The 139,936-nt window shown below is 37.5% G+C and overlaps 1 protein-coding gene across 1 annotated transcript; it reads right to left on the reverse strand.

The window, feature by feature from the left end:
- Positions 1–21,726: 21,726 nt before the first annotated feature.
- On the reverse strand, positions 21,727–121,110 carry FucTB (alpha-(1,3)-fucosyltransferase 10). The gene is made up of 7 exons (XM_090390086.1): positions 120,920–121,110; positions 102,199–102,238; positions 94,042–94,187; positions 70,899–71,024; positions 68,082–68,359; positions 31,795–31,972; positions 21,727–22,233 (listed from the first exon to the last, which is right to left on the reverse strand). The coding sequence occupies exons 1-7, from the start codon at positions 121,022–121,024 to the stop codon at positions 21,727–21,729; spliced, it is 1,380 nt and encodes a 459-aa protein (XP_090246212.1). The 5' UTR covers positions 121,025–121,110.
- Positions 121,111–139,936: the final 18,826 nt, after the last annotated feature.

A 139,936-nucleotide genomic window follows, 5' to 3' on the forward strand; every position in this document is an offset into this window, starting at 1 on the left:
ATACTTTTTAGGTCCTCCTTTTGCCCTCAGTACAGCAGCTATCCGACATGGCACTGATTCAACACGAAGTCGGAAGTGTTCGGGAGGAATGGCCAACCAAGCTGTGTGTAATGCACCCAGCAATGCAGGTATGGAGGTGATTTGTGCATCCATGCATGATATGTCTTTCCATAGTGTCCCACAAGTGCTCTATGGGATTGATATCGGGGGAGTTCGGAGGCCAAACGATATTCTGGATATCAGAACTGTGTTCCTCAAACCATTCCTGTACACCAAGTGCCTGATGGCTCAGCGCATTGTCATCTTGGAAAACAAGATTACACTTTTTGCCATTTGGGAAAAAGTGTAACATAGTGGGGTGTACACAGTCAGCAAACAGTTGACAATAGTGGAGACCACTGATACGTTGTTCCACATGCACCAGGGGTCCAAGTTCCTGCCAGTGAAACATGCCCCACACCATACAACCGGCCTGCACTTTTGATACCATGCATGATGGATCAAGAGCCTCATGTTGTTGATGACAAATCTGCACACGATCATCCACAGTGTTGAGTAAATAACGACTCATCCGACCAGTACACCTTTCAGTCTTCTAACATCCAACTTGCATGCTCTTTGCACCAGGTGAGTTTTTTACACTGATGAACCTTGGTTAGGAGAGGATGCCATAGGGGTCATCTGCTGGTATAGCCCATACGTGCGAGCATGGTCATGCCAGATATTGTTCCGGGTTAGCCCATGTTGTATTGGGTAGTAAACTCTTTAACAGTGCTGCACCTGTTCGCCTGTAGGAGTCGTTGAACCTGGCACTCACCTCTAACAGCAACCTTTTGCTGACCTTTGCAGTTTTTCCACTAGGTCATTGTTTGACCATTTTGATGCCAGTCCTGGTACTTTAACTACAGCGGCTCTCAAACACCCCACCAGTTCAGTCATTTGGAAAATCGAGGCACCAGCTCGCTGAGCACCCACAATCTGTCCTTTATCAAAGTCTGATAAATCCTTCCTTTTACTACCTACTGAACCACCTTATCTGTGCTTCATAGGTCAATTAACTCTGCACTCTCATACCTCATGTGGTCAACGGGTCAAATTAAGTTTTCATAGGGGTGGTCATAATTCAGTGATTACTCAGCGTATAATGGGATTATGACGTCCTTATCTCTACTAGCAAATGCTCGATAAATCATTGATAGGCCTTCTTGCAACCTGTCTACAATGCTCAGAGAACTTCATGTCTGACCATATTGTAACTCCCAAGTCCCTTTCTTCCACTACTGACTTTAGTTCAACTCCGCCAAGTGTATAAGTTATTTTGGGGTTATAGTTCCCCAGGTGTAAGACCTCGCATTTGCTGAATTAAAGCATAGCTGCCACTTTTCTGACCTTCCCTAAATATCTAAGTCACTCTGAAGAAGCTCTGGTGGTGATCATTAACCACTCTATCTTTATATCATCTGCAAATTTAGACATCACATCCTCTATTTCTTCTTCGATGTCATTTAAGAAACTCATAAACAACAATGGTCTCAATACTAATCCTTGAGGAACTCCACTTCTTACATCAACCCAATCTGAGGAATAACCATTTATCACAACCCTCTGCCTCCTTCTCTGAAGCCATCCTGCTATCCATTTAAGGATTTTCCCTGTGATTCCAACTTGTCCCAGCTTATAAAGTAACCACTATGTGGGACTGAATGAAATGCTTTGTGACCCTATCAAAATAGCTAACTAGATTTGTTAAACATGATTTTCCTGTACAAAACCATGCTGTGTATCTTTCAGAATTCCATCTCTATCCAAATGATACTGAATTACACACTTGATCATTGCTTCCAGGATTTTCCCTACTACTGAAGTTAGACTGACCAGTCGTTAATTTTATACTACACTCTTAGAACCACCTTTATGTATTGCCGATACACTGGCACTTTTCCAATCCAACAGAATCTCTCCACAGTCCACACTCCACATTCTCTCATAATTAGCCTTAATGGTTCAATGCATTCACTTGCTGCCTCCCTTAAAATTATGGGGTATATGCCACCAACCCCAGGAGCTTTACTGCCAGGTCCATCATTAGGAGGGAGGAAAGAAGGATCGGGAAGCTCATGTGGTTAGATTGTTACAAGAGTACAGGGGGAGGTCCTGTTTGTGAATCTTTTGGGGAAGGCCTCAGATTTTCTTGTATGTTCATGCTAGAAATTCAGTTTCATTACTGAAACTGATTTTGCAGCATGAACAGTTTACATTTATCTGACCATCTATAAATCCTATCCAGTCGGGGGAGAGCATTTGATTTCTTTGACTGAGTATTCAGCATTAATAAGTACTAATTACCTGTATAACCATACCTAGTAGATTCACAATTATTATTACCAAACAGTATAGAGCACAGCTTTAAATACATAAACATTTTCTTTTTGTGTGGGACACAAAATCACACAACCTTACATAGCATCTGAATGCATCATGAAAAGTCTTTAGTAACCAACCTTTACTAGTTGAAGATTATAAAAGGTTGGCTGGTTTACTAATACATTAATTTAAAAAAGGCTTATCGAATTGTAACATTTTTGGATATTCAATACAGGAATTAATTGTCTACAATTTTCACTTTTGGGCTTTACTTGACTGTCAAAATTCTTTCAAGTTTTAAAATTTTCATAGCAACATATATGCTATCTAATCCTTATTTTACTTTCCTTTTTTTTTTTTTCTTTTCTCAGAATAACAATAATTACCCCTGACCTCTAAATTAATTTCACCCTTTTATATAGGCATATTGGATATATGCAGTTCTTTACATATTTTATAATTTTAAAAAAATATTCTAACAGTTTTGTCCTGAACTCCCACTTTTATTATTGAGAAATAGTTATATCAAAGAAAGTCACTGGTTCACAAAATAATTCATTCTACTTAGTAATAAACTAAAAATAAAATGCCAGATACCTCAAAAGATATCTGATAGATTCCATTTGAAGAAATTTTTTAGTCAAAAATATGTGCTACAGATGCATAATTTGCTATTTAAAGTGTACTATTATTAGTAGTGTTCAATTTTATGTATCCTCTATTGTGAGGATACATAAATGGATACAGATTCCATTAATATATATAAAGAAAATTCAGTGTGTTTTGAAACTACACATTAAGCATTTTCACTACTATTCACAACTCTAATGATCACAGACTTTATTGGAAACACAGAATGAGAATTCTATAAAAATTCCATATAAAAAATTTACATCTTTGATTTTTTTCTTTAATGTATTTCTTTCCTACACAAATATGGATAAAAATGAATAAAAAACTAAAAATGAAAGGTTGTATTCTTTGAACTTTAACAATACTGTTTATACAAATGGAAGGTGATTTATTTCACAAGGCACTTCATAAATCATGGTACATATATTGCAAAGTACTATTGGAAATTACACACAACATTACTATATTAGATTAATGAAATTAGATGTACAATACTAACACACTAATTTGACACTTTTTCCAAGAGTATTTCACACTCATTTTAACGAACCTCTTACATTTTTTTTTTTTTTAATTGACATTTATGCATATATAGATACACATGAAGAGGTGTACAAATACATAGAGAATTGTTTATTTTGAGCAATGAATGCAACTGAGAATGGAACAATGTTTTTAAAATCAATGCATAAAAATAAGATGACTAAATGGCTTTGTTCTCTCACATGAATTTTCTTCCTATTATTAATAAATATCAGGTTACATCTTAAGTTAATGAAAACTAACAAATGTCACAATGGGCATATTATTACAGGTGCACAATGATTTTAAGTACATAAAAATTATACATTTTATTTACACATTTCATTTCCTCACAATTACTCTTAAAATGACTGATGCACACCATAATCTGAAGTGGCCTACATAGCATTCTGTACTGCCTATAATGAAATTTACGATAGTCACAAACAAGTTATTAATAAATATGAGGTTGGTTGTAAAAAGTACAAATAATGCTAGTCTTTCTTTGAGATCACTTGTTAAACCTATTAGTTGTGACTATTGTCTAACCTTCACCCTCTGATGCACATTTGAAAAGCCATGACCAAAGAGAGAGAGGTTTTCTTCAGTCAGAGTTCACTGAACTATGACTGTGAAAAGTCACTATCACTCCTGTAAGAATAAACTATAGTTCAGATGACTGGATAACTAAGGTCATATGTTTCTTCTGAAATGAGATGTTTTTATATATTTTTAGTCATTAGCTTTGCAGATCTCTGTGAAGCTGATTAATGTAGTTGGGTTGTGAGTTGTCCCATTGAGAGATGTCATATGCAATGATTTAGGTAATCTGGGTCCCATTACACATTTCATTGTTGCAAAGTCTAATTTTAACACTGATTTCCACTTTGTTTGTTATTTGGTTTTTAGGAGCATTAGCAACTAAGACCATATTGCTCCGGGGATATGCAGTGGTCATTCCCTGACCTTTTCGCATCCTCCGTATTTGGTGGGCATGAACCCCAGTCTAATCAAGAAGTGTATGTTACACACTGCTGCTCCTGCCCACCTGGCTATGGAGGTGCCCTTCCACTTTGTAGTACATTTGTTTGAAAGAAGGGTCTCTATAGAACACTCAGAATATATCATTTTATCTATATCTAACTAATTAGAGTGCTTGTGTGCTATATGCATAAAAAGGTTAATGATCCAGAGTTAATTGATGCAAGTTTGTGTTCTAACAGCAAATGTATTAAATGCTGATCTCCAGGTACTTCTGCAACTGGCAACTTAGTTAATTCAATCATTCTAAAACTTAGTCCTCTCTTATCTCTCACATAAGGAGTCTACTGCTCTGACGCTTTTCTTCGACGACACTCAAATCTCTAGACAAGATCACACATTCTATTAGGGATTATGCTGACTTCTAATCTCACTTAGCATAAGTACATCATGAATATCGGTTCTTCTGCATCTAAAAAAAAACAGGTGTTACTTTTCTTCTGAACAACTTACTCTGTACAAATCTCAAATCTGCCCTACCATGGAATATTCTCACATCTGGGGCACTGCTCCCAAAACCTCTCAGGATCGACTCTTCTAAAGAAGGCAGTCAGGTTAATTAATGACTCATCTCTTACAAAATCCCTCCATTCTCTGTCTCATAGATGTTCTGTTTCTGAAGCATGCCTTTTTTATAGATACTCCCTTGGGCACTGTTCTTCTGAACTGACATGTTTTAATCCCATTCTCTCTTCAAAACCAGTCCCGAACCCATGCTGCATCCAGTCACCACTTCAACTTCTGTTTTCTGGAACAATCTTCCTTCACATGTGTTTCCTGAAAATTACAATCTACAGGTCTTTGATATTACTCAGTCTAATATCAATGTCAACAAGTATTTTCTATCTTATCAACCTTCAACCCATGCACAGTACATAGATTTTAATACCTTTCGTGTTTGGAGTTTCCATAAAAAAAAAAAAAAAACCCTCCTTGGGCCCACCATGAGTAAAATGTATATATAAATATATATACACACATATATCCCATTATATATATATATATATACAGTCCATTCTGGTTATTTGGGACACATCAGGACTAGTGCATTTTGGCCCGATTAAGCGGCTGCCCCAATTATCCGAAGTTTCACGTAAATAGTTAAAAATACAATGTACCCCCCTTTACAATTAGTTCACTGTAGAATCAAATCACCATAGTAAAGTACCATTCACTATACGATGTGTAGTAAGCGCCAGTCATTGTGATCAAGTTTGTGAATTGAATTTTAATTCTATTAAACAGCGATTCTAATTAGTGAAAATAGGAGGAATATTATCCACAGGCTATCAAAGTAAAGATATATTAAGCACAAATTTACCCTTTATTACCTTACCAATTAAAAAATTAAATGATACGTGAAATTCGGAAGAATATATGTGATAATCGGAATAATTAATACGTACTGTAATATGTACATACTAACTAAACTAGATGACATTTCTGTTCACTGACATTTGTGGGTGGGTGTTAAAATTTAAAACAGTAAAAAGATAAGCAATCAATAACAAAGAACATGGTATACACAAATTGCTTGTTATTTGGTTTTTAGGAGCATTAGCAACTAAGGCCATATTGCTCCGGGAATATGCGGTCGTCATTCCCTTGACCTTTTCGCATCCTCCGTATTTGGTGGTGACAGGCTCGAACCCCGGTCTAATCAAGAAGCGTGTGCTACGCACTGCTGCTCCTTCCCACCTGGCTACGGAGGCGCCTCACACAAATTGCAAGTAACACGATACGCGAAGGTGAGAATGGAGTAACGAGTTACAAAGCTTTAAAAATAGGAATGAAGAGAAGATCTAAAAATTAATTTTTTATATGATAGAAGATTTCATGGAAGTGTAAACACATTTCACCATAATAACCCACAGAATTCCAGCTGTCGGTATTATCGCAAATTCAGTACGATCGAGTTTACTGTCTGTTCATGATAGATTTCACTAACAGAAAAGCCCAATAAACAGGTGACTGCTAATTGTTTTTGTTTACGGTTGTGACCTCCAGAATTTTGGCTGAACCACATGGTACCGTCGGAGGCAATCTCCAGTGCTGCGGTCTCCTGCCCCAATTAAGCGAAGTAAACCCTGGCAATTTTCTCGATCGGCCTCTGTTTTTTAAGATTTGCTCCAAATAAACGGCTGCCCTGATTAACCGGTGGCCCAAATAACCGGAATCCACTGTATATATATATATGTATATATATATATATATATATATATATATATATATATATATATACATGTAAACGCGCGCACACACATGCACGCACACAATCCATGTGTGAATGGTTAAATATTAGCTGGCTAAATTGTATATTCCTTAAACAGTTACTTATTATTCATTCTCTTTGTTAAATTTTAAAGATTTCATTTTAAATCGTAAGCTCCATAGGCAATTATTCATTATTTCTTTAATAAATTATTCAGCATCCACACAATAGTGTTTGTAACTTTAGATTAGGCCAGCAACCCTCCACACCAAGGTAATTTTCTATGGTTGGACAATGTAGACTATTGTAGCAGCATTTTAACCCTGGGGCTGGGCTAAATTCTAATAATTTTTCCTTCCCAAAAAAAAAATTTTTGGGAAGGAAAAATTATTAGAAAGAATCTTCAAAACAGGATAAATTTATTTACTTTGCCTTAAAGAACCATTACTTTTACTCATTCCTTGTAATAATTGGTTGACTTCTTTAAAGCATTTAATATTAGTCACACAGGATTGATTAGAAATTTAGCATGACAACGTAAGGGTTAAAGAAACAAACAGGTTCTGACAAGGAGGAGGAAGAATGCCATCTACTTAACTAATGAAATGAATTTCATCAGTTATAGTAAGTAGATTCAGTTCTTCATTTAATTTGTTTTACTGTTAATGTTCCAAACACTGCACACACACACACACACACACACACACACACACACACACACACACACACACACACACACTGCATTCTCACTAACAGAGTGTCTCATCATATCTTTAGTCTCTAGCAGTTACTTCATGTGTAACTGTTAATGAGGCATTACTGTGTATTTCCATTTAAAATTTCACCTCCATTATTTTTGTGTGTATTTTATCCCTATGCAGTGGTGGAGCAGACTGTTGGGGGGGGGGGGGAATCCAGTGCAAAAAAAAAAAAAAAAAATCGATTTTGGTACCCTCTGTCATTAATTTATCAGTTCAACATATGAATGTCTGGGTATTAAGGGACTTCCTTGGTATGGGGCCACAGTGCATTATGCCAATTCACTAGATTCACCACATTCTTTATGATGTCAATGTGTGTGCATCTATGCCTTTTTTGTGATGATTCTTTCTATAAAAGTTGACAAAATGAATTTTATCAAGCAACATCAACCATGCAATTAGTTAATTAAATGCTGGCAATAATTTTTTACTCAGGGGGTTTAATTTTTATAAAATTAGCATTTTTTACATTTGATTCTTTAGTTTAATATGTCTCATGCTAAATTAATTTTTTGCCAATATATGATCATGCATTTCTAGTTTCATTAAATAGTAATAACCCTACATTTAAAACATAAATGGCTCAGCACTGTTCAAAGTTTATAAAATGTTCCATCAACTGGAGCTATATCTTGATAAAATTTATTATGAGATATGAGAGCCAATCTTTAGTTACACATAAATAGAACTGTAATGATGTGATGCAACGTTCTGGCACATTTCAGCTGACAATTGTTTTGCAAGGTCAATCTCAATGCTTTGAGTGAGAGCAGTTCAAGCCCACATGACTACTAAATATGCTAACATTCTTGTAATTTTCTCTGTACCTTGTGAACTTCTCTCACCTTATGTGATTGTCGGAGTACAAACTGAAAATTTTTTTTTCTGAAATCTTGTTTCCTGGTGATATCAAATTAAGGTTCAGCTTTTTCATTTATTTAGAAAGCTCTGAGTTTGAACCCTGTTGACATCTGTGAACCACATGCCATAAAGACGTTTTCTTTTGGTTCTGTAGCTGTCCCTGAGCAGTATAGGGAAGATTTCACCTGTGAGGTATTCTAAGTTTCTCATCCTAAACTGAACTTAATTTACTTAATGGTGAAATCTAGGAGTTACTTCTTTCAAGATAATTCATCTTATTGTAACAATAAAACAACTAGTTTTTTCCTATTGCTACTTATTGCTCTCATTTTGATTTTTATCAGTGCACTGGAAATGAAATAGCCAGAAAAATAATCTTTTTTAGATAATAAGACCACTGCAACTAAAGACCTTATTCATTTTTATTTAATAACAGTATCAGAATAAAGAATAGAATTATAAAGCACATGAGTTAAAACAATTTCTTTCCTTTTTACCAAAACTGTTGATTGCTAAATGCACTGGGAACAGTATATCTGCTCATGCTGCTTTTTGTGGTGTTCCTGATAGAGGGTTAAGCAAAAATAGGGCAAAAATTGTACAGTTCAATGAACTAAAAACCCAGAGGGCATAGTAGTATCTAAAACCTAGAGAGCAGTAAGAGCAGTAACAACGCAATAATAAGACACTGCAGGCACAATTCAGGAAAACTAAAATAATAACAGAACTCAAACTGACTGACAAAGAATGTCAGTGTTTTAAGGTGGAGACCGTTTTTAAAAGAAATTAATGAGAACATAAACAGAGCGAATGTTATACAAGTGAATGCATTGCATAAGAATACTATAGGAGTTAGTTCCTATCCTATAAATCGTTATGGAGGTTTAATGATGAAAGGGCTGAATAGTCATATTTTGACTTTCTAAGCTAGTGGTGGCCACATAAATCACAACACTCTTGTAAAGTTTAATATTTCCTTAATAACTTCCTCTATAGGTAAAATTATGTCATTTCCTGTAATCTTGGGTATAACCTCCTTGCACAAGCACACTGTGGGTTATCAGGCGATACTAGGTGGTAGAGGACTCTCATCAATCGGTGCAATACCACCACTTTGCTTATTGGAGGCTTGAAGTGGCGGAACACAGGCATGTTTATTCTACAGAGTTAAGTTCCGGTCAACCCTTCCCCATCTCTTCCATCATGAGTATGACTGATGACTTTTGAGGTCATGATGGACATCATGGCGAGATCCAATCTTCCTTACATTTTGAGGGTACAACTCTAAAACAGTGTTCGCAGGCCGGCTGCTAGTTAGTACACCGGACCGAACCATGTGTGCTCTTGAACTTACCATTGGTAACTCTTTAGGAGGCTTCCGGATCAGCTAGTGTATAATCTTGCTACCCGTACTCTGCTAGACAATGACTGGAGGGAGTCCGAGTAGTGTGTATGTGGGGGGGGTTATGTCAAGGATCTGGGTATATTCTTACCATGTATATCCCCCCCCCACTTTTTTTTACTATTGAATACACCATGAATTGTCACACTAATAGAGTAAGCTTATCTGCCAAAAGATCAAAACTCCCAAACACTTCCTAGTTCATTTCGCAAATATGTGGTCTCAATTCTAATCTCAACGATGTCCATTTCCACCCACTTGCAGTCTGCCAAACCCAATGTACTTTTTCTGACAGAATCTGTTATTGGTTGATTCAACTACTACTCATCTCAGTTGGCCAAATTATTTGCTGTATGATTTCTTTCGCCTCAAAGGTGGTACTTGTGCATATGACCATTCCGATATTCCCTGTCAGAGACTTGGTAATTTGGAATCTCCTATTTTCAATCTTCTCTGGCTTAAAATCTCTCTACCTCATTGTGTCAAATTCATCTGTTATCTCTACCATTCTCCCAATTCCACTAATCACTTGGAGCTCTTCAACTTCCTCTTTTTGCAACTTGACTCTCTTCAGTCCAACTTTCTTAACAGTGAGGTAATTTTCCTTGGTGATTTTAATGTTCACAACTCCAGCTGGCTTCCGTTTTCTAGTCACACCGACCCAGCAGGTCGAGATGCTGAGGCTTTTGCAATTACTAATGACCTTGCACAGATTGTTCATTTACCTACAGGAATACTAGGACAATCCTAACCATACAGCCAACACACGCTTGATCTTTTTCTCACAAACAACCCTTCTAAGTATACGGTCAAAGTGATCCTTTAGGCACCTCAGATCACAATTTGGTGATTGTCTCTTCTCCAATGGAGCCTTTATCTCATAACTATTTCCAACCTACTGTTGTTTGGCATTACAAGAATGCAAAATGGGATGACCTGCGAGATTTCTTTTCTTCTTTTCCTTGGAAGGACTACTGTTTCAAAACTTCTGATGTCAACGTTTGCTCAGATCGTGTCAGTGAAATTATTCTTGTAGGTTTGTTTGTTTGTTATTTGCTTTTTAGGAGCATTAGCAACTAAGGCCATATTGCTCCGGGATATGCGGTGGTCATTCCCTGACCTTTCCGCATCCTCCGTATTTGGTGGTGACGGGCTCGAACCCCGGTCTAATCAAGAAGCGTGTGCTACGCACTGCTGCTCCTTCCCACCTGGCTACGGAGGCGCCAATATTCTTGTAGGAATGGAATCCTTTATCCCACATTCCACTTTAAAATCTTGTCCTTTATCTGAACCATGGTTTTCCAATAAATGTGCTAAGGCTGTTCAGGAGAAGAATGTTGCATATCGTGATTGGCTTGTTTCCAATTCTTCAGTTTCATTTTCTGCCTACACTAAAGCTCGCAACAATTGTAAAACAGTTATTAATCAGTCCAAACTAGATTTTGAACAGGTTAAGTGTAGAAAATTTGCTTCTTGCTCTAATGGTAGTCGAGCATTCTGGTCTCTTGCCAAAGCTATTGGCCGCAACTTTTGCCCATCTCTGCTCCCACCTCTGTCAAAACCAGATGGTTCTGTTGTCACTTCAGCCAAGGATAAAGCTGACCTGCTAGCACCCCATTTTTCTTCCAACTCATGTATTAATGATCTTGGTAAAACACCTACCACCATTCCCAACACGCTTCATTCAATGCCTTCTGTGGCCTTCCGTCAAAAGGATGTCAAAGGATTTTGATGAATCTTGATGCTAAGAAAGATCAAGGTCCTGATGGTATTTCTCCAGTTGTTCTTAAAACCTGTGCTTCTGAACTTACTCCTGTTCTTTGCTACCTTTTTTCACTTTCTTCTTCCAACTGTGTTTTTCCTTCTGCTTGGAAATTTGCTCATATCCAGCCAGTTCCTAAAAAGGGTGACAAATCCCTCCCATCCAGTTATTGTCCCATTGAAATTACTTCTACTCTTTCTAAAGTAATGGAGAAATCAATTAACCACCAACTCTTAAACTACTTAGAAACCTTCTGTCTGATTAACAATCGCCAGTATGGATTCCATCAGTTTCAATCCATAGGCGATATTTTACCTTATGCTACCCATTTATGGACAAATTCAATGGAAAAGTTCAGTGAAACACAAGCAGTTGCAATTGATATCTCAAAGACTTTCGATCATGTTTGGTATAAAGGTCTTTAAACAAGCTTCCATCTTATGGTTCGCCAACTGTTTTTCCAGTTGGTTATCCAGTGTTCTCTTTGATCGTTCACTGAGGGTGATGGTGGATGGATCTCTGTCTTCTAACTTCTCCACTAATGCTGGTGTCCCCCCAAGTTCAGTTCTTTCCCCCACTCTTTTCCTCTTGCATATTAATGACCTTCTTCAATTGACTGGAAATCCTATCCATAGTTTTGCCAATGATAGCACATTGCATTCTACTTTTCATTTTGAGAAACCTTGCCCTGCTCAATCAGCTTCAACTTCTCGAATATCCACTACCAATTCCTTAAATGCAGATCTCCAGGTAATTTTCCAGTGGAGCAAAGACAGCTTAGTTGATTTCAATCCTTCTAAAACTCAGTCTTGTCTTATATCTCGCAAAAAGGATTTTTCTGCTCATATGCTTATCTTTGGTGGCACTCCGATTTCTAGGCAAAATGATATCTCTCTTTTGGGATTACCCTGACTTCTAATCTCTCTTGGCACAAGCACATTACCAATATTGCTTCCTCTGCATCTAAAAAACTTGGTTTTCTCTTTCGCTCTCGGCGTTACTTTTCTTCCAAACAGCTGTTCACTCTGTACAAATCACAAATCTGCCCTAGCATGGAATATTGTTCCCACATCTGGGGTGGTGCCCCCAAAACCTCTCTCAGGCTTCTAGATTCCATTCAGAAGAGGGCAGTTAGGTTAATTAATGACTCCTCTCTAACAGAGTCTCTCCATTCACTGTCTCATAGATGTACTGTTTCTGCTGCATGCCTTTTCTACTGATACTTCACTTCCATGGGCACTGTTCTTCTGAATTGGCTTCTATGATTCCCGCTCTCTCTTTCAAACAGTCTGAACATGTGCCACCAACATCCATTTACTGTCCAACTTCAAACTCACAGAACCAACTTTTTATCTTGCTTGTTTATTCATTCAACTGCCATTTTCTGGAACAACCTTCCTTCGTAGGTATTTCCTGAAATTTACAGTTCAAGTCTAATGTCAACAAATATCTTCTCTAGTCTTCTCAACCTCCAATCCAAGCACAGTACTAAGTACTATAGGTTCTAACACCTCTCATGTTTTGGGGTTTTCATAAAAAAAAAAAAATTTTTAAATTATGTCATATGAAATTGTTGCAGTTAAAGACAAGAAAGGCACCTGGAGTGGATGGGATCTATCCAGTTATATAAAAGGAGGCAGCAAAGGAAGTAAGCAGGCCCTAAGGCATGATTATGACTGCACCATTGGGCTCAGGGAGGTCCCCAAGGACTGTAGGTGTGCAAATGTATCCCAAATTAACAAAGGGGGATTGAAGGGTGACATTAGTAATTACACACCTGTTAGTTTAACTTCTGTTCCGAGAAAAATAATGGAGTCACTGGTTAAAGAAACACTACAGGATCATCTAGACAAGACTGCAGTTATAGTTCAGACACAGCATGGGTTTGTTAAGGGTAAGTCTTGTCTGACCAATTTCATTGGATACTATGATATGGTCACAAAATAACTAGATGCAAAAATTTTGATATCATATATTTAGATTTCCTGAAAGCTTTTGATACTGTTGCACATGGAAGACTATTGTACAAGTTGGAGGAGTATTGCATTAAGAGCAAGTTGCTGCAATGTATAAAGGGATGGTTGAGTGGGAGAAGACAGACTGGTAATCAATGGACACTGCTCTTCGTCGCCTAATGTTATTAGTGATGTCCCCCACTGTTGTTTCTGTATTTATTAATGATACTGATGGAGGTATATCAGGCTTAATGTCCAAGTTTGCAGATGATAAGAAGATTGGTAGGGTTGTTAATGACAGTAAGGACAGTACACTACTGCAAAAGGATCTGGAAAAGTTGAGCATATGGGCTGAGAAATGTGCAGTCAGATATGATGTTTTCTGAGCAGTGCAACCAATGCAAGAGTAGCTAATGGGATCTTGTCAATGATATATAGGATTTTTTCTAACAGCAATAAGGAGGTGTTATCCCCTTGTATATGGCAATGGTCAGGCTACACCTCTGGAAGCCTCATTTTAGGAAAGATGTAGAGCTGCTGCAACGAGTACAGAGAAGGGTAATGAGATTGGTGAGTGGAACAAAGGGTTGCTATTACCGAGAAAGGCTTAAGTTCTGCAAATTGCAGCTTCTAGAGATTAAGCACCTGCAAGGTGATCTAATTGAGGCGTATAAGGCCTTGAATGGTTTGAGCAAGCTCAATGCTGATGGGATTCTTCCTCTTGCTCAGATTCTGCACCTGGGGTGGGGGGGGGGGAAAATCTCAAACTGAGGAAAGACAGTTGGAGAATAGATGTGCGGAAATTTTCCTTTTGCCAGTGGGTGGTTAATTGCTGGAACAAACATCTGCCACTGTGTAAGCTGACAGCTTAAATAAATTCATGGCTGAACTAGACATCCAAGATGGCATTTATGGAGTCTGTTAGTGTAATAGTTTCCATACTGTTGTAGGTACAGACTTTTGGAGTGAATGGATTGGTGAAACGGGAAGTTTTTTTTTTGACCAATGGTATATAAGCTTGCTTTCTTGCACGATATGCCTCTAATAATTCTAATGCTACTCTCAATTTTGAACTCTATTAACATCATCCTGTAAAACTAGCGTGATTTGCATCATGATTCTGTAATTTTAGAGTGGTATTGCATCACTTTGTTTATAAAAGCATCTACCTATTGCTATCTGTCTTCACTTCCTATTCAGCATGGGCATGGCACTCAGTTAATTCCAGAGAAGAAAAGCATAATTATTACTCTTGACAGGAAGGCTTTTCTAATCAACATATAGCTGCATAAGTTAGCTGTGACCAGTCTGTGACCAGTTACTGTGTCAGGGTTAATTAGAAAGAAATGTAAGACCAGAGATTTCAAAAAAAAATCTGTAACCACACTGAAAAGGAAAAGTACTACAGCACAGAGAGTTTTGATGCATCTATACCTCTGTGATTGCTGTGCAAGTTCCACAGACCTAAATCCATGTGGAAGGAACATACTGGGGTATATGCAAGTGATAGAACTCTGACAAAGACTTGTGATGAGTGGTCTGAAAGAATAACAACCTTGTAAGAAGCTCTTATTGACAAAATCCATTAGGAAAAACAACTAACCTACGCTAAAGAACATGCTAACGGAAAAACGGGAATCTGTAATATTCTCTGATGAATCCAAATTTAATCTCCACATAGATTGGATGATATATACTACTGATTGTATTCAATCAACAGTAAAGTTTCCACTGGGCCAGATGGTTTAGGGATGCATAATGAGCAAAGGAATGGGCAGAATACATTTTGTAAGTGGCACTGTTAATATTTAGTACAGTCTGTCCTCATATAGCACGATAGTTGCGTTCCTAGAAACTCTCGTGCAATGCGAAATCGTGCAATATAAACAACAGACCCTATGGGAAAAGTAGGGTTAGGTGCCGACCACCCAAGATTGAACACACATTTGGAACCAAAACATTACCAAACAATAAATAATCGGGTAATTTTAATCGTTATAAAATACGTTAAGTATTTTATAACGATTAAAATACGTAATAAAAATATTATAATAAAGTATTTTTAGTATTTTTTAATACTAAAAAAGTATTTTTTACGAATAAAATACGTATTTTATTCGTAAAAAATTTATTATATTAAATAAAACAGTCGTAATAAAATACTTACGTATTTTATAATACGTAAGTCGTAATAAAATATTGCTAATGCTTTTGCTTCTATCGTAAGCAGACTTGTTTTTTGTTTGATTTTCTATCCAAACAGATGACAGCCGTTCCATCCCTTCCAATTCTTGTGTCTTAATCTAATGGATTTTAATTACACTTTGAGTTGTTCCTGCTATGAAAGTTGTTTTTATTTTCTCTGCATTCTTTGTAATTCTCGGCGTTGCCTGATTTAGGCCTATAGCACGTGCAATATCACATGGCCTTTCATTTTGCTCAAAGCGTTTCACAATTTCATATTTTTTCTCTATCGACAGAGGCGGACAGAAGCCTTACGGGGAAAACCACGGTGGGCCGGAGGCCGGTGTGATTTTGGCCATAAACCGTAGTATGAGGCCACTATAAATTTTCACGGTTAAGAATTTTTGACCCAGTCCGCCTCTGTTTATCGATATTGCTTTTTTTTTTTTCTCTGAATCTGCAGTGTCTTAGCCAGAACGCTTCCTTTTCACACCTTTTAAGTATTTTACTCATTTTTAGGGAATAAAGTACAATTACAAAATGAGGAGGCACGCTTGATACACATAAACAAAGCTGCGCGCGTGTAGCAACTGAATAAACAACACCGTAAAGGCCGAGATACACTATTAACACCTCACATTTTACTAAAGCACATTTCTGGGGGTTACTACCATAAAACAATAAAAACAATTTCCAGTTGCGTTTCTGCTAGTGGAATCTGTTATAAACTGGTAGTAAACTCGATCTAATTGCATTTGTGATTATATCGATAACTGGAATTGTGTTGGTTTTTACGTTATTATGGTGAAATGTGTTTCCCCTTCACTGATATAAAACACATAAATACATTTTCAGAATCTTCTTCATTCCTATCGTGTTGCGTTCAGTTGGGGTGATTCCGCGTTCGACTGCCATTTCTTGTAAACACAAAGGCGAATCGTGTATAAGCGAATTCGGTTCGTGTTATATAAGATAACGTTCCCCTATTTATAAATCGTGTATGATCGAATTCGTGTAATGTAAACACGTGTTATACGAGGACCGACTGTACATGAAAATTTTAAAGCAGACTGTTTTGCCCATCAACAAGACTTCTTTCACAGAACAGAAAATTGTTTTCCAACATGATTCTGCACATTACCATACTTCAAGTAAGATTAGTACATCATTACATAATCATTTAATGCAATTTATAGTATGCTAATTTTAACTTGTTTAAAACACTGGCTTTTTATCAATTTTTTTTTTTTTTTAAAGATGAATAAGTTCATGCAAGACTAAAATATTTGATCCTTATTATGGCTAGGAAGTACTGTTGATTTGAATCTGATTAAAAACTAATGGAGTGTTACAGGACAGAAAACTACTGCTATAAAGCCATCATGCAAGATAACACTGCAAAAACCATTATACATGTCTGGAGCCATGAAGAAACTAGGAATATCTCTATGATCTAAAAATATGAATAGCTATTGGTATATTTTTTTCCCATCTTATTACATAATGTTAATTTCAAATATTGGGTCACACAGAAAGGGCATTCATATGGCCTAGAGCAGCATTTCCCAAACGTTTTTAGTAACAGAACGCTTTTCTTCTCGCAATATATTTACGGAACACTTATGCAACACAAGTTTAGCTGGAGCCAAAGAACTGTTTCTTAATATGTTGTTACATACAACACACTGTGCATCAGGAGCATCTTTATTTCCAACATATGTAAAGCCAAAATTCAAATAACTGTCATCATACTTTCGTTTTGGTCTTTTATTAGTTGGTTCCTGTTTTTTCACTTCTGATTTTTGAGGAACAGAAGGCTGCGATTGTTCATCCTCACTTTGAAGTGTGACAATATTGTGTTCATTTTCATCAACCACAGTTGCAATACTAGAAGTACTTGCTTCTCGTTTTATGACCATTTTTAAAACAAATCTATGGTCATTTATTTTAATAATAATATTTCGAAATACTGATAATTATCAAAACAAATATTTATACAAGGAAGTGAGTTTAGTTATGCTTACTAGTTTTCCACACTACTACAGAACTATCTCACAATTGCAAAGACAGTCCACACTGCACCACCAGCACTGTGTAGACATGCAAGGACGTGTCAGCATAAGGCTACTTTGTTTCATCTACCCCAATGATGCATGATATCGGTTCACTTCCCCCCCCTCCCTCAACCTGTGTACTCCAGGCTAAATTGCATAAGAATGGCACATTAGATCACTATATTCTTTCTTTTTCATAGATGTCACTACCTCTATGCATACTTCTCTATGCAAAGCCTGCAAAAATATAGTGTTCTGGGGGCTATTTGATTATTAGTCGATGCCAGTACAGTATATTAAAAAAAAAAAAAAAAAAAAAACAATGTTAAAAATTAGAATGATACCTAATTGGTATATGCTAAATGTGAAAATAAGAAAATTATTTATTTTATTTCATTTTTTAATTATTAATTATGATTTTTTACAGAATATTTGTTCACATCTCACGGAACACTGGTGTTCCACTGAACACAGTTTGGGAAACGCTGGCCTGGAGCATACTTTATTTTTATATCAATAAAATGTATAATCATTTTTATTCAGTGTATAACAAATTTGAGGCTACAGGAGCAATTATTTCAATTGCAATGCTTGTTTTGGGAGAAAAGTTAGTGATGCAATTTATGTGGCCATCACTGTATTTTCACACAAAAAGAAAAATAACTCTGGACATCAACCAACCTCGTTCCACAACAAATTATACCAGCATATATAGCCACAAACAGGGCTTATTTTAGAAATTATGTTTGGTTTTAATAATAATTTAGTTTTAATGTGTGAATATGAATATATTTAAAAATCATGAATTGTCACTAGATTTGTATAAAAGTAGCTAAATTAAATTTCAGGCATGTTTAAAATTGCACAAAAAAAGTCACCTGACAAATAGAAAGGAACAAAATCAACTACAGCAGGAGCAATAGTAGTGTTTAGTAACACTGCTGGCTGACATAAATCTGGTTTATCATGTGATGATATTAATACAAGTCTGCAACACTGAACATAAGACGTCCAGAATAATATTATCTAGAAACTGTTGAAGATAAACACAAGAAAGGCACCCGGGGTGGATGGGATCTGTCCAGTTATATTAAAGGAGGCAGCAAAGGAAGTAAGCAAACCCTTAGCCATAATTATGAGAGCTTCCTTGGACTCAGGGGAGGTACCCATAGACTGGAAATGTGCAAATGTGACCCCAATTCACAAAGGAGGATCAAAGGCTGACACAAGTAATTATAGACCTGTGAGCTTAACTTCTGTTCCAGGAAAATTAATGGAGGCACTGGTTAAAGAAGCACTGCAGGATCATTCAGACAAGACTTCAGTTATAGCTCGGACACAGCATGGTTTTGTTAAGGGGAAGTCTTGCCTGACCAATTTGATTGGATACTATGATGCAGTCACAAAAGAACTGGATGCAAGGAATAGCTTTGATATTATATACTTGGATCTTAGAAAGGCTTTTGATACTGTTGCACATGGAAGACTGCTACACAAATTGGAGCAGTGTGACATTGGAGGCAAATTGCTGCTATGGATAAAGGGGTGGTTGAGGGGGAGAAGACAGAGAGTGGTAATCAATGGACACTGCTCATCGTGGACTAATGTTATTAGTGGAGTCCCTCAGGGCTCAGTGTTGGGTCCATTATTGTTTTCTGTATTTATAAATGATATTGATGATGGTATATCAAGCTTAATGTCCAAGTTTGCAGACGATACAAAGGTTGGCAGGGTTGTCAAGGACACTACTGACACTATGCTGCTGCAACGGGATCTGGAAAGGTTGAGCAGATGGGCTGAGAGGTGGCAAATGAAGTTTAACATTGACAAATGTAAAGTACTACACATGGGAAACAGCAACCCCAGAGCAACGTATCAACTCTGTGGTACTACACTGACAGTGGTAGAGAATGAAAGGGACTTGGGGGTGGTTGTGCAGGCAGATATGAAGTTCTCTGAGCAGTGCAGACGGGCTGCAAGAGTAGCTCATGGAGTATTGTCAATGATATACAGGAATTTTTCCAGCAGGGATAAGGAGGTGATTATTCCCTTGTATAAGGCAATGGTCAGGCCACACCTAGAGTACTGTATACAGGTCTGGAGGCCTAATTTCAAGAAGGATGTAGAGCTGCTGGAACGAGTACAGAGAAGGGCAACAAGATTAGTGAATGGAACAAAGGGGTGCTCTTATGAAGAAAGGCTTAAGTTTTGCAAATTACAGTGTCTGGAGACTAGGCACCAGCGAGGTGATCTGATAGAGGTGTATAAAGCCTTGAATGGTTTGAGCATGCTCAATGCTGATGGGATTCTTCCTCTCGCTCAGAATAATCACCTGAGAGGGCATAAATTCAAATTGAGGAAAGACAGATGTAGGATAGACGTGCGGAAATTTGCCTTTAGCCAGCAGGTGGTTGGTTGGTGGAACAGATTTCCATCCCTTGTAGTGGAGGTTGATAGCCTAAATAAGTTTAAGGCTCAGCTGGACAGGTATTTTGAACGAACAGAGGGGTGAAGTGGAAGTGGGGGTTTTTTTTTTTTTTTGGCTGATGCTGCATAAGCTTGCTTTCTTGCATCAAATGCCTCTACTAATGCTAATGCTAATATAATTCAGACCATTAAACTATAGACTGCCTGTATTTAAATTTTTAAAATCAGTGATGTGATTTAACGTATTTACTGTTAATTTCGGTAATTTTTCAAAATCACTCCATATCATGGAGTGATTCTGGAGTGATTTGGAGTACTCATCATCTTCATTCACTTTTTTGTCTATGTTCCAGCTATACTGTGTTGGCCTATGACTCATAAAAATCCCTTCCCTTCCCTTCCATTCACTGGCCAGACAAGCCCATATTATTTTATTTTGTCTGTAAATTGCAAATGCTGGTTTACATATAATCCAAAACGAAATTTACAGACATGATACATATAATCCATGCATGTAATCAAGCATATTCGTTTTGTGTGAATTAAAAACCTAGAATAAACCCAGGAGAAAAATCTTATATCTCTGTTTGAGGCTCAAACTGAGGTATAATATTTTTCCTCTTTTTCATTCTGCTACAATCCATAACAAAAAAGCCTCTATAAAGTTCTCCTGCTCAACCATTCGAAATAGGTGAAAAACAGAAAAAGTCACAATACCATGAAGTATTATTCTTATATACTTTAATTTAGGTATGCTTGTTTTATACCACTTCTGACAACAGGAGTGGTACAAAACATTTGGTGTCCAAAAAAAGCTGCCGATTTTGCCACTCTTTTTACTGAGCAACATTTCCAAAACATTTCCTTTTTCAGCCTAATACTGACACGAATAATTTTGCAAACCTAATAGCATTATTGAGAGTTCAACTCAAACTGAATTCCAGTAATGCTGTTTCAAAAGGTATTTATAAAAATATAAGAAAAAAAAAAAAACAACACTAATTTTAATCTATAATTACTAGTAAAAAAGGAACTGGCATAGTAATACAGTAGATAATAAAATAAATTAGTGTTTTAATAGCATTATTATAAGAAACCTATTAAATAGGTATATGACGTAAAAGTTCTCATTAACATCATCACTACCAAAACTCTAGGGGTCTGGTGCACATATTTTTAGAAGCCCTTTTCTAATGTTTGCCATATGCACAAGCTTTCAGAGTATAAACATAGAAATAAATAGATTTAAATAAAATAAACAAAAAAAAAAAAGGAATAATTAATATCAAAGAAACACAATTAATAGCTAAAAATCACTTCTTACGGTATTGCATTGTTTGTGGTTCCTATGACAAGGATCTCAGGAAACTGCACATACTGTACCTCAATAAATCTGGCCCTTGTGCATCATATCTATTTTGTATATTTATGTTGCATTAGCATATATATATATATAATTAGTACTTTTCATATATTCATAAGCAATCACTGCCAGAAAAACTGAACAGCTTGTTAAGCAAAAAGAGGATTCATACTTTATTACATATATTACTGGTGACTTGATTCAAGTAGCTTTATAACACGACCATAAAACTGGTCAGCAGTAAAATTGCGCCCTTCATTCAACAATTGCTGCAAAGCTTGAGCCTCAAAGAGAGCTTTATGATGCATCTCTAGCCACCAGCTATGAGGATCTGGCTGTCCTGTTAAAGAAGATACAGGTTCTGGACATCCATAATGGCTTAAGTTAGCCTGAAACCTTGAATTTGGAAATCCAAGCTTTTCTGCTCGTAAGTTACGAGATACTCTCTCACACACCAAGCATTCAAAATGTTCAATAAAATTTCCTTTTTCAAAGTCATTGTTAATGCCCCACTGCCTTTTATCCAGGAAATGTTTCAAAAAGTTGTTAGTAATTATGCCTTTTATTTTGTGATTAAGATAAGAATTATATTCTGTGTCATTGGTATTCAAATCATTTAAATAATTAACCAGGTCTTTGGGTGTGCTAAAGTCAGTAGCTAAAATTGCAGATTTAGCATTTGGAAGCCAGTCCTAAAAAGCAAAAAAAAAAAAAAAAAAAAAAAAAAAATTATTTGAAATACAAAACAGTATATACATAAACATCAATAAATTATTAATAATGCATTATTATATATTGTTAACTGTGTGCATTAACTGTTTTACCTAAGTGGAAGCATATTAGTCTATTTCATATTTATCACATTTGATTGCATAATAAGCCAATGAGAATCACAGGTATAAGTCAAATTTATATTCTTCTGAGTATTTTAGTAACTTATCACAGAAAAATCAAGAAACATGATGAAATTTCTTAGTAACTGCCATAGTAAAATACGATGATTACTAAAATTAAAAACATTGAAAAAAATGTGTTTTCTGGATGGGAAAAATGACTTACAACACTATCATATTTAAAGTTTTATTAACTTTAAATATAAGGGTGGTGTAAATGATTTTGGCCATTTGGAAAACATACTTTTTTCAATATCAAGGGTGGTTCAATAAAGAATTGTCCTACTTAGCTGCAGAGGTACTAGCCTGTTGATTCTTGGCACAGTCCTTCTCTACATAGCCACTGTGCAGATTTACACATTTTTCCCATCGATGGATGAGGCTACGGATACTGTTTTTGTAGAAGTGGTGAGGTTAGTCTTTGAACCATGACTCTGTTGCAGAAATGAATGTCTCGTCGGCAGGGAAGTGGGTCCGCCGAAAAAATGATTTGAGGGAAGGACACAAGAAGTCCGATGGCGCAAGATCAGGTAAGTAGGCTGGATGGGACAGTATTTCATATCCACAAGTGGCCGCTTGTGTTGTTGCAATTTCAGAATTGTGAACTGGGGCATTGTCTTGAAGCATTCTCACACCTTTGGACAGTATGCCACACCTACATTTTTTTTGATTTTCTCCCATAATTTTGTGAGTAAGTTGGCATAATAGGCATCTGTAATTATTCTACCTTTCGGCAGGTAATCAGTCATTATTATGCTTTTCTCATCCCAAAACACAGTCAGCAAGACCTTTCCTGCTGACGCTTGGACCCTTGCCTTCTGGGTGGGGGGACCATGATGTCACCATTCCATAGACTGCTTTTTACTTTCAGGGTCGAAATGGTGTATCCAACTTTCATCCTGAGTGATTAGACGAGAGAAAAAAGTTTTCCTCATTTTTTGGGCACAGGGCTAACAACTCTTGTGATTTCTGTTGTCGTTCAGCCTTCTGGAAACCAGTCAATAATCGGGGAATCCATCTTGCACTCAATTTCCATAAATGGAGTTGGTCACAAGGGACTGTTTCAACAGCGCCCACACTAATCTTCACCTCCTGGGACAATCCACACACAGATATCCAGTGATCTTCATGACTAACGATTCCACTTTTATGATAATGCTGTCATCAATGGCTGAATGGGGATGATCTGGAATGGGCTGAGATTCTACCGATGTCCGACCATATCTAAACTGTCTATGGGGTTTCATTCTTATATACAGCAGTCATCTCCTAATGGATTTCTTTAGGAGATTTCCCCTTCAAGAACAGATACCGGATTACAGCTCTGGCTTCAACTTTGTCCATAATGCTACTTCGTCACATGTTCAGCTCTGTAAGGAAAAAACAAATTAAGACTCAGGGCTGAAATTTTACACCTTTAGTACAGAGATATGTATGACGCTACACACAAAATACTCTGCAATATGTGGAAGTAGGTGAGGACGATTCTTTATTGAACCACCCTCATACATAAACATCAATAAATTATTAATAATGCATTATTATATATTGTTAACTGTGTGCATTAACTGTTTTACCTAAGTGGAAGCATATTAGTCTATTTCATATTTATCATATTAGATTGCATAATAAGCCAATGAGAATCACAGTGGCATAAGTCAAATTTATATTCTTCTGAGTATTTTAGTACCTTACCACAGAAAAATCAAGAAACATGATGAAATTTCTTAGTGGCTGCCATAGTAAAATATAATGATTACTAAAATTAAAAACATTGAAAAAAGTGTTTTCTGGTTGGGAAAAATGACTTACACCACTATCATATTTAAAGTTTTATTAACCTTAAATATAAGGGCGGTGTAAATAATTTTGGCCATTTAGAAAACACTTTTTTTTCCTCAATATTTTTAATTTTAGTAATCTTCTATGATATAACAATTTGTAAGAGATTTCATGATGCTTCTAGATTTTCCTGTGATGGGATATTATCCTTTTCTGAAGGACAGAAAAGGATAGTAAGTCATCACATAAAAATCAAAAACAAAGTAATCTTTTACTAACAGTTATTGTAAAAGAGGTGAAATATTGCAGAAACTTACTAAAATTAAAAACATCAAAAAATGTATGTTTTCTGAATGGCAAAAATGACTGACACCAGTATCATATTTAAGGTTAATAAAAAACAAATGAATAAAATATAACACTATGTTAATTTTCTCAAAAAATAAGATAAGTGTGCAAATTATAAAATATTGCAACCTTAATAGTTAAAATTATATTTGGATAAAATATAAAAGAAAGCACAACAAAGGCTCCTCATTTTCTGTTTCTTCAGTAGGGGTGGCACACAGGAGAAATATGTTTAAGTTCCATCATATTTTAAAACTTTTTTAAAGTTTTAAAATTGAAAATAATTACAGTAATATGTAAATGCAATTTCCTGAAACAATAGAAGAATTATCAGAAGAACATTCGTTTTCACGATATAAACATAACATAACATTGACTTACACCACTCATGAATGGTTTCAAATTTTCATTCAGCATGATAATGATGTGTTGCTCGGTCATTGGTTCATGGAACCAATGATGGAGCAACACATCATTATATTTGTGAGTGAATTAAGTCGTTGGTTCATGGAACCAATGACTTAATTCACTCACAAAATAAAAGGGAGCAAAGGTTAAAGAATTTGTAGGTGAGTGCAAGTCATTTTTTTTTTTAAATTGATGCCTTACAACACTGATTCTCAATGGCTCATATTACTGTAACACAAATGCAAACATCAGCATCGTGTTTAATTTATTTAAAAAAAAAAAAAAAAAAAAAAACTCATTAAAATGTCACTCATTTTGTACAATAATTTGTATATAAAATTGAATTTCACATAGAACTGGCACTAAAATAGGAAAAAATATTCTTCATTTAAGGTCTGTAGCCAACTTGGCTACAGACCTTTCTTGGAAGAGAATATGAGTGTATATATCACCATGAGCTATGGAACTACCTTGTCATCTAGGAGTCAATATTCCCTATTTTTGAGAGATTTCCCGTATATTTATTTATTTATATGTAAATTACCTAAGCACAACTATTCTGGAGTTCACTCCAGAATAGTTGTGCCCATATTAAGAGGGAAAAGACCTAGTAGAACACATCTTGCAGTTGCCAAAAGTTCAACACAGCCAGTATTTTCTGGAATGAAACAAACTAACAATGGCCCCAAAATGTGCTAACAGAAGTACTCACACCCTTTACAACTTATCATGACATTACAAAAACAAATACAGTCAAACTTGGTTAAAGTGAGAAACAGAAATAATGAGATCATAGCTGTAGCGAGCAAAAAGCCATAATGATTTTAATTTACAAGTATTCCCATACAATTGTTCACTGTTATAATGAGTGTACTACATGGATATATTGTACAAATTTTGGTAACTATGCAAACATTCTTAATTGCTCGGGTAGATGAAAAAACCCAATTCTTAGAATAGACAAAAATGAAAAGGGTGACTTAACTTTTATGACCACCTGCATCAGATTAGCAGCCGGTTTATGACCTTGTCCTTTCGGGGACAGGGCTATACAGTAGTGCATTGGAGTTACACTTGTCGCATTAACATATTTACAGATTGTCTTGTATTCACTGAAACTAAATTTATTTCGGGACTTCTAAGAATTATGGAAACAGGACTTCTAAGAACTTTTATGCAGATCACATTACTGTCATTTTAAAGTAAAATCAGTTAGATATGAACCCTTCCTTCAGAAACATGCCTACTAACAAAAAAAAAGTGTCTCTTGATTCATGAAAAAGTCTAAATTATTCATGAGTTAGAACGTGGTGCAAAAAATGTTGAAGTGTTTAAAAAGTTTTCTTTGTCCTCTTTGTTTGTCTTTGTCTACTGATTTTGTTTCATGCCACAGTTTGTATGGTTGACAGTGTTGTTACTCCTTGAAATAAAGTACTGTATCTCTACTCCTACCAATCTGGCTGTTTTACAGAAGGGCATTAATCCTTTTCTAATTCTTGAATTTAATATTTTCTTTATTTGTTTTTAATAGTTTGTGTGGATTTACAAAAACATTATGACAGTTTCATTTTTATTAATGACTATCTTGAAGAAATAGTGGATATTCAAATTAAAGTATTTTATATTGCTCGAATTTCGTGTTTTCTTTCTGCCCATTTCCATCTTTTTATATACACATTTCTGCTTTGCATGAATAAACAATGCTGAACAATTGCATTCTTGTTCCCAGTTATTGTTACCACTTTAGATGAGTCCTGAAGTGATCATAATAAGTGGTGCCCGCTGCATAAATTTAAATAAAATTTAAATGACCATATTATTGTGACCATTTAAATGACCATATTAAAGTGACCATATTTATGAATGTCATAAATTATGACATTCATAAATATTGATAGTCAGATGAGATTTATTCTGTGCAAGAGAAAATAAGTATATTCTTGTATAATTTAATATGTATATTTCCTTCAGTACTTCCACAGGTGTGCTGTGTGCACACTAATGTGTGCCTACTAGTCTCCTGACAACACTGATGAGGTTGACATCCTTGCTATACAGTATCTTCCCATACTTATGTGAAGTTTAATTTTTATTCAATCACAGCACACTTAGCTAACCGAAATAAAAAATATATCTTTGCACTCAATTCCCAAATGACACATCATCGATGCGTGGAGTCATATGCATTCTGTAACCTAGTTTCATATTATTATTCTACTCTGAGGAAGGAGAAGTGTAGCTAACTCAGTAACGTAAGCTTAATTTTAGATTTTTCTTTCTCCTCCCTTAAATGGTGATGTGCATGATGAAGATTTCATTCCGCAGCAATAAAAATTCTTACCATGCTTGAACTTTGAAGTAAACACAGTAATGTATAACACATACAGTCATTTCTGAATTATGGTATCTTTGTGTTCTAATTAATTTATGGCATGAGAAAATCTGTCTGAAGGTCATAGGATTGTCTGTTGTTACTGGTGAGCAATGTTATTAGTTTACTGATAAACTAGCAATGGAAAACTAAAAAAAAAAGGCACAATTCTTACATGAAGTATTAGGCTGATGCTTTGTCATGCTTGCAAACAACACTAATATAGCAGCTTTTGTTCATTTATAATTGATTCACACAAATGAATAAATATTCAAATGCTGATCAATCACAACAATATTATACTATATATCTTATGGTTTTTTGTATGTACAATATGCATAATCAGGTGTTTTTAACTCAGGGAGTGTTACATCCTGTAATTCTGTAATTTTTCATTTTTTGTTATGTTTTTAATAATTAATTTATCATTTATAATTAATTTAAAACATATGATAAAAGTTCATTGTCAAAAGAGATTTAAAAGGTTTTAATTGCAACACAGGACTTAATTATGTTATCACAAGGCTTAATTATCATTATTAGCATTAGCAGTGGCAAATGATGCAAAAAAGCAATCTTATACAACATCAGTCAGAAAAAAAAATCATGACACCTCCCAATTTACCTCATTCTATCTAACAGTTTGTCTAGTTCTTCCTTGAATTTATTTAAACTATCAACAAACTTCCACAACAGATGGAAGTTTGTTCCAGCAATCAATCAACTGTAGGTTAAAAGCAAACTTCCACACATCTATTCTCCAATCGTTCTTCCTCAATTTGAATTTATGCTCCAGTCGTGTGTGGTCTGAGAAGAGGAAGAATCCCAAAAGCATTGAGCTTGCTCAATCCATTCAAACCTTAAACACCTAAATCATACCAGCTCACAGGTGCTTAGTCTCCACACACTGCAATTTGCAGAACTGAAGCCTTTCTTGGTAAGAGAACCCCTTTGTTCCCCTAACCAATCTCGCTGCCTACTCATTCTGGCAGCTCACATCCATCCTAAAATGATACTGCCAAATCTGTATGCAGTACTCAAGATGTGGCCTGACCATTGCCTTATACCAGTGTTTTCCAAACTGTTCTGCGGAACACTTGTGTTCCACGAGACGTGAACAGATGTTACGTGAAAAATCCTAATTAAAAAAATAAAGTTTTGTATATTTGTAGCTTGAACCACTTTTGTATCATCCTAATTTTTTTAAAAAATATTATTATTTTTCGGTTAATAGACTATAATTGTAGCATGCACCACTTTTTTATAATCCTAATTTTTAACATTATTTTTTTTTTTCTGTTATTAATAGGCTGTACTGGCTTCGATTAATAATCAAATAGACCATTTTGGCAGGCTTTGAATATAGAAGTATGCGTAGAGGTAATGACATCTACGAAAAAGTAGCAATGTAGTGATCTAATATGCCATTCATATGTAATTTAGCCTGGAGTACACAGGTTGAAGGAGAGGGGGATGTGAACCGAGATCATGTATCATTCGGGTGGGTGAAACAAAGTAGCCTTCTGCTGACACGTTCTTGCATGTTTACACAGTGCTGATGGTGCTGTGTGGGCTGTGTGTGTGTGTGTGAAGACAGCCCACACAGCACCATCAGCACTGTGTGGGCTGTCTTCACAATTATGAGATTAGTTCTGTGGTAGAACAGAAAACTAGTAAGCATAACGAAACTCACTTCCCTGTATAATTTTTTTGATAATTATTAGTATTTCGAAATATTATTATTAAAATAAATGACCATGGATTTGTGGTTAAAAAAAAAAAAAAGAAAAAAAAGAACTTTAAAACGAGAAGCAAGTACTTCTAGTATTGTGGCTGATGAAAACGAACACAATATTGTCACACTTCAAAGTGAGGATGAACAATCGCAGCCTTCTGTTCTTCAAAAATCAGAAGTGAAAAAACAGGAACCAACTAATAAAAGACCAAAACGAAAGTATGACAGTTATTTGAATTTCGGCTTTACATGTGTTGAAAATAAAGATGCTCCTGATGCACTGTGCATTGTATGTAAAAAAATATATATTAACAAATAGTTCTTTGGCTCCCACTAAACTTGTGTTCCGTAAATACATTGTGAGATGAAAAGTGTTCCGTGACTAAAAACGTTTGGGAAACGCTGCCTTATATAAAATGGGATCCCTATCCTTGCTAGAAAAATTCCTGTATACCATGACAAACCCCATGATCTGTCCAGGCAGCCCATCTGCATTGCTCAGAGAACTTCATATTTGGCTGCACAGTTACCCTCAGGTCTTTTTCATTTTCCACTACTCTGAGTATAGTATGTTACTATGGGGTTACAGCTACCCATATAGAGTACTTTGAATTTATCAATGTTAATTGTTTCCTTCAATGTTCACAACCGAGTACGATTCCCTTATTAATATATCATACGATGGTTGCGGGACTCAAAAGATAAAAAAAAAACAAAAAACCCTTTACTACATTGGAACTGCTTGATTAAAAATTTATCAGAAGGGAGAGTTAAGTGCATTATCTAACAATAACTTCCATTTCATTTGTATTTAGTATTTCCCTTTGAATGGAATTCAAATTGGAGTCTTGGTCAAATTCGTCATGGAGTCGTGCCAATGATATATAGCAATTTTTCTAGCAGGAACAGGGAGGTGATTATCCCATTATACAAGGTAATGGTCAGGCCACACCCAAAATACTGTGTACAGGTCTGGAGGCCTCATTTTAGGAAGGATGTAGAGTTGCTAGAATGAGTACAAAGAAAGGCAACAAGATTGGTGAGGGGAACAAAGGGGTGCTCTTACCAAGGAAGTCTTAAGTTCTGCAAATTGCAGCACCTGGAGAGTACGTACCTGCAAGGTGATCTGATTGAGGTGTAAGGCCTTGAATGGTTTGAGCAAGCTGAATGCTGATGGGATTCTTTCTCTTGCTCAGATTAAGAACCTGAGGGAGCACAGTTTCAAATTGGGGGAAAGACAGTTGTAGCACTGATGTGTGGAAATTTGCATTTAGCCAGCAGGTAGTTGATTGGTGGAACAGACTTCCATATTTTGTTGTGGAAGTAAAGTTGATAGCCTAAATAAATTTAAGGCTGAACTGGACAGGCATTTGGAATGAATGGAGGGGTGAAATGGGAGTTTTTTTTTTTTTTTTTTGGCTGATGCTGCATAAGTTGCTTTCTTGTATCATATGCCTCTACTAATGCTAATGGTAAATGCAATTCTACTTTTTTAAAAAAAGGAACTTGTGAAACCATTCTGAAAAGAAGTTTGGTATTGTATTATTAAATTGTTGTTTAGGAAAAATCTGTTCTGCATGACATTAAAATATATATATAAGAAACAGAGATGGCAGTTCGAATTAAGGAAACTCCCCTAGCACTTGAAAAACCAACCTGTTGGTAATAACAACTGTTGCTCCTGGCAACGTACTCTGTTCCCAAATAAAACTAAGTCCTTTTGAATCAGGTCAGTCTGTATGTGATCATTATTTGCTAAATCAGGGATGCATCACATTACAAGTCACTATATACTTGAATCCCTGGCAGTAACTCAATTTCATCTACCAAGTTTTAGTTTAGAATTGGTATATCTATATCTTTACAACAGGGGATGGAAAGAATCATCATTTCAACTAGGATTATTTACAACAGCAACCTTGGAATACATGCCACAGGCTACATAAGCACTGAACTCATGACTCTGTGGGGGAAATTGCCTGCAGCCATTTTTGTCTGAGTCATGCAATTCTGTGTTTATTTAAGACATCCAACTTGATCTCGTATTAACCATCATTAAAGCTAATTAAAGTTTATAAAATATTACAATATCCTTAATACAGAAATAATCATAACATAATAACGTACTTTTAAAAATATCCTCCAATGCAATCTCTTAATATAGAATTACATCCTAATTAAAATGTACTAAAAAAAATAAAACTTTATCCCCATAAGTGCAAATGCATTGAGAAACAAGCTTTTCGATCCCACCTGAACTACAGGTGGGATCGAAAAGCTTGAATAGAATGTACTGTACAATGACTGATAGAATTTTATTCTAACAGAACTGTACAATACAATGTGTGACTTTTGAATAACAAGATGTTTAATTTAAGATTTGTTTTTAGTAAGGGGATTTCAGAAATTGCTTTTGCAGTCCAATAAAAAAGAAATAACTATAGGTGCAAAAAGAGTTAAATCTATATAGAAATTTGTTTTTTAATTTATCAAAGGGTGCAATTAATTTTTTAACAACACTTACAACAATTGGCTGAGAACTTAATTCTTTTCTTTGAATACAGCAGTATTCTTGGCTTGCAGGTTAATCTAGATGGAGGGTAGTTAATAGCACTAGAAGTTTATGACAGGTAGGTTACAGATTACACTAATCAATTCCGTGAATTTTTTTACACAAAAAACTGAACATAAGATAAAGTAACTGTTATTAGCTCACCTTCACAGTAGGAGACCCATAATAAATTGGAACAGATCCTACAATCAAAGGTCTCCAAAGCTTCTCTGTAATGTAATCTTCACATAGTGCATTTTCAAATGCAAGAGAAAACTTGTACTGTGCTAGAATATGCCAAAATTCCTCATGATCCATTCCACTAACTGGATCTGACAAGCGACTGTTGCAAAATATTAAAACATGTAAGAAAATACAAATTAAACAAGTTGAAGGTGAATTTTTTTTAATTTATAAAATGGTTACAAAATATTTCATTGTTTTAAAACATTCCCTAAAGCTTAATTATAATAATTAAAAAGATGACCCCTTCAAGCACTCAGCCGCCCAGCACAATGTTGAAGAGCACAAGACACGAGATCAGCAGAGTTTATAATGTTGATGTTGTACATGTTGGTAAAATTGATATTAAGAGTGGGAAATCTGAGGATTTACCCAACATGTAGAGCGCAATGTTGAGAAAAAGTAACGTTAGGATTGAAAGTGCCTGCTTCTGCCAAGACACAACAGGAATTCATGATGAGAGCCTTGTCAATCAATTCAGCCTTGCAAAAAAGTGTGCAATGCTCATGGGGTAGAATTTTACTATGTGCGGTCTGTGCTTGTGAATAGGAGAGAGTGTTTTTATAGAGATCGGAAACAATATTTTACACTATTTTACCTAAAGAGAAGACGTGCAATAATATTCGCTGATGCCATTGAAGCAATGTTAAGTGGATTGGAAAACTGTTAGTTTGTGGGTGGACTAATATTTAATAGCAGCTGCAGGCAGATGTGTGATTCTTGCACTGCTTCTACTGGAACATGCAGTAGCCTGGAAAGCAAAGTGTCATGGATTCTAAGGCCTGCTGGAGGGCTTCATGTAACAAGCAAATACATGGGCTGTATCAGGGTTACTAAGGGTAAAAACAGTGCATGCACACTAACATGTTAACAGGAGAGACTGCTTCTACAGGGATAGGATACACTTAAATAGAAAGGGTGCAAGAATATTTGCTGATGCCATCGAGGCAGTGTTAGGTGGGTCGGAAAACTGCTAGCTTTTAGGGATTCACGGACTAAAAGGTTAAAAGTAGCAGCAGGCAGAGGTGAAGGTGATTCTTGCACAAATTCTATTAGAATAAGCAGCGACCAGGAGCGAGGGATGCTGGGGGTTTCAGGGACTGATGACAGTCATCGTGAAACAGGTGGGTATATGGGATGTGTTAGGGTAACTAATAATAAGGATAGGTACATGTATACTTGCATGTATACCAATGCTACAAGTATAGTAAATAAATTTGATGAATTTGAAGTGTTGGTCAAGACATCAAAAGCGGATATTGTTGGGATAGCAGAGACGTCGTGTCAACAGATATAAGGAATGCAGAACTGGAATTTGGGGAGTACAATGTGTACAGAAAGGATAGACAGGATAGGAAGGGAGGAGGTGTTATGCTGTTAATTAAGAAAAACAAAATCAAAAGAAGTGCATCCAGTTGATATAGATGAACAGTGCACTGCTGAGTCAGAAGTGCATCCAGTTGATATAGATGAACAGTGCACTGCTGAGTCAGTTTTGTGTGACATAAGCACTGCGAAAGCAAAAATAAGAGAAGGAGTGCGTTATAGGTCTAATGACTTGAATGAGTACAATGAACAATTGTACAGAGAAATAGAGTGGGCTAGTAAATCAGAATGTCTTATAATGGGGGATTTTAACTTCCCAGATATTGACTGGAACTTGTGGGTTGGTCACTCACACACTAGTAAGACTTTTGTGGATTTATTGGATGATTGTTTTCTGCAGCAGCATGTTCGAGAGGCAACCAGAGAGGGTAATACTCTTGATCTGGTTATCAGCAGTGATCATTCGTGTATTAAGAATTTGCAGATAAAGAAACCACTAGGTGGCAGTGATCACAGTGTACTGATGTGGGATTTACTTAAAGATATAATTACCATCAGGGGTAAACAAAAGGGTTTTTGCTTCCGTAAAGGTGAGTACAGTGGTCTCAGACAGTTTTTAAATTCTGTACAGTGGGATAAACTGATGATGTTACCAACAGTAAATTCTAAGTGGGAAGCATTCAAGGAATTAATCGTGGATGCTACTAAAAGTTTCATACCTATTAAAAAATATTGTTCAAGGTTTAGGCCTAAATGGTTATTAAATGAACTAATGAGACTCGTGAGAGAGAAGAAAAATGCATGGGATGCATATAAATTATCAAGCGACTCAGAAGCCTATGGCAGATATAAGCTAGTCTGTAATCCGGTCACAAAGGAGGTTAGGCAGGCGAAGGCATATTACGAGAAATTTTTGGCAAAAGAAGCTAAGAAAAACAGCAAGGATTTCTTTACTTATATAAACTCTAAAAGGAAGGGGATGAATCTGATTGGTCCACTTGATATCGATGGTTTGACTGTTAATGATCCTGCACAGATAGCAAACAAACTGAACGAGTATTTTGCATCTACATTCACACATGAGGAGTTATTAAGGTTTGAAAATGGCAGAAGGTTAACAAATTATAGAAGGGTGCTTAACGATTTTGTAATAATTAAGAGCAAAGTGGAGGAGAAATTGTTGAAGTTAAACAAAAGAAAGGCACCTGGGGTGGATGGGATCTATCCAGTTATATTAAAGTAGGTGGCAAAGCAACTAAGCAAACCCATAGCCATAATTCACCCACCATATACTTGTGCATTAACCTCCATGCATAAGTGCATGGTGGGTGACCTCCCAGGTGTGAACCAACGTAAGCAGGGGTCATGGTGTGGCGCCCACACCACATAGAGGAATGCCGCCCCTCTATGTTACCAGGCAGTACTAGGTGGTAGATGACTCTCATCAACCAGTGCAATACCACCACTTTGCTTATTGGAGGCTTGAAGTGGTGGAACCCATGTTTAGTCTCTAGAGCCAAGTTCCGGTCAACCCTTCCCTATCTCTTCCATCATGCAGTACGATTGATGACTTTTGATGTTATGATGAACATCATGGCGAGATCCAATATTCCTCACATTTCGAGGGTACAGCTCTAAAACGGTGTTCACAGGTCGGCCGCTAGTTAGTACAGTGGACTGAACCTATTGTTAACTCTCTAGGAGGCTTCCGGATAAGCTAGTGTATAATCTTGCTACCTCTACTCTGCCAGATAGTGACTGGAGTTAGTCCGAGTAGTGTGTATGCGGGGAGCATTGTCAAGGCCATGTTATGTCAAGGATCGGGTATATTCTTACCATGTGTACGCCATATCCAAAAATTTCATTACTTCATGCAGCATGTCCCACCCAATTTTTCTTACTATTGAATACACCATGAATTGTCAAACTAATAGAGCAAGATTATCTGCAAAAAGATCTAAACCTCCCAAGCACTTCCTAATTCATTTCACAAATATACATGGTCTCAATTCTAATCTCAATGATGTCCATTTCGACTTGCAGTCTGCCAAACCCCATGTACTTTTTCTGACAGAATCTCAGTTATCGGTTGATTCAACTACTGCTCAACTCAGATGCCCAAATTATTCGCTGTATGATTCGTTTCGCCTCAAAGGTGGTACTTGTGAATATGTCCATTCTGATATTCCCTGTCAGAAAATTGGCAATTTGGAATCTCCTCTCTTTGATCTTCTCTGGCTTAAAATCTCTCTACCTCATTGTGTTAAATTCATCTGTTGTCTCTACCGTTATCCCAACACCACTAATCACTTGGAGCTCTTTGACTTCCTCTCTTTACAACTTGACTTTCTCCAGTCCAACTTTCCTAACAGTGAGGTAATTTTGCTTGGTGATTTTAATGTTCAAACTCCAGCTGGCTTCCATTTTCTAGTCACACCGACCCAGCTGGTCGAGATGCTGAGGCTTTTGCAATTACTAATGACCTCGCACAGATTGTTCATTTACCTACAAGAATACCGGACAATCCGAATCATACAGCCAATACACTTGATCTTTTTCTCACAAACAACCCTTCTAAGTACACGGTCGAAGTGAGAGGTCCTTTAGGCACTTCAGATCACAACTTGGTGATTGTCTCTTCTCCAATGGAACCTTTATCTCATGGCTATTCCCAACCTCGTGTTTTTTGGCATTACAAGAATGCAAAATGGGATAACCTGCGAGACTTCTTTTCTTCTTTTCCTTGGTTGGATTACTGTTTCAAAACTTCTGATGTCAACGTTTGCTCAGATCGTGTCAGTGATATTATTCTTGCGGGAATGGAATCCTTTATCCCACACTCCACTTTAAAATCTCGTCCTTAATCTAAACCTTGGTTTTCCAAGAAATGTGCTAAGGCTGTTCAAGAGAAGAATGTTTCATATCGTAATTGGCTTGTTTCTAATTCTTCAGTTTCATTTTCTGCGTACACCAAAGCTAGCAACAATTGTAAAGCAGTTATTAATCAGTCCAAACTAGAGTTTGAACAGGCTAAGAATAAAAAAACTTGCTTCTTGCCCTAATGGTAGCCGAGAATTCTGGTCTCTTGCCAAAGCTATTGGCCGCAACTTTTGCCATCTCTGCTCCCACCTCTGTCCAAACCAGACGGTTCTGTTGTCACTTCAGCCAAGGATAAAGCTGACCTGCTAGCATCCCATTTTTCTTCCAACTCATGTATTAATGATCTGGGTAAAACACCTCCCACCATTCCCAACACGCTCCGTTCAATGCATCCTGTGGACTTCCATCAAGAGGATGTCAAAAGGATTTTGATGAATCTTGATGCTAAGAAAGCTGCAGGTCCTGATGGTATTTCTCCACTTGTTCTCAAAACCTGTGCTCCTGAACTTACTCCCATTCTTTGCCGCCTTTTTTCATTTTCTTATTCCAAAGGTGTTTTTCCTTCTGCTCGGAAATTTGCTCATATCCAGCCAATTCCTAAAAAGGGTGACAAATCCCTCCCATCCAATTATCGCCCCATTGCAATTACTTCTACTCTTTCTAAAGTAATGGAGAAATCAATTAACCGCCAACTCTTAAACTACCTAGAAACCTTCCGTCTGATCAACGATCGCCAGTATGGATTCTGTCAGTGTCGATCCACTGGTGATATTCTGGCTTATGTTACCCATTTATGGACTAATTCAATGGAAAGGTTCGGTGAAACACAAGTAGTTGCTCTTGACATCTCAAATGCTTTTGATCGTGTTTGGCATAAAGGTCTTCTAAACAAGCTTCCATCTTATGGTTTGCCAAGTGTGTTTTGTAATTGGTTATCCAGTTTTCTCTCTGATTGCTCACTGAGGCTGATGGTAGATGGCTCTCTGTCTTCTAACTTACTTCTCCACTAATGCCAGTGTCCCCCAAGGTTCAGTTCTTTCCCCCCCACTCCTTTCCTCTTGTATATTAATGACCTTCTTCCATTGACAGGAAATCCTATCCATAGTTTTGCCGATGATGGCACATTGCATTCCACTTTCCATTTTGAGAAACCTTGCCCTACTCAATCAGCTTCAACTTCTCAAAAATCTGCTACCAATTCCTTAATTGCCGATAATCAGGTAATTCTCCAGTGGGGCAAAGACAACTTAGTTGATTTCAACCCTTCTAAAACTCAGTCTTGTCTTATATCTCGCAAAAATGGATTCTTCTGCTCGCATGCTTATCTTTGGTGACACACCGATTTGTAGGCAAAATGATATATCTCTTTTGGGGCTTACCCTGACGTCTAATCTCTCTTGGCACAAGCACCTTACAAATATTGCTTCCTCTGCATCTAAAAAACTTGGTTTTCTCTTTCGCTCTTGGCGTTACTTTTCTTCCAAACAGCTGCTCACTCTGTATAAATCGCAAATCCGCCCTGCCATGGAATATTGTTCCCACATCTGGGGCGGTGCCCCCAAAACCTCTCCCAGGCTTCTTGATTCCATTCAGAGGAGGCCAGTTAGGTTAACGATTCATCTTTAACAAAGTCTCTCCACTCACTGTCTAATAGACATACTGTTTCTGCTGCATGCCTCTTCTACAGATACTTCCATGGGCACTGTACTTCTGAATGAGCTTCTCGAAAGAGGAAGAATCTCATCAGCATTGAGCATGCTCAAACCATTCAAGGCTTTGTACACCTCTATCAGATCACCTCGCCAGTGTCTAGTCTCCAGACACTGTAATTTGCAAAACTTAAGCCTTTCTTTGTAAGAGCAACCCTTTGTTCCATTCACTAATCTTGTTGCCCTTCTCTGTACTCATTCCAGCAGCTCTACATCCTTCTTGAAATGAGGCCTCCAGACCTGTATACAGTACTAAAGGTGTGGCCTGACCATTGCTTTATACAAGGGAATAATCACCTCCTTATACCTGCTGGAAAAATTCCTGTATATCATTGACAAGACAATATGAACTACTCTTGCAGCCCGTCTGCACTGCTCAGAGAACTTCATATCTGCCTACACAATTACCCCCAGGTCCTTTTCATTCTCTACCACTGTCAGTGTAGTATCATAGAGTTGATACGTTGCAGTGGGGTTGCTGTTTCCCATATGTAGTACTTTACATTTGTCAATGTTAAACTTCATTTTCCACCTCTCAGCCCATCTGCACACCTTTCCAGATCCTGTTGCAGCAGCATACTGTCAGTAGTGTCCTTAACAACCCTCCCAACCTTTGTAATGTCTGCAATCTTGGGCATTAAGCTTAATATACCATCATCAATATTATTTATAAAAACAGAAAACAATAATGGACCCAACACTGAACCTTCAGGGACTTCACTAATAACATTAGTCCACGATGAGGAGTGTCCACTGTTTGTCACTCTGTCTTCCCTCCCTCAACCACTCCTTTATCCAGCAGTCTTCCATGTGCAACAATATCAAAAGCCTTTCTAAGATCCAAGTATATAATATCAAAGTTATTTCTTGCATCCAGTTCTTTTGTGACTGCATCATAGTATCCAATCAAATTGGTCGGGCAAGACTTCCCCTTAACAAAACAAAACTGTGTCTGAGCTATAACTGAAGTCTTGTCTAGATGATCCTGCAGTGCTTCTTTAACCAGTGCCTCCATTAATTTTCCTGGAACAGAAGTTAAACTCACAGGTCTATAATTACTTGTCAGCCTTTGATCCTCCTTTGTGAATTGGGGTCACATTTGCACATCTCCAGTCTATGGGTACCTCCCCTGAGTCCAAGGAAGCTCTCATAATTATGGCTAAGGGTTTGCTTACTTCCTTTGCTGCCTCTTTAATATAACTGGATAGTTATATTAAAGAAAGAGACCTGGGGTGGATCCCATCCACCCCAGGTCTCTTTCTTGTGTTTATCTTCAACAATTTCTCCTCCACTTTACTCACAGTTATTACAAGATTATCTAGCTTACTACCAGAGCTGAATACACCTCTGGCATTCCCCTCGCTGAATAACGCCTCATGTGTGAATGTCGATGCAAAATATTAATTTAGTTTTTTAGTTACCTGAGCAGGATCATCAACAGTTGAACCACCGATATCAAGTGGACCAATCTGATTCATCCCCTTCCTTCTGGAGTATACATAAGTAAAGAACTCCTTGCTGTTTTTCTTTGCATCCTTTGCCAAAGATTTCTCTTAATCTGCCTTTGCCTGCCTAACCTCCTTTGTGACTTGGTTACAGACCAGCTTATATCTATCATAGGCTTCTGTGTCATGTGTTAATTTATATGTATCCCATGCATTTTTATTCTCTGCCATATGTCTCATTAGTTCATCTGACAAACATTTAGGCCTAAATCTTGAATAATATTTCTTAGTTGGTATGTAAAGCCTAGTAGCTTCCAAGATAAGTTCTTTGAATACTTCCCATTTTGAATTTGCTGTTGGTAACATCATCAGTTGGTCCCATAGAATTTAAATAGTCTCAGATCATCGTAGTCACCTTTCCGAAAGCAATAACCCTTCCCTTTACCCCTGATGGTAGTAATTTACCTCTTTGAGTAAATCCCACTTGAGCACACTGTGATCACTGCCACCTAGTGGTTCCTTTATCTGCAGATTCTTAATGCATGAAGAATCACTACTGATAATCAAATCAAGAGTATTACTCCCTCTAGTTCCCTCCCGAACATGTTGATGTAGAAAACAATCATGTAATAAATCCACAAACGCCTGGCTAGTGTGTGAGTGACCAACCCACAAATTCCAGTCAATATCTCGGAAATTAAAATCCCCCATTATAAGACTCACTGATTTACTGACCCATTATTTCCCTGTACAGTTTCTTATTATACTCATCAGAGTGATTAGGCCTATAGCACGCTCCTACTCTCAATTTTGATCCCCCCAATGCTTATGTCACACCAAACTGATTCAACACTGCACTGTCCAGCAATGTCGACTGGCTTCACTTCCTTGGATTTTATGTGTTTCTTAACTAATAGCATAACCCCTCCTGCTTTCCTATCCTGTCTGTCCTTTCTGTAGACGTACTCCCCAAATTCCAGTTCTGCATTCCTTATATCTGTGTGACACCACATGTCTGATATCCCAACAATATCCGCCTTTGATGCTTTGAGCAATACTTCAAATTCATCAAATTTATTTACCAAACTCCTAGCATTGGTGTACACTCAGGTATACATGCACCTGTTCCTATTCTTAGCTACCCTAACACAACCCATGTGTTTACTTGTACCGCAATGACTCCCAGCAGTCTCTGAAATATCCTGCATCTTGTTTCCCAGGCTTCTGCTCATTCCAATAGAAGCAATGCAAGAATCACTTTCACCTCTGCCAGTGGCTACTGTTAATCTATTAGTCCTTGTATCCCCCCCCCCAAGCTAGATGTTTTCCAACTCATCTAACACTGCCTTGATAGTATCAGCAAATATTCTTGCGCCCTTTCTATTTAAGTGTATCCCATCCCTGTAGAAGCAGTCTTTCCTGTTAACAAGTACAGATCACGCCGAAAAAAATTCTACCCCTTGAACCTTGCACAGTCTTTCCAGGGCTGAATTGATCGACAAGGATATAGGAATTTTGCTAGCAGGGAAAAGGATGCGATTGTCCCTCTGTATAAAGCAATGGTCATGCCACACCTTGAGTACTGCGTACAGGTCTGCAGGCCTTATTTTAGGAAGGATGTAGATTTGCTTGAGCATGTACAGAGAAGGGCAACAAGATTGGTGAGGGGAATGAAGGGATCCTCTTACCAAGAGAGGCTTAAGTTCTGCAAATTACAGTGGCTGGAGACTAGGATGTAGATTTGCTTGAGCATGTACAGAGAAGGGTAACAAGATTGGTGAGGGGAATGAAGGGATCCTCTTACCAAGAGAGGCTTAAGTTCTGCAAATTACAGTGGCTGGAGACTAGGCACCTGCGCGGTGATCTGATTGAGGTGTATAAGGCCTTGAATGGGTTGAGCACGCTGAATTCTGATGGGATCCTTTCACTTGTTCAGATTACAAACCTAAGGGGGCATAAATTCAAATTAAGAAAAGACAGATGTTGAATGGATGTGGAGAAATTTCCTTTAGCCAGCGGGTGGTTAATTGCTGGAACAAACTTCCATCTGTCGTTGTGGAAGTTGATAGGTTAAATAAATTTAAGGAGGAACTGGACAGGCATTTGGAGGGAATGGTGTGATTTTTTTTTCTTTTGGCTGATGCTGCATAAGCTCATACACTTGCTTTCTTGCATCACATATCACTACTACTACTACATTAGGAGCATAGTAAATAAATTTGACTAATCTGAAGTACTGGTTAAGGCAACAAATGTGGATGCTGCACGGATACCAGAAACGATGTCATTCAGCCAATGGATGCAGAATTTGAATGTGAATAGTCCAATCTGTACAAAATATGCTTATGTTTCATGGTAGTTACCGGCGTTTCCCCATTAGCCAGTCTGTGTACAGAAAGAACAGGAGGTGGGGGGTTATACTATCAGTTAAGAAGCACATTAAATCTAAGGCAATGCATCTAGTCGACATGGGTGGACAGTCCAATGTTAAGTTAGTTTGGTGTGACATAAGCAGTCGGAAAATTAAATGAGAGTAGGAGTGTGTTATGGGTGTACTGAATGTAATGGGTATAATGGATAACTGCACAGACAGAATGGGCCAATTCCTCAAATTGTCTTATAATGAGAGATTTTAACTTACCAGTACTTGTCTGCAGTTGAGATCAAGGTGAATGGATCACTCTTTGGGAGCGGTTAAGTTGCTATTTTGTTACTTAAAAATGATTATTTTTTTTTTTCTATATTTTTGTTTAAAATTAATAGTGTGCTTGTTAGTTGTGTCGACCTTATAAAGTTAATTAGTTTGACAACTTGGATTTCAAAATTGCTTAGAAAATTAAAGTTGTTTGTTTGTTTGTTTATTTGGTTTTTTAGGAGCATTAGCAACTAAGGCCATATTGCTCCGGGATATGCAGTGGTCATTCCCTAACCTTTCTGCATCTTCCATATTTGGTGGTGGCGGGCTCGAACCCCGGTCTAATCAAGAAGCGTGTGCTACGCACTGCTGCTCCTTCCCACCTGGCTATGGAGGCACCCATTAAAATTGTAATCTGCTGCCATTAACGCTGTATTGATATAACAATGAAATAGCTGCTTTTATTAAGGCAGTGATACAAGAATGATAGTATTGATTACAGTATTTTTATCAAATGATATAACTGTGATTTAACATCAGCAAATAATACAAGAAAGCAAGTTTAAGCTACATCCACCAAAAAAAAACCCACCCTCCCATTTCACCCAGCAATCAACCACCTGTGGCTTAAATGCAAGCAAATTTCCACACATCTATTCTGCAACCATCCTTCCTGAATTTGAATTTGCACCCTCTCGTGTGTGTGGTCTGAACACGAGGAAGAATCCCATCGGCATTGAGCTTGCTCAATCCATTTGCCTTATACACCTCAGTCAGTTCACCTCACAGGTGCCTAGTCTCCAAATGCTACAATTTGTAGAACTTAAGCCTTTCTTGGTAAGAGCAATCCTTTGTTCGCTTCACCAATCTCGTTGGCCTTCTCCCAGATCCTTCCAGCAGCTCCACATCTTTCCTAAAATGGGGCCTCCAGACCTGTATGTAGTACTGAAGGTGTGGCCTGACCATTGCCTTATACAATGGGATAATCACTTCCTTATCCTTGCTAGCAAGATTCCTGTATATCATCGACAAGAACCCATGAGCTGTCCTGGCAGCATATCTGCACTGCCCAGAGAACTTCCTATCCAATTGCACAATTACACTGAAGTCTTTTTCATTTTCCACTACCTTGAGTGCAGTACCACACAGTTTATACATTACTCTGGGAGGTTACTGCTATCCATATGCAGTACTTGGGGGGATACAAGGACTAATAGTTTAACAGTAGCCGTAGGCAGAGGTGAAGGTGATTCTTGCACAACTTCTATTAGAATAAGTAGCGACCTGGGGCAAGGGGTGTTGGGGGTTTCAGGGACGGATGTCAGTCATTGCGAAACAGGTGGGTATATGGGATGTGTTAGAGTGGCTGGGAATAGGAATAGGTGCACGTATACTTGCATGTATACCAATGCTAGAAGTATAGTAAATAAATTTGATGAATTTGAAGTGTTGGTCAAGACATCAAAGGCGGATATTGTTGGGATATCACAGACGTGGTGTCACACAGATATTAGGAATGCCGAACTGGAATTTGGGGAGTACAATGTGTACAGAAAGGATAGACAGGATAGGAAGGGAGGAGGTGTTATGCTGTTAATAAAGAAAAACATAAAATCAAACAAAGTGAATCCAGTTAATATAGATGAACAGTGCACTGTTGAGTCAGTTTGGTGTGACATAAGCACTGCGAAAGCAAAAATTAGAGTAGGAGTGTGTTATAGGCCTAATGACTCGAATGAGTACAATGAACAATTGTACAGAGAAATAGAGTGGGCTAGTAAATCGGAATGTCTTATAATGGGGGATTTTAACTTCCCAGATATTGACTGGAACTTGTGGGTTGGGCACTCACACACTAGTAAGACTTTTGTGGATTTATTGGATGATTGTTTTCTGCAGCAGCATGTTCGAGAGGCAACCAGAGAAAGTAATACTCTTGATCTGGTTATCAGCAGTGATCATTCATGTATTAGGAATTTGCAGATAAAAGAACCACTAGGTGGCAGTGATCACAGAGTACTGAAGTGGGATGATTTATTTAAAGATTTAATTACCATCAGGGGTAAAGGAAAAGGTTTTTGCTTCCGTAAAGGCGAGTACAGTGGTCTCCGACAGTTTTTAAATTCTGTACAGTGGGATCAACTGACGATGTTACCAATAGCAAATTCTAAGTGGGAAGCATTCAAGGAATTAATCGTGGATGCTACTAAAAGTTTCATACCTGTTAAGAAATATTGTTCAAGGTTTAGGCCTAAATGGTTGTCAAATGAACTAATGAGACTCGTAACAGAGAAGAAAAATGCATGGGACGCACATAAATTATCAAGCGACTCAGAAGCCTATGGCAGATATAAGTTAATCTGTAATCAGGTCACAAAGGAGGTACGGCAGGCGAAGGCAGATTACGAGAAATCCTTGGCAAAAGATGCTAAGAAAAACAGCAAGGATTTCTTTACTTATATAAACTCTAAAAGGAAGGGGATGAATCTGATTGGTCCACTTGACATCGATGGTTTGACTGTTGATGGTCCTGCTCAGATAGCAAACAAACTGAATGAGTATTTTGCATCTACATTCACACATGAGGAATTATTAAGGTTTGAAAATGGCAGAAGGTTATCAAATTGTAGCAGGGTGCTTAATGATCTTGTAATTACTGAGAGCAAAGTGGAAGAGAAATTGTTGAAGTTAAACGTAAGAAAAGCACCCGGGGTGGATGGGATCTATCCAGTTATATTAAAGGAGGCGGCAAAGCAACTAAGCAAACCGTTAGCCATAATTATGAGAGCATTCTTGGACTCAGGGGAGGTTCCCACGGACTGGAGATGTGCAAATGTATCCCCAATTCACAAAGGGGGATCGAAGGGTGACACGAGTAATTACAGACCAGTTAGTTTAACTTCTGTTCCAGGTAAAATAATGGAGTCGCTGGTTAAAGATGCATTGCAGGATCATCTAGACAAGACTGCAGCAATAACTCAGACACAGCATGGGTTTGTTAAGGGAAAGTCTTGTCTGACAAATTTGATAGGATATTATGATGTGGTTACAAAGGAACTGGATGCAAAAAATAATTTTGATATCATATATTTGGATTTCAGGAAAGCTTTTGACACTGTTTCGCATGGAAGACTATTGTACAAATTGGAGCAGATTGGTATTAAGGGTAAGTTGCTACAATGGATAAAAGGATGGTTAAGTGGGAGAAGACAGAGGGTGGTAATCAATGGGTGCTGCTCTTCTTGGACTGATGTTATTAGTGGAGTCCCACAGGGTTCGGTGTTAGGTCCACTGTTGTTTTGTATATTTATCAATGATATTGATGAAGGTATATCAGGCTTAATGTCGAAGTTTGCAGATGATACAAAGGTTGGCAGGGTTGTTAATGACAGTAATGGCAGTGTGCTACTGCAACAGGATCTAGATAATTTGGGCAGATGGGCTAAGAAGTGGCAACTGAAGTTTAACCTTGACAAATGCAAAGTACTGCATATGTGTAGCAGTAACCCCAGAGAAACGTACCAACTGTGTGGTACTACACTTAAGGTGGTAGAAAATGAAAAAGACCTGGGAGTAATTGTGCAGTCAGATATGAAGTTCTCTGAGCAATGTAGACAGGCTGCCAGGGCAGGTCATGGGGTTTTGTCAATGATATATAGGAATTTTGCTAGCAGGGAAAAGGAGGTGATTATCCCTCTGTATAAGGCAAGGGTCAGGCCACGCCTTGAGTACTGCGTACAGGTCTGGAGGCCTCATTTTAGGAAGGATGTAGATTTACTTGAGCGTGTACAGAGAAGGGCAACAAGATTGGTGAGGGGAATGAAGGGATCCTCTTACTAAGAGAGGCTTAAGTTCTGCAAATTGCAGTGGCTGGAGACTAGGCAACTGTGCGGTGATCTGAGTGAGGTTTATAAGGCCTTGAATGGGTTGAGCACGCTGAATTCTGATGGGATCCTTCCACTTGTTCAGATTACGAACCTAAGGGGGCATAAATTCAAATTAAGAAAAGACAGATGTAGAATAGATGTGCGGAAATTTGCCTTTAGCTAGCAGGTGGTTAATTGCTGGAACAAACTTCCATCTGTCGTTGTGGAAGTTGATAGGTTGAATAAATTTAAGGAGGAACTGGACAGGCATTTGGAGGGAATGGTGTGATTTTTTTTTTTTTTTTTTTGGCTGATGCTGCATAAGCTCATACATTTGCTTTCTTGCATCACATGCCACTACTACTACTACTACTATGCATTTATCAATGTAAAACTTGAATTGCTTTTCTCAGCAACATCTGCCTAGCATACTATTTTCTCATTAACCACCCAGATGGACATTAAGTCTGATATGCCTTCATCAATATCATTGATAAATATAGAAAACAACAATGGCCCAACAACAAACACTGAGGGACTCCAATAATAACATTAGTCCATGAAGAGAAATGTCCACTGATTCTCTCTCTCTCTCTCTCTCACAACTATCCCTTTATCCATAGCAGCAACTTGTTCTTAATGCCACACTGTTCCACTTTGTACAGCAGTGTTTTATATGCAATGGGATCAAAAGCTTTCTTGAAATCTAAATATATGATATCAAAATTATTTTTTGCATCCAGTTCCTTTGTGACCACATCATAGTAACCAATCAAATTGGTCAGACAAGATTTTCCCTTTAACAAACCTATGCTGTGTTTTAAGTATAATTGCAGCCTTGTCTAGATGATTCTGCATTACTTCTTTTACCGGTGACTCCATTATTCTCCCTGGAACAGAAGTTAAACTAACAGGCCTGTAATTACTTGTGTCACCATTTTATCCCCCCCCCCTTGTGAATTTTTTTTTTTTTTTTTTTTTTATGTGAACCCCAAACACGAGAGGTATTAGAACCTATAGTACTTAGTACCGTGCTTGGGTTGGAGGTTGAGAAGACGAAAGAAGATATTTGTTGACATTGGACTTGAACTTCTGTAGATTGTAATTTTCAGGAAATACGTATGAAGGAAGGTTGTTCCAGAAAACGGCAGTTGAATGAATAAATGAGGAAGATGAAAAGTTGGTTCTGTGGGTTTGAAGTTGGACAGTAAATGGATGTTGGCTGGTGGCGGCACGTGTTCGGACTGTTTTGAAAGAGAGAGCGGGAATTATAGATGCCAATTCGGAAGAACAGTGCCCATGGAAGTATCTGTAGAAGAGGCATGCAGCAGAAACAGTACGTCTATGAGAAAGCAAGTGGAGAGACTCTGTTAGAGATGAATCATTAATTAACCTAACTGCCCTCTTCTGAATGGAATCTAGAAGCCTGAGAGAGGTTTTGGGGGCACCACCCCAAATGTGGGAACAATATTCCATGGCAGGGCGGATTTGCGATTTATACAGAGTGAGCAGCTGTTTGGAAGAAAAGTAACGCCAAGAGCGAAAGAGAAAACCAAGTTTTTTAGATGCAGAGGAAGCAATATTTGTAATGTGCTTGTGCCAAGAGAGATTAGAAGTCAGGGTAATCCCCAAAAGAGATATATCCTTTTGCCTAGAAATTGGAGTGTCACTAAAGATAAGCATAGGAGCAGAAGAATCCTTTTTGCGAGATATAAGACAAGACTGAGTTTTAGAAGGATTGAAATCAACTAAGTTGTCTTTGCCCCACTGGAGAATTACCCGAAGATCGGCATTTAAGGAATTGGTAGCAGATTTTCGAGAAGTTGAAGCTGATTGAGCAGGACAAGATTTCTCAAAACGGAAAGTTGAATGCAATGTGCTATCATCGGCAAAACTATGGATAGGATTTCCAGTCGATGGAAGAAGGTCATTGATATACAAGAGGAAAAGAGTGGGGGAAAGAACTGAACCTTGGGGGACACCGGCATTAGTGGAGAAGTTAGAAGACAGAGAGCCATCTACCATCACCCTCAGTGAGCGATCAGAGAGAAAACTGGATAACCAATTACTAAAAACAGTTGGCAAACCATAAGATGGAAGCTTGTTTAGAAGACCTTTATGCCAAACACGATCGAAAGCCTTTGAGATGTCAAGAGCAACTACTTGTGTTTCACCGAACCTTTCCATTGAAGTAGTCCATAAATGGGTAAAATAAGCCAGGATATCAACAGTGGATCTACACTGACGGAATCCATACTGGTGATTGTTGATCAGACGGAAGGTTTCTAGGTAGTTTAAGAGTTGGCGGTTAATTGATTTCTCCATTACTTTAGAAAGAGTAGAAGTAATTGCAATGGGACGATAACTGGATGGGAGGGATTTGTCACCCTTTTTAGGAACTGGCTGGATATGAGCAAATTTCCAAGCAGAAGGAAAAATACCTTTGGAATAAGAAAGTGAAAAAAGGCGGCAAAGAATAGGAGTAAGTTCAGGAGCACAGATTTTGAGAACAAGTAGAGAAATACCATCAGGACCTGGAGCTTTCTTAGCATCAAGATTCATCAAAATCCTTCTGATATCCTTTTGACGGAAAACCACAGGAGGCATTGAATGGACCGTGTTGGGAATGGTGGGAGGTGTTTTACCAAGTTCATTAATACATGAGCTGGAAGAAAAATGGGATGCTAGCAGGTCAGCTTTATCCTTGGCTGAAGTGACAACAGAACCATCTGGTTTGGACAGAGGTGGAAGCAGAGATGGGCAAAAGTTGCGGCCAATAGCTTTGGCAAGAGACCAGAATGCTCGGCTACCATTAGGGCAAGAAGCAAGTTTTCTACTCTTAGCCTGTTCAAACTCTAGTTTGGACTGATTAATAAGTGCTTTACAATTGTTGCGAGCTTTGGTGTAGGCAGAAAATGAAACTGAAGAATTAGAAACAAGCCAATTACGATATGCAACATTCTTCTCTTGAACAGCTAAGCACATTCATTGGAAAACCAAGGTTTAGATAAAGGACGAGATTTTAAAGTGGAGTGTGAGATAAAGGATTCTATTCCTGCAAGAATAATTTCACTGACACGATCTGAGCAAACGTTGACATCAGAAGTTTTGAAACAGTAATCCGACCAAGGAAAAGAAGAAAAGAAGTCTCGCAGGTCATCCCATTTTGCATTCTTGTAATGCCAAACAACACGAGGTTGGGAATAGCCATGAGATAAAGGTTCCATTGGAGAAGAGACAATCACCAAGTTGTGATCTGAAGTGCCTAAAGGACCTCTCACTTCGACCGTGTACTTAGAAGGGTTGTTTGTGAGAAAAAGATCAAGTGTATTGGCTGTATGATTCGGATTGTCCGGTATTCTTGTAGGTAAATGAACAATCTGTGCTAGGTCATTAGTAATTGCAAAAGCCTCAGCATCTCGACCTGCTGGGTCGGTGTGACTAGAAAACGGAAGCCAGTTGGAGTTGTGAACCTTAAAGTCACCAAGGAAAATTACCTCACTGTTAGGAAAGTTGGACTGGAGAAAGTCAAGTTGCAACGAGAGGAAGTCAAAGAGCTCCAAGTGATTGGTGGAGTTGGGAGAACGGTAGAGACAACAGATGAATTTGACACAATGAGGTAGAGAGATTTTAAGCCAGAGGAGATTCCAAATTGCCAAGTCTCTGACAGGGAATATCAGAATGGACATATGCACAAGTACCACCTTTGAGGCGAAAGGAATCATACAGCGAATAATTTGGGCATCTGAGATGAGCAGTAGTTGAATCAACCGATAACTGAGATTCTGTCAGACTGCAAGTGGAAATGGACATCGTTGAGATTAGAAATGAGACCACGTATATTTGTGAAATGAATTAGGAAGTCCTTGGGAGGTTTAGATCTTTTCGCAGATAAGCTTGTTCTATTAGTTTGACAATTCATGGTGTATTCAATAGTAAGAAAAAGTGGGTGGGACATGCTGTATGAAGTAATGAAATTTTTGGATATGGCGTACATGTGGTAAGAATATACCCAGATCCTTGACATAATGTGGCCTCGACAATGCTCCCCGCATACACACTACTCGGACTCCCTCCAGTCACTATCTGGCAGAGTAGAGGTAGCAAGATTATACGCTAGCTGATCCGGAAGCCTCCTAGAGAGTTACCAATAGGTTCGGTCCGGTGTACTAACTAGTGGCCGGCCTGCGAAAACCGTTTTAGAGCTGTACCCTCGAAATGTAAGGAATATTGGATCTCGCCACGACGTTCATCATAACCTCAAAAGTCATCAATCATACTGCATGATGGAAGAGATAGGGAAGGGTTGACCGGAACTTAGCTCTAGAGACTAAACATGGGTTCCACCACTTCAAGCCTCCGATAAGCAAAGTGGTGGTATTTCACCGGTTGATGAGCGTCATCTACCACCTAGTACTGCCTGGTAACATAGAGGGGCAGCATTCCTCCATGTGGTGTGGGCGCCACTCCTCGACCTCTGCTTACGTTGGTTCACACGTGGGTGGTCACCCACCATGTGCTTGTGCATGGAGGTTATACCCAGGATTACTAACAGTCCCACCATCGTGAAGGTGCAAGCAGAGGATTTGGCTGCCACAGACCGTCCTGACTTCGCCGAAATTGGGTCCACTTGACTTGAGTGTCGCCCGAATATCAGTTCCATCAGCGTTTTAGACTCCCAGGTAGCAAGTACAGCTTGTCTGGCATATCTGAGAGAATGCCTGTGACAACCCTCAAGGACCATAGGGATACATTTGCACATCTCTAGTCCATGGGAGCTTTTCTTAATCCAAGGATGCTTGCATAATTATTGCTAAGGGTTGACTTCCTTCCTTCACTGCTTCCCTTAATATAACTGGACAGATTCCATCTACCCCAGGTGCCTTTCTTACGTTTAACCTCAACTTCTCTTCCACTTTCTTCTCAGTTATAACGAAATCTGAAATAATTTATCTCCCTGTTAGAGCTTGATAAACTTCTGGCATTTCCTTCTGTAAAGAATTCCTCATGTGTGAATGTAGATGCAAAATACTCATTCAGTTTTTCAGCAACCTGAGCAGGTTCATCAACAGTCAAACCATCGACATTGAGCGGACCAATTGATTCATCCCCTTCTTTCTAGTGTTTATATAAGTAAAGATGTATTTGCTGTTTTTCTTTATTTGCTTTGCCAAAGATATCTCATAACCTGCCTTCACTTGCCTGACTTCCTTTGTGACTTGATTACAGACTAATTTATATCTACCACAGTTTTCTGTGGTAGATATAAACTACCAATAATTTATATGTATCACATGCATTTTTCGTCTCTGCCACAAAATCTCACCAGTTCATCTGAAATCCAATTAGGCCTATACCTTGAAGAGCATTTCATAGTTGATATGAAAAGCCTAGTAACTTCTGCGATTAATTTTCTAATGGTAACATTATCTGTTGGTCCCACTGCATAGAATTTAAAAACTGTTTGAGACCACCATACCTTTACGAAAGCAAAAACCTTTCCATTTACCCTTGATGGTAGTCACATCTTTAAGCAAATCTCAAATCAATACGCTGTGATCACTGTCACCTAGTAGTTCTTTTATCTGCAGATTCTTAATGCATGAATAATCTCACTACTGATAATCAAATTAAGAGTATTATTCCCTCTTGTTGCCTCTCCAGCATGCTGCTGTTAAAAACAGATATCCAATAAATTCACAAAAGTCTTACTAGTCTGTGATTAACCAACCCACAGGTTTCAGTCAATACCTGGAAAGCTAAAATTTCTTGTTAGAAGAAATTCTGATTTACTGGCCCGCTCTATTTCTATGTGCAGTTGCTCACTGCACTCAGAGTTATTAGGCCTATAACACACTCGTACTCTCATTTTTGCTTTCCCAGTGCTTATGTCACACCAAACTGACTCAACATTGCACTGGCCACCCATGTAAACTGGATGCACTGCCTTAAATTTTGTGTTTCTTTAGCACAACCCCTCCTATTCTGTCTGTCCTTTCTGTATACATTGTACTCCCATATTCAATTTCTGCATTCCTTATATCAAAGTGACACCACATCTCTGCATTTGATGGCTTGACCTGTGCTTTAATAAACTCTTTAATTATTTAAATTACATTAACATTTAATTCGAAAATTGTAGAACTCTTAAAGTACCATTTATAACTGACACAATAATAGCGTAGCTTAATTTAATTTATTATGATACTCACCTTTTTATAATCTGCATTGATGTTGGAATAAATTGGATGATAATTTTAAATTTAAGTTAGCATGAATAAGTTAGGATTTAAAAACAGAATTAAAATGTGCGCAATGAAGTAGAAGTGCACGTCTTCGTCCTTGGTTGTCAGTGTTGAAATTTGAAACGATTTTAGTTATACACTGTATAACTTCCTTGTGCACATTTTAATTCTGTTTTTAAATCCTAACTTATTCATGCTAACTTAAATTTAACCGTATAACTAAAATTGTTTCAAATTTCAACATTGACAACCAAGGACGAAGACGTGCACTTCTACTTCCTTGCGCACATTTTAATTCTGTTTTTAAATCCTAACTTATTCATGCTAACTTAAATTTAAAATTATCATCCAATTTATTCCAACATCAATGCAGATTATAAAAAGGTGAGTATCATAATAAATTAAATTAAGCTACGCTATTATATTGTGTCAATTAACATTTAATTTAAATAATTAAATGTTAATTATTTATATGATTATAGTGTGTGGTATTCCTTGAAAAATTTTCAAAATCCTACAATCCTGGTTTTAAAGTGATATGTCTCACTATATTAAACTGTCTCTTTTCTAACACTTCTGTCACTACATACTCAGTCTTTCTCCTTATTTGGATTCTCATCAAAATAGAGTCAGATTCAATAAGTTTTCTGCATCTGAACTTGATAGCCTTTTTGTATTAACAATGTTATTATTTCAGACATCTCCTACTACATGAACAAGCAACTTCAAAACTTCCTGTGATGATGATTTTAGCATTAGCATTAGCATTAGTAGAGGCATTTGATGCAAGAAAGCAAGCTTATGCAGCATCAGCCAAAAAAAAAAAAAAAAAAAATACCTGTCCAGCTGAGCCTTAAACTTATTTAGGCTATCAACCTCCACCACAAGGGATGGAAGTCTGTTCCACCAACCAACCACCCGCTGGCTAAAGGCAAATTTCCGCACGTCTATCCTACATCTGTCTTTCCTCAATTTGAATTTATGCCCTCTCAGGTGATTTTTCTGAGCTAGAGGAAGAATCCCATCAGCATTGAGCATGCTTAAACCATTCAAGGCTTTATACACCTCTATCAGATCACCTCGCTGGTGCCTAGTCTCCAGACACTGTAATTTGCAAACCTTAAGCCTTTCTTCGTAAGAGCACCCCTTTGTTCCATTCACTAATCTTGTTGCCCTTCTCTGTACTCGTTCCAGCAGCTCTACATCCTTCTTGAAATGAGGTCTCCAGACCTGTATACAGTACTCTAGGTGTGGCCTGACCATCGCCTTATACAATGGAATAATCACCTAATTATCCCTGCTGGAAAAATTCCTGTATATCATTGACAATACTCCATGAGCTACTCTTGCAGCCCGTCTGCACTGCTCAGAGAACTTCATATCTGCCTGCACAACCACCCCCAAGTCCCTTTCATTCTCTACCACTGTCAGTGTAGTACCACAGAGTTGATACGTTGCTCTGGGGTTGCTGTTTCCCATGTGTAGTACTTTACATTTATCAATGTTAAACTTCATTTGCCATCTCTCAGCCCATCTGCTCAACCTTTCCAGATCCTGTTGCAGCAGCATAGTGTCAGTAGTGTCCTTGACAACCCTGCCAACCTTTGTATCGTCTGCAAACTTGGACATTAAGCCCGATATACCATCATCAATATCATTTATAAATACAGAAAACAATAATGGACCCAACACTGAGCCCTGAGTGACTCCACTAATAACATCAGTCCACGATGAGCAGTGTCCATTGATTACCACTCTCTGTCTTCTCCCCCTCAACCACCCCTTTATCCATAGCAGCAATTTGCCTCCAATGTCACACTGCTCCAATTTGTGTAGCAGTCTTCCATGTGCAACAGTATCAAAAGCCTTTCTAAGATCCAAGTATATAATATCAAAGTTATTCCCTGCATCCAATTCTTTTGTGACTGCATCATAGTATCCAATCAAGTTGGTCAGGCAAGACTTCCCCTTAACAAAACCATGCTGTGTCTGAGCTATAACTGAAGTCTTGTCTAAATGATCCTGCAGTGCTTCTTTAACCAGTGCCTCCATTAATTTTCCTGGAACAGAAGTTAAGCTCACAGGTCTATAATTACTTGTGTCAGCCTTTGATCCTCCTTTGTGAATTGGGGTCACATTTGCACATTTCCAGTCTATGGGTACCTCCCCTGAGTCCAAGGAAGCTCTCATAATTATGGCTAAAGGTTTGCTTACTTCCTTTGCTGCCTCCTTTAACATAACTGGATAGATCCCATCCACCCCGGGTGCCTTTCTTGTGTTTATCTTCAACAATTTCTCCTCCACTTTACTCCCAGTTATTTCAAGATTCTGTAGCTTACTGCTAGAGTTGAATACACCTCTGGCATTCCCCTCGCTGAATAACTCCTCATGTGTGAATGTCGATGCAAAATATTCATTTAGTTTGTTAGCTACCTGAGCAGGATCATCAACACTTGACCCATCAATATCAAGTGGACCAATCTGATTCATCCCCTTCCTTCTAGAGTTTACATAAGTAAAGAACTCTTTGCTGTTTTTCTTTGCATCCCTTGCCAAGGATTTCTCGTAATCTGCCTTCGCCTGCCTAACCTCCTTTGTAACTTGGTTGCATTTCAACTTGTATCTATCTATCATAGGCTTCTGTGTCATGTGTTAATTTGTATGTATCCCATGCATTTTTCTTCTCTGCCATATGCCTCATTAGTTCATCTGACATCCATTTTGGCCTAAACCTTGAACAATATTTCTTAGTTGGTATGTAAAGCCTAGTAGCTTCCAAGATAAGTTCTTTGAATGCTTCCCATTTTGAATTTGCTGTTGGTAACATCATCAGTTAGTCCCACTGTATAGAATTTAAATACTGTCTCAATCCATCATAGTCGCCTTTACGGAAGCAATAACCCTTCCCTTTACCCCTAATGGTAGTTACCTCTTTGAGTAAATCCCACTTCAGCACACTGTGATCACTGCCACCTAGTGGTTCATTTATCTGCAGATTCTTAATGCATGAAGAATCACTGCTGATAATCAAATCAAGAGTATTACTCCCTCTAGTTGCCTCCCGAACATGCTGATGTAGAAAACAATCATCCAATAAATCCACAAAAGTCCTGCTAGTGTGTGAGTAACCAGCCCCCAAATTCCAGTCAATATCTGGGAAATTAAAATCTCCCATTATAAGACACTCTGATTTACTGGCTCACTCTATTTCCCTGTACAGTTCCTTATTATACTCATCAGAGTCATTAGGCCTATAGCACACTCCTCTCAATTTTGATCTCCCAATGTTTATGTCACACCAAACTGACTCCACACTGCACTGTCCAGCGATGTCGACTGGCTTCACTTCCTTGGTTTTTATGTGTTTCTTAACTAATAACATAACCCCTCCTCCCTTCCTATCCTGTCTATCCTTTCTGTAGACGTTGTACTCCCCAAATTGCAGTTCTGCATCCCTTATATCTGTGTGACACCACGTCTCTGATATCCCAACAATATCTGCCTTCGATGTTTTGAGCAATACCTCAAATTCATCAAATTTATTTACTAAACTCCTAGCATTGGTGTACACGCAAGTATACCTGCACCTGTTTCTATTCTTAGCTACCCTAACACAACCCATGTGTTTACTTGTACCGCAATGGCTCCCAGCAGTCTCTGAAATACCATGCATCTTGATTTTCAGGCTTCTGCTCATTCTAATAGAAGCAGTGCAAGAATCTCTTTCACCTCTGCCAGTGGCTACTGTCAATCTATTGGTCTTTGTCTCCCCCCAAGCTAGCAGTTTTCCGACCCACCTAACACTGCCTCGATAGCATCAGCAAATATTCTTGCACCCTTTCTATTTAAGTGTATCCCATCCCTGTAGAAGCAATCTCTCCTGTTAACAAGTACAGTCCAAGCTGAAAAAAATTCTACCCCTCGAGCCTTGCACAATCTTTCCAGGGCCGAATTGATCGACAAGGCTCTCATCATATACTCCCTCCTATCGTGTCTGGGCAGAATTGCAGACACTTTCAAATTCAAATATAAAGACTTTGAACTGGTGAAGTTCTATAAGCGCCTATAGAAATCCTCAGGGCAGAGTGTTGAATTGGTGCAAGTCGTGCTAGCATGCTTTCCCTAGCAGAATCATACACCGGGGCACCGTAATCAAGGTGAGATCTGATTAGGGCTCTATACAAATGCAGTAACATGTACCGATCTGCACCCCATGATGTAGAAGAAATGACTCTGAGTATGTTCATTTTTTTCAGGCAAGACATTTTTAGATGTTTAACGTGCTCTATGAAGTTCAACTTACTATCAAAAGTCAGACCAAGCAGACGAATGCTGCTCACAACTGAGATAGGCTGATTTGTTAAGTGTACTTCTGGATCTGGATGCATCTTCCTTTTGTTACAAAAGTGAACTACTTTAGATTTTGAACAAGAGAGTCGATACCCATTCTGTGCCATCCATAACTGAATATTATTAATTGAAATTTGGAGCTGCCGCTCAATGAAAGTCATGTTTTGAGAACTGCAAGAAAAAGTGAGATCATCGGCACAGAGGTATGAATTCACAGTGCTGGGCATATATTTAGTCATATGGTTTATTCTTATTGCGAATAAGGTGGCACTGAGCACAGAGCCTTGTGGGACCCCTTCTTCTTGTATATATGTTTGAGAGAGAACTTGTCGGTATCGGACTTGAAAAGATCTGTGCTGAAGGAAATTCAATATGAAGTACGGTAAGTGGCCTCTCAGGTCAAGGGAATGCAGATCTCTTAGGATACCAAAACGCCGTGTGGTGTCGAAGGCTTTTTCTACATCAAGGCATACCATGACGAGATGCTCATTTCGAATGAATGCATTCCTGATGTTTGTTTCCGCTTTGACCATGAGATCCAGGGCTGATCGATTTTTCCTGAATCCAAATTGATTGTCAGAAATTATATTTTTTGAGTCGAGAAACCAAGTAAGTCGACGGTGAATTATTTTTTCCAGGGTTTTGCTTAAGCAGCTGGTGAGAGAAATAGGTCTATAGTTTTCAGGAATGGAATGATCTTTTCCTGGTTTCGGAATTGCTGTTATATAGGAGTGGTGCCAGGAACTGGGGAAACAATGTTCAAGAAAGATGCGATTGAAAAAAGTGAGCAGTGAAGAGACCGATTCTTTATTTAAGTGTTGGAGCATTATGTAGTATATTCCGTCGGGGCCTGCAGCACTGCGTTTTGAGCTAGATATGGCTTCTTGAAGTTCAAGCATTGTAAGCGGCTGATTATAAGGTAAAGTACATTTACTCGTAGGTCTGAAGTTCAGTTTGGACTTTTCAGCTAATACTTTGATCTTCTGGAATGATAGTTCATATGCTGTTGAGGCAGATAACTGTGAAAAAACAGTCCCTAGGGCATTCGCTATATCTGTAGGAGAAGAAAGATCCTGTCCATTCCAGTTGAGAATTGGGGAGGATAATCGGGGAACTTTGCCACTTAGTTGTTTTATTTTCCGCCACATTATTCTTGAATCAGTATTTTTATTAATCGAGCTCGCAAATCGAATCCAAGATTCTCTTTTAGCTTTCTTCCTAATGTGACGGGCCTTGGCTCTGAGTCTCTTGTAGTTTATAAGATTGGCGGTGGTGGGATATTTTCGAAACAGATTCCATGCTCGGTTTTTTTCTTTTTTTGCACCTTTGCACTCTTCGTTCCACCAATAGTTTATGGTTCTATGGGTTGTTGACTGTGATTGTGGAATCGCAGTGCATGCAGCAGCCAGTATTTGTCTCGTGATGTGATCAGTAGCTCTGTCAATAGGACAGGTTTCGATTATCTGTTCATCAAAGGACACTCGGGAAGTGAATTTTGCCCAATCTGCTCTGTGAAATTTCCATTTTACGTAGTTTTGGGAAATTATGGAATGTCCTGTTTGAATCTTACATATTAGCGGAAAGTGTCAACTATTTAGGGGGTTGTCGAGGGCCATCCACTCAATACTAGGGAAGAGGATCGGAGAGCATATCGAAAGGTCTATTGCAGAAGTTCTACCCGTAGAGAGAGATGGATGTAGGTTGGCAAGCCAGTATTTAGTATAGTCAGATTTCGTCTGTCAGCAAGCTGTTCGATAAGTTGTCCTCGTCCATCTGCATTGGGAGAACTCCACAATGGATGGTGTCCATTGAAGTCACCCAATAAACAGATAGGGGTTGGCAACTGCTGAATAAGATCTTCCAGTTCATGGATGGTATAGGAGTGATTGGGCGATAGGTAGATAGAAATAATTGTCAAAGTAATACCAATCACAATACGTGTTGCAACAGCTTCGATGGAGGTTTGTAAAGGAATTAATCTGCAAGGTACTAGTGAGTCTATGAGTATGGCTACCCCTCCGTGAGCATTATTTGTAGCAGTTCTGTCTTTTCTAAAGAGTGCATAATTCTTAACTGAGAGTGATACATGACGTGTTAAATTTGTCTCTTGTAGGCAGATGCCTACGGGATGGTAACGATCAATTAACTCGTGGATATCATCAATGTTACTGCGAATTCCTCTACAGTTCCACTGTATGATTTGGTGCATTATTTGGTTTTGTTGCTTGAGGAAGATTCTGAGTCTTTTATTCCCAGGCTGTTTGTGGCGGTCGAGTTTCATTTTCTCTTTTCTTGGAAAGGTTGGGCGTCCAGTATCCATGACATCTTCTGCATGAAGATCTAGGATAGGTTCATTTGGGTCAGTATTGTTATCAGTGTCCATATTTACTGAAGTGATATTGTTTGTCTTCCTATTTGTAACTGAGTCGGTTTTTGACTTTGAAATATCTGATGGTCTATGTGGGGTTGCTGGTGGGACTGTGACAGGGGTGTTGTTGGCTCTATCTACTACCTTTTGCTCTTTTGGAGTCTGTTTCATTGATGGTGACAGTACAGATCAGGCCCAATCTGCAATCGACATGGTCGGGGGAACTGATACTTCAGTTTGTGTTGCTGTTGTTTGGTATTTTTGCATAGCTGCTGCATATGTGTTCTTAGGTGCGTTAAGCATAATTTGCTTTCTTGCCTCTTGGTATGTGACTTTTCGTTCTACCCTGTACTTTTGGATTTTTTTTTCAGTTTTCCATAGATTGCATGACTTGGAGTAGGCTGGATGCACGCCTTTGCAATTCAGACAGTGCGGTGTTTTGCATCACAGTCTGTGTGCAAATGTTCTTTTGACCCACAGTTTGGGCAGACTGGATCTCCTCGACAAGCCATTTGTGCGTGACCAAATTTTTGGCACTTGTAGCATCTTATAGGATTCGGGATAAAGGGTCGTACTCGGCAGTTGAGATAGCCGGCTTTGACACTGGATGGCAAGATAGGTGTTCCGAATGTCAGGATGATGTTGAGGGTGGGAACAAGTTCTCCATCTTTCCTGATCATGATGCGTTTGGCTTGTATCACTTTCTGATGTTTGAGTTCTTGGGCCAGTTCATCTTCTGTGACATTTATCAGATCCCACTCTGCAATTACTCCCTTGGAAGTATTTAGTGTTGCATGAGGGGTAACTTGAATGGGTAGTCCGCCAAATATTGTTAGTTTCAACAGTCTCTCAGAATGTGCACGACTCACTATTTCTACCAAGAGGTCTCCAGATCTTAGTCTTCTCACCATTTTGGGAGAGCCCGCCACATTTTCCAAACATTTTTGTATAAGAAATGGTGATAAGATAAGGAATGATGGGCATTCCTGTTGGTTTATGTCTGTATGCAGTCGTTTAGACTTTGTTACATCATGAGAAATTTCATGATCAGCATTGTTGATGGTACTGGATGAGCGCCTAGGCTGCTCAAGCTCTGGGTAATTGTCGTAGTCCATGTTAGGCTCCTTTTTGCCCTGGGAGGTTGACTTTCCCTCCCAAGTTTCCGGCCCTGCCACGGGGAGGCGGGAGCAGTGCCGCAAGGAGGCCAAGCGGTTAGATAAGTTAGTTGGTTAGTAAAATAGAGCAATATATGTAATGAAAAAGAAAGGTGAGTTTCCTTCCTTGTTCTTACTTGTGATTTTCAAGTATAGAACTGAATTATAAATGAACTTCCAGTAAAAAACGATATAACTTAAAATGAGCTTTTATCACTGGGAAAGATCGCTATATATTCGCACTTTGAACGCTTGACCTCGAATTCGCTTGGCACCCGGGGCCATCATCAAGATGAAGCTGTTCCCAACTAAAACTTCTAAAAGCCAGAAAAACAACTTCCTCCACTATTTCAATGATTTTTGGGCAAATAAGTAAGCAGAGTAATGGTCAGCTCTGTCTACAGAACTCATATTTCTTGTGTACTCACAAATAGTTTGTACACAAGAAATATAGGTGCTGTTTTCCAGTTTTAAAGTTTGACCGTCTCTCTCTCTTTACTTTTTCTGCTCCTTACTTCAAAGGAAGAAGAAAGAAGGGTGCATGGAAAGAAGAATGCATGGAAATGCACAAGTCTTTATTTTCTTTCTGAAAACCAACAATCCTGTGCTTTTCAATTTCCTTTGTGGTCTTCATTTCTGATGGTAATCCCTTTGTGTTTCCCATAACAGTGCCTGTTAGGTGTATATTTAGTCTATGAAGTTCTGATAGTTGGGTACTAATGGTCACTGAATAGATGAAATTCACCACCCTGAATACCATGAAGTAGTTTTTAGATGACATGAAGCACATTCCCTGAAGTGAAAGTCAAGCATGGTCTTATCAAATCAGTAGTAGGCTTTCCAAAATATGGCATAATAACTGACGTGTAACCTGTTTCTAGTCAATTAAAATGAATATATGAAGGCTAACTTTGTTGGCTTTTGTTGTTATTAACACTTGAATGAAATTCTTTTCTCAAAAGCAACAGTCATTTCAACTAGTGGAATATTTCTTCCTAGAAGAAAATATTCATGAAATTTTTCATTCAGATTACCAAAAATATTTTTTCTTTAGATCTTCTACTTTGAATTTTAGCAGCTTCATTACAAAAAAGGATGTGGATCTGTTCAAACTCATGATCTAGAGTGCAGTAAGGATCACACAGAATTCACAGAAATGGAATTCTAAAAGATATGACATGATTTTGTAAAGGGAAAATCATGTTCAACCAATATGGTTACCTATTTTGACAGAGCCACTCATAAGCTGTATTTAGAAATAATTTTGACATTGTTTACTTGGATATAAAGAAAGCATCAGATGTTACTGTACACGCTGGAACATGTTAGAATCACAGGAAAAATTCTCAAATGAATCCCAGAGTGGCTGCAGGGTAGGAAGGAGGCAGTGTTGTGATTAATGGTTACTCTTCAGATTGGGCTAATGTAAGAAGTGAGGTACCCCAAGAACTGGTACTGGGGCTACTTTTTGTTTCTGATTTTAAATGACATTGATGAACTGATACAGGGCATGATGTAAAATGATGCCAATCTTTTACATTTCATTTCATTCTTGATTCTGCCAATCAAGTACATTTCCTTACTGTAGCTCAGACAAAACACATAAAGGGGCATAAATTTAAAGTGAGGAACAATGGTTGCAGGATAATGTGCAGGAATTTGCTTTCAGCCAGAGGATAATTGACTGCTGGGGCAAACTTCTATCTGGTTTGTTGTGGAAGTGGACAGTTTGAATAGATTTAAAGAAAGGTTAGACAAATTAAAGGGAAATGGACAGATGATGTGGAGGGTTTTTTTTTTTTTTTTTTTTGCTGATGCTGCATAAGCTTGCTTCCTTGCATCATTTGCCAATACTAATTCTAAAAACTTCAGTCATAAGTCAAGCATACAAAGTAGAGTTTAATTCAGAAATTAAAACAGTCTATATGAATAGACTCTATATATGAATGATCCTTAGTAAAACAGGAATATTTTTATTTACATATTAATAAATATATGCTATTTAAATAGTCAAAAATGAATCAGTATTAAAATGAGACAGCTGATCTACACTATCCTCCAACATATATTGGTACATTAAATGAAAATATACCTGGATAGAAAGCAAATTTTTAATACTGACATAATTAAATCCCATGAATATGATTTTAATGACACCAGTTTCTCTCTCTCTCTCTCTCTCTCTCTCTCTCTCTCAAGTACATTTCCTACAGGCTTTTGGTATATGGAGACTAGAATTTTGCTTCAATCTAAATTTGGACCCTGGGAACATTATTCTCCTCAAACTCCTATCATACTAATTGTACTTTGTGGTCTGGTATATTGCCATGCTGATACAAATATGATCTGCCTCCAAAGAATTCTCATAGCAGATCATCTTCATTCACGGTTTTATCAATGATAACCAATGGATAGTCAAAACCAAAAAAAAAAAAAAAAAAAAAATCATAGGCCTATATAGTAGTAGCATAACACTACTACCGAACTTAATTATTGGTACAATACAAACTAATTGAAACCCTTCTTTAGGAATATGCCATGCTTAGGTCCATCCATCTAATGCCTGGACTGGGTAACATTAATTCATCACTCTACGAGGTCTGTCCGGAAAGTATCCAGCCATGTAATACATAAAAAAAAAGTAACTTACCTACAACAATGGCGCCTTAGTCCCCTTCAAAGTACTCTCCCTGGGACCTCACACGCTTATTCCATCATTGCTTCCACTTTTCAAAACAACTGCAAAGTCCTTTTTTGGGATCGTCATCAGCTGCCTCGTCATGTTCTCCTTAATCTTGTCCATGGTCTGAAATCTCCCTTTCAATGGTGATTTTAACTTTGGGAAAAGTCAAAAGTCACAGGGAGCCAAATCTGAACTGTAGGGAGCTGAAGAATGGGCTGGCACATTGTCATGATGAAGCTGCCAGTCATCACTTGTCCACAGCTGCGGCCGTTTTCTTCTTATTGCATCCCTCAGCTGGAGAAGGACTTCGATGTAGAACTCCTTAATTATTGTCTGGCCTGGAGGAGCGTATTTGTGGTGGATAACACCTTCACGATAAAAAAAAAAAAAAGCCGTCGACATGGCCTTGATGTTACAACGACTTTGCCGTGCCTCGGACATGGAAAATCAGGCAACTTACATTGGGAAGACTGGGCTTTTGTTTCAGTGTCATAGCCATAGACCATGACTCATCTCCAGTTATGACCTTTTTGAGGAAATCTGGGTCAGTGTTAACAGTTTCAAGCAAGTCCTGTGTAACTTCAGCACGAAATTCCTTCTGACCTCGTCACAGGAGCCGCGGAACAAATTTTGTGGCCACATATTTTATGCCAAGATCCTCTGTCAAAATCTCTGAAACAATAGTCTGTGGAATCCCCACATCTTCTAGTTCTCTCACTGTCAATCACCGATTTTCGTTGATTGCAGCCCTCACACGTTCAACATTTTCAGGTGTTTTGCTTATTGAAGGCCTTCCAGAACGTGGATCACTTTCAATGGATTTCTGCCCATCTTTGAAGAGTTGGTACCACATTTTTATCTGGGCTTCACTCATTGAATCATTATCAAAAGCCTTCTTAATCATTTGAATAGTTTCCGTCCAAGTTTGAAGCAAAACTTGATGCAGATTCACTGATCTACTCGCTCGGTCATTGTGAATACGACAGTCATACAGTACACAAGCTCATTCAATGGCATCTCACTGCCAACTGATTAGCCCTACAGGAGAGTGAGGTTAGTCAGTCGTGCATGCGTGCGCAGTTCATGCATGCACAGTAAGGTCTCGTCTGACGAGCTGCCAAGTTACATCAAGCCCACACGGCCAGTTCTCAAGATATTCAAAATGGCTGGATACTTTCCGGCCAGATCTAGTAAATCACATTCTGCCACTGCTATGATGTCCAATGCTTCTACTCTCTTCACCAGAATAGGTATTAACGCGCATAGAAGTAACAGCCTTGGCTTATATGTAACTGCACAATCATGATAACCTATTACACAAGGCATTTTTCTGATAACTGTCAGCCCAATAATTCATCATCAGTTGGTAAATGACATAAGTTACAAGTGAAAATTTATAGTATCAAAGTACCCAGGATGCATCGCATTAAACAAGTGGGAATTTGATTTGTTTGAGCTGCCATATAGGTGATAGATTCATAGGTAATCTGGTGTTTAGAATTTTGTATGATCTACTTTATTTAGATTTAGAATTTCATATGATTAATGAGATTATCAGAATTTAGAATACACAACACTAACCAGACACATGGAAAAATTAATACCACTAATATATCAGGCAGAGACATATTAGCATCCTATGAAGTTGTATCTCTTTACAGTAACATAAATTGTCAACTACACATTACAAAAATTGCGGGAGTTACTAGTAACGGACCCTACACTTAAAGATCAGCCATCCCTTAACATCAAGAGTAATCTAGAATTAACCAGCCTTTTAGTTAGGGCAAAACATTTTTGATTCAGGAATGAAATATACGAACAGGTATATGGCCTCCCAATGGGTTTAGGCATTTCCAGCCCACTTCTCTGAAATTTAGCTTGCTGCCATTGAAAACCAAATACTAAAACCCTTCCCTCCCAAAATCAAATTATTCATGCGATATGCAGATGATATACTAATTATTGGCGATAGGACCACCACTGATGAACTCGTACACAAATTCAATTCTATCCATAACAGAATAAAATATACTTTAGAACTAGAAGACAATAGCATTAATTTTTTAAATCTGACCATATATAAATCTGATAAACTCAAAACATGAACATACAGGAAAATTCTTACATTTTCACTCCTACCACTCCTACAGTACAAAAAAAAAAAATCAGTATTATATAACCAAATCTACAATGTGATCATATATAACCATTCACAGAACTATTATACCTGACAAAAACTTTTATAGCTAGAAAATACCCCAAACAGCTAATCCAAGAAACTATATTAGCCGTAAAAGAAAAAAATTAATAATCCCCGCATTGATAATATTAGCACTTATACACAAAATACCATAGTTACACTACTGTACCATAGCCAACTAGCAACTCAGCTCCATAATACCATCAGAGGCACAAACATCACACTAATTTTTTCATCATATAATAAACTGAATACATATTTTAGTAAGTATAAGGAAACGTATAAATACAATATCCATGATATAAACAATATTATATACCTTATAAAATGTCAACAAGGATGTAACGTGTTCTACATAGGTAGTACCACCACAAAATGTGGAACATCCAAAACAGCCAATACGAGAGCATACTATCATTATAATAGTTTCAAATCTGACCAACCAGAAACCGAATTAAGTCAACATGAACACTCTCATGACCCATTAACAGATAACACAATTACACTAATTAAACTTAAATCGAATTATAAGATATTCCAATATGAAGCCCTTGACATCAAATGGTTTCGCCAAAATAGATCATACGAAATTCTAAACGCCAAATTACCTACGAATCTATTGACAATATGGCAGCTCAAACGAACCAAATTCCCACGTGTTTGACACGATGCTGGGTACTTGATACTATAAATTTTCGCTCGTAACTTATGTCATTTACCAACTGATGACGACAATATCGAAAGCTTCATGTCTAGCTCTTGGCTTTTCAACATGCAAATTTCATACAGTTTTATAAATGACAACCAGGAAAAGGTGGTGCACTCCCTCTTCCTAAATATATGTTTTAAATTAATTAATCTATTAATATAATGGAATTTTCGGTTTTACTCTCTTTTTACCTGCCTTTCATGTAATTTTAACCTTAACTGATATGGATCTCAGAGGTGAGTACAAAGATAATAAGCTTTGCTAAGGATTTAATAGATAATGAAACAGTACTTCAAGCTTAAGCTGTACAATTAATCAAACATTTAACAACTGCTGGAAACATACAATATTTACAATGGTTGGATAGGTAGATCAAATATTCTGTTTCATCTAACTATCATTGAATAGGCATGTCTTTTATATCTCTTTTAACTGGTACAGTGGAATCTCATTAGTACATTTATGCTTGGCATGTTTTCTTGCATAGTACGATGATTTTCAGAAGCCCAATCCTATTCTTATTAACTGTATGTACAGAGATCCTGTTTACCACATTTATGATTTCCACTTAGGATGCTTAAATTTCATCCAGGTATGGGATTTTGTTTTAACCAACTATTTTAACTATAGGTTAATAATGCTATCTTGCTAAAGCCTGTGAGAAAATATTTTTGGAAGTCATGCAAACAACCCCACAAATGGAGATTCTTGCCACTTCCAGAGGGTGCAGAGTAGCCAGCTAATGCTTACCAGACAATCACAGCAGCAATGGTCAGCATTAAGCCTGGTGTGCTAAGGTTTCTTTTTCAAATAAATGCACTGAAGAAAGACACTATTTCATGTGATCTCAGCTGTCTGTTATAAGCCAGATCTTCCTATTTAGCTGTGCAGTTTTCATAAAGGAGATGAAGTAAAAAAAAAATTATGAATTATTTTGTTATGAATGCCAAAAAACTGAAAAATCATATAAGCAGTGGGCTGTAGTCCTTACATGAAGCATGCAAATATTGCATGGATACTGAATATCCCTCTATTTACACTCAATGTGATAATGTCCAAATTGGAGAAAACTGAAACCATGTTCAAAGAAATAGTAAGTGGCAAGAGAAAACAAATTTGTGAAGGATAACATCCAGAGCTCAAGGAATTGTTGCTGAAGTGGTTCAAGTAGGCACATGCAGCGAACATACCAGTGGATGGAAATGTAGTTTAGTCAAAGGCAACTGATTTAACCCAAAAGATAGAACTAGATGAATTTAAGGCATCACATGGCTGGAGAGAAAAATCTCAGAAGAGACATGATCTTGTGTACTGTTGTGAATACAGTGTAGGTGTTTCTAGCGTGAATCTAGAGACTGTTGATACATGGAAAACCAATCTGCCAGTCATTCTCAAAGAATAACACCCCAAAAATGTTTTCAATGCAGATAAAATGGTCCTGTTTTACCAGGCTTGTCTCATCTGCATTGTCATTTGAAAGTGAGAAATGCAGTGGGGTAAACTGAGCAAGTAAAGGCTTACAGTCCTGTTATGCTGCAGCAAAAGTGGAATGGAGAAGTTAGTGGTGATAAGGAAAGCAAAACATCCATGACATTTTAAGAATGTGCATACCTTTCCATGCACTTATCACCCAAACATTAGGCCATGGATATCACCCATTTCTGAATCTTTTTTTACAAGCATTAGATGCCAAAATGGGCTCAAAGGAGAAAAAAATTTTACTCTTTGTGGATTAGTATGTGGCTCATCCTCCAACACCTGAGATATGCAGTATGTAAATGTGGTGTTGCTCCTGGCCAATTGTACAAGTCACCTTCAAACTCTAGATCAAGGTTTAATTCAACGTGTAAAGAAAAATTATAAAGACTCAACAAAGGAGGATGTCTTTTGCGCATACATATTTTATTTGATTTGATTTCGATTTTACTGGCGCATTAGCAGCTAGGGCTATAATGCGCCACGCGCATACAGAAGAAAATTTCAATACTGGATGTGATGAATTTTGCATTTGCATGGGATTCTGTGGATACAAATAACATATAAGGATCTGTTTCAACAATGCGGGCTTCTGTCATGTACTTCTGATGGCCTTCTGGTAGTGGATAAGGATGACCGTGTGATAAAACAAATGGCAGCAAATTGCTGGAATCTCCCAGCCCTCATCACTAAAAGAAATGGAGATGCACCAAGCAGAAAGAGGTGCTGATGAAAACAATGATGAGGATGATGGTGAAGAACAAGAGCTCACACCAGTTACAATAGTGTTGAAAGCCATAGAAGCTGTGGACACTGTGCAGTGTTATATATGCAGTTCTGATGTTGATGAGATGTCAAGAGGTCAGAACAATAAGAAACAAATCAACTCTAGATATGTTTTTTTAAAAATGTCTGTTAAATAAATACTCACAAGAATTTTTGTTTAGTATATTTTCCCACTGATGACAATGTTTCTTTTTTTTTTTTTTTTTCCCAGTCCCCTGAAAAACATATTAACGAGATTCCACCATAATACCTGTTGCCTGATCTCTAGAATTAACCATTACTTCCTGGAGTAAGGTGTCCCAATACATGTTGAAGGACAGTGTTCTTGCTAAAAAATATAAGTCAAATATTAAGAAAAAAAGAAAAAAAAATACCTGTCAGGAAGGTCTTTATTGTGTAAACATTTACCATAAGAATCTACTCTGATATGCCTCATCAATTCCTTCACATATGCATCTCTGTCAGATGGCGTATCACAGTCAGTGTGCACAAACACCACAGGTGCTATATCAGCCAATCTAGAATTCTTAACAACTGTTGGTACAAAGTATTGTTGGCTCAGCAGTGATTTTAAGCTATCCAAATACTGCAGTGTCAGTGGTAAGTCAGAATGACGACGGAAGGTAGCTGTATGGTTGAAAAGGTCCATAACCTATACAAAAATAATTTATTTCTAACTGTAAGAAAGAAGCAAATAAAATCCCTTTTTGCAAAGGTAAGGGAAGAATAAGTGTTAACAATGCTTTTATTTTATTTAAGAATTTTATGGACTATCAATAAAATTAGAGCCAGTGAAGTTGTGTTTAATGCTTTCTGATACTATGAGGGCTGTTGAATAAACAATGATCACAATTTTTTTTTCCATAACATATCTTTATTATCCATTTCAAAGTAGTTCCATTTGATAAAATACACTTACTCCAATGTTTTTGCCATTCTTCAAAAACATGGTGGAAGTCATTTTTGACATGCATTTGAGAATCGCCTCCAATGCCTTTATAACTTCTTCTGATGACTAGAAATGTTTTCCCACACAGCTGCTTCTTTAACTTTGGAAATAAAAACAATTGCAGGGTGCAAGGTCAGGGCTGTAGGGCAAATGAGGAACATATTTGATATTAATGCTGGCTAAGTACTCAATGACAGTATAAGCAACATGAGGTCTTGCACTGTCGTGATGCAGCATCCACCCATCTGTACACAGTTGTGGTAATTTGCAAAGAATGTAATCCCTCACAGTGTGCAGTACAGTTCTGTAGTAAGGTCCCGTAACAGTTGTATGACGTGGCACAACATGCTGGTAAACCATTCCTTCAATGTCAAAAAAGAGATGGCCATAATCTTTCCTGCAGAAGCCACAACTTTTCCTTTTTTTTCAGTGTTAACAATGAAGTAGACTTACATTGAAGTAGAAATGATGAAGCCGTGTCTCATCTGCCGTTATCACCTTATGCAGAACTTCACTCTATTCAGTAACCATCTATTGAAGCTCCTGACAAACCTCCAAGCAAACTTGTTGCTGCTCAGGTGCGAGTAGTCTTGGAACCCAGTGTGCACAAACAAGTGTTATATGCAAATGGTCATTGAGAATACAGTATGCTTTCTACTGATATTCTCAACATCTCTGCCAGTTGCCTTACTGTTATATAACGATCTTCTCTCGTGATTACAGAAGCAGTGTTTATGGTTTCTGTGGTGATATTAGTGGTTGGAGCTCCAGGACCACTAATTTGTTATTGAATCATATCTGCCTTTAAACACTCTAAACCACCTGAGAGCTGTGCTATATGGAAGTGCAGATTCAACATAAGCCTCTTTTAACATATCATATGCTTCAGCTGATGTTTTCTTGAGACAGAAACAATTTGAGAGCAGCATATTGTTCCTCATGTGTCATGCTAGTTGTTATGTAGGTGAAACTGAAGAGGCATAAACTTGACCGAGATCACACAGTATATGCATGAATCAACTGTGCAGTTGTTATGTGATGCAGCTTGATTATGTCTTAAATTCCACAGCTCAGCTAGAAATAGCAAGCAGTACAGATGTTCATAAAAAATTATGTTCATTCTTTATTGAACAGCCCTCATACTAAACTTGATATGGGAGAGAGAGAGTTTTATTTAAATATCTATTAAAAATAGTGTGGAAAAATTTAAGCCCCACAAAAACTTTACTTATTACTGCATAAGGGTAAAAATCACTAAAAAAAATAGTATTTATTTAATGATGAATGATTTAATGAAGTTCCTATATGTGCTTGTGAGAATAGCTAACAATTTTATAATCAGTTTGATGTACAGAATGTCAACAGAAATAGGATCCATCTTAACTACATTTTCTTCCCCACTGTGAAATTTGGGATAGCGAAATCCTTAAGAACATACAAAACTCTAGCCACTCCCCCCCCCATGTACTACATCAAGAACTTACTTGGCCATGTGACTAACTTTATTCAATACTATTAATCCACTCCATTTCATCAATGGAATTACAGAGAACACCACAGCCAAAACCAGAACTCTACCAGAGATTCAGACAAAATTAGAGTAAGGAACAATACCAGTGGAGAGCAAAAGAGAAGACCCACAATATTCTAAGATAGCAGCTCTGTAGACTTTTAAAAAAACTGTGAGGATCATAACTAAAAAATAACCAAAAGCTTAAAAACTTTCTCTTCTCAATCAATAGCCAATCAACTGATTGACCATGACTAAAGTAAAGAAATTTTAAGGCGGCAAACTTTTTTTTTTTTTTTTTTAAATCATGTTCATGAAAGATATACCCTCCACCAATATCTTTTCTTCTCCTATCCTCCAACCTACAGCCAATCAACTGTGCACTATAAGCTCTGTGTTAGTTCTAAGATGGATATGTATTCACCATCAATCAAACAATAACTTTCCTTTATCAAGAAAACTGCGTGTTCCGACCAACTCACATCGTTGGTTGGAACACAAAGACATATTAGATGTTAGTGAGCAAACTGGTATGTATTAATAAATAAGGTTCTACATCACATGGCTTCCACAACATATCGTAAATCATATTTAATTAATTTCATTAATACAACATTAATAAATTCTCCAACATACAGTGTAATATAATTCAATTCAAAATCAAGACTTTTACATGAAGAGGCCCTTTAATCATTGCATTAGGGACCCTCCCTCCCATCTTTATTTGCTTACCTCTTTGGTAGAAAAGAGATAATTATTCTTTGGAGATTCTTCATGTAGTAATGCCCAGTCATGGAATGACTTTCTTGGAATTGGAAGATCTGTAGGTTTGAAGTCACTACCATAAAACAGAAATCCCTAAAGTTAAAAGAAAAATCTATATAAAAGGATATACAAAACTGTTTCCAAAATTCTACTGTAAAGTTTCATCAAGGGAAACATAAGGAAAAATATTTAAAGAAAAGTATTAAATTATGAATACTTTTTCCTAGATGGGTGGAACATAAAGGAATTACATTGGTTAAATGAATAGCAGAAACAGAATTGGTTATAATGTAAACAATGAATCAAGACAGCTCGGGACCAGTCATAATGGAGCAAGAAGTAATCAAAGTATTCATACTTCTCATCATCCTTCTATTTAATAGAAGGATGATGAGAAGTATGGATAAAAACAGAGGAGGAGAGTTTGGTTTCAGGAGGGGGGATGGGAACAAGGGATGCAATAAGCATGATGAGAATGTCGACAGAAAGACATCTAGAAATGAATAAATTTTAATTTATTTATTTCTATAATGAATAAATAAATATATATATAAAATATTTTGTATAATATTGAAGATAATAATATAGAAGGTAATTCAAGCTGACAATACCAAGCTGGAATTAAAGAAACACAAGGGATATATAAAAAAAAAAAAAAAAAATATATATATATATACAGTAAACCCCCGCTATTCGCAGGGGTTACGTACCTGAGAAATGCCGCGAATACTGAGTTATGGCTCCCATAGTAATAAAGGGGTTCCGTTCCAAAGTATGAAATATATAAGAAAAACTAGTCTAAAATTTTGTCTATGTATGTATTATATGTACCTTTATAATATGACTATGTACATAGACAATACATAGTGAAATGCAAGCATAAGGCATCGAAATGAAAATAAGAAACAATTTAATATTAAATGTAATATTTATTAGAAATTTCAAACAAATCTTTCAATCCAGCGCTTTTACTTTAGCTAAAAAACTTATTTCGCTAGTTCTATCACCAGTTTCGCTAAAGTGTTGATAAAGGTGTTTTTGCCTTTTCATGAATGATGAAAAGGGGAATTTTATTTTGAGTTCGGTCTTCTATCCACAGATTTAAAGCCTTTTCCATTTTTTCTAATTTAACATCACGAGTTACAGAGCAAATTTTTCAAGCAATTAGCACGTTTTCACGGACACTACGGCGGATTTTTTCTTCCGATTTTTTGATTGATCGTACCATTGACTCATTGATTTTATATTGTTTTGTCACTGAGGAAACACTTTCACCATTAGAAATTTTGTCTAATAACTCAATTTTATTCACCAATGTCATCACCTTCTTTGATATTTTCACATTTCCCTTGTTATTCGTAGCCATATTTTTGTACGGATTAGAAAGAACTTGTCAAATAAAGTCACTTTCTTCCGTTAACACACTCGAAAAAGTCTGTTTTACACTGCAAAATGGTAGATTTATCACTTTTGTAAGCATATCAATTAATAAATTGATAAATTTATTAAATTTATAAGCATATAAATTAAAAGCAAACGACAAAACCTTCCATGGCAAGCGCATAACACATACTGAACAAGGATTAGCAAGAAACATCCACGCTCACAATTTTGTCACCCCTCTCCCCCCACCCACTGAGCGCTGTTTTGACTGGGAAAGATAATTTTAGTCATGCCCATACTTTTTATGGCGGAAAATATTCACGGCGCTTTAAAATTCACATTTTTTTAGGTTTCATTTTATATTCAATCAGTGACCAGGAATAGTGGGGGTTTACTGTATATATATATATATATATATATACACACACATAAAACTTATCACTGTCTATCCAGAATCTAGATGACTTCAACTGGGACCAACCACCCAGACTGAAGGCAAAAAATGACAAGGAGTTCTGTTTCTGTAATGATCAATATCTGCTAAGATATATAAAATATAAAAAATCCAGAGATTAAGTAATTTGAATCTAAACCAATTAAAGGTAGTTAAAAATTTTTGAACCAAAAGGAAGATATTATAAATGTAAGCATTTATATTGAACATCGACCCGACAGAGAACATAATTTAATAATTAAAATAAGAATAAATGTAAAGTATAAAGCATATCTACCGTATCCAGGACATAATGTAACAATTAGTCGTTATGAAATAATAATCCCACTAGTGAGTATATATGTGGTGACCCCTATGTGATGGATATGGTAAAAATAAATAAATAATTAATTAATTAAAGTTAAGTTAACGCAAAGAGAAACATGCAGATAGTAAGAAGAATAAAAACTAATAGAGTAGGAATAATAGAACCTGAACTCCATAAAGGCAAAAATATAGTAGTACAAATAAAAAACACCTTTATCAACACTTTAGCGAAACTGGTGATAGAACTAGCGAAATAAGTTTTTTAGCTAAAGTAAAAGCGCTGGATTGAAAGATTTGTTTGAAATTTCTAATAAATATTACATTTAATATTAAATTGTTTCTTATTTTCATTTCGATGCCTTATGCTTGCATTTCACTATGTATTGTCTATGTACATAGTCATATTATAAAGGTACATATAATACATACATAGACAAAATTTTAGACTAGTTTTTCTTATATATTTCATACTTTGGAACGGAACCCCTTTATTACTATGGGAGCCATAACTCAGTATTCGCGGCATTTCTCAGGTACGTAACCCCTGCGAATAGCGGGGGTTTACTGTATATATATATATATATTTTTTTTTTTTTTTTATATATCCCTTGTGTTTCTTTAATTCCAGCTTGGTATTGTCAGCTTGAATTACCTTCTATATTATTATCTTCAATATTATACAAAATATTTTATATATATATTTATTTATTCATTATAGAAATAAATAAATTAAAATTTATTCAGTTTCTCCTACATCCTCGGATTACCCTAATAATTTCGGAGAAATAAGAACAAAGAGCATAGGACAGCTTAAAGACAATACAAGATATAAGTTGTAGCTTGGGTATGCCCAGGATCGCAAACCCGTTCCTATAGTAGGACCTGAGCTGAATTTGCATGTCACCTTAGCATGAACTTAAGTATATACAGTGTGATTATAAAATAAGATAAGATAAAATGACATAAAATAAAATAAATGATACACTATAATTTTGAGGCCGGTGGGTACAAGTTTTGTAAGCCGTAAGGCACCAAGAAAGCAAAGTGAATCCTATGTACATAATATACAGGCTCTAAATCCGTAATTATGGTAATCATATTGAAACAATGGGTTCAGAAAATAAATTTTTGAAATTAATTATATTTATCGCCTTCCTGAAGTGGTATTTCGGGTAAGCGATAGGGAAATTATTATTTATCAACTTATTGTACAATGCTATTATGTTTGCTGAACAGGTTGTGTTTTTATTGCAAATAGAAGCAATCATCAGGCATTGGGATAAAATGATATTAGCATGCACTGATTTTGATATATTAGATCTCCAGTTTGTAAGGCCGACTACATTGAAATTAAATGCGTCTCTTTTATTATATATGTTTACATCTATATTATTATGGAATATTTCTATACGAAGATCCAGGTAATTTGCTATAGTATCAGAACTGTTAGTTTTTTCCAATACAAGTTCTTCTGGATATAATTTGCTGTAATCCTGAATGAAATGCGGACAATTAAACACACATAGATCATCTACGTATCCGAACATAAGCAGGTTATCTTGGAATGTTCTTTCTGTAGAATATAGATAGAGGTTTGCAATTATGCAGGATGCTGGACTTCCCATAGGGGTGCCATTCACATTTGTAAGTATAACGAAGTTCCATCATATACGTAATTCTTAAAAATACATAAATTTATTAGAGTATCCCAGTAGGTTAAATCAAACTTTATAGCATTTTTATGTTCCAAATATAGTTTTTGGAGAACATATTTTAAATTATCGAGTTGATACTAGTGAATAAGCGGTTAAAGTCAAATGTTTGTATTTGGTGAATACTGTTATTTTTTATTGCATTTATAATCAGTAAGTTGTTATTTATTATAATAGTTTTATTTACATTATTTAATATAGTTTTAAGTAACTTTTCTAATGTTTTACCTGGAATTTTAGCATAACTATCTCTACATAATGTTATGAATCTAAATGCAATAGTTGATTTATGAAATTTAGGTATACCATATATAAACGGATATTTTAGGTTATTGTACTTTAATTTTTTATGCAATGCTATTAGTTTTTTGATTATTACATTAGGGGAAGATGCTATGTATTTGTATGTGCTACTGGACTGCAGTTCATTTTTAATAATTTCTATGTAATATTACTTACATATAATTGCATAATTGCAAGCAGCTTTGTCAACCGGAGTAATTACAAAATATTGTGTATTTCTTTGAGCTGCTTATTTATTAATTTTGTATTATTTTGATTATCCAGTATGAATTTCAATTGATCATATTTGTTAAATATGATATTTAGCATTGTGAAAAGCCACACGTGGTATGCCTCAACCAGTATGTTATATTTGTATGCAGATCTTATGCAGTATTTTAATAAATCTAGATACAACAGTTTTTTAAAAGTTGATTTATTAATAGGTAGATTAGGTCAAAACTTAAAATTGAGTGATAAAATATCTCTAAGTTCGGGATATGGGATTATATCTAAATCGCCGGTTATAATGTGGTTATGGTTAGGATCTACGTATCTTAAGAAATGGAGGCTTGTGGCAAACACATATATCCTGTCCAATGTTAATATTGTGAAGGTTTGTAACTATTATTTTATAGTTACATGCTTTAAGACCAAATGGTTTAGCATATCTAAATCTGATATTAATATATAAGTTATTAATAGGTAGCAAGTCGTTACGTAAGTTAATAGTTCTATGTATATCCAAATTATCCATCATTTTATTTTGAAAATATAAGACAAGGACAGAGTTTTCTGGTTGCTTGTTAATATTCAAAATATTAATTCTGAATTTAACAATGTCTAGTATAATGTGCATAAGGTGAGAAGATCCAAAGACATAATTACTGGCTTTCCTGCTAAGGGCTTTGAGTGCACTAAGTTTAATGCTGAAGAGTGTATTATGTATTTTACCAATGTTTATAGGATCGGTGTCCCAAATTTTAAATAAATCTATGAAATCCCCTAGCTGTTCTCAGTCGCTCTTAAATGTTTTAGATTTACTATATTAAGTATTAGTATTACCATAAGTATTAGATACAGCATGTTACAATTTATTAACTTTCTTTCCATATTACTCATATAAACACACACACACACACACACACACACACACACACACACACACACACACACACACACACACAGGTAACGCATGTATTACACGGTTAACACGTTAGATTTCTATAAAATCTTGTGTAGTATGAAACCATGTTATATGGAACTAAAAACCAGTACAAAAAGAGGGCTACATTCCAAGAACTAACAAAAATACACCATCTTTCTGTGTTATCAGCATTGAAAACGATGTGTTAGTTCTAAGATCTGTGCTCTTCAATAATTTTTTGCAATTTTCCAGCACACTTCTTGGCAGCTTCATTATCAGCTGATGCACTTTCCCCTTGAATTCTTATGTTATGTAATGAGAAGCCATTTTTAAATCACTCAAAACAACCCTTTACTGGCAACAAACTCTGGGTAAACACAGAAGATTCTCCATTTTTTTTTAAGTGGTTATAAATTTTTAGTGTCTTTTGATTGATTACATTGCTGTCTAATGGGATCCGTTTTTTACTACTATTGTCAATCCTAATATTGAGTGCTTTTCCATTTTCTTAATTATTGGTGCTTGGGAGCAAGCTATCACATTTGGGGAAATTAAAGATCCTTCATTAACACCAGTTCTAAATTTTCTGTTCGTTTTTTTTTTTTTTATGGTTTGGATCATTGTTTTATTTATATTTAAACTTTCTATAACACATGATACCTTCCCCCCTTTTTTAAGATGATCCAAAATTTGTATCTTTGATTCTAAAGAAATAAAGTTTCTTTTAAGCGGCACTTTTTTACTTTCCTCAGGTAATTTAGGGCTGGAATTTAATTCACAACAAAGAAATTATTCCAATACAGTTCTTAAGAACAAAGTTTAGTTAAAACCTTAAAAGTCACGAGCTGCACACTTCAAAGTCGCAATTTTTTATGATCTCAAACGAACCACAGGGGCTCACATCTGGTGAGTATGGGCTTGGCAAACCCAGGGTCCTGAGCTGGATATCATCATTCTTCTCTTTCTTGGTGATGCCTTTCTACTTTTCTCTCTCTCTCTCTCTCTCTCTCTCTCTCTCTCTCTCACACACACACACACACACACACACAGGGGGAAACTCGGGATTTTTTTTTTTTGGCTGGTGCAGCATAAGCCTCAGGCTTCCTTGTACCATATGGCTAATAATAATAATAATAATAATAATAACACAAGTTTAATAGCACAGAATCTAATACGTGGATTTCCCAACAAAATAAAATATCAGGATTTCCCAATAATTTTTTTGCATAACGACTAGCAAGTCAACAACGGGGATTCACGAAAAAGAATGGAAATGTTGAAAAATTACATCCAACATAATAGAAGGGTTTCCACCTGCTCAAAAATACCCTGTTATGCAAAGTCTGCTGCAATTCTCTAACTGTGTTAGAGCGAAACCATGTTAAATGGGGGTTGCCTGTATGTATGTATATAAAATTATTTTTATGTGTAGAATATAGTAAGTATACATATTAGTATCGAATTTAACTAATGCTACTAATGAAAATACGGTGTACCCTGGGAGCGATACATGTGTTGAACAAAGGGTGGAAGAAAGGAAAAGAAAAAAGTGTAACGAAATAAAATGAAAAGAAAAGAACAAAATGCAAATTTTGAAAAAACAACGACCAAGGTAGAAATAGCATTGCAGTATCTTTCATAATTTTTGTGTCTTCTTCAGAGGTCATCCACCAAAATTATGAAAAAGAACAGCAATACTCTTACTTCTGTTTCTGACGTGTTCTGTATGTCAAAGAGCACGTGTAAGAAATCACGTGGTAAAATCTAAAAGGAATTTTGAATAAAAATTTAGAATAAATAATTAAAGTCAAGTTATGCAAAACTATTATGTGTTACTAAAGTATTACATACAGAACATGGATGATCTTACAGAAGTAAGTAGACCGCTATGAAAGTGAAATAGGCGAAGACAAAGGAAAAGAGTAACCGAATGACAAGGACTTACCGCTAATGGTGTTGTTGACAGAAAAGACTGTGACAGAGGCTAACCCGTGTATATATGCGTAGATACGCTAGCGGCGCCTAGCGTTAGACGAATTTTGGTGTCTGTATATTATGTAATGAATTTACGTAGGCGGTGGAGCTGCGCTAGGCTAAGATTAAGTACATGATGCTCAAACACCCAGGATAGCTAAGAAATATAATAGCTGACAAAGTAGCAGTAGAAGGCAGCTAAACTTTGTTAAGGCGAAAAAATAGATTGGGTATAGTAAGAAAAATAGTACTCTGGTATAGCGTTCGATAAACTAATGGCGCACAGAGCATAAAATGTAGAATCTAGTAAAGTAAAAAGATGATTAAATTAGAAATATGTAGTTGGGCTAGGGTAATTCGGGGTTGCAAACCCGTTCCTATAGTTAGGACCCTGAATGAATGTCCGAGAGTTAGTGCATCATGTATTTAAGTCAGTTGTGTTAAAAGTGTAATTGTGTACATTTAAGTTACATTCAAATCACAATTAACAATTAAATAAATAAATCAAGATAGACTTAAAAATAATTACAAGATAAATACACTGTGTTAGGCCAATCGGTGGGTACGAGTTTTCCAGACTGTAAGACACCAAAGAGGCCTAGTGCATTGTATTTACACTATATACATACTTGATGCGTATGGGAATAATTATAAGTCAATAATGCTGTTTATATTAATATCTATTAGGTTCTTATGCCTTAATATGTTAAGGGCTTTGTTGATATGATGGCACAGATATGCAATAGGAGAAAGATTTTTGGTCAGTTTACTGTATAATATTCTGATGTTATCAATAGCTGTTGTTTTGTCGCTGCATATGGTTGCTATTCTGATGCATTGTGCTAGGATAACATTAGCATGTACCTGTTTGGAAATATTGGAATTCCATTGTGTAAAGTTTACTATGCTAAAGTTGAATGCTTCACGTTTGTTGTACAAATTGATGGAGGTTATACCATTTTTTAACTTAATGTCTAGATCCAAAAAATGGGCTGCTGTATCAGAATTGTTTGTTCTTTCTAGTACAAGTTCGTTGGGGTATAAATGTCCATAATCCTGGATGAAATTCTGGCAGTTGATCACTATGAGGTCGTCTATATATCTGAATAGGATAAGGTCCTGTGGAAATGAGGTTTCTGACCAATATAGATATAGGTTGGCTATTATGCATGAGGCTGGGCTGCCCATAGGTGTTCCATTGGTTTGTTGATATACTGTATTACCATCATATATGAAGTTATTGGGGATACATATGTTGTTCCAGTAGTAGGTGTTGCAGGAAATAGAATCCTTATGTTTATCATAGATATCTTTGAGTACAGATTTTAGATTGGTTTGATTGATACTGGTAAATAGGATATGGAAATCAAAGGTTTGAATATTATTGACTTTATTAATTTGTAAAAATTTTAATACAGGTTGGTTGTTGCCTATGATTTTACTGTTATGTATGTTATGCATCAGTGGTTGCAGTAGTTGTTCAAGTGTCTTTCCAGATTTGTGTACATAACTATTTTTGCATGAAGTTATGAATCTGAAGCCTATTGGTTTTTTATGAAATTTAGGAATGAAGTAAATATAAGGCAAGCTGTAATTGCTTAAATTAAGCTTTAGCTTCTTATTGAAGGCTATTAGTTTTTTTTGTAATGCTATTACATGTACTGGATATCGGCTTGTAAGTATTGCTTGAGTTAAGTTCCTTAGTTAACGTATGTGTATAAAAATATTTGCAAATGAATGCAAAATTATTGGCTGCTTTATCTACTGGTGTGATTACGAAGTCTTTATGTATTTCTAGCAGTTTATGTTTTAATATAGTCAGGTTGTAGTATTTGCCTTGATAATATACATTTGAACTGTGTAATGCATATTTATGCTTAAATAAGGCGAATGTATGGCTAATCCACATATGGTATGCTTCTATAGGTGTGTTATTTTTGTAGGCTAGTTTATTATTATTATTATTATTATTAATATCCATATGATGCAAGGAAGCCTGAGGCTTATGCTGCACCAGGAAAAAAAAAAAAAAAAAAAACAGTTCCCGAGTAACCCTGAGAGAGAGAGAGAGAGAGAGAGAGAGAGAGAGAGAGAGAGAGAGTGTGTGTCAAAATTAGAAGGGAATCACCAAGAAAGAGAAGAATGATGATATCCAGCTCAGGACCCTGGGTGTGCCAAGCCCATACTCACCAGATGTGAGCCCCCGGGGTTAATTTGGAAGCAGTAGTTTAACAGGTCTTGATATAGCTGCTTATTGAAGTTAGTTGCATTTATTCTGGTACGTGGCCTGAATTTGAATCCTTGTGATATGTATGTATATATATATCTACACACACACACACACACACACACACACACACACACACACACACACACACACACACACACACACACACACACACACACACAGGTATATGTATGTACACACACACACATATATATATAGAAGAAATGCTGACTGGGCTAGCTGGGTGGGTAAAGTGCCTGCCTGGCAACCCAAAGGTCGCGGGTTTGAATCCCGCCTCGGGCTTGGATTAGAGTAGAAAATGTAAAAACCGTGGGAGGTGTAATAGGGCCACAGAAGCCGATGCGCCAACAACTAACAAAAAATAAAAAAATATAGAAGAAATGGTTAAAGATGCATGTAATAAAGGAAATATGTATGTAGACGACATGGAACTGGTGACAGATTCTAAAAGAATTATAGAAATTGGTTAATAGGCTAAGGGAAAGCTGTGATAGGTGTTTGTGATAAAAATATATATTGAAAAGACAACAGGTTATGAGCAGGAATAGAAAAGTATGAGTTATATATTGAAAAAAACAAAGAGAGAAAGAGAAAGAGAGAGAAAATAGAATGGATGAGTGAGCATAGGTATTTTGGAAGTCTAATGGTGGAAGAAGCAAGGGCACCAGAGAAAAACAAATAGCAACGGCAAAAAAAAAGGCTTTTGACAAGTAAACAAGAATATTATGTGGGAGATTAAGAATTGGGATTGGAAGGACAAAAGGTTTATAGAAAAGACTGGTACAGTGTCTGGTAAGGAGTGTGGTACAATATGGAGCAGAGATATGGACATTGAGAATAGATTTTAGAAGACTGGAAAGTTCTGCAATGGAAGTATGCAGCAAGATGGAAAAATGATTGATTGATAAGTGAGAAATGAGGTTTTGAGAAGAAGAGATGTATGACTGAAATAATCAGTAGGCAAAGGAGAAATTGGACTAGATATGTTTGTATGGTGAGGGACTAAAAAAAAAAAAAGTTGAGGGAAAGATGCCCTGAGGGAGAATGAGGAAAACTAGATTAATGAATTTGGGGGGGGGGATACAAAGTGATGAAAAGGAGAGCTGAGGAAAGGAGATATGGAGAAGTAGTTGTTCAGTTGAGTGCCTTGGCACAACACTGATGATGAAAAAAGAATATGATGGTGTAAAATTCCACCATTAAGAGATGGGAAAGTTGAGAACAGAGACAAATCAAGTAAAAAATAAAGGGGGAAAAAATGGAGTGGCATACATTAACAAAACTGGATTTAGGTTTTTTTTTTTTTTTTAACTTAGGTAATGATAAATCACGTTTAAAAATTGCAATCTGATCACTTTAGAACAGAAATACAGAGGATACAAAAGAACTGCAAATTGAAAGAACAGCCTACTAATAAACTACTCTGAATACTTGAAAAGCAAATTGATATCGGTAGTAGTAAAACAGCAATGAAATATGTTTTTACTTCAAGGGAATGTTGTAACCAAAGACAGGCAAAAAAAGTGTCCATGGGAGAAAATGGCAAACTATACACAGAGCTGGCTTTGCATTAGCAACATCTACCTAACACTTCATGGGGCCACCTTCTGTCTATAATACAGCCTGTATGCATCTTGTCATTGACTCCACAAAGTGTTGCAGAGTCTCCTATGGTAGTGCTACCCACGAGTTCCAAATGTCTCCAGTAATGCTCACACATTATCAGGTGGATGGTCATAGCATCAAATGTCCGTTTCCAGTAGGTCCCAAACGTGCTCAATTGGGTTGAAATTGGATGAGCTGGGTGGCCATGGGAGGATGCAGAATTCGTTGTCACGTTCCTGAAACCAGTTAGCAACCTGCTGGGTATTATGGTATGGCACATTACCTTATTGATAAATGACGGAGTTGTCTGGATACACTGTCATCATGAAGGACAACAGAAAGGTAGGAGGCATTCCCATCAAGCAGTTGATTAACGGTCATCAGAAGATCCAGAGCGTGCCACAAAACAGCCCCCAAACCATAACACCACCGCCTCCAGCCTGTTGAATACCAACAGTGTATCCACCTGTAATGGCCTCCTGTAGCTTTCTCCAAATGCAGATACATCCATCAGTTTGACAGAGTTGGAAATAGGATTTGTCAGACCAGGAGACATTTCCACATGTTTGCGGTCTTGTGTTGAAGCTGACATGCCCATGCAAGGAGCAGTTTCTTGCGTGCATTGAGCATGGGTATCCATGATGGCCAACTAACGCAGTTTATACAAGCTAATGTCTGGCACACAGTCCATGTGGATAATGGTTGTGCTATTCCTATGTTGCACTGGGTGGTTAGCTGAGCCACAGTGCTACGTCACTGTTGTGTTACAAGACAAGACAAGATGTTCACCATGGGGGAAGCTGTCGAGATATTGGCACTGCACATCTTGCCCCCATAATAATTCCATGTTTGAAGTAGGAAAGATCTTGATAGCAACCCATTCTTCCTCACAAACACTCAAAAACTGATCACCACATATGCAAACTACAACCTTATGTCAGCCATTTCTGACTTTGGGCCTTCACCAGCATCACAGACCAGTCCATTCCTACTCACAGGGGGGAGGGGAGTATTGGTAATGTAAAGCCAACTCAGCATATAGTGAAAATACATGCTAGCAAAAAAAAAAAAAAAAAATAGGAAAATGATGAGTGCTACAGAAAATATGGTTCAACATCAATAACACAGTGATTGGATGGGATATATAAGAAAATTTATGATTAAACAAAAAGGGATCAGAAAAGTAGATAAACGGAGGTCAGGGAGGAAAAGAGAACAAATATCACAGAAATTACTTTCTAGTAGTTATTAGGACAAGTGCATAAAAAAGAAGTTTCTATAATTTTTCTATAACCTTATGTCAGCCATTTCTGACTTTGGGACTTCACCAGCATCACAGACCAGTCCATTCCTACATGGGGGGGGGGGGGGGGGGGGGGCAATGTAAAGTCAACTCGTGAAAATACGTGCAAGCAAAAAAAATGGGAAAATGATGAGTGCTACAGAAAATATGGTTCAAAGTCAATAACACAGTGATTAGATGGGATACATAAGAAAATTTATGATTAAACAAAAAGGAATCAGAAAGGTAGATAAATGGAGGTTAGGGAGGAAAAGGGGGGACAAATATCACAGAAATTACTTTCTAGTAGTTATTAGGACAAGTGCATAAAAAAGAAGTTTCTATAATTTTTCTATAACCTTATGTCAGCCATTTCTGACTTTGGGACTTCACCAGCATCACAGACCAGTCCATTCCTACATGGGGGGGGGGGCAATGTAAAGTCAACTCGTGAAAATACGTGCAAGCAAAAAAAATGGGAAAATGATGAGTGCTACAGAAAATATGGTTCAAAGTCAATAACACAGTGATTAGATGGGATACATAAGAAAATTTATGATTAAACAAAAAGGAATCAGAAAGGTAGATAAATGGAGGTTAGGGAGGAAAAGGGGGGACAAATATCACAGAAATTACTTTCTAGTAGTTATTAGGACAAGTGCATAAAAGAAGTTTCTATAATTTTTCTATACTGAAATTGACCAGTGTAGGCTGATAGTTATTAGCATTACTTGAGGCATATGATTCAAGAAAGCAAGCTTATAGAGCAGCAGCCAAAAAAAAAAACCCTTTCCATTTCACCCATCTGGTCACACCAAATATTTGTCTAGTTCAGCCTCAAATTTATTTAAACTATCAACTTCCACAACTACAGATAGAAGTCTGTTTCAGCAATCATTTACCTGGTGGCTAAAGCAATTTTCCACACATCTATGCCCCCTCATGTTCTTAATTTCAGAAAGTGGAAATATCCCATCAGCAAAGAGCCTGCTGAAACCATTCAAAGCCTTGTACACCTCAATCATATCACCTCGAAAGTGCCTAATCTTCTGCCGCTGCAATTTGCAGAACTTAAGCCTCTCTTGGTAAGAGAACCCCTTTGTTCTTCTCACCAATCTTGTTGCCCTTCTCTGTACTCGTTCTAGTAACTCTACATCCTTGCTAAAATGAGGCCTCCAGACATCTATGCAGTACTCAAGGTGTGGCCTGACCATTGCCTTATACAAAGGTATAATCACCTCCTTGTCTCTGCTAGCAAAATTCATATATATCATTGACAAAACTCCATGACCTGCTCTGGCAGCACGTCTGCACTGCTCAGAGAACTTTATATCCGACTACACAATTATCCCCAGGTCTTTTTCATTCTCCACCTTCAAGTGTAGTACCACACAGTAGGTACGTTTCTCTGGGGATACTGCTACCCATATGCAGTACTTTGCATTTGTCAATATTAAACTTCAGTTGCTGCTTCTCAGCCCATCTACATAATGTTTCTAGATCCTGCTGCAGTAGTATACAGTCTTTACTATCATTAACAAAACTGTCAACTTTTGTATCTGCAAACTTGGACATTAAGCCTGATATACCTTCATCAATATCATTAATAAATACACAAAACAACAATGGGCCCAGCACCGAACCCTGGGGGACTCCACTAATAACATTAGTCCACATAGAGCAGTGTACATTTATTACCACTCTCTGCCGTATCCCACTCAACCATCCCTTTATCCAGTGCAGCAACTTGCCCTTAATGCCATACCACTCCAATTTGTACAGCATGTGCAACAGTAACAAAAACTTTCCTGAAATCCAGGAATATGATACCAAAATTATTTTTTGCTTCCAGTTCCTGTGTGACCACATCGTAGTACCAATCAAATTGGTCAGACAAGACTTTCCCTTAACAAACCCATGCTTTGTCTTACTGCAGCCTTTTCTAGGTGATCCTGCATCACTTCTTTAACTCCATTATTTTCCCTGGAACAGAAGTTAAACTAACAGGTCTATAATTATTTACATCACCCTTTGAACGCCCCTTTCTGAATTGGGGATACATTTGCACACCTCCAGTCCATGGGGACCTCCCCTGAATCTAAGAATCCTCTCATAATTATGGCTAAGGGTTTGCTTACTTCTCTCGCTGCTTCCTTCAATATAACTTGAAAGATTCTATCCGCTCCAGGTGCCTTTTTTATCTTTAACTACAACAATTCTCCTTCACTTTGCTTTCTGTTAGTACAAAATCATTTAGCACCCCCATTAGCATTCAATCAATTTCTGTCCTCCCCTTCCTTACAGAATTCCTCATGTGTGAATGTAGATGCAAAATACTCCAGTTTGTCAGCTATCCGAGCAGGATCATTAACAGTTGAACCACCAACATCAAGTGGACCAATCTGATTCATCCCCTTCCTTCAAGAGTTTACATAAGTAAAGAAGTCTTTGCATCCTTTGCCAAGGATTTCTCATAATCAGCCTTCACTCCTAATCTCCTTTGTGACTTCATTACAGACTAGCCTATGTCTGCCACAGGCTAGTGTTACCTGCTAATTTATATGCATCCCACACATTTTTCTTCTCTGCCACAAGCCTCATTAATTCATCAGACATCCATTTAAGCCTGAACATTGAACAGTATTTCATGGCTGGTATGAAAAGCCTAGTAGCTTGCAAGATTAATTTCTTGAAGGCCTCCCATTTAAAATTCACTGTTTTTAACGTCAGTTGATCCCACTGTATAGAATTCAAAAACTTCCTGAGACCGCTGTAGTCACCTTTACAAAAACCCTCCACTTTACCCTTGATGATAGTTACATCTTTAAGTAAATCCCACATCAGTACACTGTGATCACTGTCACATAGTGGTTCCTTCATCTGCAAATTCCTATTGCATGAGTCATGCCGATAATCAGATTAAGAGTATTACCCCCTGTGGTTGCCCCTCGAACGTGTTGCTTAGAAAACAATCCTCCAATAAATCCACAAAAGTCTTGCTAGCATGTGAGTGACCAACCCGTGAGTCATTACTGCTGATAATCAGATCAAGTGTATTACTCCCTCTGGTTGCCCCTCGAACATGTTGCTGTAGAAAACAATCCTCCAATAAATTCCACAAAAGTTTTGCTACCATACAAGTGACCAACCCACAAGTTCCAGTCAATATCTGGAAAGTTAAAATTCCCCATTACAAGACATTCTGATTTACTGGCCTACTATTTCTCTGCACAATTGTTTGTTGTATTTATCAGTCATTAGGCCTATAAAACATTCCTAATCTCAATTTCCCTTTCCCAATGTTGATGTCACCCCCATGTCAACTGCATGCACTTCCTTAGATTTTGTGTTTCTTAACTAACAGCATAACCCCTTCTCCCTTCCTACCCTATCTATCCTTTCTGTACACATTGTACTTCCCAAATTCCAATTCTGCACTGCATACATCTGTGTGACACCATGTCTCTGATATCCAAACAATATCTACCTTTGATATCTTGATCAGCACTTCAAATTCATCAAATTTATTTACTATACTTCTAGCATTGGTGTACATGCAAGTATACATGGATTTGTTCTTACTCTTAGATACCCTAACACAGCCCATGTATTTACTTGTTCCATAATGACTTCCAGCAGCTCTTGAAATCCCCAGCAACTTGCTCTCTAGGCTGCTGCTCATTACAATAGAAGCAGTGCAAGAATTGCTTTCGCTTCTGCCTGCAGCTACTGTTAATCTTCTAGTCTGTGAATCCCTCCAAGCTAGCAGTTTTCCGACGCACCTAACACTGCCTCGATAGCATCAGCAAATATTCTTGCACTCTTTCTATTTAAGTGTATTCCATCCCCTGTAGAAGCAGTCTCTCCTGTTAGCAAGCACAAACCATGCTGAAAAAAATTCTACCTCATGAGCCTTGCACAATCTCTCCAGGTCCGAACTGATTGACAAGGCTCTCATCATATACTCCCGCCTATCGTGTCTGGGCAGATAGGTGGGAGAATTGCAGACAATTTCAAATTTAACCCTAACTTGCGACTTTTTTAAAACATTGACCTGTACTTGTTCAGTAAATCTGCAGATCTACTCTTAATGTCATTAGTGTTAACATCTACAACAATAACACCCTTTGTGCCCTTAAAAGATGATATCTATTCTACACAATCATCAACTTTTGTCTCTGGCAGACAAACCCAGAGAAGCATCAGGTGGGTTGGAAAACTGCTAGCTTGGGAAGGTGGGATTTACAGACTAAAAGGTTAATAGTAGTCGCAGGCAGAAGTGAAAGTGATTCTTGCACTGCTTATATTAGAATGAGCAGCAGCCGGCAGGGTGGGGTGCTGGGGTTTCAGGGACTTGGGGGGGTCATTATGAAATAAATAAATACATGAGCTGTGTTAGGGTAACTAAGAATAACAAGAGGTGCATGTATACTTGCATGTACACCAATGCTAGAAGTACAGTAAATAAATTTGATAAATCTGAAGTGCTGGTCAAGACATCAAAGGCAGATATTGTTGGGATATCAAAGACATGGTGTCACACAGATATAAGTAATGCAGAATTGGAATTTGGAGAGTAAAATGTGTACAGAAAGGATAGACAGGATAGAAAAGGATAAGGGGGTTATGTTGTTAATTAAGAATAACATAAAATCTAAGTCAGTTTGGTGTGACATAAATACTGGGATGGCAAAAATGAGAGTAGGAATGTGTTATAGACATAATGACTCTAATGAGTATAATGAGCAATTGTACAGAGAAATAGAATGGGCCAATAAATCAGAATTACTTATAAGGAGGGATTTTAAATTTCCAGATATTGACTGGAATTTGTGGATTGGTCACTCACACACTAGCAAGAATTTTGCGGATTTATTGGATAATTGTTTTCTGCAGCAGCAGCAGCATGTTCAAGAGGCAATCGGAGAGGGCAATACTCTTGCTCGGGATATCAGCAGTGATTATTCGCTTATTAGGAATTTGCAGATAAAGGAACCACTAGGTGGCAGTGATCACAGCGTACTGATGTGGGATTTATTTAAAGATATAATTACCATCAGGAGAAAAGGGAAGGGTTTTTGCTTCCATAAAGGTGACTACAGTGGTCATCACAGATAGCTGTTAAATTCTGTACAGTGGGACCAACTGATGTCACCAACAGCAAATTCTAAATGGGAAGCATTCAAGGAACTAATCGTGGAAGCTACTAGGCTTTTCATACCAATTAAGAAATATTGTTCAAGGTTGAGGCCTAAATGGATGTCAGATGAACAAATGAGACTCGTGGCAGAGAAGAAAAATGCATGCGATGCATATAAATTCTCAGGTGATGATTACATAAACTAGTCTGTAATCATCAAGTCACAAAGGAGGTTAGGCAAGTGAAGGCAGATTATAAGAAATCTTTGGAAAAGGATGCTATAGAAAAACAGCAAGGTCTTCTTTACTTATATAAACTCTAGAAGGAAGGGAATGAATCAGATTGGGCCACTTGATATCGATGGTTCGACTGTTGATTATCCTGCTCAGATAGCTGACAATCTGAATGAGTATTTTGCATCTACATTCAACACATGAGGAGTAATTAAGAGAGAAAAATGCCAGAAGTTTATCAAACTGTAACAGGATGCTTAATGATTTTGTAATAACTGAGAGAAAATCAGAGGAGAAACAGTAAGGCACCTGGGGTGTATGGGATCTATCCAGTTATATTAAAGGAGGCAGCAAAGGAAGTAAGCAAATGCTTAGCCATAATTATGAGAGCATCCTTGGACTCAGGTTAAGTCCCCATTGACTGGAGATGTGTAAATGTATTCCCAATTCATAAATGGGGATCTAAGGGTGACATGAGTAATTACAGACCAGTTAGTTTAACTTCTATTCTGCATAAAATAATGGAGTCACTGGTTAAAGAAGTATTGCAGGATCATCTAGCAGTAATAATTCAGACACCGCATGGTTTTGTTAAGGGAAAGTCTTGTCACACAAATTTAATTGAATACTATGATGTGGTTACAAAACAACTGGATGCAAAAAATAATTTCGATATCATATGCTTGGATTTCAGGAAAGCTTTTGATACTGTTGCACATAGAAGCCTACTGCACAAATTGGAGCAGTGTGGTATTAAGGGTAAGTTGCTACAATGGATAAAAGGGTGGTTGAATGGGCAAAGAGAGAGTGGTAATCAATGGATACTGCTCTTCATGGACTAATGTTATTAGTGGAGTTCCCCACAGTTCGGTGTGGGCCCACTGTTGTTTTGTATATTTATCAATGATATTGATGCAAGTATATCAGGCTTAATGTTGTAGTTTTCAGAGGATACAAAGGTTGGCAGTGTTGTTAATGACAGTAATTGCAGTGTGCTAATGCAACAGGATCTAGAAAATTTGGGCACACGGACTGAGAAGTAGTAACTGAAGTTTAAAATTGACAAATGCAAAGTACTGTATATGGGTAGAAGTAACCCCAGAGAAATGTATCAACTGTGTGGTACTACGCTTAGGGCGGTAGAAAATGAAAAAGATCTGGGAGTAATTGTGCAGTCAGATATGAAGTTTTCTGAGCAATGTAGACAGGCTGCCAGAGCAGGTCATGGGGTATTGTCAATGATATACAGGAATTTTGCTAGTAGGAAAAAGGAGGTAATTATTGCTTTATATAACGTAATGGTTAGGCCAAGCCTTGAGTACTTCATACAGGTCTGGAGGCCTCATTTTAGGAAGGATGTAGAGTTGCTTGAGTGTGTACAGAGAAAGGCAACATTGGTGAGGGGAACGAAGGGGGTCCTCTTACCAAGGAAGACTTAAGTTCTGCAAATTGCAGCTGCTGGAGACTAGGCACCTGTGAGGTGATCTGATTGGGGTGTATAAGGCCTTGAATGGGTTGAACACACTGAATTCTGATGGGATTCTTCTGCTTGCTCGGATTATGAACCTGAGGGGGCATAAATTCAAATTGAGGAAAGACAGTTGTAGAATAGATGTGTGGAAATTTGTCTCTAGCCAGCGGGTGGTTAATTGCTGTAACAAACTTCCATCTGTCATTTTGGAAGTTGATACTGTGAAACTTTTAGAAGGAATGGATGTGTGAAATTGTTTTTTTTTTTTTTTTTTTCATAAGCTCATATGCTTGCTTGCTTTCTTGCACCACGTCTCTATTACTACTACTACTACTACTACTGCTATGTGTGTGGATTCCAAGATAAATAGAAGACAATGATAGGATATTGAGCTGGTTGTTTCATGAATGGAATATTGTACATAGTTGTAATCTTTGGACAAAAATTAAGGGTCCGTATATCTGTCCAGTTTCTGGAATAAATTAGTGATTCTGGAATAAAACTTGGAAAGCATATTGCGATGTACCGAACATATTTATGCATTATAGACTGTCAAATTATTTCGGTGGGAATTTGAATTCCGGAGATATTGTTTTTAATTTCTGTGATTTTATATTTAAATTGAAATTTCAGTCCTGGAACTACACTTTGCTGAACTGGCTATGCTTGTTTCAATGTTTTTCTTTATTGCAAAATGTTAATTATAGTCCTAGTAATATTAGGGTTGAATCAGATGGATGATTAGTTTAATTGTTATCAACAGTGTTATGTTATTGATAACATATTATGTTTATCGAACTTGGATTGCACTGCTGATACTTAGCTACTCTATATGAGACTTGGTATGTACATGGTTGGATTTCTGTTCCATGTATGTGATGCTGGCTCACAGAAGTGTTGTGGAATTTGTTGATTGGTTTGTCCAAGCTGTATATATGGCAGTCGTGGGTGAGATAAGATTCTTAGGTCTCTGAATCTAGCTTAATGTGAGTAATAGATTTATTTTTATTTTTATTTTTTATTCTCATTTTGTCTTGAATTGATTGTAAGGACCAAACTTAGGATACGGTTTGATTTTTTTTGTGTTAATTGCTGATTTGTTGGGCAACATGGTGAAACCTGACATTCTGAACATGGAAAGGATACATGACGTACGTTTATGTTCTCTTTTAGGCATATGTGTGTTGGTTAACCTAACTGACAGGGTTAATTAAAGTGTATCCTCTAAAATGGATGTTGTTTACATGCATGGGTGGATTTCATCAATATTGCTTCGTTGTAGAATGTTAGTTTTCTTTACTGTCTTATTAAGCGTGTTCTAACTGATGGCTTGTGTCATATGATTACTTCTTCTCATAAGTGCAGGAATGAAAGCACCCTTGCTGCAAGGGTTAAATTAAATTAATCTCCAAAAATGACTGTAGTTTTGTAACCAAATTTGGTATTTACTTATTTGTTGTAAATAGTGCAGTCTATTCTTCTCTAGTTGAGAGAAATGTTAAATTGTTGGCTTTGTAAATAATGTGTATATTAACTTTTGATCTGGTTGTGTGGCCTCACCGATTTGCATAAGTTTTGTCCACTAGCATCTTACATTCTTTACTCTTTAAACTCTTGCTTTCTTCCTCTTCTGGGGATGCCTATTTCTTTCATCTCCTTACTTTTCTTCTCTTTACATCCATTTCCTTACCCCTACTTCTCATGCTATGTTCTTTTCGTTTTTCCTTATTTATTGGGATAACAAGTTTTCTTGTTGTCCCACTAAGAGTCTTTGCTTGTTGGTAGTCCCCGACACCTCCATGTGGCATGGGATAGGAGTCAGTGAACACCTGGTCTGCGAAGTTGCCAGGTACCAGCACTCAACATAACATACACAAATTTTACACACCAACACTTATTCACATTTACTGACTTTGGCATATTTGCTTTTCAGATGCTACTTCGGCACATGGGGGAACCCTGGAGACCACTTCAAAAAACAAGAATACCGTAAACCCCATTAATCCAAATGCACTGCAGAGCTCGTTTAAACAGGTACCATGAACATGACTTGGAACCCTGACAAATGGGGTACAGTTCTGTTCTTTGATGAGTTCTGTTTTAGATTCTACAAACAGATTCTAGATGTTATTTCATCATGAGATGACGAAGAATGCAGTACCATCCCTTCAACATAAGAGAAAGGGACACTTACGGTGGTGGTAGTATTCTTGTGGGGGGCGGAATAATGATCAATGGCCGTACCTCTCCATATTTTTGATAGGAACACCATAACTGCACAGAGGTACCAAGAACAGATCCTTGAACCCTAAGTGCAACTTTTTTTTTTTAGGGGTATATTTTGCCCAGGTTTTCTTTTCGTGCACAAAAACACCACTGCACACAGAGCTCAAGTGATGGAGGAATGTCTTGGAACTGAAGATATCCAAAGACTGCCATGGCCAGCATGATCAACAGACTTAAATCTGATTGAACATGTGTGGGATTCCTTTGGCATCACATTGCATGCCAACAGCCAACTCCTAGATCACTCAGTGAAATAGGTCTGCACTAGTGGAAGAATGGGATTGTTGCCACAGAATCTTATAGACACCCTATATGAAGCATGTTTCACTGCTGCCAGTCCTGTTTAGCCATTGAAGGAGATTATGCATCATACTGATGACATGTGACCATAATTTTGAGCATCTTGTATCGACTTCTGCAATGTGACCATAATTTTGAGCATCTTGTATCGACTTCTGCAATGTGACCTTTTTTGGTAATTCTTATACAGCCCTATAACTGCTTTAAATGTCCCTTACACTTGTTTAAAGTTTCTCGCTGTCTCCCCATTTCATCATTATTTTATGGTACACACAAATTTTGTCCCGTTATATTGCAAGCTGCATGGGTTACATCATATTTTCTATGTGTTCTGTTAATTTTCACGAGCATTGTAATAGGGTTTCATTTTAGGTCGACAGGCTGAGAAATGGCAGTTGAAGTTTAACATTAACAAATGCAAAGCACTGCATATGGGTAGCAGTAATCCCAGATTAACATAACAGCTGTGAGGTACTAAACTCAGGGTAGTGTAAAATGAAATAGACCTGGGGGTAATTGTGCAGTCAGATATGAAGTTCTGTGAGCAGTGGAGACAAGCTGCCTGGACAGCACATGGGGTTTTGTCAGTGATATACAAACTTTGCTAGCAGAGATCAGAAGGAGATTGCCCAATCGTAAAAGGCAATAGTTAGACCACATCTTAAGGACTGCATTCAGGACTGGAGGCTTTACTTTAGAAAGTAGATCTGCTGAACAAGAGAAAAGGGCAACAAGACTGGTGAAGGGAACAAAGGGTACTCTTACCAAGAAAGGCTTTAGTTCTGTAAACTGCAGTGTCTGGAAACTAGGCAGCTGTGGAGAGATCTGATTGAAGTGTTTAATGCCTTGAATGGATTATGTATGTCAAATGTTGATGGCATTCTTCCTCTTGCTGAAACTACATACATGAGAGGGCATAAATTCAAATTGAGGAAGGATTCTTGCAGGAATGATGTGTGGAAGTTTGCCTTCAGCTAGCAGGTGGTTGATTGTAGGAACAAACTTCCATCTGCTTTTTTTGGTGGGTGGTTTGAATAAATTCAAGGAAGAAATAAACAAATTCTTGGAGGGTATGGATGGGTGAAGTCTGTCGGGTTTTTTTTTTCTTTTTTTTTTTTTCATTTTTTGCTGATGCTTTCTTGCATCTTCTGCCACTACTAATACTAACTCTGTAGAAATACATATGGAATACTGTTCCAAAATTTGTAATTATGATAATACAGCATATTTTTAAAAAAATTTATTTATAACAAAAAAAAAAAAAAAATCCTTGATCTGAAATCTTACTCGTGTTAGGCTATGATTAAAATAATGCCTATCTTCTGTAAAAAAGCATGCCTCAGCTCCACAGTGTCTCAAGTTACCCCGTTCACCAGTAAATGGAGTCCACCACACAAGAACTGGGTGTTCCAATTTAGCCGAATCCAGGTTATCTATTAAAGAAAAAAATTTGAATAAATCAACTAAAGCAAATTATTGCAAATTCAATACATGTACTGAATTTGCAATCCTGACAAAACAATTCAAACCTATGTAATTAGTATTAAATCTAAAAATTTTTAAATTAAATTTTTATTCATACCTATTCCTTTGCCTGATGAAACAATTCTACACATGAAGCAGCGTTACCAGGTTGATTTGGTTTTAATTATCACCTAATGTAATTTTTCTTTGAACATTGCAATAAATTAAACTTAGGTTAGGTTAAAGTAATAAAATAATCACATTGTGGGCTGTTTAACCATATTAGTGTTTTGGAAATAAACTGTACTGTACTGCATAATTAACAATTTAGCACACTTAACAGTACATTAATATACTATGTTATAGAGCCCCTATGCTCCTGAGGACGTCTTAAAACATCCTCAGGAGTTTTAAAAAACATGAAAACTGGATACATGCACTTAAAGATATTACTGTGTACTGCATGGAATGTAATGGAGAAGTTCAGGGTACATTGCATCAGTGGAAAATGTCTAAGATGGAAGACTGTCAAGTATTCATGTTCTGGCTGGGTTACTTGTCCAGATTGGTCTGAAGGTCACCAGCAGTGTCCACTCTATGAGTTATGGGCTTAGTGGCACTTTTTTGGTGATGATATCTGACATATATTGTGGTGGTTCGCTTTTGTTTCTGTGAAGCTGGATTTATTCTAATTCCGAGGGGAAGAGAGGAAGGGACCTTGTATTCTTAGAAATAGGGTTATTATCCATGCTGGGGGGGGGAGAACTGCCACTGCCTATATTTCTCTTAATTATAATTGTAGCTTTTTTGAATATGGAGAGCTTCATTTATTTCCTTTTGTAGAAACTGTTTATACTAGAAACTTTCAGATGGACTATGTTACTTTGGGATATTTTGCCTCTTCTTGTCTGGAAGATGTGTTCACTATCTGTAATTTAAGAAGCATTATCTGCCTAATGCAGAATTCCCTACACTCACAGCTGAGTTGGTAGATGATATATCTCTTTCTCTTTTTATTTCCTTGGGGGGGGGGGGGGGCAGAGTAATTGCTTCAGGTTTCTGTTATCAGTGAAGAAGACCACTATGTTATGGTGCTTGGCAATTCTATATCAATAGAATAGTATTCATCCCATATCTTGCTGTTAAAATATTTTGTGTGTGTGTGTGGGGGGGGTTGGCAATTCTATATTAAAAGAATTGCCAAATACTATAACATAGCAACACCATCAACAGAGCTGCCAAATGCCTTAACATGTAGGTTTTCTTCACTCTCATCAGGAACTAAAAACAACTACACTGACTCCCTCCTCAACTGCGTTAAGTTCTACATTGGGCAGACACGGGGCCATTCAAATGAGCAGGGACTGCATGATCAACATGCAGGTGACAAAATTTACTTTTGTATTAATAACTTTTGGCAAAAAAGGGGCACACTTTCAAGTTTACACATGGGCATAACCCTATGAATAGACATGGGCAGACATATTTGTAAATTATAGACAAGGAAAGAAGGGGAGCCTCCGTAGCCAGGTGGGCAGGAGCAGTAGTGCGTAGCACACGCTTCTTGATTAGACCGGGGTTCGAGCCCATGACCACCAAATACGGAGGATGCGGAAAGGTCAGAGAATGACCACAGCGTATCCCCGGAGCAATATGGCCTTAGTTGCTAATGCTCCTAAAAACCAAACAACAACAACAAGGAAAGATGAACATGTCTAACATGCAAGAAGAGGCAACATACCCCAAGATGACATAGCACACTATACTATATTCAGACAACCAAAGTTTCAACACCAAGAATTTCAAAGTTCTCAGTGTAACCCATCTTAATAAAAAAAAAAAAGAGAGATTTTATCAATGCCTTCTACATTCAAACAATTATAACAGTACAGTTAATGCATATAAGCAGAGTTACAATGCAGTTGTAATTCTGCTTGCAGATACATGTAGTTCACTTGCATATCACTTAATCACTTATTTGCATACTCTTATTCACTATTACAATATGCAATGTTAATTTTATGTACATGCAGCCCACTAGTGAACTGCATGTGTTACCAAAATGTATACATTTGGTTTCCATCGGGGCTTTTCTTCATTTTTTCAATCAGCCCTCTGTAACCAATCTAGCCTACTCAGCAGGTTAGAATGGTTACATCGGCTGCTGAAGAGACTGTCAAATATGTTATCCAAACATCATAGAAGATACCTAGCTTTTAACATTGCATTCAACAAAATTTGGGTACCTTAGACTCACTTGATATTATGTTTGGTACTTCATTTACAATTAGCTGTGCAAATGAATCACACTTCCTGACCTTTATACAACAGCATATGTGAGGAAATACTACACCCCCACAAAATATTTTAACAGCAAGATACAGGATGAGTACTATTCTCCTTCCTTTTGCCCTTGTACAAAAGTCGAGAACAGTAATTCACATTCTCAACTTTTGTACAAGTTGGGAACGTGATATATGGGCAAAAAGGGGAGAAACAGTACTCTTCCATACCTTGCTGTTAAAATGAAAATATATTTGTTATAAATATTAATATAATATTAAACAAGGATGAAATATGTCTGACTTTCACATGGTTTACATGTGAAAGTCAGGCATGTTTCATTCTTGTTCCCCTTCAATTGGGTGGGGGGGGGAGTCATGTACTGTTCAGAAATATTTGAACAACACTGCAATTCCACCTATTTGGTCTTTTAAAGAGATAGTCGCCTCGCAGAAATATATAAAAAGTCAGATATACAATATCATGATATAATGAAAATTTTAATAGGACAATAGAAATAAGTCTTATTTTAAAAACATTTTATTTTAAACTATAAATTGCTTTTCATTAATTATAAAAATCTTAAAACTAAACAGATAATATAAAACATACATATATATATATATATATATATTTTTTTTTTTTTTTTTTTGAAATATTCGGATAACAGTTTCCTGGACGATTTTGTTTTTTGTTGAATCATTCCTTTTCTAAAATAGTTTCAAAATCATTTAATAATTGTAAAATTTTATTATTACCTAAATCATGAGATAAATTTTTAAATTCTAAAACATTAAGTATTTAAACTTTCTTCAACATCCGATTCATCATTTTTATTCATATTTGCGCACGAATCATCATTTTTGTCAATGTTTCTAACAGAATCAAAGTTCTTCCCAGTTTTTCACTGTCATTTTCACATTGACTGAATCTTCTTCAAATTCCATACTGATTTTTACATTTATCTGCTGTCCAAGTTCAACAATTTCCTTTTGTACTCTATAAATTCTAACATCAACCTCCATGTTGGTATCACAGTTAATTCCACATTTATCAAAATATTTTTGTATAATATTTTCACTAACACTATTGCAGATCAATTTTATATATTCGACAACATCTGCTAGTGAACTTTTTTAAATATTAATTATTGAATATTGAATAGTAATTTTTCAACATTTTATGCTGTGTCCAAATTTGTTACTAATGTACTTAAAATATATCAGCAGTAGAACAATTTAAATGATACCTTGGTCCAGTGGTTGACAAACACAATGCATTAGTAGGAAGAAAAAATAAATTGACACTATTTATATTTAAATTTTTGTGATGACATGGATCATTATTTTATACTAGTAAGATTTCCCTATTTTCTTTTTACATTTTTTTTTTGAAAATTATGACATCATCCAGAAAAAATAGCACTTGTCATCCATACTTTTTTTTATCAGTGTACCAATTAACATTCATGGATGCCCTATTCATATTTTAAAACATCTTGGTCTCAGTGCAGTATTAATTACCAATGGTTTTTCTTTTTTGTCCTGAAAATTTACTTGCTAAAGCAGGATAAAAGAGGCCAGTTCAATCTACATTAAATATGTATTTGGGTTCATACTAGTGCATTTAAAGATAGAAAAAAGGTGAAATCCACTGTTCCACATCATTTTCATTCACAGATCCACTTTCACCACAGTCTTCAGAGCAATGTTATTTCTGTTACAAAATTTATGAACCATCCATTGCTAGCAGAAAATGTGTCTATTTTAATGCTTTTCTTATAGTATTGGACTGCTCACTGGAATTCTAGCACAAGCACCATCAACCCAGGGAAGTGTTAACTCATTAATTTCTTGATATGGTTGATATGTTTCTCATTGAATATTTTTATTTGTATTCTGAATCAACTTTCTTTAATATTATTTTTCTTGTAAATTTTTTTAATTTGTGTTGTACCACACTTATACTTTTCTGACAACCATCTTTGTGATAAACCCTTTGCTGTATCTTCTATAACTTTCACTCACATTTCTAAATTTAAAATTTTAATCTTGCTCTTTTCTGCCATCATGTTTATATTCAAAGATGAAATAAATCAGAAATGAATGAATGAAATACCCATTTGGTAGCAATATTTATACAGTTACTTCAGAAACTCCAGATCCATAGAAATCTGTGAAAAAGAATTACAGATTCTTAGAATCTGTAGAATACACCAGCCACCAAACAGTATTAAAATTAACTTATAGAAGTTTCAATGCAAAACTGATTATAAACTGACCTTAATTTACTTTAATGATGAAATCTGGAAAGAATTTCTTTGAAAATAATTCATCTTGTAGGTGAGTTACTTAAAAAAAAAAATAGCTGTTGCTATTTTTAATATTAAATCCTAAACAAATTAAAAGCTTGTACTTAGGGTTAGAAAGATAAGAATTAATACTAATATATTGGTACACAGGGTGTCTCAAAAATATTGGTACAAACGTTTAGGGGAGGTAGGTAACATCTAAAGGAATGTGAATCGCATAGGAACCCATAACCGGAAACGTCACCGTAAGTCGGTAGACGGCGCTGTTCATCAGTTCGCGAGAGGGAAAATTTCTGGTTTACTCATTCAAGCAGTAGTCGCCACATGAAGAGCATGCATCGATATACGAACCGTGAGCTGGCAGACATGCACCTAGTGTATGGATTAGCAGAGGGCAATGGACGAGCCACTCAACGAATTTATGGAGAATGCTTCCCAGACAGACATGTACCGGACCACCGTTTGTTTGTGCGTGTGCATCAAAATTTGTGTGATTATGGATCATTTAGAGGTAACAGGAGTAGTGCGGGCAGACCACGTTCGACGCGAACTCCCGCCATGAAAGAAAGTGTGTTGAATACCGTCCAGAATAATCCTACTACCAGCACACGTGCCGTTGCCTTTGCCTTAGAAGTGTCTCGTTGCAGTGTACAGCGTGTCTGGCACGATGATTCCTTACACCCCGTTCATCACCAAAGGGTTCAGTTACTGCACCCCCAAGATCATCCTGCACGTGTGGCTTTTGTGCAGTGGTTTCTCAAAGAAAGTGTTCAAGACTTGAATTTTCCAGCCTATGTTTTGTTCACAGATGAGGCTTATTTCACTCGGGAAGGCTTATTCAATCAGCACAATGCTCATGTGTGGGCTCACGACAACCCACACGGTGTGTACGCCCCCATGCGGCACAACATCGCTTCGCAATAAATGTGTGGGCAAGTATGGTCGGTGACTGCTTAGTCGGCCCATACCTGTTACCATCCCGCATGAACTCTGCTAAATATCGGATCTTTCTTGAACAAGTTCTACCACGGTTACTTGACGATGTTCCAGCAAATGTAAGAGGTAACATTTGGTTTCAACATGACGGGGCGCTTGCCCATTATGGAGGGTGTGTTCGTGACCATTTGAACAGGCGTTTTGGGCGTCGATGGATTGGCCGTGGTGGACCCGTTGCCTGGCCCCCATGCTCACCTGATTTATCGAGCCTTGATTTCTTTCTGTGGGGAGGGATCCCCTCAAATCTATCGTGTATGAATCACCTGTGGAAACGGAAATGGATCTCGTGGCGAGACTCATCTGTGCTGCTGCTACTGTCAAAGAAACTCCAGGTGTGTTCGACTGTGTTGGGTCGGTGTCATGCATGCATCGCGTCTCATGGTGGAACCTTCGAGCATCTGTTGTAACATTATGAAATGCATCCATCTCATACTCTGTTGTTAATATTATTTCAAATAAATGTTTGCCACTAATTACTGTTGTGTGTCATTTCTGCTTCTTGTGCCCCTGCTACTACTTTCCCGTGACATTTCCGGTTATGGGTTCCTATGCAATTCATATACCTTTACATGTTACCTACCTCCCCTAAACATTTGTACCAATATTTTTGAGACACCCTGTATATTTTTACACAAATATATATTAATGCCTTTTAAAACCCAAAAATTTGTTCATCTTCTTAAAACTAGTTTATGTTTCTGTCTGATGAAGGACATTAGTAGATACTTTTCATCAGTGAAATTTCTTGAAAAGTCAACTCTTTCTAATACCAAATGAGCTTTCACATTGAGGCAAGGAATGATCAGTTACATAATCAGAGCCGTCCACATACACATATAGCATCAATAAGAGTGATGTCAAGTCATCACCATGTATGCAAATTTTGATTTCATGATCCGTCATGTTCCATTATAGTACGTAAGAAAGTACTATAATATACTTCCTACTTTCTTTACAGTTTAGTGTGCTATATAATAAAATGTCACAAATGTAAATTTTCAAAAGATTAAAAAACAATTGGATTGGATTAGATAGTAGGCAGTAGTTCTTAATGGAGATTTCACTGTAATACATCACTACATGCGATATGAAAGGTGACGATAAAATGAGGGTGGATCAACTTATACAGCAAATATATGAGTAAGCACAGATGTGCTTAATCAATCTTCTGTAGGGTCACTGTTTCCTCTCACCTTAAAAGAAAATACCAAGTACATTTCTCGTTAGGCATGATTCAACAATCAAAAAAGGATAAAGAAGTTCACCAAAAAATTCACGAGTGCTTCAATCAGCTGTTTTCATTTTATTTCTGGAGGGAATCAGTATCTGTATGTATGCATCAGTGGATGGAATAACTGTAAAATAATTTGTCCCTTCTGTAAGTAAAGTTTGAAAAACATGTTGAATGATGTGTTTTTATTCAAATTACACTTTTAAAAATGAAGCGTGTATTTTATGAAAATCTTCCCTCTTTTGTTGTGATTCAAAAAAAAGTTAGGAACCAATGATTTAGGGTCATCAATGATACTACCCAAAGAGATTCATCAAAATTTTAATACCTAAAACATTGACATTTTTTGCTTTAATCAAGATTCTGAACAAGTCATTTTCTTTATTGGAGGGGGGGGTACAGTACTGCCATTTTTTTTATTGGTTAGTACAGTAATGCCTACAGTACTGTACTAAGAAAGTTTCTGCTTACTGATGATGACACATTATCAGTAAGCAAAAGTTCAGATAACTGGAATCATATTGAAACATTTTTTATTAGTTATTATTAGCCATATGGTGCAAGGAAGCCTGAGGCTTAAGCTGCACCAGCCAAAAAAAAAAAAATTCTGAATTACGCAGAGAGAGAGAGAGAGGTAGAAGGGAATCACCATGAAAGAGAAGAATGATGAGCTCAGGACCCTTGGTGTGCCAAACCCATACTCACCAGATGTGAGCCCCTGGGGTAGTTGTTTCATCACAAAGATTATTTCTTCAAATGGTTTTCAAAATTCTAAGAGAAATATGCTTAATATAAAAAGATATGATCACTTTTATAAGTAAATAGCACAAGAATACATTTACTATAATTATTGTAAAATACAAACTAAAATCATCATTGGCAAATGTGGTAATGGAATAAAATGAAAGCCTTTCTATAATATTGTGTTTCTTAATTTAAAATATCTTGGAAAAAAATGCTGTACTGGTAACTGAACTGTTTGAAATAAATCTGATTCAAGTAAAAATTTTCATAGGAAACTGCCAAATTTTCATTATAAAAAACATAACTAGAAAACGTAATCAACCAAACTTGACAATGTTGATACAGTACACAGAGAATTATACTTAGTACAATTTCTAGATAAATTAGGTAAAGAAGATAAAACAATGTGATATACCTTTTGCATCTGGATGAAAATTAGTATGAGTTTCTTCTTCCTACAATTAAAAAAAAAAAAAAAATTAAGTGTTAAACTTTAACAGTGTTAAAAATAACAAATAAGAATATACCAAAGCAGTATAACAGTAATAATCTTTTCAACAAAGAAAATGAGTCATACTAAAAAGTTACACTACTTTCTAAACAATAAAAAAAGAAGAAAATAAATGTAGTGTTGTGGTACTAAATGACACCAAATTATTTAACCTTTAAAAATGATTCAAAAGTAATTTTTTTTTATCAAGTTTTTTCACAAGTCTTCAATATAAAATTTTTCCACTATTACAAATTTGAGAATACTCTTAATGCAGTAGTTCTCAAACTTTAGTGACAAAGGCACCTCTTTTAGCTTGAAAAATTTTGATAACCACCACAGTTAACAACATTCTTTCTGAGCTCTCAAGTTTTTCATTACGAATCCCCCAGGAACCTGCAGATCTTCTATTCCTTTCAGGCATTAGCAAAGGCACATGATGCAAGAAAGCAAGCTTATATAGCTCCAGACAAAAAAAAAACTCTTCTCATTTCACCCATCCACTTGCTCCAAATGTTTGTCTAGTTCTACCTTGAATCTATTAAGGCTATCAACTTCTACAACAACAGACGGAAGTGTGTTCCAGCAATCAACCACTCACTGGCTAAAGGCAAACTTCCATACATCTATCCTACAACTGTTTTTCCTCAATTTGAATTTATGTCCACTCAGGTGATTATTCTGAGCAAGAGAAATAATCCCATCAGCATTGAGCATACTCTAACCATTCAAGGCTTTATACACCTCAATCAGATCACCTTGCAGGTGCTCAGTCTCCCAGACACTGTAATTTGCAAAACTTAAGCCTTTCTTCATAAGAGCAACCCTTTGTTTTACTCACTAATCTTGTTGCCCTTCTCTGTTCTAGTTCCAGCAGCTCTACATCCTTCTTAAAATGATGCCTCCACACCTGTATACAGTATTCAAGTTGTGGCCTGACCATTGCCTTATGTCGCCCTTTGATCCTCCTTTGTGAATTGGAGGGAATAAGCACTTCCTTATCGCAGCTAGAAAAATTCCTGTATATCACTGACAAGACACCATGAGCTACTCTTGCAAACCATCTGCACTGCTCAGAAAACTTCATATCTGCTGCACAATTACTCCCAGGTCCTTTTCATTCTCTACCACTGTCAGTGTAGTACCACATAGTTGATACGTTACTCCTTCCCATACGCAGTAGTTTACATTTGTCAGTGTTAAACTTCGGTTGCCACCTCTCAGCCCATCTGATCAACTTTTCTAGATCCTCTTGCAGCACCGTACTGTCATTAACAACCCTGCCGACCTTCATATCATCTGCAAACTTAGACATTAAGACTGATATACCATCCTCAACATCATTAATAAATACAGAAAACAACAATTGATCCAACAGTGAAACCTGGAGGACTCCACTAATAACATTCGTCCACGAAGAGCAGTGTCCATTGATAGAGAAGAAAAATGAATGGGATGCATATAAATTATCAAGCAACTCAGAAGCCTATGGCACATATAAAACGGAGGTTAGGCAGGCGAAGGCAGATTACGAGAAATCTTTAGCAAAAGATGCTAAGAAAAACAGCAAGGATTTCTTTACTTATAAACGCTAAAAGGAAGGGGATGAATCTGATTGGTCCACTTGATACCGATGGATCAACTGTTGATGATCCTGCCCAGATAGCAAACAAACTGAATGAGTATTTTGCATCTACATTCACACACGAGGAGTTATTAAGGTTTGGAAATGGCAGAAGGTTATCAAATTGTAGCAGATTACTTAATGATTTTGTAATAACTGAGAGCAAAGTGGAGGAGAAATTGTTGAAGTTAAACATAAGAAAAGCACCTGGGGTGGATGGGATCTATCCAGTTATATTAAAGGAGGTGGCAAAGCAACTAAGCAAACCGTTGGCCATAATTATGAGAGCATCCTTGGACTCAGAGGAGGTTCCCACGGACTGGAGATGTGCAAATGTATCCCCAATTCACAAAGGGGGATCGAAGGGTGATACAAGTAATTACAGACCAGTTAGTTTAACTTCTGTTCCGGGTAAAATAATGGAATCACTGGTTAAAGATGCATTGCAGTATCATCTAGACAAGATTGCAGCAATAATTCAGACACAGCATGGGTTTGTTAAGGGAAAGTCTTGTCTGACAAATTTGACAGGATATTATGATGTGGTTACAAAGGAACTGGATGCAAAAAATTATTTTGATATCATCTATTTGGATTTCAGGAAAGCTTTTGACACTGTTGCGCATGAAAGACTACTGTACAAATTGGAGCAGAATGGTATTAAGGGTAAGTTGCTACAATGCATAAAAGGATGGCTAAGTGGGAGAAGACAGAGGGTGGTAATCAATGGGTGCTACTCTTCGTGGACTAATGTTATTAGTAGAGTCCCACAGGGTTCGGTGTTGGATCCACTGTTGTTTTGTATATTTTTCAATGATATTGATGAAGGTATATCAGGCTTAATGTCGAAGTTTGCAGATGATACAAAGGTTGGTAGGGTTCTTAATGACAGTAATGGCAGTGTGCTACTGCAACAGGATCTAGATAATTTGGGCAGATGGGCTAAGAAGTGGCAACTGAAGTTTAACCTTGACAAATGCAAAGTACTGCATATGGGTAGAAGTAACTCCAGAGAAACGTACCAACTGTGTGGTACTACACTTAAGGTGGTAGAAAATAAAAAAGACCTGGGAGTAATTGTGCAGGCAGATATGAAGTTTTCTGAGCAATGCAGACAGGCTGCCAGGGCAGGTCATGGGGTTTTGTCAATGATATATAGGAATTTTGCTAGCAGAGAAAAGGAGGTGATTATCCCTCTGTATAAGGCAATGGTCAGGCCACGCCTAGAGTACTGCGTACAGATCTGGAGGCCTCATTTTAGGAAGGATGTAGATTTACTTGAGCATGTACAGAGAAGGGCAACAAGATTGGTGAGGGGAATGAAGGGATCCTCTTACCAAGAGAGGCTTAAGTTCTGCAAATTGCAGTGGCTGGAGACTAGGCACCTGCGCGGTGATCTGATTGAGCTATAATGAAGCCCTGAATGGGTTGAGCATGCTGAATTCTGATGGGATCCTGCCACTTGTTCAGATTACGAACCTAAGGGGGCATAAATTCAAATTAAGAAAAGACAGATGTAGAATAGATGTGCGGACATTTGCCTTTAGCCATCAGGTGGTTAATTGCTGGAACAAACTTCCATCTGTCATTGTGGAAGTTGATAGATTGAATAAATTTAAGGAGGAACTGGACAGGTATTTGGAGGGAATGGTGTGATGATTTTTTTTTTTTTTGGCTGATCCTACACAAGCTCATACACATGCTTTCTTGCATCACATGCCACTACTACTATTACCACTCTTTGTCTTCTCCCACTCAACCGTCCCTTTATCTATAGTAGCAATTTGCCTTCAATGTCACATTGCTACAATTTGTACAGCAGTCTTCCATGTGCAACAGCATCAAAAGCCTTTCTAAGATGTTCCTTTGTGACCACATCATAGTATCCCATCAAATTTCTCTTAACTTCCCCTTAACAAACCCATGCTGTGTTCAAGCTATAACTGAAGTCTTGTCTAGATGATCCTGCAGTGCTTCTTTAACCAGTGCCTCTATTAATTTCCTTGGAACAGAAATTAAACTAACATGTCTGTAATTACTTGTGTCGCCCTTTGCTCCTCCTTTGTGAACTGGGGTCACATTTGCAAACCTCCACTCTATGAGTATCTCCTCCTGAGTCCAAAGAAGCTCTCATAATTATGGCTAAGGGTTTGCTTACTTCCTTTGCTGCCTCCTTTAATATAACTGGATAGATCCCATCCACCCAAGATGCCTTTCTTATGTTTATCTTCAACAATTTCTCCTCCACTCTGCTCTCAGTTATTACAAAATCATTTAGCTCACTGCCAGAGTTTAATTCACCTCTGGCATTCCCCTCCCTGAATAACTCATGTGTGAATGTAGATGCAAAACACTCATTAATTTGTTAGCTACCGGAGCAGGATCATCAACAGTCGAACCATCACTAATGAAGATATTCTGTCATTAGCCTGGAAGTGGTTGTTGATTAATCATCTTCTCAGGAAATTTTATTGTTCGATAAGCCCACCATCCATCAATTTAAAGCAGAACAACAACAAATACGAATAAAGAAGAAAATTGTATATGGCAATTTTTAGAATAAATTTTTCTTGAATATTTGTGAAATAATTTTTTTTCATGTAATCTGTGATTTTTTGTGTACTTTTTCTAGAAAGTTTGCTTTTTATGTAATTAGCATTAGTAGAGGCATTTGATGCAAGAAAGCAAGCTTATGCAGCATCAGCCAAAAAAAAAATAAAGTAAAATAAATAAATAAAAAATAACCACTTCCACTTCACCCCTCTGTTCGTTCGAAATACTTGTCCAGCTGAGCCTTAAACTTATTTAGGCTCTCAACTTCCACGACAAGGGATGGAGGTCTGTTCCACCTACCAACCACTCGCTGGCTAAAGGCAAATTTCCGCACATCTATCCTACATCTGTCTTTCCTCAATTTGAATTTATGCCCTCTCACGTGATTATTCTGAGCAAGAGGAAGAATCCCATCAGCATTGAGCATGCTCAAACCATTCAAGGCTTTGTACACCTCTATCAGATCACCTCGCTGGTGCCTAGTCTCCAGACACTGTAATTCGCAAAACTTAAAGCCTTTCTTCTTAAGAGCACCCCTTTGTTCCATTCACTAATCTTGTTGCCCTTCTCTGTACTCGTTCCAGCAGCTCTACATCCTTCTTGAAATGAGACCTCCAGACCTGAATACAGTACTCTAGGTGTGGCCTGACCATTGCCTTATACAAGGGAATAATCACCTCCTTATCCCTGCTAGAAAAATTCCTATATATCATTGACAATACACCATGAGCTACTCTTGCAGACCGTCTGCACTGCTCAGAGAACTTCATATCTGCCTGCACAAGCACCCCCAGGTCCCTTTTCATTCTCTACCACTGTCAGTGTAGTACCACAGAGTTGATACGTTGCTCTGGGGTTGCTGTTTCCCATATGTAGTACTTTACATTTGTCAATGTTAAACTTCATTTGCCACCTCTCAGCCCATCTGCTCAACCTTTCCAGATCCTGTTGCAGCAGCATAGAGTCAGTAGTGTCCTTAACAACTCTGCCAACCTTTATATCGTCTGCAAACTTGGACATTAAGCTTGATATACCATCAGCAATATCATTTATAAATACAGAAAACAATAAAGGACCCAAAACTGAACCCTGAGAGACTCGACTAATAATATTAGTCCACGATGAGTAGTGTCCATTGATTACCACTCTCTGTCTTCTCCCCCTCAACCACCCCCTTTATCCATAGCAGCAATTTGCCTCCAATGCCACATTGCTTCAATTTGTGCAGCAGTCTTCCATGTGAAACAGTATCAAAAGCCTTTCTAAGATACAAGTATATAATATCAAAGTTATTCCCTGCATCCAGTTCTTTTGTGACTGCATCATAGTATCCAATCAAATTGGTCAGGCAAGACTTCCCCTTAACAAAACCATGCTGTGTCCGAGCTATAACTGAAGTCTTGTCTAGATGATCCTGCAGTGCTTCTTTAACCAGTGCCTCCATTAATTTTCCGGGAACAGAAGTTAAACTCACAGGTCTATAATTACTTGTGTCAGCCTTTGATCCTCCTTTATGAATTGGGATCACATTTGCACATCTCAAGATTCTCTAGCTTACTGCCAGAGTTGAATACACCTCTGGCATTCCCCTCGCTGAATAACTCCTCATGTGTGAATGTCGATGCAAAATATTCATTTAGTTTGTGAGCTACCTGAGCAGGATCATCAACAGTTGACCCATCGATATCAAGTGGACCAATCTGATTCATCCCCTTCCTTCTAGAGTTTACATAAGTATAGAACTCTTTGCTGTTTTTCTTCGCATCCCTTGCCAAGGATCTCTCATAATCTGCCTTCGCCTGCCTAACCTCCTTTGTAACTTGGTTACAGATCAACCTGTATCTATCATAGGCTTCTGTGTCACGTGTTAATTTGTATGTATCCCATGCATTTTTCTTCTCTGCCATATGCCTCATTAGTTCATCTGACATCCATTTAGGCCTAAACCTTGAACAATATATCTTAGTTGGTGTGTAAAGCCTAGTAGCTTCCAAGATAAGTTCTTTGAATGCTTCTCATTTTGAATTTCCTGTTGGTAACATCATCAGTTGATCCCACTGTATAGAATTTAAATACTGTCTCAGTCCATCGTAGTCGCCTTTAAGAAAGCAATACCCCTTCCCTTTACCCCTAATGGTAGTTACCTCTTTGAGTAACTCCCACTTCAGAACACTGTGATCACAGCCACCTAGTGGTTCATTTATCTGCAGATTCTTAATGCATGAAGAATCACTACTGATAATCAAATCAAGAGTATTACTCCCTCTAGTTGCCTCACAAACATGCTGATGTAGAAAACAATTATCCAATAAATCCACAAAAGCCTTGCTAGTGTGTGATTGACCAGCCCCCAAATTCCAGTCAATATCTGGGAAATTATAATTCCCCATTATAAGACTCTCTGATTTACTGGCCCACTCTATTTCCCTGTACAGTTTCTTATTATACTCATCAGAGTCATTAGGCCTATAGCACACTCCTACTCTCAATTTTGATCTCCCAATGCTTATGTCACACCAAACTGACTCGACACTGCACTGTCCAGCGTTGTCGTCTGGCTTCACTTCCTTGGATTTTATGTGTTTCTTAACTAATAGCATAACCCCTCCTCCCTTCCTATCCTGTCTATCCTTTCTGTAGACATTGTACTCCCTAAATTCCAGTTCTGCATTCCTTATATCTGTGTGACGCCACATCTCTGAAATCCCAACAATATCTGCCTTTGATGTTTTGAGCAATACCTCAAATTCATCAAATTTATTTACTAAACTCCTAGCATTGGTGTACACGCAAGTATACATGCACCTGCTCTTCCTCTTAGCCACCCTAACACAACCCATGTGTTTGCTTGTACCCCCATGATTCCCAGCAGTCTCTGAAATATCCTGCATCTTATTTTCCAGGCTGCTGCTCATTCCAATAGAAGCAGTGCAAGAATCAGTTTCTCCTCTGCCAATGGCTACGGTTAATCTATTAGTCCTTGTATCCCCCCAATCTAGCAGTTTTCCGACACACCTAACACTGCCTCGATAGCATCAGCAAACATTCTTGCACCCTTTCTATTTAAGTGTATCCCATCCCTGTAGAAGCAGTCTCTCCTGTTAACAAGTACAGAACAGGCTGAGAAAAATTCTACCTCTTGAGCCCTGCACAATCTTTCCAGGGCCGAATTGATCGACAGGGCTCTCATCATATACTCCCTCCTATCGTGTCTGGGCAGAATTGCAGACACTTTCAAATTCAACCCTAATTCACGGCTTTTTCTCATCAGTGACCTGTACTTGTTAAGTAATTCCGCCGGTCTCCTACTCTTAATATCATTAGTGCCAACGTGTATAACTATATCACCTTTTGTGCCCTTAAAAGATGATATCAGCTCTACAACGTCATCAACCTTTACCCCTGGCAGACATACCCTGGTCCTGTTCCACCTATCCTTTTTACAAAGCATGTTTCCCTGACAATAGAGTCACCAACAACTACTAGTTCCTTTGGGACCAGCGCATTCTGCCTTGGGGGTTGCCGCTGTGTTGCGCGATGACCAAGTGCAAGCTCTTTCATTGGTGTGGGCAGCTGAGAGCTTGATGGGCCCCTCACTTGTAATCCTTCGAGGGCATCCACCCTGTCCTTCAAGCTCTCATATAGGCCCATAACAACGTTGAGTTGTCGCCTGATTTCCTTACACTCCTTGCATCGCGCACATACAAAGACATCCCCCATGGCAGTATCATATCCCATACCTGACTGCTCCGCAAACATCAAGCAAATAGTCCATCTTAAAAGGCTGTGATTCAGAGGACAACTGCCCCCCCCTCAGTTCTCCCCTGAGTCACAGCATTCCCATTAGCTTGAGCCTTTTGCTTTGCTGCTCTGGTTTGAGTCATGATTTCGATTTACTTTCAATAAAATTTCAATTTCAGTACAAAATTAAATCCTAAACTTGTATCCCAACACAGTTATAATGCTATATTTATGTTTCAGTAACGAGTGTTATCTACAAAATCTACGAGTGTTATCTACGAAATCCCTTTATATAACTTCCGTATCAAGTTATGTATTAATTATTTATTTTTACTAATTATTTATGTTACATAACCTAAGTGGTTATATGTATAGTTAAAAGTACAATTTAATTGCCAATGAAGTTCGACAAGATTAATAGATTTTACTGATTAATTTTCGCATAACAATGGCAGCTATTTACGAACGTAAACACGTGGATTTGATACCCTTTCCGATACTAAGTAATACCTACAAAATCTCTATCTAAGTTACTTTAAACTTAAGTACCGTAAATAGGAATATAAAGCTACTCTAGAAAATAAGTTAATATGTCAATTTAAACTAATAAAGCAGAAAATAAATCAGAAGCGGCAGAAAGGCACGTCGAGGTTGAGGTAATATTTGTTTTTATATTGTGGAATGCTTTGTGATAGTTTTTATGTTATTTGTGATATAGGAAATATTTATTTCGTGTTATTTTTTTATTCACAATATTAAAATTTTATCACGAAAAAAATATATCCATTATATTTCCCTAGTCGTAAAAAAAAAGTCGAATAAAAAAGTTGCACGTATGCTGAGTGCGCGCAGTAGATGGTTTATGTGAAATGTCCTTCGTGTTTCTTTTAGGCATTTTAATTTGCATATATCAATTACGAAATAAAAAAGCTTTTTTATTGTAAATATTTTATTGATCATTCGCACATTTCCATAATTTCTGGAAGACAAGATACAATGGATTTATGATAATTGAAGTAAGAGATGTATACTTGCTACTGCAACGTATCTAAATATCTCTGTAAAATAGCACCGATTGACATACCGATCTTTTAGTTGAAGCGACATACACAGCTGTTAGGGGCACCTAACAATGGAATGTAACGAAAAAAGAAATTGTTGACAAATATTTGTATTGTTGAAATCATACTTACTGCAGTAGTAACTTCAGGAAGCATGATTGTGACATCATACTATTCAAAAATTCTAAAAAGTTAGAACTCCAGACACAGTTATATCCAGTTATCATCGTAAGGGAGGCATGACGACCAGGTTTTTTTTTTTTTTTTTAGATTGACCTAGGAAAATTTTACACATTCACTTATATGCATAGTTAAGGGGGTAATAAGCCACATCTGTCCTTCCCCTAAATTCGCCCGACTCGAGATATCATACCGGTCACGAAAAATGCGTCATGCACTATAATCACAGTACTAGTAGTGCGAGCGTGGGAAGCGCCTCTAGTGGAAGCCGCGGATGACGTCACTTCCACTTCCATGACCGATCAAATTTACGCGGTAGAAAGTCGGGAAAAACTGCGAGCCCATTGTTAAAATATTCACAGCTCACCACTGGCTATAGTGGGCTCGCGAGAGCCCATTGTTATTTTTTTTTTGAAAATTTGCGAGCCCATTGTTGAAACAATTATTTATTTTACGAATGAAATCCTGAATTTAATTATTGAGTATCCAGAGCTGGAATTACGGTGGGGCAAGCAGGGTCCCATCCCCAGCATTTTAATGGCACAATTGACCAGTTATGTATTTTAAAATTGCTTCATTTTTGAGTTAATTACAGTCGGACTTCTGTTTAACGAACTTCTTCATAGCGAATTTTTTTGAATTCCCTTGGTTTCTAAAGAAACATTTCAAATAATTTCCGTAGAACGATGGAAATTAGAAATTTGGCCTTTAGGCAATTAGAAAGCGTGAATTAAGGGTGAAAGGGATTACCGTTCCACGTTACTGGTGTCTGTAAAACCTATGGAGCCACATTCTGAGAATGTCGCACTAGTTAATATGCTTTCCACATCTAGTCAGAGGATTAAGAATATTCCCGACATGGATAATAGCCTCTGGTCAACCTGTGTTATGGTTTCCCCTTTACTCGGACAAGAAGTCATATGTTTTTCTGAGAAGTGAGTGATCCATAAATTTCTCCTGTCTATGTTTACATGGTCACAGTAGCTGAATATCTGAGTGATTCTGATATTTTGCACATTTGGAAACTGCATCGAGGCTTTCATTTCTGTGAAGAAAATGTTCCAAAATATAATGGCATACAGGCAATAATTAAAATAAAACAAAACAAAACTGTATGCATTATATCACCAATCTCCAAAAAACCAGTGCGAATTAAGGATTATTGCTAAAGTACTTGATGTGGAAACTACAGTATAAAGATGGGTGGTGTGTTCAGGCCACGATGGGCAGTTTATAGCTTGTGGACAGATATTTGAAAAAACAAAAGGAAATATTTATTTTTTAATGCTAAAATAATGACAGATAAGTATACAATTATTTCACAAACACCACATACTGACAGTAATCACAGTTTAATTATATCAAAATCACAAATTAAAATTTGCAAAAAATCATACAAATTATAATCGAACGTTAAAGTATTATAATAATCTTAATATACTTAAATAATCTTAATAATAATACTTAAAGCAACTTAAAGTGGTTTTCAACCTTTTTTTAATAACGGCACCCTTAAGTAATTTATTTTATTTTGAGGCACCCCTACTCAATTTTTATGCCTGTTAGATCCGATTCTCTCTCTGTATATATATATAATATTAAAAAATATATATGTTATATGATATTTATTACAATAATATAATTATAAAAATTACATTTCATAATACAAATTATATATATACAGTTTATAATTTTATTCTTTATATAGAGGTACTAAGTAAACATCAATTATAGTTCACCACAAAATTAAAAAGATAGTGTCACCTTTTTATAATGAAATAAACATATAAATTAAAAAATAATAATAAGTTTAAGTAACTTAAACCCAAATTATGTGGCACCCCTGGAATGTTGTTGCGGGACCCTAAGGTGCCACAGCACCCCGGTTGAAAACCACTGACTTAAAGGCTAAACTCCATTATTTGGGTAACACTTATCTCCATGCAGTGTGCGTTGTCGTATAACGGATTGATTGTACGGTTAAATTTTGTGATTTGGTGAAGGCGTTTTCTTTCTGATTTATTTGTGTCGCCGAGGGGAGGGGGTTCTTGATTGAGGTAAGGTGTTTTCCCCCCATCCAGCTGTTTTAAAATCGGTAAACGAGTTCGTTTTTTTTTTTTTTTTTTTTTTGGTAGTTGTTGGCGCATCGGCTTCTGTGGCCATAATGCACCTCACAAGGTTTTTGCAGTACTTTGATCCAAGCCCGAGGCGGGAATCGAACCCGCGACCTTTGGGTTGCCAGGTAGGCACTTTACCCACCCGGCTAGCCCGGTCGGCTGAACTAGTTCGTGATTTAAAAACATCGTCAAGTGGGGGGGAAACACACTAGGCTTATCAACATAGGAGGACAGTCATGGGGGGAAAGCAGTGAGTGGCCCCTGTCAATCACTAATCTGGAGTTTTACCGACTTAAATAATCTTATTATGATAATAACAAGAAATGGAACATTTTTACCGGGATTCGTTCGGGCCATGATGGGCAGCCTGTAGCTTGCGGATGACAATTGAGGGTTGGCGGGATTATCTCGCTTTGTGCAAACATTTTGAATCAGAAAGTTAAATATTCTGGATTATTAAACCGACTTTGCAATCTGGAATTTCTTAACGATTTAGCACTAATGATCGACATCCTGCAGGAGCTCTCTTACCTTTCAGAAGATTTACAAAGTCGCAGCATCACTATAGTAAAAGCAGATAAATTAATTATTCTAACTATCAGTGCTATCACTAATTTGAAAAATTCTGAAGGAAATTATGAAGCTAAAATTGAGAACATGTTGAAGTTGAAAGAATTTGAAGGAATCAAAAGTAAGAACATCTTTAAAAAATTACCTCGTGACACGTTATTAAGGACCTTTGGGTTGCCTGCCTGGCAACCCAAAGGTCGTGGGTCCAAATCCTGCTTCAGGCTTGAATCAGAGTAGCGCAAAAACCTTGGGAGGTGCATTATGGCCACAGAAGCCGATGCGCCAACAACTAACAAAAAAAAAAAAAAAAAAAAAAAGAACTATTGACAATGAGGAATTGAAAGAAATTTTAAACATATGCTACCTGGAATCGTGGACTATGAAAGAACTTTCATCTCCATGGCAAGACGGTGAAAAACGAATAAGAAATTTAGTTTTCTGATAAAATATGAAATAAAAATTAATGATTTTAGAGATTTTGTCGAAGACAGTTTATCTTTAAAATCAAGTGAAATTCCCTCTTCAATTAAGAAAGCCAGAAATATCTTTTAAAACCATTGCAATTAGCAGTGCTGAAGCTGAGCGAGCTTTTAGCATAATGAATAATATTGTGACAATTGAACACATTGCAGATTATGAACACCATATATCTAAATGGAAAACCATTGCTTCAATTTAATCCCGATCATTACATCAAATCATCACTCAGCTATTGAGCAAAGCAGAAGGTCGACAACAAATATTAATAAAGAAATATATTTTATATGGCAATTTTTAGAATAAATTTTTCTTGAATATTTGTATAATAATTTTTTTTCATGTAATCTGTGACTTTTGTGTACCTTTACTAGAAGAGTTTGCTTTTTATATAATAGTTATTTTTATATTGTAATGTTTTGTGATATGGGAAAAATTTCGGGTTATTTTTTATTCGCAATATTAAAATTTTTAACATGAAAAAAATGTATCCATTATATTTCCTTAGTTGTTAAAAAGGAGAGACTAATAAAAAATTGGCACGTGTGCTGAACAAACGCGGTATATGGCTTTATGTGAATCCTTCACGTTTCTTTTAGGTATTTTGATTTGTATACGTGATTAAGAAATAAGAGCTTTTGTTCTGTAAATATTTTATTGAACATACCCAAATTTTCATAATTTCTGGAAGACAAGGTACAATGGATTTATGATAACTAAAGTAAGAGATGTATACTCGAGATTGCAACGTATCTAAATGTCTAGAAAACAGCTTCAATTGAAATACCGATCTTGTAGTTGAAATGACATACGCAGCTGTTCAGGGTACCTGACAATCGAATGTTATGAAAATGCGAGATGAAAAAATAAACTGTTGACAAATATTTGTATTGTTGCAATCATACTTGCTTCAGGAAGTATGATTGTGACGTCTCGCATTTTCGTAACGTTCGATTGTCTTAGATACTATCGTACCAGGTATTATCGTAAAGGGGGGCACGATGACCAGGCTGACTCGAGATATCATAGCGGTCACGAAAAATGCGTCACATGCTCTAATCACACTACTAGTGACTGCTCGGCGCAGACTAGTAGTGTGAATGTGGGAAGCGCCTCTGGCGGAAGGTTGCCATGGATGACATCACTTCCGTGACTGGTGCCTCCGTAGCCAGGTGGGAAGGAGCAGCAGTGTGTAGCACACGTTTCTTGATTAGACCGGGGTTCGAGCCGGTCACCACCAAATACGGAGGATGCGGAAAGGTCAAGGGAATGACCACCGCATATTCCTGGAGCAATATGGCCTTAGTTGCTAATGCTCCTAAAAACCAAATAACAAACTAACAAACTTCCATGATGTCATCCGCGGCAGGAATCCCCAAGAATGTTTCACATCAAAAAGTCGGCAAAACTGCAAGTCCACTGTAAAAATATTCACAGCTCACCACTGATGGGATCTATCCAATTATATTAAGAGAGGCAGCAAAGGGGCTAAGAGGCGCCTCCATAGCCAGATGGGAAGGAGCAGCAGTGCGTAGCACACGCTTCTTGATTAGACCGGGGTTCGAGCCCGTCACCACCAAATACGGAAGATGTGGAAAGGTCAGGGAATGATCACTGCATATCCCAGAGCAATATGGCCTTAGTTGCTAATGCTCCTAAAAAAAAACCAAAACAACAAAAAAAGGGGGGGAGGGGCTAAGCAAACCTTTAGCGATAATTATGAGAGCATCTCTAGATTCAGAGGAAGTCCCTGTGGACTGCAGATTTCAGAATGGATCCCCAATTCACAAAGGGGAATCAAAGAATAACATGAATAATTACAGACCTGTTAGCTTAACATTGCTCCAATGGAAATAATGGTTATTTGTTATTTGGTTTTTAGGAGCATTAGCAACTAAGGCCATATTGCTTCGGGATATGCGGTGGTCATTTCCTGACCTTTCCGCATCCTCCGTATTTGGTGGTGACGGGCTCGAACCCCGGTCTAATCAAGAAGCGTGTGCTACGCACTGCTGCTCCTTCCCACCTGGCTACGGAGGCGGCCTGGAAATAATGGAGTCACTGATTAAAGAGGTAATGCAGGCCCATCTGGACATGAATGTAATTATATTGCAGTCACAGCACGATTTTGTTAAGAATTTTGTTAAGAATTACGTTTGTTAATAGAACGGTCTTGTATAACCAATCTGATGGGTTATTATGATGCGGTGACCAAGGAACTAGATGCAAAAAATAATTCTGATATCATATAATTGTGTTTCGGGAAAGCTTCTGATACTGTTGCATATAATAGAGTGCTATACAAACTGGAGCAGCATGGCAATAAGAGCAACATCACCACAATGGATAAAGGAATGGTTGAGTGGGAGAAGACAGAGTTGTTATTAATGGACACTGCTCTTCATCGACTAATGTTATTGGTAGAGCTCCTTCACATTTGGTGCTGGGCTCAATGTTGTTTTCTGTAATTATTAATGATACTGATAAAGGTATATCAGGCTTAATGTCTAATGAAGATGATACAAAGTTTAGCAGGGTGGTTAATAACAGTCATAAGGGTGAGCTAGTACAAGATCTAGAAAAAGAAGGGCTGGTACCAAACTCAGGATAGTGGAAAATAAAAAAACCTGGGGGGGGGGAAACTGTTCAGTCAGATATGAAGTTCTCTGAGTGGTGCAGAAATAATGTCCTATAAATCCAGGACAGCACATGAGGCTTTGTCAATGACATGCATGAATTTTGCTAGCAGGAATAAGGTAATGGTCAGGCCCCATCTTGAGAACTGCATACAAGTCTGGAGGCCTCATATTAGAAAGGATGCAGAACTGCTGTAGTGGGTGTAGAAAAGGGCAACAAGATTGGTGAGAGTAACCAAAGGGTGCTCTTACCATGAAAGGTTTCAGTTCTGCAAATTGCAGCATCTGGAGACTAGGTGCCTTTGAGGCAATCCAATTGAAGTGTTTAAGGCTTTGAATGGATTGAGCAAACTCAATGCTGAGAGATATTCTTCCTCTTGTTCAGACTATTCATATGAGACGGCATAAATTCAAACTGAGGAAGGATGGTTGCAGAACAGATGTGCGGAAATTTACCTTTAGTCAGCTGGTGATTGATTGCTGGAACGAACTTCCATATGGATAGGTGAAAATGGAAGGTTTTTTTTTTTTTTTTTTTTGGTTGAAAGTGTATAAGCTTGCTTTCTTGCATCATTTGCCATTACTAATACTAATTATATTATTCTAGCTATATATCCAAAAGTTGATCTCCTTTTGAATTTTAAAATATGGCAACCCTAACCAGTAGAACACTGCTCCACTTGAATTAGAAATAATTTATTGAACAACAGTTGCCACTGCTTTACTTGCCAACTAATATTTTTTGATTAATATTTAAAACATTTTAAATGTTTAAAAAAGTACCTTTAAATAATTTAAAACTTAAAAATTTATACTTTTAAACAAGTGGAAAAAGTCCTTTACTAAATTATTTATAATTCATGCAGAGCAGTATTCCACCTTTCATTCTTAGTTTATCATGGTACCTAAGAGTGGATGACTGCCCTTCAACTCCTATATTCGTAATTGTAGTAGTGGCAAATTATGCAAGAAAACAAGCTTATATAGCAACAGCAAAAAAAAAAAAAACCCAGCATGTGTACTCTGTATGCATGAAAGATTTTTTTTTTTTTTTTTTATATGTGAAAACATCCTTGACTTGGACGAGATTAAAGGGTTGGGGGTATTAGGGATAAATTTCTGGACTGCATAATTTCACATCATTTTCATATCATAATCAATCACAAACAGCTCCAAATGTATTTTTTTAGAAATTGTGGTTCAAATTCTTTATAGAAGTTACAGTGATGTTCGATGTTCTTGTAAATGATTTCATGCTCGACTACTGTTGAAACTTTTGGAGAGTGTACAACAAGCAATTGAGCTGAAATATGATTTTGTTTCTTTTTGGATAATGCAATCGAAGACAGTTGTTGCAGTATACTCTGTCTAGCTGGTTCAAAAATCAATTGAAAATCTTTAGATAATTCATTTGAACCCAAATTTTCTGGATTGAATTCTTCAGTAAGTTCTTGAATGTAATTTCGTGATGTTGACGGTCCATTTTTTTGATGAGAAGTTGATGTAGGTTAATGATGATCAAAATATTGAGAAGCAGATTTTATTAAGCATTGCATTTTTTTTTCGTCTTCTTATGTTTTTGAACTCATTCATTTGTCGACATGGGAGGCCTCTTCAGTGGCTTTGAAGCTTTTATTCTTGCATAATATTACTACCCGCTTTAGTTAGTGTCTGAATTAGCATTATTTAGGAAGTTGGGTTGGGTTGGGTTGGGTTGGGGTCGGATTTTTATTGGCACATTATATTTAGGAAGTGATGCCATTTACATCTCTTAGTAATGTTTTATTCTCACACCCACTACTTATCTCTACTGAATAAACGTTAGTGACTGAGTTAGCATTGTTAGCACCATTTAGGAATTGACGTCATTTGTGTCATTTCTATAAGAAAACTTCGTTACCAATTGGTTTTGCTCGGTCCGAAAATGTAGTAGGTGCCACCAAAGATGTTTTCACATAAAAACACACACACACACCGCCCATCCTCACCCTCCAAGAACTCATCTAGTTCATTCTTGAATTTATTGAAACCATCCACTTCTGCAACAACAGATGGAAGCCTATTTCTACAATCAACCACTTGCTGGCTGAAGGCAAACTTCCACACATCTATCCTGCAACCATTCTTCCTCAACTTAAATTTATGACCCTCATGTGTGTAGTCTCAGCAAGAGGAAGGATGCCATTCACATTCGGCTTACTCAATCCATTCAAGGCCTTAAGACACCTCTATCGCAGGTATTTTAAGGCCTTGAATGGATTGAGTGCACCCATTCCAGCAGATCTACATCTTTCCTAAAGTAAGGCTTCCAGACTTGTATATAATACTTCAGATGCAGCCTACTTCTAGCCTTGTACAAAGGGATAATCACCTTCTTATCCCTACTAGCAAAGTGTCAGTATATCATTGGCAAACCTCTATAGGTTGAAACCGTAACCAGCTCCCTTAATATCCATCAGTAACAACTGTCACTTGACTAAAGGGCTACAGCATTTATACAGTAATCATTAGAAAATTTTTCCTGAAACATGTAACGGAACCCAGTAACATGTAATGGAACTTCAGAATTAACAGGGTTGATCAGTGCAGAATAACTGCAACGGTCTTGCAATTAGTATTCAAATCCATTTAAAAAAATAAATAATAATAAATAAAACTATCTAAAGTATTTAAGATCATTACAGGAACAACAACAATATAAAATAACTATAAACTTAAAATAAAACTTTTCAAAACATTAAAAACAATTCTTTCAATATACGGTATAGAAGAATGTGTGTTAATCTAGTGACAATCCGATCTCAAATGCCATCATAAGTAAAGAGAAGATGCTTCTTGAACAAAGCCGTACATTTTTTCTTCAAGCCTAAAACTTAATTAAAGAGACTAGGCACCTGCGAGTTGATTTGATTGAAATGTATAAGTTCTTGAATGGATTGAGCAGGCTCAATGCTGATGGGATTCTTCCTCTTGCTCAGATTACAAACCTGAGAGGATATCGATTCAAACTTCATCCCCAGAGGCTCATATCTGGTGAGTGTGGGTTTGGCACACGCAGGGTCCTGAGCTGGATATCATCATTCTTCTCTTTCTTGGTGATTCCCTTCTTTTTCTGACTTGTTCTCTCTCTCTCTCAGGGGTAACTCAAATTTTTTTTTTTGGCTGGTGCAGCAAAAGCCTCAGGCTTCCTTCCACCATATGGCTAATAATAATAATAATAATAATAAGACAGTTGTAGAATAGATATGAAGAAGTTTGCCATTAGCCAGTGGGTAGCTGATTGCTGGAACAAACTTCTACCTGTTGTTGTTGTGGAAGTTGATAGCTTATATAAATTCAAGGCAGAACTACACAAACATCTGAAATGAATGGATCAGTGAAATGGGAAGGGTTTTTTTTTTTTTTTTTTGGCTGATGCTGTATAAGCTTACTTTCTTGCGTTTATGTGCCTCTACTAATGCTAATGATAAAAAAGGCTGTTTGCATTAGGGCTGTGTCATATGGTCGGCTGCTTGTCACGCAGTACTTGGATGGAAATCCTCCCCACAGAAAAGCAAATTAAAGTAATTACATATTGCACTAGTTTCAAGAAACATTCTGTCATTTCATATTAATCAACTGTAAGACACCTATTAAAACACTTTCAAACAATCCAAAAACAACAAAAAGGACAATAATCCGACATACCGAAGTAGAGGTATTACTGGCAAAATAAAACATTAACAACGCACTACAGCTGATAAGCAATATTCGTATACGAAAGCCTCTTAAAAAGTATATAGCTACCGCCATACTACATGCCTTTCTGAAGCAGTAACTTCAAGAATTACATGAGAAACATATACAGTACAACGAATACAGAAAACCACAGAGTAGTAACATCAATCACTCTGTGCAGTAAACTTTTCAGTTTCACTTTCCCTCCGACAGGGGAAATTCATAAACTGATAATTAACAAGAACTTCACAAATGCAAATCCGAAAATGAGGCAAAAATGAAAAGCAGACGAAATCGTATATCGGGTGCGAGATAATTGTGATATTTTGTTCAAGAGCGCCACGCCTGTTATAAATTTAATTTACACTATACCCACACAAGTATGTCTTCCGAACAATTGGATATTTCTTCTTGGTCAACAATTTCCATATTATAGTTCAGTAATTCCAATAATTTCAGTAATACTCATCTCCCATCAGGGGCGTTTCTAGGTTAAGTGCCGTTCCCGGGTGTCAATCGCAATTTGGAGCCACCCTTTTTAAATTTTTCTTCATATGTGTATGCAAGTTTGAGGTTTTCAGGCGCCCCTTGAACGTTGACGCCCTGGTTAGACACTGAAGAAGAACGGGGTAGAGGTTGACGCTTCCCCATCCGCAGATTTGAGTTTTTCGTCCAGCAAAAATGGAAAATCGATCATAGAACACAAGGAAGTCATGAACATAATACACATGGGCATACAAGGTCGGACTTTATTATTATTATTATTATTATTATTATTATTATTATTATTATTATTATTATTATTAACACTATTTTTGAAGAGTCGAATCTGCAAAGAAATGTCTCACATAATTTAAGGAACCCAAAAGCAATTACTTTACCTCACGCTAGGATACTAAATAGATTTGGAGATAGGCACACAATGAATATAATAAACAACTTGTTGGCTAGAATTGATTTCAGGCTAAGGAGAAGTTATCCCATCTCCAAATTAAAATGCTTAATAAGAAAATTCTTGATACTCAATGACACAGTAGATTAGAATTGATATGCAGATAAACTACCTCTGTTTACAGTGTGGAATATACTATGTGTAGTGACTCCATAGTCTTTTCTGTAAGATAACAAATTTGTACAAAACCTGTAAAGGAAGAATTACAACTTGTTGTCAAGAAATTTACTTTTCTTAACAAGTTCATTTATTGTAAACGAATTCTCTTGATAAATAAAATTGTATTGTATTGATAAATTGTATTATTATTATTATTATTATTATTATTATTATTATTATTATTAGCCATAGGTTGCAAGGAAGCCTGAAGCTTATGCTGCACCAGGCAAAAAAAATTTCTCTATTACCCTGAGAGAGAGAGAGAGAGAGAGAGAGAGAGAGAGAGAGAGAGAGAGAGAGAGTAATCACCAAGAAAGAGAAGAATGATATTATCGAGCTCAGGACCCGGGTGTGCCAAGCCCATACTCACCAGATGTGAGTCCCTGAGGGTACACTGAGTGATCCTCCTTTTGCCCTCAGTACAGCAGCAGCTATCCGACATGGCTTTGAATCAACAATATGTCGGAAACGTTCGGGAGCTATTGCCAACCAAGCTGTGTGTAATGCGGTCAGCAATGCAGGTATGGAGGTGATTGGTGTATCCAGGTGCTTGATAAGCATTTCCATATTGTCTCACAAGTGCTCTTTGGGATTGATATCGGCGGAGTTCGGAAGCCAATTGATATGCTGGAAGTCAGAACTGTGTTCCTCAAACCATTCCTGCACAACAAGTGCCCGATGGCTCGGTGCATAGTCATCTTGAAAGATACCGTCGCCATTCAGGAAAAAGTGTAACATAGCAGGGTGTACAGTCAGCAAGCAGTTGACAATAGCAGAGACCAGTGATACGTTGTTCCACATGCACCAGGAGTCCAAGTTCCTGCCAGTAAAACATGCCCAATGCCATACAACCGCCTCCACTGGCCTGCACTTTTGATACCATGCATGATGGATCAAGAGCCTCATGTTGTTGACGCCAAATCCGCACACGACCATCCACGGTGTAGAGTAAATAACGTGACTCGACCAGCACACCTTCTTCCGTCTTCTAACGTCCAACTTGCTATCTCTTTGCACCAGCCCAGTCTTTTACGCCGGTGAACCTTAGTTTGCAGAGAGAGGATGAAGTAGGAGTTGTCTGCTAGTATAGCCCATACGTCAACTCGGAACAATATCTGGTCATGCCAGATATTGTTCCGAGTTGGCCCATGTTGTATTGGGTAGTCAACTCTTCAACAGTGCTGTGCCTGTTCACCTGTACGAGTCGACGGGGCGGGGCGAGAGGGCCCAGCGATTTTTTTAATTTATTTTATTATTATTTTTTTATATATTATTTATTTATTTATTTTTATTTTTTTTATTCATTTATTTATTTTTATTTTTTTATTTTTTATTTTTTTGGCCCTCCCTGGGAAGGGTCGGCCAGCCAGAGTTCTCTTCCCACTTACCTGGTCCGGCTCCCAGTGCCAGTGATGGTAACTAGCGGTTAGCCACAGACCCTAGGCTAAGCGACCAGATGAACAACATAACCGGCACTAAGCAAACATGAACATACAATAACATATGCTATCTGGCCTTGACAGTACTGTCTTTTAATCAACAAGAGATTCAAATGCGGAGTTGTGCGAAAGCACCGGTGCCGCCTGTCAAAAAACACTATGTCACTAGTCCTGATACACTTTAACTACAGCGGCTCTCGAACACCCCACCAGTTCAGCCGTTTAGAAAATAGAAGCACCAGCTTGTCGAGCACCCACAATCTTTCCTTTATCAAAGTCCGATAAATCCTTCCTTTTACCCATCACGCTCGGAATTTTACTAACTACTGAACCACTGGCACTTTATCTATGCTACGTAGGTCGACTAAATGCGCACTCTCGTACCTCACGTGATCGCCAGTTTTCACAGGGGTTGTCATAATTCAGTGATCACTCAGTGTATATTTTGGCTGTTTTGCTGGACAAGAAATCTGAATTTCTGGGAGCAAAAACTTTATGTCCTCTCCTGTGATCCATTTAAGCCTCTGGTGTACATACAATGGGGGACAAAAAAAAACTGCATCACCTTAAAAAAAAGTAACATTTGTAGTGAAACGTATAAGATATTGTTTTCTTACAGTCATTTTGTTTGTCGCAAAGCAAAGATTTGTCATAGAGTGAAAGCACTCAGATAACTTCTGTTAGATTAATCTCATAATAATATTGAGATTGCAGTGTTTGCAGTTTTGTACTTTTTCGGAGGTAATGGGGGGGAATTCCACCGTTACCTCGAAAAATTACGATCGTACATTGCCATTGTACAATTGGTGATTGCAGCTGAATAAGTTTGCTGTTTTTCTTGTTTGATTGTTTTACAAATCTATATACCAATTCTAGTGTTCCTTTGGATCGATTAAGCAAGATAAATTCAAGGCTTAACAGTAAAATAGTAAGGGTTTTTTTTTTTTTTTTTTGAGCTAAAAGGAACAGTTCAAGAAGACAGGATTTAGAAGTTGGTATTACTGAAATACTGTAGTTGTTTTTACTAATACATTTGGAAGTTGCTTATTTAATACTACTAATATTAATCTATTTGTGAATTTCTGATATCAAAGAATTAAGGAAGATAGAAATCCTAACGGCAAACGATCTTTACACAGATCCCGCGGGGAGGGAGAGGATACTTCACCCCTTATTCTACCTAAAATTCCTCAATCTCATGGCGATATACGCAGGTTAGGTGAGTTTATTTATTCTAAAAGTATTGGTCAGGAGCAGTTAAGACCTGCGGCTCAGTTAGTATGAGAGCAGAGCACAGGGGGTGAGTTAATTGAAGTAGTAGTAGTAGTGGTATGTGATGCAAGAAAGCAAATGTATGAGCTTATGCAGCATCAGCCAAAAAAAATCGCACCATTCCCTCCAAATGCCTGTCCAGTTCCTCCTTAAATTTATTTAACCTATCAACTTCCACAACGACAGATGGAAGTTTGTTCCAGCAATTAATCGCCCGCTGGCTAAAGGCAAATTTCTGCACATCTATTCTACATCTGTCTTTTCTTAATTTGATTTTATGCGCCCCCTTATCGTTTTCGTAATCTGAAAAAGTGGAAGGATCCCATAAGAATTTAGCGTGCTAAACCCGTTAAAGGCCTTATACACCTCAATCAGATAAACGCGCAGGTGCCTATTCACCAGCCACTGCAATTTGCAGAACTTTAGCCTCTCTTGGTAAGAGCACCGCTGTGTTCCATTCACTAATCTTGTTGCTCTTCTCTGTACTCGTTCCAGCATCTCTACATCCTTCTTGAAATGAGGCCTCCAGACCTGTATACAGTACTCTAGGTGTGGTCTGACCATTGCCTTATACAAGGGAATAATCACCTCCTTATCCCTGCTATAAAAATTCCTATATATCATCAACAATACCCCATGAGCTACTCTTGCAGCCCATCTGCACTGCTCAGAAAACTTCACATCTGCCTGCACAACCACCCCCAGGTCCCTTTTCATTCTCTACCACTGTCAGTGTAGTACCACAGAGTTGATACGTTGCTCTGGGTTGCTGTTTCCCATATGTAGTACTTTATATTTGTCAATGTTAAACTTCATTTGCCACCTCTCAGCCCATCTGCTCAACCTATCCAGATCTTGTTCCAGTAACATAGTGTCAGTAGTGTCCTTGACAACCCTGCCAACCTTCGCATCGTCTGCAAACTTGGACATTAAGCTTGATATACCATCATCAATATCATTTATAAATACAAAAAACAATAATGGACTCAAAACTGAACCCTGAGAGACTCCACTAATAACATTAGTCCACGATGAGCAGTGTCCATTGATTACCACCCTATGTTTTCTCCTCCTCAACCACCCCTTTATCCATAGCAACGATTTGCCTCCAATGCCACACTGATCCAATTTGTGCAGCAGCCTTCCATGTGCAACAGTATCAAAAGCCTTTCTAAGATCCAAGTATATAATATCAAAGTTATTCCCTGCATCCAGTTCTTTTGTAACTACATCATAGTATCCAATCAAATTGGTCAGGCAAGACCTCCCCTTAACAAAACCATGCTGTGTCTGAGCTATGACTGAAGTATTGTCTAGATGATCCTGCAGTGCTTCTTTAACCAGTGCCTCCATTAATTTTCCACGAACAGAAGTTAAACTAACAGATCTATAATTACTTGTGTTGGTCTTTGATCCTCCTTTGTGAATTGGGGTCACATTTGCACAACTCCAGTCCATGGGTACTTCCCCTGAGTCCAAGGAAGCTCTCATAATTATGGCTAATGGTTTGCTTAATTCATTTGCCGCTTTCTTTAATATAATGGATAGATTCAATCCAACCCGGGTGCCTTTCTTGTGTTTATCTTCAACAATTTCTATTCCACTTTACTCTCAGTTATTACAAGGTTAACTAGCTTACTGCCAGAGTTGAATACACCTTTGGCATTCCCCTCCCTGAATAACTCCTCATGCGTTAATGTCGATGCAAAATATTCGTTTAGTTTGTTAACTACCTGAGTAGGATCATCAACAGTTGAGCCATCGATATCAAGTGGACCAATCTGATTCATCCCCTTCCTTCTAGAGTTTACATACGTAAAGAACACTTCGCTGTTTTTCTCTGCATCTTTGCCAAAAATTTCACGTAATCTGCCTTCGCCTGCCTAACCTCGCACCCAGGAGTCTGGGTTAGCCTGTTAGCCTGTGCAGACATTGCTCCTTAAAGCTCTTCAAACAGAGAAGTTTTTCCTGATTTATTTTCTGCTTTATTAGTTTAAATTGTCATATTAACTTATTTTCTAGAGTAGCTTTATATTCCTAGTTACGATACTTAGTTTAAAGTTTAAATTAGACAGAGATTTCGTAGATATTACTTAGTATCGGTAACGGTATCAAATCCACGTGTCACAAATTGAACGAGAGGTCTTTTAACCAAATTTAGTCGATTTATTAACCAATTGTTATATCAAATTATCTTCTATAAGTAGATTATAGATCTAGTCAGGATCCTTAGTTTATTCTAAATTGAGATAGCGAGATTTCGAAGCTAATCAATACTTACAAGTCCGTAGAAATACCTTCGTGAATTCCCGCCATTTTTACACGATAGCATAAGCTTAGTGTAGTATACTGCATAATATAATATTGTCAATTAATCAGTAAATCTATTAATCTTGATAAACTTTATTGTCAGTTAAATTGTATTTTTAACTCTATATATATATAACGACTTAATCGTAACAAATAAGTAATACATAACTATAGTGGTACAGGTGATACGGAAGTTGTATAAAGGGAACACTAGATACCGAAAAAAAAAAAAAAAAAAAATATATATATATATATATATATATATATATATAACATAACTGTTTTGGGATATAACTTAAGGATTTAATTTTTGTTTTAAATTTTATTGAATTAAATTGGAATCATGACTCTGACCAGAGCAGCAAAGCAAAAGGCTCAAGCGAATGGGAGTGCTGTGGTTCAGGGGAGAACTGAGGGGGGCAGTTGCCCTCTGAATCACAGTCTATTAAAATGCACTGTTTGCTTGATGTTTGCGGAGCAGTCGGGTACGGGACATGATACTGCCAAGGGGGATGTCTTTGTGTGTGCACGATGTAAGGAGTGCAAGGAAATCAGGCGACAACTCAGCGTTGTTATGGGCCTTTATGAGACCTTGAAGGACAGGGTGGATGCCCTCGAAGGAAATAAATTGAGGGGCCCATCAAGCTCTCAGCTGCCCACATCAACGCACTTGGTCATCAGGCAACACAGGGGCAGCCCCCTAGGCAGAATGCGCTGGTCCCACAGGAACTAGTAGTTGTTGGTGACTCTATTGTCAGGGAAACGGGGAACATGCTTTGTAAAAAGGATAGGTGGAATAGGACCAGGGTATGTCTGCCAGGGGCAAAGGTTGATGACGTTGTAGAGCGGATATCATCTTTTAAGGGCACAAAAGGTGATATAGTTGTACACGTTGGCACTAATGATATTAAGAGTAGGAGACCGGCGGAATTACTTAGCAAGTACAGGTCACTGTTGAAAAAAAGCCGTGAATTAGGGTTGAACTTGAAAGTGTCTGCAATTCTGCCCAGACACGATAGGAGGGAGTATATGATGAGAGCCTTGTCGATCAATTCGGCCCTGGAGGGATTGTGCAAGGCTCAAGGGGTAGAATTTTTTTCAGCCTGGACTGTACTTGTTAACAGGAGAGATTGCTTCTACAGGGATGGGATACACTTAAATAGAAAGGGTGCAAGAATTTTTGCTGATGCTGTCGAGGCAGTGTTAGGTGGGTCGGAAAACTGCTAGTTGGGGGGGGATACAAGGACTAATAGATTAACAGTAGCCACTGGCAGAGGTGGAAGTGATTCTTGCACTGCTTCTATTCAAATGAGCAGAAGTCTGAAAGACAAGATGCAGGATATTTCAGAGACTGCTGGTAGTCATTGCGTTACAAGTAAACACATGGGTTGTGTTAGGGTAGCTAAGAATAGAAACAGGTGCATGTATACCTGCGTGTACACCAATGCTAGGAGTTTGGTAAATAAATTTGATGAATTTGAGGTATTGCTCAAAATATCAAAGGCAGATATTGTTGAGATATCAGAGACGTGGTGTCACACAGATATAAGTAATGCGGAACTGGAATTTGGGGAATACAATGTATATAGAAAGGATTGACAGGACAGGAGGGGAGGAGGGGTTATGCTATTAATTAAGAAACACATAAAGTCAAAGGAAGTGAAGCCAGTTGACATCGCTGGACAGGGCAGTGTCGAGTCAGTTTGGTGTGACATAAGCATAGGGAAATCAAAATTGAGAGTAGGAGTGTGCTATAGGCCTAATGACTCTGATGAGTATAATAAGGAACTGTACAGGGAAATAGAGTGGGCCAGTAAATCAGAGAGTCTTATAATGGGGGATTTTAATTTCCCAGATATTGACTGGAATTTGTGGGTTGGTCACTCGCACACTAGCAAGGCTTTTGTGGTTTTATTGGATGATTGTTTTCTACATCAGCATGTTCGTGAGGCAACAAGAGGGAGCAATACTCTTGATCTGATTATCAGTAGTGATTCTTCATGCATTAAGAACCTGCAGATAAATGAACCACTAGGTGGCAGTGATCACAGTGTGTTGAAGTGGGATTTACTCAAGGAGGTAACTACCATCAGAGGTAAAGGGAAGGGTTTTTGTTTTCGTAAAGGCGACTATGATGGTCTGAGACAGTATTTAAATTCTATACAGTGGGACTAACTGATAATGTTACCAACAGCAAACTCAAAGTGGGAAGCATTCAAGGAACTAATCTTGGTGGCTACCAGGCTTTACATACCAACTAAGAAATATTGTTCAAGGTTTAGGCCTAAATGGTTGTCAGATAGACTAATGAGACATGTGGCAGAGAAGAAAAATGCATGGGATACATACAAATTAATGGGTGACATGGAAGCCTATGATAGATATAAGTTGGTCTGTAACCAAGTCACAAAGGAGATTAGGCAGGCAAAGGCAGACTACGAAAAATCCTTGGCAAAGGATGCAAAGAAAAACAGAAAGGAGTTCTTTACATACTTGAACTCGAGAAGGAAAGGGATGAATCAGATTGGTCCACTGGATATTGATGGTTCAACAGTTGAGGATCCTGCTCAGGTGGCTAACAATCTAAACGAGTATTTTGCATCTACATTCACGCATGAGGAGTTATTCAGGAAGGAGAATGATGTAGGTAAAGTAAACATTGGCAGTGAGCTGGATGATTTTGTAATAACTGAGAGGAAAGTGGAGGAGAGATTGTTGAGGATAAACATAAAAAAGGCACCTGGGGTGGATGGGATCTATCCAGTTATATTAAAGGAGGCAGCAAAGGAAGTATGCAAACCCCTAGCCATAATTATGAGAGCTTCTTTGGACTCAGGGGAGGTACCCATAGACTGGAGATGTGCAAATGTAACCCCAATTCACAAAGGAGGATCAAAGGCTGACACAAGTAATTATAGACCTGTTAGTTTAACTTCTGTTCCAGGTAAATTAATGGAGGCACTGGTTAAAGAAGCACTGCAGGATCATCTAGACAAGAATTCCGTTATAGCTCAGACGCAGCATGGTTTTGTTAAGGGCAGGTCTTGCCTGACCAATTTGATTGGATACTATGATGTAGTCACAAAAGAACTGGATGCAGGGAATAACTTTGATATTATATATTTGGATCTTAGAAAGGCTTTTGATACTGTTGCACATGGAAGACTGCTGCACAAATTGGAGCAGTGTGGCATTGGAGGCAAATTGCTGCTATGGATAAGGGGATGGTTGAGTGGCAGAAGACAGAGAGTGGTAATCAATGGACACTGCTCAACGTGGACTAATGTTATTAGTGGAGTTCCTCAAGGTTCAGTGTTGGGTCCATTGTTGTTTTCGGTGTTTATGAATGATATTGATGATGGGATATCAAGTTTAATGTCTAAGTTTGCAGATGATACAAAGGTTGGCAGGGTCGTTAAGGACACTACTGACGCTATGCTGCTGCAACAGGATCTGGAAAGGTTGAACAGATGGGCTGAGAGGTGGCAAATGAAGTTTAACATTGACAAATGTAAAGTACTACATATGGGTAACAGTAACCCCAGAGCAATGTATCAACTCTGCGGTAATACACTGACAGTAGTGGAGAATGAAAAGGACCTGGGGGTAATTGTGCAGGCAGATATGAAGTTCTCTGAGCAGTGCAGACGAGCTGCAAGAGTAGCTCATGGTGTCTTGTCAATGATATACAGGAATTTTTCTAGCAGGGATAAGGAGGTGATTATTCCCTTGTATAAGGCAATGGTTAGGCCACATCTTGAGTACTGTATACAGGTCTGGAGGCCTCATTTCAAGAAGGATGTAGAGCTGCTGGAACGGGTACAGAGAAGGGCAACAAGATTAGTAAATGGAACAAAGGGTTGCTCTTACGAAGAAAGGCTTAAGTTTTGCAAATTACATAGTCTGGAGACTAGGCACCGGCGAGGTGATCTGATAGAGGTGTATAAGGCTTTGAATGGTTTGAGCATGCTCAATGCCAATGGGATTCTTCATCTTTCTCAGAATAATCACCTCAGAGGGCATAAATTCAAATTGAGGAAGGACGGATGTCGGATAGATGTGCGGAAATTTGCCTTTGGCCAGCGGGTGGTTGGTTGGTGGAACCGACTTCCATCACTTGTTGTTGAAGTTGATAGCCTAAACAAATTTAAAGCTGAACTGGACAGGTATTTCGAACGAACGGAGGGGTAGAAATGGGAGAGGGTTTTTTTTTTTTTTTTTTTGGCTGATGCTGAATAAGCTTGCTTTCTTGCATCATATGCCTCTACTAATGCTAATGCTAATGCTAACCTCCTCTCTAACTTGGTTACAGACTAGCTTATATCTTTCATAGGCTTCTGTGTCACATGTTACTTTATTTGTATCCCATCCATTTTTCTTCTCTGTCACATGTCTAATTGGTTCATTTGACATCTATTTAGGCCTAAATCTTGAACAATATTTCTTTGTTGGCATGAAAAGCCTAATAGCTTCCAAGATTAATTCTTTGAATGCTTCCCGTTTTGAATCTGCTGTTGGTAACATCATCAGTTGGTTCCACCGTACAGAATTTAAATACTGCCTCAGACCACCTTATTCACCTTGACGAAAGCAAAAACCCTTCCCTTTACCCTTGATGGTAGTTACCTCTTTGAGTAAATTTCACTTAAGCACACTGTGATCACTGCGACCTTGTGGTTCCTCTATCTGCAGATTCTTGATGCATGAAGAATTACTACTGATAATCAGATCAAGAGTATTACTCTCTCTAGTTGCCTCCCGAACATGCTGCTGTAGAAAACAATCATCCAAGAAATCCACAAAATCCTTGCTAATATGTGAGTGACCAAGCCACAATATCTTCTTTTGATGTCTTGACTAGCACTTCAAGCTCATCGAATTTATTAACTATGCTCCTAGCATTCGTATACATGCAAGTATACATGCCCCTGTTTCTACTCTTAGTTACCCTAACGCAGCCCGTGTATTTACTTGTTCCACTATGACTCCCGGCAGTCCTAGAAATCTCCTTTGCCTCGCTTTCCAGACTGCTGCTCAATTGCATTTCAATAGAAGCAACGCAAGAATCACTTTCACCTCTGTCAGCGGCTATTTTTAATCTATTAGTACATGTATCCCCCAAGCTAGTAGTTTTCCGACCCACCTAATTCTGCCTCGATAGCATCAGCAAAGTAATATTACAAGTAGAAAACAGTGTACAAAGAGAAGGGTCATTTTATTTCTGTCCAAGGCAAATTATTAATCAGGTAACTGTAGGAATACAAAAATCTTAATCCATGTACTTAATCTTAATCATGTGTTGTTTAAGAGTAAGAACAAAAAAAATAAAATATGGTTTACATCAAAAGAAAAACATCAGTAATCTTATTGATAAAGAGTTTTATGTATGTAAATCAACATCATTCTACTCCCGTTTAGCACTGGTTGAGTTCCTATTTGGATATCGACCTCCATTGTTGTCGGGCTTTTGAATCTCTCATCATTTGTCGATAACTCTGAAAACCTGTGTTCTCCTTTAGACATTGAAGACATTCTCTTTTGGGACTTCCTGGTGGGCTCTTGGTTCCAATTCTTCCTGTCAATACTAAATTTGTCAGCCTTTGTTGTTTCATCCGATTCATATATCCAAACCACTGAAGTTGTTTTTTGTAAATTAGTTCTATTATGCTGAGTTCAAAGTTTAGATCTCTTCTTACCTGTTCAATTAGTTTTGTGTTTACTCCAATTTGTTTTATTAATTTTCCTTAGGCATTTCACTTCAAATGCCGTTATCTTTTGCCTTTCTTTCTCATTTATTTACCACGATCCGTAAGGTACTGTGGGTATGATGACCGTTACTTATAATTTAATTTTTAGACTGTTTGAGATTTTGTTGCTCTTCCATATGTTTTTGAGTCTGTTCATATTTGTCCATCATAGATTCAGTCTGTAACCAAATAAATCGCAAACGGAACAATATTACTTAGGTTTCGAGTTATTAGAGTCCAAGTATACGCATTTTTGTACTTGTTCTCCCTACTGATTTTGGATCTTTATGTTTATGACTTCTGTGGTTCTTCCGATTTGCATTACTTTGGTTTTATTTATATTGATATTTATTCCAAAATTGTTGCTTATTTTATCCGTGTTTGTTAAAAATTTCTTGGATTGTTCTTTGGTTTCTGTTAATATCACAACATCATCTGAATATGTTATGGGTTTTATATTTTTACCATTTATTATTGTGCCTCTTTGTTTTCGATTGATTTCATTAGTTCCTCTAGGTATTAAATAGATATGGGGATAAATGGCATCCCTGCATAACTCCGTTCTCTATTTCAAATTTCTCTGTTCTCAGGTTGTTGAATAATGTTTGGCGTGAATATTTGGTCTATTGTTGATCTGTCTTTTGTCTAGGCTAAACCTGTTTGTTCTTACCCTATTCTTTCTTCATATATTTCAAGTATCCTATTTTTTAAGATTCTTATGAATATTTTACATACACGGTTTAAAATGGTAATTAGCATTAGCATTAGTAGAGGCATTTGATGCAAGAAAGCAAGCTTATGCAGCATCAGCCAGAAAAAAAAAAAAAAAACCCACTTCCACTTCACCCCTCTGTTCGTTCAAAATACCTGTCCAGCTGAGCCTTAAACTTATTTAGGCTATCAACCTCCACCACAAGGGATGGAAGTCTGTTCCACCAACCAACCACCCGCTGGCTAAAGGCAAATTTCCGCACGTCTATCCTACATCTGTCTTTCCTCAATTTGAATTTATGCCCTCTCAGGTGATTTTTCTGAGCTAGAGGAAGAATCCCATCAGCATTGAGCATGCTTAAACCATTCAATGTTTTATACACCTCTATCAGATCACCTCGCTGGTGCCTAGTCTCCAGACACTGTAATTTGCAAAACTTAAGCCTTTCTTCGTAAGAGCACCCGTTTGTTCCATTCACTAATCTTGTTGCCCTTCTTTGTACTCGTTCCAGCAGCTCTACATCCTTCTTGAAATGAGGCCTCCAGACTTGTATACAGTACTCTAGGTGTGGCCTGACCATCGCCTTATACAATGGAATAATCACCTCCTTATCCCTGCTGGAAAAACTCCTGTATATCATTGACAATACTCCATGAGCTACTCTTGCAGCCCGTCTGCACTGCTCAGAGAACTTCATATCTGCCTGCACAACCACCCCAAGTCCCTTTCATTCTCTACCACTGTCAGTGTAGTACCACAGAGTTGATACGTTGCTCTGGGGTTGCTATTTCCCATGTGTAGTGCTTTATATTTGTCAATGTTAAACTTCATTTGCCACCTCTCAGCCCATCTGCTCAACCTTTCCAGATCCTGTTGCAGCAGCATAGTGTCAGTAGTGTCCTTGACAACCCTGCCAACCTTTGTATCGTCTGCAAACTTGGACATTAAGCCCGATATACCATCATCAATATCATTTATAAATACAGAAAACAATAATGGACCCAACACTGAGACCTGAGGGACTCCACTAATAATATCAGTCCACGATGAGCAGTGTCCATTGATTAATGAGTCTGTAATTCTGACAATTGACTTTGTCTCCTCTTTTGTGTTCATCTACTATTATTCCAATTTTTCAGTCTTCTGGTATGTCCCTAGTATAACAATTCTACTTCTGGTATAAAAATTCTACCCCTTGAGCGTTGTTCAAGGCTCAATGGGTAGAATTTTTTTCGGCCTGGTCTTTACTTGTTAACAGGAGAGACTGCTTCTACAGGGATGGGATACATTTAAATAGAAAGTGTGCAAGAATACAAAGCCTAACAGATTAACAGTAGCCACTGGAAGAGGTGAAAGTGATTCTTGCACTATTTATATTCGACCCAGCAGAGGCCTATAGAACAAGTTGCAGGATTTTTCAGAAACTGCTGGGAGTCATTACGGTACAAGTAAACACATGGGTTGTGTTAGGGTAGCTAAGAATAGGCACAGCTGCATGTATAATTACGTGGACACCAATGTTAGGGGTTTGGTAAATGAATTTGATGAATTTCAGGTATTGCTCAAAGCATCAAAGGCAGATATTGTTGGGATATCAGAGACGTGGTGTCACACAGATGAAGAACTCGAATTTGGGGAGTACAATGTGTACAGAAAGTATAGACAGGACAGGAAGGGAGGACGGGTTATGCTATTAGATAAGAAACACATAAAATCCAAGGTAGTGAAGCCAGTCGACATCGCAAGACAACAAAGAGTCAGTTTGGCGAGACATAAGCATTGGAAGATCAAAATTGAGAGTAGGAGTGTGTTTTAGGCCACATGAGTCTGATGAGTATAATAAGAAACTGTACAGGGAAATAGAGTGGGCCAGTAAATCAGAGCGTCTTCTAATGGGGGATTTTAATTTCCCAAATATTGATTGGAATTTGTGGGTTGGTCACTTTCACACTAGCAAGGCTTTTGTGGATTTATTGGATGATTGATTTCTACAGCAGCATGTTTGAGAAGCAACCAGAGCAAGTACAACTCTTGATCTAATTATCAGCAGTGATTCGTCGTGCATTAAGAATCTGCAGATAAAGGAACCACTGTGTGGCAGTGATCAAAATGTGCTGAAGTGGGATTTACTCAAAGAGTTAACAACCATCAGGGGTAAAGGGAAGGGTTATTGCTTTCGAAAAGGCGACTACGATGGTCTGAGACAGTATTTAAATTCTACACAGTGGGATCAACTGGTGATGTTATAAACAGCAAATTCAAAATGGGAAGCATTCAAAGAACTTATTTTGGAAGTTACTAGGCTTTACATACCAACTAAGAAATATTGTTCAATGTTTAGGCCGAAATGGTTGTCAGATGAACTAATGAGATGGCAGAGAAGAAAATGCATGGAATACATATAAATTAACATGACACAGAAACCTATGATAGATATAAGTTGATCTGTAACCAAGTTACAAAGGAGGTTAGGCAGGCGAAGGCAGATTACGATAAATCTTTGGCATAGGATGCAAAGAAAAACAGCAAAGAGTTCTTTACTGATGTAAAGTCTAGAAGGAAGGGGATGAATCAGATTGGTCCACTTGATATCGAGGGTTCAACTGGTGATGATCCTGCTCAGATAGCTAACAAATTAAATGATTATTTTGCATCGACATTCACACATGAGGAGTTATTCAGCGAGGGGAATGCCAGCGTATTCAACTCTGGCAGTAAGCCAGAGAATCTTGTAATAACTGAGAGTAAACTGGAGGAGAAATTGTTCAAGATAAACACAAGAAAGGCACCTGGGACGGATGGGATCTATCCAGTTATATTAAAGGAGGCAGCAAAGGAAGTAAGCAAACCCTTAGCCATAATTATGAGAGCTTCCTTCGACTCAGAGGAGGTACCCATAGACTAGAGAAGTGCAAATGTGACTCCAATTCATAAAGGAGGATCAAAGTCTGACAAACGTAATTATAAACATGTGAGTTTAACTTCTGTACCAGGAAAATTAATGGAGGCACTGGTTAAAGAAACACTGCAGGATCTAGACAAGACTTCAGTTATAGCTCTGACACAGAATAGTTTTTTTAAGGGAAAGTCGTGCCTGACCAATTTGATTGGATACTATGACTCAGTCACAAAAGAACTGGATGCAGGGAATAACTTTGATATCATATACTTGGATCTTAGAAAGGCTTTTGATACTGTTGCACATGGAAGACTGCTGCACAAATTGGAGCAGTGTGGCATTGGAGGCAAACTGCTGCTAGGGATAAAGGGGTGGTTGAGGGGGAGAAGACAGAGAGTGATAATGAATGGATACTGCTCATCCTGGATTAATGCTATTAGTGGAGTCCCTCAGGGTTCGGTGTTGGGTCCATTGTTGTTTTCTGTACAAATGATATTGATGATGGTATATCAAGCTTAATGTCCAAGTTTGCAGACGATACAAAAGTGGGCAGGGTTGTTACGGACACTACTGACGCTATGTGGCTGCAACAGGATCTGGAGTGTTGAGCAGATGGGCTGAGAGGTGGCAAATGAAGTTTAACATTGATAAATGTAAAGTACTACATATGGGAAACAGCAACCCCCGAGCAACGTATCAACCCTGTGGTACTACACTGACAGTGGTAGAGAATGAAAAGGACCAAGGGGTAATTGTGCAAGCAGATATGAAGTTCTCTGAACAGTGCAGACGCGTTGCAAGAGCTCATGGTGTCTTGCCAATGATATACAGGAATTTTTCTGACAGAGATAAGGATGTGATTATTCCCTTGTATAAGGGAATAATCAATCCCTGAAGGCCACAACTTGAGTACTGCATACAGGTCTGGAAACCTAATTTCAAGAAGGATGTAGAGCTGCTGGAACGAGTACAGAAAAGGACAACAAGATTAGTGAATGGAACAGAGGGTTTTTCTTATGGAGAAAGGCTTAAATTTTGCAAATTACAGTGTCTGGAGACTAGGCATCAGCGAGGTGATCTGATAGACGTATATAAAGTCTTGAATGGTTTGAGCATGCTCAATGCTGATGGGATTCTTCCTCTTGCTCAGTATAATCACCTGAGAGGGCATAAATCCAAATTGAGGAAAGACAGATATAGGATAAATGTGCGGAAATTTGCCTTAAGCTAGCGGGTAGTTGGTTGGTGGAAGACTTCCATCCCTTGTTGTGGAAGTTAGTAGCCTAAATAAATTTAAAGCTCAGCTGGACAGGTATCTCGAATGAACTGGGGGGGGTGAATTGGAAGTGTTTTTTTTTTTTTTCTGGCTGATGCTGCATACGCTTGCTTTCTTGCATCATATGCCTCTGCTAATGCTAATACCGTGTAAATAGAATTAAAGAATTGTGCGAGATGTTTTAAAATTGCTTCGCCTCCAAATTTCCATAGTTCTGCTTGGATACCATAATTTCCAGGTACGTTGTCATTCTTCATTTGGCTAATTGCTTTCTGAACTTCTTCTTTTGTTATGGGGGGGGGATGCTTTTTCTCTCCTATTATCTAAGGCAAGAACATTTTTCTTCCCCTTTGAACAGGGTTTGATATGCATAAAAAATGTGGATATTCTTTCCATATTTTTTAAAATCCCTGAGTGTTTTCAGTTTTTTTTTGTTTTTCATTATCATTGTTTTTGGGCTGTATGGTTTAGAGAGTTCCTTTATAATCCTGTACGTTTTTTTTTTTTTTCGAATCGTGGCGTTTATTTGCTTCTTCTGACAACTTTGCTTTATCTTCTAACCATTTCCTTTCAGTGGCTTTAAGTAGGAGTGGGGGCACTTTGAACAGAATTGCACAGCGGGTGGTCTGGCGACTTCCCCCTCCCTCCCCCACCCCACCAACCCTCCCCTCTCCGCGCAGCGGTCTGCCTCCCTCCCCCTCCCCCACCCCAAAACACTTTGAACAGATTTTGTCAGCGGGTGGTCCGTCGACCCACCCCTCGCCACTAGGTGGCGCTGCCATCGAAACACTTTGAACAGAATTTCACAGCGGATGGTCTGGCGACCTTCCCCCGAAACATTTTGAACCGATTTTGTCAGCGGGTGGTCTTCCATCCTCCCCTCTCCCCACATACGCCGCCATAGAAACACTTTTAAGCTAGCTGACCAAGGGCTGTATTCCACCCTCCCGACCCCCGCACACAGATGTTGAATCTTTGATTGTGATGACATCACCAATCACGTGAATCCTTCCCATGATAATGTTATTTTTAGGCAATAAATTAATTAGTGCTATTTTGAATTGTTTTTACTTTAAAGTATTCATGAACAAATCAATGGTATTTTTAAAGTATTCATGACCAATATTTTTAACCAATGGTATCGTTTAAAGTATTCATGAACAAATCAATGGTATTATTTGAACATAATTAAAGTATTTATGAAGAAATCAATGGTATTTTGTGATTTGAAAGTGATTTTCAATATAATTTTTAATGAAGACAGATTTTAACGGATGACCTTTTTTGTTTGGAATACTGAACTACAGTTGCTTTCGAATAGATTTGAATAAATTTGTACATGAACATCCTCGTGAATATTGTTGTTTGCCGTATAACGAACAGTCAGACTCATTCATGGCAAGATTTCACTGGTTCTCTTTATTTCGAACACAGTTATAATTTGATTAGTGTTATTACTTGAATGCAATTAATGTGTTTTTCATAATTATAAAGTTCGAAATTAATTTAAAATGGTTGAAGTTTAAGGGGAAATTTAAAAAGTTAAAATAAATTTACCACAGGTTGTGTGAAAATTTCAAGGTAAACATCGTAACTCCCAAGCTGTATAACATTCTTACTATTCTGGTTAAAATTCTAAAATCTTCATTGCAGACACGGTTTAAACGAGCTTTTATCGGAATTCTAAAGAGACCGCACAGGTCTTTACTAATAATAAAATCTCAATTCAGATTGCATACTGTTATGAGAACAATCCATTTTTTGTTTTCCCGTATGAAGTTTTCAAGCATAGTTCCAGAAAGTGTTCAGCATTTACAGTATGGAAAAAATTTTGAGCTCCACAAAAATAGACCGGTGATGCTAAGTTTAAGTACTTAGCAATTAAATTTAACTTATTTACATAGTTTTCCACTCATCTAGTTTTATTAGAGTTCAGATTTTGTCTTTCCAGTGAGCGAAATTTTTACCCACACATAGCTGAACGAGAATGGTTTACATTAGAAATTGTATGTTACCCAGTGCCACAATCCTTGACACGTTGTCTTCCTTTTGCTGCGAATATTTTATCAATTCAGGACGTTTCTTCTCCACTTTAATAACAACAACACAAGAATCTGAATGGAGGGTTGAAAAATTCACAAAACCAACACGAGCTTCAATCCATTTGAAGATACAGAAATTGTAATGATATCAACCCCACGGCTAAAGGCAACTGAAATGC

The sequence above is a fragment of the Mastigoproctus giganteus genome, chromosome 2, assembly GCF_048544385.1.
Source record: "Mastigoproctus giganteus isolate SK-2022 chromosome 2, ASM4854438v1, whole genome shotgun sequence".
In the NCBI taxonomy this organism is placed as follows: Eukaryota; Metazoa; Arthropoda; class Arachnida; order Uropygi; family Thelyphonidae; genus Mastigoproctus; species Mastigoproctus giganteus.

Coding starts and splice junctions, on each gene's coding strand:
- FucTB (XM_090390086.1), bottom strand. CDS start 121,024: ATGGCGGTAGCTATATACTTTTTAAGAGGCTTTCGTATACGAATATTG. Junction 102,239..120,919: donor CCAGTAATACCTCTACTTCG/GTATGTCGGATT, acceptor TTTTAATTGTAG/GAAGAAGAAACTCATACTAA. Junction 31,973..68,081: donor AATAAAGACCTTCCTGACAG/GTATTTTTTTTT, acceptor ATTTTGCAACAG/TCGCTTGTCAGATCCAGTTA.